Below are 138,385 nucleotides of genomic sequence, written 5' to 3'. Positions count from 1 at the left end.
GGAGAGAGCCCAGGCTCCCAGGAGCTTCCACTCTCAGACCTTGCCTCCCGGGCTCTCCTGAGTCAAACCCCTGTGTAGCCTTTGGCACAGCCAGAAGCAGCAAGCTAGGGTCACAACACAGGGGCTGTGTGATACTGGCTGCCTCTGTGCTAAGAAGACCACTATGTGTTTATTTTGGTGCAGACCCAATATTCTTCCTTAGACTTAATACTACCCTTCATTTTTTTTTTTTTTTTTTTTTTTTTTTGAGACGGAGTCTCGCTCTGTCGCCCGGCTGGAGTGCAGTGGCCGGATCTCAGCTCACTGCAAGCTCCGCCTCCCGGGTTTACGCCATTCTCTCGCCTCAGCCTCCCGAGTAGCTGGGACTACAGGCGCCCGCCATCTCGCCCGGCTAATTTTTTGTATATTTTAGTAGAGACGGGGTTTCACCGTGTTAGCCAGGATGTCTCGATCTCCTGACCTCGTGATCCGCCCGTCTCGGCCTCCCAAAGTGCTGGATTACAGGCTTGAGCCACCGCGCCCGGCCTACCCTTCATGTTAAAATAAAACCAAACATGGCCGGGCGCGATGGCTCAAGCCTGTAATCCCAGCACTTTGGGAGGCCGAGACGGGCGGATCACGAGGTCAGGAGATCGAAACCATCCTGGCTAACACGGTGAAACCTCGTCTCTACTAAAAATACAAAAACTAGCCGGGCGAGGTGGCGGGCGCCTGTAGTCCCAGCTACTCGGGAGGCTGAGGCAGGAGAATGGCGTAAATCCGGGAGGCGGAGCTTGCAGTGAGCTGAGATCCGGCCACTGCACTCCAGCCCGGGCGACAGCGAGACTCCGCCTCAAAAAAAAACAAAAAACAAAAAACAAAAACCAGTGGCCTCGTTCTTATTCATACATAAGAATTTGTGCTTCTGGCTGGGGCAAGAATGATAAGAGGAGGTCACAGTATTTAAAAATTAGTTTCTCAAGATGTTCCCCCTTTGGAAAGCTACTCTTAGAGAGAAATAGGAAGCCGGGCGTGGTAGCACACCCCTGTAGTCCCAGCTACTTGGGAGCTAAGGCAGGAGGATTGTTTGAGCCCAAGAGTTTGAGACTGCAGTGAACTACGATGGCACCACTGCACTCCAGCCCTGGTGACAGAGTGAGACCCTGTCTCAAAAAGAAAAAGAAGGAAGGGCCGGGCGCAGTGGCTCACGCCTGTAAGCCCAGCACTTTGGGAGGCCGAGGCGGGCGGATCACAAGGTCAGGAGAGCCAGACCACAGTGAAACCCCGTGTCTACTAAAAATACAAAAAATTAGCGGGCGCGGTGGCGGGCGCCTGTAGTCCCAGCTGCTCAGGAGGCTGAGGCAGGAGAATGGCATGAACCCAGGAGGCGGAGCTTCCAGTGAGCCGAGATTGCACCACTGCACTCCAGCCTGGAGCATAGAGCAAGACTCCGTCTCAAAAAAAAAAAAAAAAGGAAAAAGAAGGAAGGAAAGAAAGAAAAGTGCGAGAGAGCCCAGGGCGATGAGAAAAAATCACTCTCAGGCTGAGTCCATTAGAGCAGAGCTGGCTGTGCCAACAAAGCCTATCAGACACTCACCAGCTCCAGGCCACAGCCTCACTGCCTCCCTCAAAAACATGCCAACTGCCTAGAAGGAAAGGGCCAAGGTGTACCCCTAATGTTAACACAAACCTATAAAATAATGGCAAATGTCACAGTGACATTTAAGAATTTTGTAAGGAAACCAGGACAGAAAAGATCTTGAAACAAACCACACAGGAAGCTTGTCACAAGCCTCAAGTTTTTTATTTTCAGAACAGAGTCTGGTTTTATTTTTAAAAAGAGAAGGAAAAAAGTGATAAATGCTAGTGAGGTGCCACTTCCCTCCTTCTTCCAGGCTCTAACCGCCAGCTAGCTCTCTTTCACAAAACCCACGGATGCAGAATCAGGGCATGTTAAAATGAAACAGTCTTTAGAGAGGGTCTAGTCTTTTGAAAATAAGTAAGGATTTGGGGACTCACAGAGAAGGCCCTGACTTGCTGAAATGTTAGGGGTAGGCGGTTCTTGAAATTCTGAGCCCAGGATCCTTTTCCGTGAACTATGCACGTGCTGGCATTGACCTCGGAAGGCAGTGCACTGCCTTGGCTGTCAGGCCCATGGGGAAATCTCACGTTTGCCCCTTCACTAGGGATGCCCTAGAAAGCAAGGCAAAGGAAGCTTTAGGGGTCATCGTGAATGGGGCAGGGAAAGTGAGTGCAAGGACTCAAGAAAAACACAGCAGAGGAAGGGACTGACCCTCTGAGCACACGGTGCTTGACCCACGTGTGAAAAGAGGGTGACTGGGGCTGAGCTGGGGGCCTGGTGTCTGCCAGAATTGGCCCAGTTGCCATCAGCCTCTTGACATCCAAGGAAGTGGCAGCTCATTGGAACTTATCACAGCCTCCCACCAAAAACCTAACAGTACAGAGATTTTACAGTCAGGGAGGCCCAGCAGGAGATGGCCATCCAAACAACAGAAAGGGGACAAGTCAGGGGGCCAGCCAGCAGCTGGCCATGGCTCAGACACAATGTCCTTTCACAGTCACTGAGATTAGGTAGCAGAGAAACAGAGCAAAGCTGGAGAGAGGACATGGGAACAGGGAGCAGCTGATGGTACCCACCCAGGGCCTAGGCCCCAGAACCTTGAGTACAATCAAAGGGAGAGGAGAGGAGTCAGTGGGAGCAGGGGAAGAAGGCAGAAAAAAACCAATTAAGTGTGAAATTCAGCCAGCTATTGGGCCACATAGGGTGAGGGACTGGAAGCACAGATAGTGTATGGAGTGTAAACATTTTCCCCCGCTGTTCCCTGCTCTGAGAGCACGAGGAGGCTCAAGAGAACTCTGGTCCAGCCTTCTGCCCCTCTTATGTCTGTCTACATGGGTGTCTTCTGCCCTAAGCCCCGAAGCAGTTGGAAGAGGGGGCTTCCAGCGGGAGGCGGGGCTTGGCCTGGGTGCTGAGTTAACGGCCAGTGACTTGGCACTTCTGGCCCTCCCTGTGTACTCTGCAGCTGTGCTAGGCCCTGCCCCACAGCTAGCCCAGGCACCCAAGCCCTCCCTCTGGCCCTCTCTGCTGGGGCTTCACACACCCAGTGCAGAGCAGGGAATGTTCTGCCGGTGCAGCCTGGCTGGCTTCTCTCCTGGCCACCTTTACAGGGAGCATCAGGACCAGGGCTTTCAAGAGCCACAAACTCAAAGAATGTGAGAGTTGAAATTACCTTCAACCTTAGAGATCACTCATCTAACTTCTACTTTTTTAAGGTGAGAAAACAGGCCCAGAAAATTAAAATGATATGTCACTCAAAGCCAATGAGTGACAGAATCACAACTAGAATCCACATCCTCTGGTAACTTGTCTAGAGTTTATTACACTACATAAAACATCTCAAACATAAGAAGGAGAAGGGGAAACAAAAATTCTTCAAGTTTCACCCCCACCACATCCTGTTGAGGGTGGAGAGAAGTGAGTATTTCCTGGCCTTGTTAGCTGCTGTCCTCCTGCACCCTTAAAATATGTAAAAATACTTATCCTGCCTCAAAGATGGCAGCAGTGACATTCCACACCAAGACTGTAAGTGCACAGTCCCAGGATGTCTCTTGTCATCACCCTCAATGGGAGGCATTCTAAGAGGGAAAGTTCTGCAGCCTGCCTTGGCCCTAGTGAGACTCTTAACCAGACCACAGGCGGGAGGTCACCACCTCCCTTTCTGATCTACACTTCCTAGAGGAAGGACAGGTGGGGAATGGGGCTTCCTACTCCCTTGGGCCCATGGGAGGCCCAACTTCACAGCCATCCAGGAACCCCACCAAAGCTATTACTCTAAGCCCAGATCCGACCCAGTTGGCACCAAACCACAGGAAGGATAAGAGTTCTAGGTGCAGAGGGAGGAACAGAGAGAGGCCAAGCCAATGGCTGATACTCCGCAGACCCTGTAATAACACTGGCACCAAACCCCAGCTGGAGCCAGTGGCCATGGCAAATGCAACTTCTGAGTATTTTGTCTTCATTTTTTGCAAGCAGCATCAGTGCATGATGCAACACAAGTTGAAAGCACGGAGGTAGAAATGCTCGCTCACCCAAGAAAGGGTGCAGTTTGGTCCTTAGAGAATGGATCCCCTCCTCTCCCTGAGCTGAGAAGAGAGGAGCAGGATTGAGGAAGATCCTGGGTGAGCCTCTCCCTTCAAGGGGAGTACCTGGGCAGCTCCCAGGGGCCCAGCTCTTCCTGGGAATTCATGGTCACAAATCCAGGCAGAAAACAGGAGGGTGGTGGTAAGTATGGTGTAGGGGGCAGGGCCTCCCCAGATCTCCTACCTGTTGCAAAGGGCCACAGGGTGGACACAAGAAAACAACACTACACACACAGAGACATACACTTTGTATCTATCACCTGGAAGAAATCCAATAGACACATCAGTGGAAAAGTAGGTTCTGGGTCAATTTCAAGGCATGTGACAATGGCCACTAACCACAGCCTAAAAGAGGCTGGCACTTCTAAGCAAGAGAGAAGGTCCAAGGCCCAGCACCCCTCTCCTCCTAATGGATGGGAATTAGAGTGGAGGTGGGCAAAGCAAGAAGCAGAGGTACCAGCCCCTTTGAGGTCAGGATTGGGGTAGGACAGGAGGAGAGGGTAACTGCACCTACCTCCCTCACCATTAACTGCTGGTTTCCCTCCCAGCTGTCCTTACCCCAGGGGTACAGAAGGACACCCTGGCCCTTAGCCCTGAAAAGGATTACCTCTTCCAAATACAGCCTGATCAAATCTGGGCGACAGAAGGTAGAAGACAAGGGGGTTGGGGACTCTCAACCCAAAATCAAGGACCCATGCCCTTCACCCTCAATTATGGGAGGCCACAGCCAGGGTGTTGACATAGCCATGGGCACCCCCCTCGTTCTCCGAGATGCAGTGGCCCAGCTGGGAGCCTCCCTGAGGTGGTGGCGGAGGCGGTGGAGGGGCGGAGGGCGGAGCACCGTAGCCCCCTCTGGCCCGACTCGGGGAGGCCCGACTGCCCCGGTCCCAGCAGCCCTCCAGGGCCTCCAAGCCGCGGCAACCGAGGAAGAAGAGGTTCTTGAGCATGAAGATGGAGAGGGGCTGCTGGTAGCTGACCACCAGGAGGCAGCGCAGCGCCAGCAAGGGCACGTCTACCAGGCAGCCGCCCAGCAAGCGCAGAAGGCGGCTGCAGCTGCCAGGCCCGGAGGCCTGGCCCCAGGATGCCGCCGCCGCGGCCGCGGCGTTGAGCTCGTAGAGCCAGAGCACCGGCGAGGCGAGGGTGAGGAAGTAGACGGCGATGAGCAGGTAGCGCAGGTGCGCGGGCAGTGGCACGCGGCCCTCCAGCATCAGCTCCACCAGCGTGAAGCTGTCGAGCAGGTCTAGACACGTGCCCAGGAAGCATCCGGCCGCGCGGTGCCGCTGGGGCTGTAGCAGCAGGGGTCCTGCCGATCCCGGGGGTGCGCCCGCCTCGCTGATGGCCCGCACCAAGCTGTAGAGCAGGGGCACAGACAGCGCCATGGTGAGACGGAAGCCCGTGGTGCCGAAGGGCGCGCGCAGCTCGATGAGGTCTAGGATGGACGTGCCCAGGATCAGCACCACCTTGGGAGTGAAGGCGATGGAGTAGATAAGCCAGGCCAGGTAGGCGAAGGCGAACTCGCCCGCTGCCGCGGCCGCCCCCAGGCCGCCTCCTGCGCCGCCGGCGCCCCCGCGGGCTCCGCGCGCCTTGGCCCCAGCGGTAGTAGCCGAGGGGGCAGGCAGGTGCAGGGGCGGGGCAGCGTGGTGATGGTGCAGGTGGTGGTTGTGCGCCCCGCTGGCCGCTCCGCCCCGATGGCCCCGGCTGTTCTTGGCGAAGAAGATGGCCCAGCCCACCACCACCACCAGGTCAGTGGCGATCCAGGAGCACCAGTACAGGTCGGTGACGGCAATGAGGTACAGGTCCAACAGGCCGCCCTGAGCCAGCAGCAGCACCACGGACAGCGCCTGGTAGCCCCAGCGGCACCTGGGACTGGGGGCGCAGCCGCGGCGCCTACCCCTGCGGCCGGAGCGGTCTGGGCAGCCGCAGCAGCAGCAACACGGGCAGCAAGAGGCGCCGCTGCCGGTCCCAGTGCCGCCCGCGCCCCCCGCCGAGCGGCTCCCGGGGCCCCCGACGGCCCCGGCCGCGGCGCCCCCGCCAAAGTCCGCGGCTGTCATGCTGCAGGAGGAGGTGGGCGTGGAGGTGGAGGAGGAGGTGGCGGCTGAGGAGGAGAAGGCGGCGGGCGCTGGGCCGGCCGCGGCGCCCACCTGAGCCGGCGGCCCCAGGAGCGCGGCGTTGGGCACCAGCGGCTTGCTGACGCTGAGGCTCTCGTCGTCGTCCTCGCGCTCGGCGCCCGTGCTGCTGCTCGGGGAGCCGCCGCCCCCGCCGCGTCTGCCGCCGCCTCCCCCGCGGCTGGTGCTGGTGCTGGTGCTGCTGTCGCCCGAGCCTCTCCGGCCGCGGAAGGAGCCCCCGCGGAGGAAGAGGGGCTGCAGCCGGGCGGCGGCCGGGGGCGGCGGGAAGGAGCCGGACGCGGAGGAGACCGAGCGAGGGTGGCCGAGCGCCGGGCGCATTGTCCTCCGAGGGGCTCTGGGGCCGCCCAGCTGTTCCCTCCCCGCCAACCCCGGGCGGGCGAGGCGGCGGAGGCGGCCGAGGGGAGCCGGGGCCCGCCGCCTCCCCAGCAGCAGGGACTCGCACCTGGGCCGGGCGGCGGCGAGATCCGGACTGGAGCCACTGGACTGGGCGAGCCGGGCCGGGCCGGGCGGCCGGGAGCGGGGGCAGGCGGGGAGCCTAGCGGACCGCGGTGACGGCGGGCGAGGCGGGGGCGGGGCGGGGCGGGGAGCTAGTCCCGCCGGGAGGGAGGGAGGCTGGCGGCGGGGAAACCAGGACTGGATTCGAGGGGGAGAGGAGGCGGCGAGACCAGAGGAGGAGAAAGCGCGGCACGCTGGATCAGCGGGAAGAGAAGGGGCGGGGGTGCCGTGCGTCACGGTCGGGTGGGGAGCCCTGTGGCCTAGAGGAAGCAGGAGGCGCGAGCAGCCGCCAGGGCGAGGCGACCCCGTGTGGGGGGGACTCCCAGGGAGCGCGGACTCCTAAGGAAGTCGCTGGGAGTCCCACCGGCTGCACCGCAGGGCGTTAGTGCCTAGATGGCTTCGGTGCCCCCAAGCGATGGGCTCAAGCTATAGGGCGGGCTTTGCACCTAGCCTTCTCAGTTCTGAGGCAGGCGGAGGGCAGCTTCGCCTCCACCCTCCGTCCAGCGCCCTTCCCACGGGGCCATCCGCCTCTCCCTAAGGCAATAAAAACCCGTGGAGTCAGGCCATGTTGGCAATAAGGGCCAGGGCAGCAGCCCCAGACCTATAGTCTTAAATTTCCATGTACCCAGCCCCGGGGTCACGAGCCATCTCAGGGACGATGGAGAAGTTCCCTGAAAACACTTGCCTGGGAGGAGAGACTAGGGAACGGGATTGGGCAAATGGCATCCGCCCAGCGGGCTTCTCAACGGCTTTTAAAGCAGAATGGGACGTAATAGGAAGATGTGTCTAGCGGAGAAGAAAATAAAGGGGGCATTTAGAGATGTGGGCACCTGGATGAAAACAAAGGCCCCAAAGGGATAATGGTGAGGGTTATAGCCCATCACAATAACAGAGACACCAAGGAAGGAATGCAGTCAGTGGCCCTGCGTAGACAGGCTCAAGAGACAGCACACCAGCTCACCCCAGGACTCATCCAAGGCTGGGGCTGGATGTCGATGCAGCACCTCTGGAAGGCAGAAGGTAGACTGCTGCCTTTAGGGGTTTAAGGAAGAAGGAAATGGCTAGAGCAGTTGGGGCTCAAAAAAAATCTGAGGTTCACCCATCATGGAGACATCCTATTCCTAGCCCCATGAAAACAAGGCAGAAAGCCTGCCTGCCCTGTTCACTTCCACACCCTTTGGGGCCTGTGGGCTCCCTGATTTCATGACCTTTGAAGCTGCTGCTGCGGGCTCATCTCCCCTAGGTAACAGCTTGCAGCATGATAATACCATGCCCTGTGAGGTAGCTACATGCAGTGAAGCCGCAGGTGTTAGGCCTCGCCCCTAAATCCGCCTCTTGAATAACGTCAGTTTCAGCCAAACCTGCGTTTTCCAGTTCCCTGGAGGTCAGTCTGCACAGCCAATCCTTGGTAAATACACAATTTAGAACCTGCACTATCTCCACCTCCCCCGCACACACCACCTTTGGAAAGCTGGCATGGTGGTGAGGGCAGGAATTCTGGGGCTGCCATCCCAGCTGTGCCACTTAACACCTTTGTGGTCTTAGGCTGAATATTTCACCTCAGAATGTTGATCTGTAAAAAGGACCCCACTCCAGCCGGGCAAGGTGGCTCACACCTGTAATCCCAGCACTATGGGAGGCCAGGGCAGGCGGACCACCTGAGGTCGGGAGTTTGAGACCAGCCTGACCAACATGGAGACCTAAACATCTCTACTTAAAAATACAAAATTAGCCGGGCATGGTGACACACGCCTGTAACCCCAGCTACTCAGGAGGCTGAGGCAGGAGAATCACTTGAACCCAGGAGGCAGAGGTTGCAGTGAGCCGAGATTGCGCCACTGCACTCCTACCTGGGCAACAAGAATAAAACTCCATCTCAAAAAAACACGGACCCCACTCCTACCTTAAGGGGTTGTTGTGAGTATAAAGAGAGATCATATGTGTAATCTTTCTTCGATGACAGAGCCACTCCCTGGCTCAGAGTCCATGCTCAGTTAAAGGTCTCTGTGTTATCATCATTCCATTCGCCATGCTTTAGCCTCCCGGGGAACATCGACTCACAGCAGGGGCCACCAATGGCTGTTTTCTGCCTGGACTCTGAGTTCTGCTCCCCGACAGCACTGCACTTTGGTAAGTGCCCAGGAGCAAAGCCGCCATGGTTAGGGGCACTGGTTCTTGGAGCCGGTCTTCTCAGGCTGACAGTGTGAGACATCCAGGGTGCCAGTTGGGGCCAGGGTCCACCCATGTGGGGCAGGGTGGAAAGTGAACAGTCTAGCGGGTGCAGTCACCACTCAGGGTGAGCAACACAGCAGGCCTGGCAGCTATCAGGGCTAAGCCAGTCCAGGTCAAAGAGTATCTCACTGGGGGGCTGCCAACTGCTAATGGGGATGATTATAGCAGTCTCCCAATCCCTCCAGGGGAACACCAGCCGGCAGCTCACACAGAAGCTGGCCCAGGCCTCCTGCACAATTAAGTAAAGTAGTGGAAGAAGGAAGCAGCTGGTGGGGCGCAGTGGCTCATGCCTGTAATCCCAGCAATTTGGGAGGCAGAGGCAGGTGGATCACCTGAGGTCAGGAGTTTGAGACCAGCCTGGCCAACACGGTGAAACTCTGCCTCTACTAATAATACAAAAATTAGCCAGGCATGGTGGCACGCACCTGTAATCCCAGCTACTCAGGAAGGCTAAGGCAGGAGAATCACTTGAACCCGGGAGGCGGAGGTTGCAGTGAGCCGAGATCGCACCATTTCACTCCAGCCTGAGCAACGGAGTGAAAAAAAAAAAAGAAAAAAGAAAATAAAAGGAAGCAGCTGATGAAAGAAGAGCTGGACTTCTGAGAGCCAGGGAAGAGCACCCTCCCACTCCCCAGCCCACACCCTACCCTGTCTCAAAAACAAAACAAAACAGAAAGTAAAAAATAAACCGGCCAGGCATTGTGGCTCACGCCTGTAATCCCAGTACTTTGGGAGGCTGAGGCAGGCGGATCACCTGAGGTCAGGAGTTCGAGACCAGACTGACCAATATGATGAAACCCCGTCTCTACTAAAAATACAAAAATTAGCCGGTAGCCTGCGCCTGTAATCCCAGCTGCTTGGGAGGCTAAGACAGGAGAATCTCTTGAACCTGGGAGGCGGAGGTTGTGGTGAGCCAAGATCGCACCATTGTGCTCCAGCCTGGGCAACTCTTCCCTTTGAAAAGGAGCGAAACTCCTTCTCAATAACTAAAAAAATAAATAAACCAAGTTCTTTCCTAGCAGGGAGATAGATATATAACCAATTAAGCACAATGAAGTATTATGAATATTATAACCAAATTCGGAGTCCAGAAGAGATACAAAATAGGAGTGGGGCAGCAAAGCCTTCAGAGAAGACAGGACAAGAGAGCTGTTCTGAAGGCTGAGCAGGGGTTGGGTAGCAGATAGCAGGTAGAGCTGGATCAGAAGAGCATTCCAGGAACAAGATGGACAAAGGGCCTAAGGCATAAAGTAGCAGGCGCTATATAGTTACAAATATTGGCTCTGCTTGAATATGAAGTACGGGAGAGCATGCAATGAAAGGCACAGCTGAGGAAAACAGGTAGGGCTGAGTTACAGTGGGCCTGACTCCAAGCTGAACCTGGGCTGCGTTCTAAGGCAGGAAGGGACTCTTGAAAGCAGAAGTATACCAAGCACAGATTTGCATGTTAGAAAAGTTGCTTTGTAGTGCAGACGGTGGATTAGAGGGAATAAAAAGTGGAGGTACAGAGACTATGTTCTGGTTCTGGCAATACTGTGAACTAAATCATAAAAACTCCACAGCTTACCAAAAAAACAACACTCAATGAAATATAACATTCTTTAAATGCACAGTTAATCTCAAAGAGTAAGGAAAACTCTTGGAACCATAAATGAAGAGGAAATCAGACTGGAAAGTGAAGTAAATGAGGCTGTGAGTGCCTTCAGATATGTAGTCAGCCTCACTTAGCCACATTGTTTAATATGGTGGGGACTGGCCACATGTGGCTCTCTAAATTTAAATTTAGGCCAGGCGCAGTGGCTCATGCCTGTAATCCTAGCACTTTGGGAGACTGAGGCAGGTGGATCACCTGAAGTCAGAAGTTCGAGACCAGCCTGGCCAACGTGGCGAAACCCTGTCTCTACTAAAAATACAAAAATTAGCAGGGCTTGATGGCATGGGCCTGTAGTCCCAGCAACTCAGGTGGCTGAGATGGGAGAATGGTTTGAACCCAGGAGGCAGAGGTTGCCGTGAGCTAAGATGGTGCCACTGCACTTTAGCCTGTGTGATAGAGTGAGACTCCATCCCCTCAAAACAAATGTTTCAAAAAAAAAAGTGTCTTGCATATTTCTTCTCCTTTCTTCTCTTAATTTATTCAAAAAGCAATTGCATAAAACTGTAATTGTATTGGGCCTTTAACATATAGAAATGTAATAGATTTGACAATAACAGCACAAAAAAGGTAGTTGAGAGCAAAGCTATATTAAGGCAAGGAAATGACATAAGATGGTAACTCAAATCCACAGAAGTAAATGAAGACAACCAGAAATGGTAAAATACAGATATAGATAAATATTTTTTAATATATATATAGGCCAGGCATGGTGGCTCATACCTGTAATCCCAGAATTTTGGGAGGCCAAGGCATGCGGATTGCTTGAGCTCAGGAGTTTGAAACCAGCCTAGGCAATATGATGAAACCTCATCTCTACAAAAAATATTTTAAAAATTAGCCAGGCATCATAAATAAATAAATAGCCGGGAGTGGGGGTGCATGCCTGTAGTTCCAGCTACTCTACTTGGGCGGGTGAGGCAGGAGAATTGCTTGAACCCAGGAAGTGGATGTTGCAGTGAGCCGAGATTGCGCCACTGCACTCCAGCCTGGGCAACAGAGTGAGACCCCATCCTGGAAAAAAAAAAAAAAATTATCCAGGCATGGTGGCACATGCCTGTAGTTCCAGCTACTTAGGAGGCTGAGGCAGGAGGATCACTTGAGCCCAGGAGATTGAGGCTACAGTGAGCCCCAATTGCGCCACTGCACTCCAGCCTGAGCAACAAAGCAAGACCCTTTCTTAAAAAAAAGTTATATATGTATAATGTATAATAATAATGGCACCAAAAAGGCAAAGAAGGAATAGAGCTATCTAGAAATGAAGTTTCGCCGGGCACGGTGGCTCAAGCCTGTAATCCCAGCACTTTGGGAGGCCGAGACGGGCGGATCACGAGGTCAGGAGATCGAGACCATCCTGGCTAACCCAGTGAAACCCCGTCTCTACTAAAAAATGCAAAAAACTAGCCGGGCGAGGTGGCAGGCGCCTGTAGTCCCAGCTACTCGGGAGGCTGAGGCAGGAGAATGGCGTAAACCTGGGAGGCGGAGCTTGCAGTGAGCTGAGATCCGGCCACTGCACTCCAGCCTGGGTGACAGAGTGAGACTCCGTCTCAAAAAAAAAAAAAAAAAAAAAATAGAAATGAAGTTTCTTTATCTCACTGGAATTAAGTTGGTATAAATCTGAAGTTAATTTTGATAAGTTAATATGTATAAGCCCTAGAGCCACACTAAGAAAATAACTCAAAAAGTAGTTTAGAAATCATTAAAGGAATTAAAATGTTACACTACGAAAACTCACTCAATACACAAAAGAAAAGAAATATTAAAAAAAAAAAAATTACCTAGCCAGGCGTGGTGGCTCCTGCCTGTAATCCCAGCACTTTGGGAGGCAGAAGCAGGTGGATCACCTGAGGTCAGGAGTTCAAGACCAGCCTGATCAACATGGTGTTTCACTAATACTCCGTCTGGTGGGGAAAGCAAACAAACAAACAAACACTTCAGTCCTACCTGAGGTGCTCAGAAGTAAACAAACAAAAAACCTGGCCGGGCACGTTCGAGATCAGCCTGGGCAATATAGCAAGACCTCATTTCTAAAAATATATATTATTTTTTTGAGACAGAATCTCGCTGTATCCCCCAGGCTGGAGTGCAGTGGTGCGATCTCGGCTCACCGCAACCTCTGCCTCCCGGGTTCAAGCGATTCTCATGCCTCAGCCTCCCAAGTAGCTGGGATTACAGGCGCCCGCCACTGCACCCAGCACATTTTTTGTATTTTTAGTAGAGATGGGGTTTCTCTATGTTGGTCAGACTGGTCTTGAACTCCCTACCTCAGGTGATCTGCACACCTAGGCCTCCCAAAGTGCTGGGATTACAGGCGTGAGCCACCACGCCCAGCCATAAAAATAATTTTGTTTTTAAGTAGCCAGACATAGTGGCATGTGCCTGTAGCCACTAAGGAGACTAAAATGGGAGGGTCATTTGAGGCCAGGAGTTTGAGGTTACAGTGAGCTATGATCATACCACTGTACTCCAGCCTGAGTGACAGAGCAAGACCCTGTCTCAAAAAAAGAAAAAAGAAAAGAAAAGAAAAGAAACCTTCAGATTTCAAGTATATAGTAGTCCTCTCTTTATCCATGAGGGACTCATTCCAAGACCTCCAGTGGATGCTTGAAACTGAAGATATATATATACTATGTTTATTTTTCTATACATACCTATGATAAAGTTTAATTTATAAATTAGGTATAGTAAGAGATTAAGAATAGTAACATAGCCAGGCGCGGTGGCTCACGCCTGTAATCCCAGCACTTTGGGAGGCCAAAGAGGGGGATCACGAGGTCAGGAGATCGAGACCACCCTGGCTAACACGGTGAAACCCCGTCTCTACTAAAAATACAAAAACAAAAATTAGCTGGGCATGGTGGTGGGCGCCTGTAGTCCCAGCTACTCGGGAGGCTAAGGCAGGAGAATGGTGTGAACCCGGCAGGCGGAGGTTGCAGTGAGCCAAGATCGTGCTACCACACTCCAGCATGGGCGACAGAGCAAGACTCTGCCTCAAAAAAAAAAAAAGAAAAAGAATAGTAACATAATAGAACAATTATAACAATATATTATAATAAAAGTGTATGTGAATGTGGTGCCTCTCTGTCTCAAAATATCTTAATATTTTCAGAGTGTTTTACCATGGAACTGAAACCATGAAAAGTGAAACTGGGCCGGGCGCAGTGGCTCAAGCCTGTAATCCCAGCACTTTGGGAGGCCGAGACGGGCGGATCACGAGGTCAGGAGTTCAAGATCATCCTGGCTAACACGGTGAAACCCCGTCTCTACTAAAAAATACAAAAAGCTAGCCGGGCGAGGTGGCTGGCGCCTGTAGTCCCAGCTACTCGGGAGGCTGAGGCAGGAGAATGGCGTAAACCCGGGAGGCGGAGCTTGCAGTGAGCTGAGATCCAGCCACTGCACTCCAGCCTGGGTGACAGAGCGAGACTCCGTCTCAAAAAAAAAAAAAAAAAAGAAAAGTGAAACTGTATATAAGAGAGACTACTGTATAGTCACTGAAAATAATTTAATGGATGAGCTCAACAGCAAATTAGACACAACTGAAGTGAGTAAATTTAATAATATATATATATATATATGAAGACATTCTCTAGAATGTAGTACAGAGAGCTAGAGACTGAAAATATCTAAGAGACAAGAGACATGAGAGATAGATTGGAATATCCCAAATATGTCTAACAGAAGCTCCAGAAGGAGAATATAAAAGAATAAGGGAAAGACAATGAAGAAATTTGAACTGAGAATTTTCCAAAATTGGCGAAAGAACTTCTCCAACCCACAGATTTAGGAATTGCAATGAATCCTAAACAGGATGAATAAAAATAAACATGCTCCGAGATGCTTTCAAGTAAAATTGTAGAACTCTAGAAAGAAAAAGATCTTAAGAGAAATCAAACAGTAAAAAACAAATTACAACAAACAACAGTTAGATTAATGGCAGACTTCTCATCAGAAATAACAGAAGTCAGAATGCAGTGGACGGTAGAAATAAAGCTAAATAATCAGTAATCACAATAGATGTTATATTAAATAACAGATGATCAGATTGGATTTTTTTTTTAATGTCCAGTTATAGGCTTTTACAAGAAATATCCCATGACCTGGCATGGTGGTCCACGCCTGTAATCCCAGCACTTTGGGAGGCTGAGGCAGGAGGAACCCTCAAGCCCAGACTGGGCAACAAAGTGAGATGCCATTTCTACCAAAAAAAAAAAATATATATATATATATATTTTGGGCTGGGGGAGTTTTTTTGTTTTGTTTGTTTTGTTTTGTTTTAAATGGAGTTTCGCTCTTGTTGCCCAGGCTGGAGTGCAATGGTAAGATCTCAGCTCACCACATCCTCCTCCAGGGTTCAAGCGATTCTCCCGCCTTAGCCTCCTGAGTAGCTAGGATTACAGGCATGCGCCACCACACCCAGGTAATTTTGTATTTTTAGTAGAGATGGGGTTTCTCCATGTTGGTCAGGCTGGTCTCGAACTCCTGACCTCAAGTGATCCTCCCACCTCGGCCTCCCAAAGTGCTGGGATTACAGGCACGAGCCACCATGCCCAGCCTTCAAAAAATCGTTTTTAATTAGTCAAGTGTGGTGATACATGCCTATAGTCCCAGCTAGTCAGGGGGCTGAAGTGGGAGGATCCCTTGAGCCCAGAAGTTGGAGGTTGCAGAGAGCTATGGTCACGCCATTGCACACCAGCCTGGATGACAGAGCAAGACCCTGTCTCAAAAATAAATAAATAAAAAAGAGAAACGTCCCTAAAATATAAAGACAAAGTAAAAAAAGGCTGAAGAAAAAATACACAAATATAATTTAATGCATGTATATAATTAAACTAGGCAAATATCAACTTTAAAAAGTGGGTTTGCCAATATTAATACCAGAAAAAATAAACGATATGACAAAGAATATTCTTAGGGATAAAGAAGTTCATTATATAATGATAAAAGACAGTACACCATAGTAGTGAAGGGCACACACTCTACAGCCAGACTACCTGGATTCAAACCCTGACTCCACCATTTATTTTTATTTTATTTTTATTTATTTATTTTTTTGGAGACGGAGTCTCACTTTATCACCCAGGCTAGAATGCAGTGGCACAATCTCAGCTCACTGCAACCTCTGCCTCCCAGGTTCAAGCAATTCTCCTGTCTCAGTCTCCCAAGTAGCTGGGATTACAGGCACCTGCCACCACACCCGGCTACCTTTTTTTTTGTATTTTTAGTAGAGACAGGGTTTCACCATGTTGGCCAGGCTGGTCTTGAACTCCTGACCTCAGGTGAGCTGCCCGCCTCGGCCTCCCAAAGTGCTGGGATTACACCACGCCCGGCTGACTCCACCATTTAGAAGCTGAGTGACCTTAGGTAAATTACTTAATCTCTCTTTCCTTGATTTTCCCACTAGAAAATGAGGAAAATAATAGTACCCACTTCATAGAGTTGTTATAAGGAGTAAATGAGTTAATATATAGAAAGTGTTCAGCACAAAGTGCTATATAAATATTTGCTGCTGTAAAAGGACCAAGTTCCAGAAAGACTATAATTCTGAACGTGTATGTATTCAATAACATAGCCCTAAAACATATAAATAAAAATGGATAATATTTATAAGACATTGGCAAATAACCTAATGATAGTGGGAAGTACAAACACAGCTCTCAGAAATTGATCACTTAAACAGATAAAACATTGGTACAGATGTATCCAAGTTGAACCACATCATTAACAAGCTTGATCTAAATGGCTGAATTTAGAGCTCTGTACCTACAAAATTAGATACTACACATTGTTTACAATTTTACATGCAACATTTACAAAGCCTGACCATGTACAGACCAATCCTTTAACCTCACAACAATTAGATTAGAATAAAATAACAAAACAATGACCAACCACCCCCCACATATTTGGAAGTTTAAACACATACTTCCAAATGAATCATTCAAAAATTAGAAAATATTTAGAACTAAATGAACAAGAACATATCGCCTGTCAAAATGGATGGGATATAGCCAAAGCAGAAGAGGAACATTTATAGCCTTAAATGTTTGTGTTACAAAAGGAGAAAACTGAACATTTAATAAGGTAAACATCCAACTTAAATTGGCTGAGCACAGTGGCTTATAATCCCAGCACTTTGGGAGGCTAAGGCAGGAGGGTCACTTGAGGCTAGTAGTTTGAGATCAGCTGGGTAACAGCAACACCCTATCTCTATAAAAAATTAAAATATTAGCCAGGCATGATGGTACATGCCTGTAGCCCCAGCTACTTGGGAGGCTGAGGTGAATCACCTCTTGAACCCAGCAGTTTGAGGCTACAGTGAGCCATGATCACACCATGTCCAGCCTAGGCAACCGAGTGACAGCCTGTCTCAAAATAAATAAAAAAAAGTTGGAGAAAGAAAAGCAAGTGTAATGAAAACACAAAGAAGGAAATATGGTTGGACATGGTGGCTCACGCTTGTAATCCTAACACTTTGTTTTTTGTTTGTTTATTTTGTTTTGTTTTGTTTTGAGACGGAGTCCCACTCTGTCGCCCAGGCTGGAGTGCAGTGGTGCAACCTTGGCTCACTGCAACCTCTGCCTCCTGGGCAATTCTCCTGCCTCAGCCTCCTGAGTAGCTGGGATTACAGGTGCCTGGCATCACGCCCGGCTAATATTTGTATTTTTAGTAGAGACGGGGTTTCACCGTGTTCGCCAGGATGGTCTTGAACTCCTGACCTTGTGATCCGCCCGCCTCGGCCTCCCAAAGTGCTGGGATTACAGGTGTGAGCCACCACGCCCGGCAGTCCTGCACTTTGGGAGGCCAAGGCATCAACTTTCCAATTTGGTAACAGGTAGAGGCTGAAAGAGTTTTGAGGCATATGCTAGAAATGTGGACATTAAGGGTGATCCTGTTGAGGACTCAGAAAGAAAAGAGGAGAGCTGTAGAGAAACTTCAGTCTTCTTAGAGAGTACCAAAGTAATCCTGAACAGAATGTTAGTAGGAATATATAGTAAGGCCATTCTTTTGTTTTGTTTTGTTTTGTTTTGTTTGAGACAGAGTCTTACTCTGTCGCCCAGGCTGAAATGTAGTGGCATGATCTTGCTGCAACCTCCACTTCCTGAGTTCAAGTGATTCTCCTGCCTCAGCCTCCCGAGTAGTTGGGACTACAGGTGCATGCCACCACACCCGGCTAATTTTTGTATTTTAGTAAAGACAGGGTTTCACCATGTTAGCCAGGATGGTCTCCATCTCCTGACCTTGTGATCCGCCCGCCTCGGCCTCCCAAAGTGCTGGGATTACAGGCTTGAGCCACCGCACCCGGCAGTCCTAGCACTTTGGGAGGCCAAGGCATCAACTTTCCAATTTGGTAACAGGTAGAGGCTGAAAGAGTTTTGAGGCATATGCTAGAAATGTGGACATTAAGGGTGATCCTGATGAGGACTCAGAAAGAAAAGAGGAGAGCTGTAGAGAAACCTCAGTCTTCTTAGAGAGTACCAAAGTAATCCTGAACAGAATATTAGTAGGAATATATAGTAAGGCCATTCTTTTGTTTTGTTTTGTTTTGTTTTGTTTTGTTTGAGACAGAGTCTCACTCTGTCGCCCAGGCTGAAGTGTAGTGGCATGATCTTGCTGCAACCTCCACTTCCTGAGTTCAAGTGAGTCTCCTGCCTCAGCCTCCCGAGTAGTTGGGACTACAGGTGCATGCCACCACACCTGGCTAATTTTTGTATTTTAGTAAAGACGGGGTTTCACCATGTTGACCAGGCTGGTCTAGAACTCCTGACCTCAAGTGATCTACCCGCCTTGACCTCCCAAAGTGCTGGGATTACGGGCAGTAAGGCCATTCTGAGGGGGTCACATATGGAAATGAAGAACATTTACTGGAGGCAGGACAAAAGGCCATCCTTGTTAGGAAGAACTTGGCTAAATTGTGTTCATGTTCTATCATTTTGTGGAGGTAAAAATTGCAAGCAATGAAACCTGCATTGAATGTTTGGTTTAGGAAATCTCTAAACAAAGTATTGAAGGAGTTACCTAGCTCCTTCTGACTGCTTCCAGTAAAATTCAAGAGAGACATAAATGACTTAAAGACAGAACTGTTAAGCAAAAAGTAATAAGAACTTGAAATTCTGAAAAATGATCGGCCCATCCATATAGAAAAGAATGAGAACCCAGTTTGGAGAGAACACTAAGGGTGTTGCTGTGTTGCCAAGCTCCTGTAGTAAGATTAGTATGGATCAGCCATTGCAACAGAAGCTAGGAGCTATTCTTCAAGATAATGGAAGAAGGGACCCTGAAGGCAATTCAGAGATCATGAGAGCTGGCACTCCCATCACTGGCCCAGAGTGCAAGGACCCACAGTGAGAGCAGATTCAAAGGCTGGCCACCTCTCTGGTCCAGGCCAACCAAGAAGCAGGAATTAGGCCCTCACCAGAACCAAATCTGCTGATGCCTTGATCTAGGACTGTCCAGTCTCCAAAAGTATGAGAAATGAATTTCTGTTGTCATAGGACACCCAGTCTATGGTCTTCTAACAGCCTGAATGGACTAAGACATAGACCAATTGCACTTATGAACATAGGCAAAGAACTCCTGAACAAATTACCAGCAGTAGCAGCCAGCAACATGTAACATAACCAATTTGGTCTTTTCCCAGGGATGAAAGAAAGAGTTAAAGATGAAAACAGGGTGGGCGTAGTGACTCACGCCTGTAATCCCAACATTCTGGAGGCCAAGGTGGGAGGAGCGCTTGAAGCCCAGGAGTTTGAGAGTCGCCTAGGCAACATGGCAAGACCTCACCTCTACAAAAAATAAAAAATAAAATAAGCTGGGGTGTGGTGGCACATACCTGTAGTCCCAGCTACTTGGGAGGCTGAGGCGGGAGAATTGCTTAAGCCTGGGAGGTCGAGGCTGCCGTGAGCCAGGACTGTGGAACTGCACTGCAACCTGGGTGACAGAGAGATACCCTGTCTCCAAAAAAAAAAAAAAAAAAGATGAAAACAAAATATATTAATATAGTTTACCATATTAACAGATTAAAGGAGAAAAACACTTAAGATCAACTCAACAAATACAAAGAAACAAACATTTAATATCTATTCATGAATTTCAACAAAAATTGAGCAAAACAGAATTTTTTGCTCTATTGGTCTTGCTCTGTTGTCCAGACCAGAGTGCAGTGGCACCGTCACAGCTCACTCAGCCTTGAATCCTGGGCTCAAGCAATCCTCCTGCCTCAGCCTTCCAGCTAGCTGTGACTACAAGCATGTGCCACCATGCCCAGCTATTTTTTTGTTTGTTTGTAGAGAGAGGGTCTCCCTGTGTTGCCCGGGCTGGTCTCGAACTCTTGGACTCAAGCGATCCTCCTGCTTCTGCCTCCCAGAGTGCTGGGATTATAGGCATGAGCCACCAAGCCTGGCCAGAATTTCTTTATTCCTAGTAAATAGTAATATGGCAACAGAGACAGACTAGACGCTGTCCAATCCCATTTCCTCTTCCTAGACAGAGGAAGACCACATTTCCCATCCTCTTTGTAGTCACATTAGAACCACATGGCTAGCCAATAAACACGCACACATGGTATCCACCACAGCCTGGTTCGGCCATAAATCGCTTCACGGTCATCCATTCACTCTCTCTCCCACAGACCTTGGATGCCGTGTGTGGAAGGTGACAGCATCACCAGTTGGAGGGTGCCTGGATCCCTGAGTCACCATTTGAAGGGAAAAGGTCAAGAGTAGCCACCTGACCCACATCAGGCTATGAAATGAGCAAGAAAGAAAGATTTTGTGAAGCCACATTTTCATACATGTGTAGGTCTATTTCTGGGTACTCTACTTTGTCCCATTGGTTTGTATCTCTCCCTCTGCCAGTAGAACAGTGTCTTAATGACTGTAACTTTATAAAATTGCTTGATATCTGATAGGCAAGCCCAAGGTCAAGACAGGATGAACCCCTCTAGAACAAGGGCAGTTTCTCATTTCTTTTTTTTTTTTTTCTGAGATGGAGTCTCACTCTGTCATCCAGGCTGGAGTGCAGTGGTGCTATCTTGGCTCACTGCAACCTCTGCCTCCCAGGTTCAAGCAATTCTCCTGCCTCAGCCTCCCGAGTAGCTGGAATTACAGACACATGCCACCTGCCTGGCTAACTTTTGTATTTTTTTTCTTTCTTTTTTTTTTTTTTTTTTTTTAGTAGAGAGAGGGTTTCACTATGTTGGCCAGGCTGGCCTTAAACTCCTAACTTCAAGTGATTCGCCTACCTCGGCCTCCCAAAGTGCTGGAATTACATGCATGAGCCACCGAGCCTGGCCCTCATTTCTTAACACTGCATTTGGTAGGACAGCAACAGTCATTTATATGTGAATAAATGAAGCTGAAAGAGGAAGTTAGAAAGACCAAAGGAAGAAGCAGACAAGAAGGGAAAAAGGAACACCCCTCCCCTCTCCAAAGAGACAGCTCCAGGAATGCCAAGTCTGCTCGCCTAGGGATGCAGAGCCAGAAAGCCCAAGTCAGAGTGGGAGGAGGTAGGGAAGGAATTTCAAGCTAGACTCCTATTCTCTCTCTCCACCCCCTCTCTCATCCCAAAAAGAGAGAAAATGACACAAGGCTTTCGAACCAAGAGCTGGAGGAACCTGGAGGCAAAAGCTGAGGCTGTCAGCTGCCCAGCAGTTGACACCCTAAGACCATCTTCCCACTTCCAACACCCACAGAAGCTGCTTCCCAAGGGCCCCGGTGTCCCCGCATGGCCCACCTCAGCAGTATGATGCAGCACTGGGGAAGTGACAGAATGTGAAAAAAACTATTATAGCTGAGATATTTTAAAATTCCGCCCTCCAGGCAGCATCTGGTTGCTACAGCAACCCCAGCTCTGCAGGGTGTCCCGATTACCAGCAGGCTCCCTGCACCTGCCTCAGGCTGAGAGCAGGCGGCTGCCGCCAAGGGGAACACCAAGGAAATGCCCATGTTCTGATTCCAAGGTAATGGCTCAGACCCAAGGGGATTTTATCTGTTCAATGTGAAACCTGATGAAGTTTTGTCCCATGTTAATAATTTCATTAAAAATATGGCCTTACCTCCTATTCCATGCACTCACCGTCTTTTTTTTTCATTCATTTGGCTCCATCAAAACGCAAAAAAGAAAACATTTTCATTCATTTGGGATCGAGCAAGTGAAGGCAGCTGGATGAGTTTTGGTTCCAGGGTTTAGACAAAGCCCCTAAGGGACAAAATTGGAATCGGAGCTGAGTAGCTGGTCCTGCTCTCTAGATTTGCGTAAGTCATGTGGCAGGACACTTGCTCTTTTGCACCCGCCTGAAATAGCTTATGATATCCTTAGGAAACCCAAACAAGCAATAAATAGGGGGCTGGGCACTGTGGCTCATGCTTGTTATCCCAACACTTTGGGAGGCTGAGGCAGGGGTATCACTTGAGCCCAGGAGTTCCAGACCAGCCTGGGTAACATAGCAAGTTCCTGTCTCAATGAAAAATTACAGGCTGGGCACAGTGGCTCACGCCTGAAATCCCAGCACTTTGGGAGGCCAAGGCAGGTGGATCACCTGAAGTGAGGAGTTCAAGACCAGCCTGGCCAACATGGTGAAACTCCGTCTCTATTAAAAATACAAAAAAATTAGCTGGGTGTGGTGGCACATGCCTGTAATCCCAGCTACTCGGGAGGCCGAGGTAGGAGAATCGCTTGAACTCGGGAGACGGAGGTTGCAGTGAGCCAAGATTGTGCCACTGCACTCGAGACAGAGAGAGACACCGTCTCAAAAAAAAAAAAAAAAATTACATTAGCTGGGTGTGGTGGTGCACACCGTAGTCCCAGTTATTTGGGAGGATGAGGTGGGAGGACTGCTGAAGCCCAAGGAAGTCAAGGTTGCAGTGAGCTGTGAGCACACCCCTGCACTCCAGCCAGAGGGTGTGGTGTGTGGTGGTACACACCTGTAATCCCAGCACTTCAGGAGGCTGAGGCGGGAGGATCGCTTGAGCCCAGGAGTTCGAGACCAGCTGGGTCAACAAAGCGGGACCCCATCTCAAAATATAATAACTAAATAAGTGAAATTAAATTAGAAGGAATGAGTGGCTTCTGACCTTGTGCCCTCATTTCTGAAAATGGCATAGATAAGAATTCTCTCTCCATGAGGGGCTTTGTGAGGTTCTAACAAAGTAGGAACGGGTGACACCTGTTTCAAAAAGGTTTGGAAAATGCTAACCACCATGCAAATGTGAGCCAGCGAGACTGTGTCCTGGCCAGCAGCTCAGATGGCCAACACAAAGGTGCTTCGGAGGCCAGGGCTGGTCTTCAGAGCCTCAGAGACTTGAGTCATGTCCTGGAGCAACTGCTCCAGGTGCAGCCCAGATGACCTCTCAGGTCAGATAGGTCAACAGGTCAACCTCACCACGCAGATTTACAGAACCCAGCTCAGTGCCTTGGTGCCGTTGGCGCTACGAGGCACCTGCCCAACACGCGCCCCGTGAGCCTTTCACACACAACAAGAATTTTGTTTGAGCAACAATGTGCCAGTCCCTGCCTGCTTGTCACTGGGGGTGTCTGTGTGACCCCCTCATCATCACCTGCAGAACTGGAGGTCAGAAGGGGGCACTCCTGGGGATGAAGCTCCATGAGCTCTGCTCTGGGCCCTTCCCTCCCTCCCTGCTCTCAGTGGGGCTGAGGGGCTTGCACGTGTAAAGGGACCACCTTGCCACTGGACAAAGCACATGTGCTGAGGGTGGTGGGGTGGGCACTGAATCCTCCAGGAAACCTGGCGCTGCTCCCAGCCCTGACATGTCACCTCTGACCTTCCTATCACTTAGAACAATAACCTCCTGTTGGGTCAAGCCGCCAATCAAACTTCTGTTAGAGGCCAGGTGCAGTGGCTCATGCTTGCAATCCCAGCACTTTGGAAAGTCAAGGTGGAAGGATCACTTTTTTTTTTTTTTTTTTTTGAGACGGAGTCTTGCTCTGTCGCCCAGGCTGGAGTGCAGTGGCCGGATCTCAGCTCAGTGCAAACTGCGCCTCCCAGGTTTACGCCATTCTCCTGCCTCAGCCTCCCGAGTAGCTGGGACTACAGGCGCCCGCCACTTCGCCCGGCTAGTTTTTTGTATTTTTTTAGTGGAGACGGGGTTTCACCATGTTCGCCAGGATGGTCTCAATCTCCTGACCTCATGATCCGCCCGTCTCGGCCTCCCAAAGTGCTGGGATTACAGGCTTGAGCCACCGCGCCCGGCCGGAAGGATCACTTGATGCCAGTTTGAGACCAGTCTGAGCAACATGGCAAGACCCCATCTCTTTAAAAAAAAAAAAAAAAAATTAATTAGCTGGGTGCAGTGGGCAGTGGGGCACACCTCTACTCCCAGCTACTCAGAAGGCTGAGGTGGGAGAATCACTTGAGCCTGGGAGGTAGAGGCTGCAGTGAGCTGTGATTGTGCCACTGCCCTTCAGCCTGGGTGACAGAGCAAGACCCCAGACTCTAAAAGAAAAAGACCAAAGAGATTTCTGTTAGGAACAGAACATAATCTGAAATGATACAGAACTGTATAACAGCTCACTTATTTCTCAGCTAGTCCTATGAAACAAACATTGCCAACGCCAATTTCACGGGTGACAAAATGGAAGCTTGGAGAAGTGAAGGAAGTTGCCCAAGGCCATATAGCTAGTGGATGGCCAGGCTGGGACTCCATCACCAGGCCTGCAGCCCTTTCACTTCTGCCACACTCCCTAGGGAGTGAAAGCAGAGGGAGGCGTGTTTGTGTCCAAGGGCCCTGGAAGACTCACCATAGGAGGTTCTCAGGGGCCGTCTACTATCATCTTTTGAAGACTGCCAAGTGCCAGGCATGCAGGTATGGAGACACAATTATGGTGCAATACAGACAGAGTTCATGGAGTAGTAGAAGACACAGTATCAGTAAGTATATGTGGGTCATGAGGTGGTAGGTACCATGAAAACATTAAGTAGGGTAAGGATGATGGTGCTATGTTTACAGAAAGTCAAGGAAATTGGAATGGCACATCCATCAGACCCATAAGAAGTGGGTCTGGGAAAAAAGGAAGAGATGCTTGGCCAGGTGCAGTGGTTCACGCCTGTAATCCTAGTAGTTTGGGAGGCTGAGGCAGGCGGATCACGAGGTCAGGAGTTCGAGACCAGCCTGGCCAACATAAAGAAACTCCGTCTCTGCCAAAAATCAGAAAATTAGCTGGGTGTGATGGCACGCACCTGTAGTCCCAGCTACTTGGGAGGCTGAGGCAGGAGAATCACTTGAATCCAGGAGGCAGAGGTTGCGGTGAGCTGAGATCGCACCACTGCACTCTAGTCTAGGGGACAGATCGAGACTTCCTCTCAAAAAAAAAAAAAAAAAAAGGGAAGGGATGGCACGAGCCACGTGGACACTGTGGCCTGGCAGAGGGGCTGCGAGAGGCCCCAGGCAGGAGGGAACGTGGCGTAGGGTGGCGGGTGTGAATGATTATGAGGAAAGCAGCAGGTGAGGTCCCGGGGGGAGCGGTGGGACGGGATGAAGAGGATTTGTACCAAGGTAAGAAATCACTGCTTTTGCTCTGAGTCAGATGTCACCGGAGGGCTTTCATCACAGAATGGGCCATGTGATCTGCCAATGAGTGAGCAGAGCAGGTAGGAGAGAAAAGGGCAGAGGCAGGGAGGCCAGAAGTGTGGCTGCAACAGCTCAGGTGAGGCCAGGGGCCTAGCTGGGGTGGGGCGTGGTGGGTAGCAGAGCTCACTTGGGAAATTAAGAGGAGCTCAGCAGGACGCCAGGCCCTCGGCCTAGACAAGGAGAGCAAGGAGGTGCCGCAGCCACCTAAGGTGGGGAAGACAGTTAAGCAGGAGGTGTGGACTGCGCCCAATGTCTGGTCGTGGACACAGCGACACTTCCACTGAGGGAATGAGCACAGCTCCTCAGTGCTCAGCCACTCAGCCTCCAAGACACCAGTTCTCCTGTTTCACAGCCACTCTCTCAACCTCCTTTGCTCCCTGACCTCTAAACACCTCTGAGGCATCCAAGCAGAGGTGTCAAGAAATCAGTTAAGGGCCAGGCGCGGTAGCTCATGCCTATAATCCCAGCACTTTGGGAGGTCGAGGCAGGCAAATCACCTGAGGCCAGGAGTTTGAGACCAGCCTGGCTAACGGTGAAACCCCATTTCTACTAAAAATACAAAAAATAAGCTGGGCGTGGTGGCGCACGCCTGTAATGCCAGCTACTCAGGAGGCTGAGGCAGGAGAATCGCTTGAGCCCAGGAGGTGGAGGTTGCAGTGAGCCGAGATCGTGGCATTGCACTCCAGCCTGGGCAACAAGAGCAAAACTCCATCTCAAAAAAAAGAAAGGAAGAAATCAGTTAAGGCCGGGAGCAGTGGCTCATGCCTGTAATCCCAACACTTTGAGAGGCCAAGGAGGGCGGATCACTTGAGGTCAGGAGTTCGAAACCAGACTGGCCAACATGGCGAAACCCTGTCTCTACTAAAAATACAAAAATTAGCTAGCCAGGCATGATGGAGCATGCCTGTAATCCCAGCTACTCAGGAGGCTGAGGCACAAACATTGCTTGAACCCAGGAGGTGGAGACTGCAGTGAGCTGAGATTGTGCCACTGCACTCCAGCCTGTGTAACAGAGTGAGACTCCACCCACCCCCCCCAAAAAACAGTCAGGCGGAGAGAGCCAAGAGGGCTTTAAGAATGAGGCAAGGAGGCCAGGCGTGGAGGCTCACTCCTGTAATGCCAGCACTTTGGGACACCAAGGTGGGCAGATCATTTGAGGCCAAGACTTTTAGACAAGCCTGGTCAACATGGTGAAACCCTGTCTCTACCAAAAATAAAAAATAAAATAAAAAAATTAGCCAGGCGTGGTGGCGTGTGCCTGTAGTACCAGCTACTCAGGAGGCTGAGGTGGGAGAATTGCCTGAACCCGGGAGGTTCAAGGGAGCCATGATTGTGCCACTGCACTCCAACGTGGATGACAGAACAAGACTCCATCTCTAAAGAATAAAAAAAGAACAAGAGAGGGAGGTATCAGCTGTGTCAAACGCAAACGGCTACTGGAATAAAACAAGGACGAGAACTGAGTGGGGGATTTGCAGATGCTGAGGCCATGGGTGACACAAATGAAGAAATGAAGTTGGTTACTCCTAGAGGAAGGGATGCAGGAAGTGGCATGTTTTCTAGAATCACTGCAGGAAGAGCTGCTTCCTTTAGAACCATCAGTAACAAGATCCCTCCTTTTCCACTCCAGGGAAGTTGCTAAGTACAGCTAAGTACATGCCAAACTCATTCCTCAAGCTTCACAGCCCAGAATGGGTATGGGCTTGGGGGCGGGAGGTAGGAAAGGAGATGTGGGCACCTCGTGGAGCTGAAATGCCACCCATCTCCCAGCCCTTGGGCTGTCCACACCAATCACTCCTTCTCCTTTTCCCACAGGACTTTTAGTGCACTCCAGACAGAGCTTCACAAGAGACAGCATCATGAATATTTATTATGATTAATTTTTTAAAAAGCCCCAAATCTCTGGACAATAAACTACAATACCGTAAAAAGTAGCATCTGGTGTCAGACACTCTGCCGACAGGCTGCACGCCTTCAGTGCTGGCAAAGGCTCTGCACAGACGTCCACAGTATTCCACACTGCCTCCCCCTTTTCAGAAGTTCCTACTGAAATGAGGAGGACACTGAGGCACACAGGTGAAGAGAATGGCCTGGGGTTAGACTGCCAGGAGAGGCACAAGGGTACTGTGCCCAGAAAATTCTGACAGTTCCATACAAAATGCTACCCAGGAGGGAAAAAGAGCCACGGTCTTCTTCTAAGTGACCAGCAATGCCACACTCATGGGGCAGCAGGAATGGTGGCAAGGGAACCAAGCCCTGACCTGAGCCCAGGGATCAGGCCAGAGCCCAGCCAATGGGACTCGCCCATAGGTCCAGGCTCACACCCTCGCCTCCACCGCACTGCCCTCACTCTGAAGCCCAGCCCTCCTTGCGGAAGACCAGCTGCACAGCCTCATTCACGTCATTCACCACGTGGGAGGCCTCCATGAGCCCTGGACTGAAGCCTAAGTCTCGGTGCCCGTGGAATGGAGGCTGCCCTCCTCCAAGGACAGGCTCCATGGACTGCGGGTTCCTGGGATTGTAGACGCCTGTGCACACCAGGATGGAGATGCAGCTCTGGCTTGCTGAGGGCTGCTGCTGCTGTGGGCCCCCGGCCCCTAGTTCTGGCGCCCCGTCACGCGTCGCCTTCTGCAGGTACTGGTGGAACAGGTTGGCGCCGTATATGTCAGACATAGGGTTGTCACTGGCAGGGGCAGCCACACCGGAAGAGGAAAAAGGAGAAAACCCTAACTCAATGTTGCAAAGCAAAGGGAGCAGAGAAGAGTTTCGGGGCAGAAGAGTGAATGAGATATAGGGAAACGGGGGTGAGACTAGAGAGGGAGGGAGGGAAGGGGACATCATAAAAGGGATGAAGGAGGAGGAGCAGAGCCTACCCCACAGCATAGAGCTTCCGGATGGGGGCGACCCAGCCCCGCCTCTCCGCCTGTCGTCTGATCAGGTCCTGGGCGTACTGGTAAGTGAGGATGCTGGGTTTGCCCATCAGGCCCTCGTATCTCAGCTCCTTGCCCGTCACTTTCTGGTAAATGGTTTCCAGGCACAGCAGAAAGGTGCCATGTCCAAACCTGCCAGAAACGAGCATGCAGCAGTTCAGTCTTCCTGATCTCCAGGCTCTTCTAGAGAATAGGGCTGCCACTGTCTAAGCAGCAACCACACAGACCAGCCTCTTCCCCAGGGTAAGAGCTGACATGTAGCAGACACTGTGCTGGCACTGGAGGCAGTATTTCACATTTCCTTCTCAGAAAAATTCCATGAGATGACACTATTTGTAAAATGAGGAAACCAAGGCACAGCAAGATTAAGTAATTTGTTCAAGATGGCAGAGCTAGGATTACAACTCAGTCTGACTTCAGAGCTTAAATCCTGCTGTAGAGCTGGGGCAGACTACGGTTGCCCTTCTCCCTTCTTTGCTGGTGTCCATTTTCAGCTGACCATATGACCACTAGGTGTGAAAAAGACTTTCCCTTGCCTCCCTTCCAGTGAGGTGTGGCCATGTGACTAAGCTACAGTCAAGGAAAGCAGAATGCTGGGCTAAACTTTTAGTAAGCATCCTTATAACTGGGGACAGGGGGCCAGGCACAGTGGCTCACGCCTGTAATCCCAGCACTTTGGGAGGCCAAGGCAGGTGGATCACCTGAGGTCAGGAGTTCAAGACCAGTCTGGCCAACATGGTGAAACCCCGTCTCTGCTAAAAATGCAAAAATTAGCTGGGTATGGTGGCACATGCCTGTAGTCCCAGCTACTTGGGGGACTGAGGCAGGAGAATCACTTGAACCCAGGAGGTGGAGGCTGCAGTGGGCCAAGACTGCACCACTGCACTCCACCTGGGCGAAAGAGCAAGACTCTGTCTAAAAAAACAAAAAACAAAAAAACAAAAAAACTGGGGACAGGGTATTCTTCTCTGCCATCTCTGCCCTCCCCAACTCTTTCCTGACACCTGGAATGCTGATATGATGGCTGGCGCTTGGGTGCAGTCTTGGCTCACTGCAACCTCTACCTCCCAGGTTCAAGCGATTCTCCTGCCTCAGCCTCCCAAATAGCTGGGATTATAGGTGCGCACCACCGTGCCCCACTAATTTTTATATTTTTATTAAAGACGGGGTTTTGCCATGTTGGCCAGGCTGATCTTGAACTCCTGATCTCAGGTGATCCACCCACCTCGGCCTCCCGAAGTGTTGGTATTACAAGCGTGAGCCACCACATTTTTCAGTGTCATTTATGTAAAGAATTCTATTTTTAATTTAAAAAGTTCATCTAAAATCTGGTTTATAAATTGAAACCTGCCCCTTGCTTTTCAGTTCACAGCGACATAACCAACCAAGCCCACTGATCTAGTGTCAGCATCCCTCCTCTAGGAATAATACTTCAGAGACAATGCCAAGCCTTGAGCCACAGACATACACTTTAAAAGTGACAAGAGCATCCCATACCCCCGTCTCTCTAGGACTACTGAGATGAGCCCTGAGGCAGTACTGGGCCGTGCCCACCCTCTGCTGACGAGCACTGTTGACTGGGGGTCAACAGCAGGCTGACTCAAGAGTCTGGCCATGCAGATAACAGCAACCAAACAGTGCACAGCAGATGTCAGCTGGCCTTCATGTAAGTACCTTGAGGGCCAAAAAAGGGCTGCCTCTATCTGTGCTAGCCCCAGAATAAGACAGAACAGATGATACCAACACAGCTGAGCAGGGAGTGTAGGCACCTGCATGCCCCTGAGAAAGCCACTTATCCGCTGGGTCTCAGTTCTCTGGTCTATGCAACCAATGGAACAATCCTTAGCTGGCATGATGGTGCACGTCTGTAATCCCAGCACTTTTGGAGGCTGAGGCAGGGGGATCACTTGAGGCCAAGAGTTCAAGGCTGCAGTGAGTTATGACTGCACCACTGCACTCCAGCCTGGATAAGAGAGTGAGATCCTATCTCCACACACACACACACACATACACACACACACACACAAGGCAAATGCTTGCTTCCTCCTGCCCTATGTCTTAAGGGTAAAAGGAAACAAGAAAGTGAAAGACCCAATGCTACAGGGTAGAGCCAAGGAAGGAAGGGCAACTGAATGTGCACTGATACAGCACAAGAAGTATCCACGGTTCGGGTCCACAGACACAAAGAGCATGTTCTGCTAAGATTATAGGGGCAGGGGTCATGTGTGAAACATCCTCTCAATACATCCGCAGACTCCGTAATCTGTAGTTTAGGTTTAGAAACGAATACATGGAGTGATCCTTGAAAGCCCTTCCAAAGGCCAGGTGACTGCAGCAACAACAGGGCCTACCTAAGTAAGGTCCGAGCACCCCGGTGTCAGGATGACGGGTGGGAACTGCCTGCAGGACTGCCCAGGCAGCAGCCAGGAGTGGACCACCAGACCAAGGTTGGGAGCTTTGTGTCCTCACCTGGGCATCTTGGCTTCAGCCATCCACAGGAGATCCATGTTGCTGGCCAGGATGGGGAGGTGGGGGTAGGGGGGTGTCGCCAGGCCAGTCCCAGGGCTCCCATTGCTGAGGAGGACATCCATGATCAGCTGCAGGCTGGTCTCCCAGCGGACCGGCTCCCCTAGGAGGAGCACCCCTTTAAAGAACAGAGGCGCAGGTGAGGGCTGCAGGGCAGGTGGCAGGCCCTCAGGATGCCAGCTAGGGCTACCCGCCCACAAGCCCTCCACCCATAGTGCACCCAGCTGGGCAGGGCACAGCTCCCCAACAAGCCTAGCAGAGCCCCTTACCCATCCACCCTGGGTGCACAAGGCCCAGGGCCCAGGAAGGAGATTCCTGAGGGCTCCCATTCTGACTTCAGTCCACTGGTGCTTCACAGAAGAGGTTACAAAACAAAAGCAGCATGTCTCAGGCCTACTTCTCCTTGCTGGCTGGGGCTCTGCCACCACGCTCTCCCTCACACGACTTAGCAAGGGCCCCTGTTCCCTCAGTCACTTCTCTCTGAGCCCCAGGGACCAGAAGAACCTAACAGCCAGGAGAGGAGGTGTGGAGTGATACAGACTTGAACCCCAACCTGGACTCCACCAATCTTCCTGTATGACTGTGGGCAAGTAACTTCTCTTGTCCAAGCCCCAGTTTCCTCAACTGCAACTACGTAACAGCAACACTACTTATAATGCTGTTGTGAGGATAAAAATGAACTATATCATCAGTAAACAGCCCAGGACTAGACACACAGGAAGCACTAGGCAAAGGACTCTGCTGACACTAAGGTACAGGGCCGGTGAACTGCACCAGACCAGTGATTCTCAATGGGGCAGCACCACCCCTTATGAGGTGCTTTAGAAATCAGGGGCAATTTTAATTGTCACAATGACTAAAACCTAGCAAGTGAAGGTTGTGGGAGGGGGCCAGGGATGCTACATACTTAGGACAATCCTGCGCAATCAAAAACTATCCCACAGTAAAATTAAAATTACTTTTTAAAAAAACCATCCCATGGCTGCGTGTGGTGGCTTGTGTCTGTAATTCCAGGACTTTGGGAGGCCAGGGTGGTAGGACTGCTTGAGCCCAGGAGTTTGTGACTAGCCTAGGCAACATAGTGAGATCCCGTCTCTACAAAACAACAAAAAGAAAAAGAAAAATCTTTCCCATGTCTTAATAACATTTGAATGTCCCACCTGATATCCTGATATCCACATAGGTGAACAACCTTTTCAGAATTACTTGAACAATTCTATTTTACATACAGTCACGAAGTATTTTTGTACAGTTTCAATAAACATCGATTTTTCCAAAAATACAACTATCCTGTAAGTCAAGAGAAGACTGTACGTTGCCTTTTGAAAACTCTACCAGGAGTTGTTCTGTTTTGGAAAATGACTTGACCAATGGCAATGCTGCCCCTGCTTTCTGAGTCACCTGTAAACACGCCTATCACACCTAGGAACACACTTACATCAGCCTGCATTTGTAGCTGTTAACATTCATGGTGATTCTGTTTAGTGCAACCATTTTACTTCTTGGATAATTACTACATAATGAAATACATTATCTTCTTACTAAAAATGTTTCCTTTTATATCTCCCTATTACAGTTAGAGCTTTATACTGAACTAATGTTTAATATGTGTGTATAGAAGTTATATTACCTATGAATTTCACTTCAGGATAATAAAGGGGATATTCCAACGTTCTTGCTATAAAAAGGGGAGAACTAGGTTTAAAAGTTGAGAAACACTAGAGTAGATCACCTCTAGGTGCCTTTCCACTGCTAAAATTCTCTAAGCTTACGGTTTTCCTGCAATAGTGAGTGGCACGGGGAAGGAAAGACTAACAACAGTCTCAGAGGTGGTGAGTGGCAGATCCAGACCAGAGCCTGGGTGTCCTGACTCCAAGGCCCCCTTGCTGCTGAACCAGGCTGCAGGCAGTCACACTGAGACAGCCTGAGGGCCAGAGAGGAGAGGGAGAAAAGACCTCACAACTCATCAAAGACGACCTCTCTTACCTTCAATGGGGGGGAAGTCATTCCTCGGGAGGGGCTGCAGAGAGACAAAGGAGAGGCTATAAACACAAGTCACCGTCCACTCCTGGAGAACCACACCTCCACCTCTGGGATGCTGGGAGGGGAGGGGAGACACACTCCACAGACCCCATACTCGTGGCCAAGCCCAAGCCAAGGGAAAGCTGGAGAGGACTGAGGAAGATGGGAGAAAGGCGAAAAGACAATGGCCAGGTGGGGCCACAGAACAGGCAGGACACCACGTGTGAAGTCACCAGGAAGGGTGGTCAGGTGTCTTTCTCTGGTGGGAGAGGACACAAGACACAGCCAAGTAAGAGTCTAGAATCAGGCAGCTAAGGATGCAGGTGAGCCCGTGGAGATGAAGGCGGCATCAGGGCCTGATGGGCCATTTCTCCTCATGTCAGTTCTTGAGCAGGCAGCTTCACTCAACCAGCCTCGAGGGTCCATTCCATCCCCAGCCATGGTAGTCTTGGCTCTGCCACCAACCAACTATGTGACCCAGGACGGGTCACTCCCCTGTGTGGGGCTGTCTCTGAGCTATTCTGAGATCTGTTCCAACTCTGACATTCTGGTTCTCCACAGAATGGTTCTTGCACAGGTCAGGGAGAAAGCCCTCACAGGAGAGGAAGTGCTCTGTTCCATCAGAAAGCTTTGGAGGAGGAAGGACTTAAGCTATATCTGCAAATAAAAGTAAGTTATCTGTTTATAACTGCATGTAGTCAAACTGTGAGAATGGTCTGACTCAAGACCTGGGCTATGTGATACGTAGACAGTGCGATGAGGAGAAAGTGAGCCAACAGGCACCTCAAGAGATGGCAGTCATGCTGCAGAGGATCACCAGGGATCAGATGAGACGGCAGACAAAGTCAGTGCTCAAAAACGAGCCCAGCACACAGGGCACCTGGGCAGATGTGCAGACTGGCCAGTGCTTCCTCTGCAAGCAAGCCGCCTCTCCCAAGGGCAGCTCAGTGCCGGGCTTCAGGATTGCTAACTTCACAATGGCCAGCAGCTCTCCTGGGCAGCACTGGGAAGGCCGGCCAGTAAGTCTGGAACTCCCTGTTGGAAGGGATGCTGTGATTCTGAAAGGGGTTCCCAGGTAATTACAAACAATACAGAGAGGACAGGGAGTAAAGCCATTCACTTCTCTGGGCTATTTTTTTCCTTTTTTTTTTGAGACAGGGTCTCACTCAGTCGCCAAGGCTGGAGTGCAGTGATCACAGCTCACTGCAGCCTCCAGCGCCTGGGCTCAAGCAACCCTCCTTCCTCAGACTCCTGTGTAGCTGGGACTACAGGCATACGCCACCATATCTGGCTTTTTTTTTTTTTTTTTTGAGACGCAGTCTCACTCTGTCGCCCAGGCTGGAGTACTGGTGTGATCTCGGCTCACTGCGACCTCCGCCTCTTGGGTTCAAGCGATTCTCCTGCCTCAGCCTCCCAAGTAGCTGGGATTATAGGCGTCCATCACTGTTCCTGGCTAATTTTTGCATTTTTAGTAGAGACGGGGTTTCGTCATGTTGGCCAGGCTGGTCTGGAACTCCCGACCTCAGGTGATCCACCCACCTTGGCCTCCCAAAGTGCTGGAATTACAGGCGTGACCCACCATACCTGGCCAATATTTTTTTAAATTTTTTTGTAGAGACGGGGTCTCACTATGTTGCCCAAGCTGGTCTTGAACTCCGGGGCTCAAACAGTCCTCCCAAAGCGTTGGGATTACAGGTGTAAGCCACTGCAGCCAGCCTCTGGGCCATTCTCATAAATTCAGGGAACAAAACCCTTAGCCAGATGTGCCTCCAAAGAGGCAACGGACATGCAGAAGCATGGACAAATCACAGCTCTGCAGAAGGGCTTGCAAGGTCAGCGACACAGCCAATTCAGGGCACTGAAGGAGTGAAGGATGACACAGCCCAACCCGTGCTCCTTATTACCGTGGTCTTCAGCCGCCGCTCCAGGTCCACCATGTCAAGCAGAGGGAAGGCCATCCGCAACTCATCCATGGTAACAACATTTCGGAAGCCCAGCCTGGAGCAAGCTCAGGAAGTAATGCTGGACAGTTCTTGGGGAAGAAGCCTTTCTGAATGCATCAAATCACAAGTGAAGGGAACACAACCTACTCCTGTTCAAGCCAGGGAGGAGGGCACCAAGCAGAGCTCAGCAAGGATGGCACAAATTCTGCAGGTGCTGGCAGACAGGCTATAACTGCACAGCCAGAGTAGAGAGGGCAGCTCCTGGCTAACCCACCAGCAGTCACCAGGCATATGCCAGCTACCACGTCCTACGCTGGGCACAGCCCACGGAGCACAGGCACGTAAGAATCTCTGTCCCCAGCTGGGTGCAGTGGGTCATGCCTGAAAACCCAGCACTTTGGGAGGCTGAGGCAGCAGGATGGCTTCAGGCCAGGAGTTCCAGGCCAGCCTGGGCAACATAGTGAGACCTTGTCTCTACAAATAAAGTCAGTTAGGCATGGTGGTACACACCTGTAGTCTACTCAGGAGGCTACTCAGGAGGCTGGGGCAGGAGGATCACTTGAGCCCAGGAGGTCAAGGCTATAGTGAGCTATGATTGCACTGCTGCACTCCAACCTGGGCAACAGAGTGAGACCCTGTCTAAAAAAAAAAAAAAGGTGCTATCCCCAAGGAGCCTAGCACATTCAGAGCCCATGAAAACCAGTGTTCTAAGAACAGTGCTGCCAGTCACTGCTGAGTTCAGAAGAGACTCCTCAGTGGGCTAGGGAGTCCAGAGGAGTCATGGAGAAGTAGGGCTGGAGCTAAAATCTTAAAGGATGAACCCAAATCAGCAAGGAAGAGGAGGCCTTGGGGAGGGACAAGCCAGCTTCATCCTGTCTTCCTGCTTCCATCTTCCTGTCCTCAATTCCAACTTGCAATCTTAACTGGACATGGTTTCAGATTACTTTCAAAATGAATTTCCCCAAAATCCTGATTCTATCAGATTGCCCCATCAGCAATAAAGCCTGCTCTGCCCTCCATTGCCCTGAGAAGTTGGTCAGACTCTTCAAGTTTACTTCCAAGGTTCCCGACACCCTGGCACCACCCACCCTTCCTGTTCTTTCATTCCTCTCCCTATCCCATTCCCAACCTCCTACTTCCCCTGCCTAAGAAAGCTTAGCCATCTCCCGGGGCTCCACTGTACCCCTGCAAGAAGCCACAGGCAACTCCTGCCCTAGGGATACTCCAACCCCTCCCCTCAACGCCTGTGGCGCAGGTCCTGTGAGCTTCTAGGACTTCAATCACACACCATCGTAAACGCTCCTTTATTGCGCACGGGGTTATTCTTGCCTCAAGCACAAGCCCTTGACTGCTCCGTAAGCTCCACGTCCTCATCCCGGCCCTCATCCCATTCAGAGTGTGCGGCACACCACTGGTACACAGGGTGTGCTCAGCACAGCTCAGTTGCTCGAAACAGGGGCCAGGTATTACTCCGCAGACTCCCAGAGACAAGTTCCCCATAGCTGCTTCACTACCACTGGCTAATAAACTGACTGGGCACCCCAAGGAAGAGGCTAGAGCAGGGGTTCCCAAACCTAGTTACAGAACCACTAAGAGAGGTGTTTTTTTTTTTTTTTTTTAAATACAGATTCCTGAGTTTTACCCTAGACCTAGTGAATTAAGGCTCCAGCAAAGACACCCTGGAATCTGTATTTTAAGCCCCCCGGAGGATTCTGATGCAGGGGTATGAGGACTGGCTTCTGGAAACCACCAGACATGAGGACTGACCACAATCGGGAGCTTTCCTCCCTCCCCTGAGCCCACAACATCGCCTGTGTACCCCAGCACCCAGCACTCCTCACTACATTCCCCACTCAGCTAACGGAGGAAATGCCCCAGCCCTGCCCCTTCCCTTCAGCCAGAGTTAAGACCAAAAGGATACCCCTGGGCATTTTCCACCACAGGCCCCTGCCCAGACACCAGCATCCGCTTCTCGTGGTACTCTGAGAAGAGCTTCATGGGGCTGTGAGAGAGGATAACTTGGTCTGCATCCACCTGTAGGGACAGCCAAGACAGGGGAGGGCAGAGGAAGACAGAACTGTTGAGGGAAATAATGAGACAGGTGGCAGGTCCTTTAGCCTGCTCAGAAAAAGAAAGGTGAGCAAAGCCCTTTCTAGCACCCAGCAGCACTTCTAAAAGGCACCCAAACAGATGTGAGAAGAACCTGTCTCATTTGGTTCTTGCCACACAAAACGAGAACAGAAATGCCACAGATGTGGGTTCTGACTACTCGCCACCACCATCCCGTCAGGTTCAGTTTGGATTTCCCAAGCCCCTGTTTGGAAGCCACAGGGTTCATGTGTGCTCCCTGTCACTGTCACAGAAATTGGTCTTTTACTTTCTATTTTCAGTTCTGCTAAGACTTAGCTGCTTAACATTTTTACTAACCCTAACAATGCAGCCTTTAGTTGGAAGATTTTTGGAATTCTCTCTGGAAATCACAGCAAGGAATCAATTTTATTCCGTCACACTTTACATGCAACTTTGAACAGCATCATCTAATAAACCAGCCATTTTATTTACTCTCTTGGCTCCAAAGGACTCTTTCCAAAAGCTGAATTCATCCTCAACAAACAAGAATGCATCAAAGTTGGGATATGGTGCAGGGCTGCAGGTGGCTGAAGAGGACAGGACTCCTTCAGGTGTACACATCATACTCAGGAAAGCCAAGGTGTGACTTCAGAGCTGCACCTGCTATTCCTGCTATGCAGAGTTCCAGACACGTGTGTGACCTTTGCTTTCCAGGGACTCACACCCCCAACACCCAGAAGAAAAGAAACAGATACAAGGACATAAACTACAACTACCAAATACACAGGCAGGATTTCTGTGTTCAGCTGTGGCCATGACCTAGGACCAGGTGATTCCATATCCCAACCCAAGGGAAAGGGACTTGGAGTTGGGGCAGGGGCTCCATTAAGAACCAAGTCCGTGGGCTTCCATGCCTCTGTCTGCCTTCTCACCTCGCACTCCAGCAGGGCTGACAGCTCCTGGGCTTTGCTGTGTTGTAAGCTGTTCCCAGCATTTGTAACAAAAACCACCGGCACCCGCAGCTGCCCCTGGGAGTTCATCAGCCTTCGGAAGGCTTCCAGAGCAGCAGGAATCACTCTGTGGCCCCGCACAAGCACTCCATCGATGTCCAACAGGAACCCAAAGGTGGGCGGGCTCTGCAGAGATGGTAAAATAATTACCAGTACGTGAGTCAAGAGGTAGGAAGGGAACAAAGAAACAACCCTTACAAAGAGAGGCTCAACACCATCCTCGGGTCACTCATGTCCCTTGAAAACCTGTCAGAAAGAACAAAAAAATGGCCGGGCACGGTGGCTCAAGCCTGTAATCCCAGCGCTTTGGGAGGCCGAGACGGGCGGATCACGAGGTCAGGAGATCGAGACCATCCTGGCTAACCTGGTGAAACCCCGTCTCTACTAAAAAATACAAAAAAACTAGCCAAGCGAGGTGGCGGGTGCCTGTAGTCCCAGCTACTGAGGAGGCTGAGGCAGGAGAATGGCGTGAACCCGGGAGGCGGAGCTTGCAGTGAGCTGAGATCCGGCCGCTGCACTCCAGCCTGGGCGACAGAGCAAGACTCCGTCTCAAAAAAAAAAAGAACAAGGCCAGGCGCGGTGGCTCAAGCCTGTAATCCCAGCACTTTGGGAGGCCGAGACGGGCGGATCACGAGGTCAGGAGATCGAGACCATCCTGGCTAACACGGTGAAACCCCGTCTCTACTAAAAAATACAAAAAACTAGCCGGGCGAGGTGGCGGGCGCCTGTAGTCCCAGCTACTCCGGAGGCTGAGGCAGGAGAATGGCGTAAACCCGGGAGGCAGAGCTTGCAGTGAGCTGAGATCCGGCCACTGCACTCCAGCCCGGGCGAGAGCAAGACTCCGTCTCAAAAAAAAAAAAAAAAAAAAAAAAAAAAGAACAAAAAAATGAAGACAGGATTCTTATAGGGTAATTTTTAAATTAGAAAATAGAGAAATCCAAAGAAAATATAATCCCAACACTTATTTTTAATCATTTGTTTTTACAGACAGAGTCTTCCTGTCGCCCAGACTGGAGTACAGTGGTGTGATCATGGCTCACTGCAGCCTTGACCCACTGGGCTCAAGGGATCCTCCCGCCTCAGCTTCCCAAAGTGCTAGGATTATTAGGTGTGAGCCACCGAGTCCGGCCTAACCCCAACACTTTAAAACAACCAATTAATAGTTTCCCTTTTTTCTCTATTCTTATATTTGTCTTGTAGCTACAACTGTATTATATGCAATTTTGCATCATCTCGTTCTTTTTTGCTTGACATATGATAAATATTTTTATGGATTACAATAGCCTTTATAACCATCTTTTAAGATTTTATTACAGCAAAAAGTTAAAAAAAAAAACCTCAATCACTACAGACAATATAAAAATGTTTCAGAAGTTTCTTGTCTCCAACTTACTTAGTCCTCTTCCTGTCTTGCCTAATTTCCAGAAGGCTTTTATAAATCCATAGTATACATAACTTTCTAATCTTAACACACACATAGAATCATGTTGACTTTGTTTTCCATCTTACTTTTTTAGTTAGTATCTCTTGGCTATCTTTTATTTTTATTTTTATTTTTTTTGAGACAGAGTCTTGCTCTGTCGCCGAGGCTGGAGAGCAGCAACGCGATCTCAGCTCACCGCAACCTCTGCCTCCCACGTTCAAGTGATTCTTCTGCCTCAGTCTCCCAAATAGCTGGGATTACAGGTGTACCCCACCATGCTCAGCTAATATTTGTATTTTTAGTGGAGACAAGGTTACGCCATGTTGACCAGGCTGGTCTCGAACTCCTGACCTTAGGTGATCCACCCACCTTGGCCTCTCAAAGTGTCGGGATTACAGGCGTGAGCCACTGCACCCCGCCCTATCATTCCATATTAATTATGCATAGCTCTATTTCCTAAACATCATTTCTGGCTACATACTATTCTGAGTGAATGATTCACTAATATTGTCTCTATATTTTGGACAGTTTTCCACAATTTTGCTATGAAAAATAATGCTACAAGGAACCTCTTCAGGAATACTGATTTTTTTTCCTTGAGCTAGATTCTTAAAAATAGGAGTAATAAATCAGAGAGAGCAAATGTAATTACGCAAACACCTGCTGACAAACTGCTGTTCAAAAACATGTCCACTGGCAACGTACTTTACCCTTATAGTATTGATTTGCACAACTATCTGTTTGTTAATTATCAAACTTTTTGATAATTTAAAGGTAAAAAATTATCTCTTCTTGACCTGCATTTCCTGGATTTATAAAGTTGAATGCTGTTTTTAAAAATCATTCCATTTCTCGTTTTATAAACTGCCTGTTAACATACAAGATGTTCTTCAATCGTCAAAACAAATCTAACCTAACTTGTTTGCTATTCTTCTTTTGTTGGTGCCACCTAGGTCAAGTCATTCTTATTGACACACCTACTCTATGCACAGAGCTCCCTTTAAAAAGAGCAACCAGAAACAGAAATGGTGCTCCAGGCCAGGTGTGGTGGCTGACACCTGTAATCCCAGCACTTTGGGAGGCTCAAGAGGGTAGATCACTTGAGATCAGGAGTTCAAGACCAGTCTGGCCAAAATGGTGAAACCCCGCCTCTACTAAAAATACAAAAATTAGCCAGGTGTGGTGGTGGGCGCCTGTCATCCTAGCTACTCGGGAGGCCGAGGCAGGAGAATCACTTGAACCTGGGAGGCGGAGGTTGCAGTGAGCCAAGATCGCGCCACTGCACTCTAGCCTGCGCAACAAAGCTAGACTTCATAAAAAAAAAAAAAAAAGAAGAAGAAGAAGAAAGAAAGAAAGGAAAAGAAATGGCGCTCCAGTTCCTAGTTTCTTAGCTAGGGTGACAGAGCAAGCAACCAGCCTAGAAAGCAAACTCTAAAACAGCAGCATTTTTGCAAGTGCAAATCAATTCTAGGCAAGTTCTAAATAAATAAACAGAATCAAACAAAGGCAGTTTCTTCAAAGAGAATTTTGTGCCAGGCAATGAAAGTGTTAAATATATCCTGTAACAAAACTCCTTGCACCCCCAGACTAGATGAGTGGTTCCTGCCTGCCTACATGGTTCAATGAGAAGACAATTAGACAAACAGCCCCAGGACAGTCTACAGGGAGCCTTGCACTAAGAGATGAGCCCACACCAGGGGCACCTGACCCACAGGGGTGGGGAAGATCGGCCATCACAGGTCTCCCAAGCTAATTTAAGGAGTTTGAAAATGGAAAGTAGTATCATCAGACCTGAACTATAGAAAAAAAACAATTGGCTGCAGAGAAAAGACCACATTGGATGGACTGAAAGGAGTTAAAGAAGACCAGGTGGGACCAAACGCAATCCAAGACAGAGAAGATGGAGGTTTCACCTGGGAGAGCGGGGTAAGAATGGAGATCAGGGGGCATTATCAGAGACAGAACAGTCATGACTTGGTAACCATCCAGATACAGGGGTGGAGGGAAGAGGGAGCCATGGGGACTCCCATGCTTTTTTAATTTGGTCTGGGAACCTGGGAGGATGGATGCTGGTATGAGTCACTGAACCCAAGGGCACAGTAGGAGCAGGCAGTGAGAGGTCATTGGAGGATACAAGGTTAAGTCCCACTTTGGACCAGGAGACAAGCAAGTGGAGACATCAGCACTGGACAGGTCCTGGAGATGAAAAATTTGGAAGGTCTCTCCTTTCAGAGAACCAGGAAGAACAATACCACTTAAGAAGGGACCACACAAGACCTGCCACCAAAAGACAGTGCAAGGAGGAAAACCAAGAGCATGTGGGGTCAAGGAAGCTGAGGGATGCCTCTGGGTCCAGTAAAATAGGGACTGGAGTGGCTGTAATGATCCCATCTCCCTTCCACTGAACAGGCAAGACCCCCGGGAGAGGCAGTCTTCCAGCTCCTCCATGCTAGCTTGTATCCAGCCCTCCAAGCTTGGACAATGACAGCTACAGAGCCAAGTAGGAGGGGGGCAGGGACCCTGGAAAAACAGGAGGAAGCACCTCGAGCCAACAAGATATCACACCTGAACACCAAAAAACAGCTGCCAAGAGAAAACTGACCAAGCCCCACAAGCCACACAGGAAATGCCTGGACAAATGGTGCCTCTAACCCTTGACGTCACAGGATTATGCTGTTGCACCCAGACCTGTCACTGTCCCAAGCACTCAGCCAGACATGTAACAAAGGCATTTTTATGTATTCTTTTTGGCAGCCCTTTGGGGAAGTGTCAGCATCTCCAAATGGCCTTGCCTAGCAAAATGTGCCTGGTTTATACAAGGTGTTCAATATACAGACACTAAATTACCTGACTGGACAAATAAGACACCAACCTCAGAGAGAACTCAGCAAGGGTCACCTAGTTCACAAGTGCTAGATTCATGATTCAGCCTCAAATTCAGCTGGCAACTTGGTAGCACCTCAGAGAAAACAGGGGACTCCAGGACTGCTTCCCCCACCTCCTGCCAGCCCCCCGCTGTGAGCTCCATTTCTTCTCTCTCGTCAATATACTCATGTACCCTCAAAGATCCCTGGAGTCCCTCCCTATTCCCCAAGAAATCTCACTAGAATGGGGGTCCTAACCTAGGCCTACAGATAGATTTCATAAAGCCCCTTTAAATGTTACATGCATTCTTCCTGGGAAAAGTAACCACAGCACTTTCCAGATTTCATTTTCCTACTCTTCTCAAGGAGAATCACTGCCTGGGCTTAAAGGGAGGAGTGGATGTGATTTGCCCTTTACTCCCATACCTGGCACAGTGCTTAGACTCACAGGTGCTCGACAAAGGCTGACTGGATGCTGAATGACCCAAAGGATAAACGGTTAGGGAGAAATAAGCACTTCCTGACCACCCTATCCCTTTGTGAAGGAAAACAGTGGCTCTTAGAAAGTAAGTCCCTGGAGGTAAGGACTGGGCGATTCCAACACTTTTTTGAGGCGTGATCTTGGCTCGCCGCAACCTCCGCCACCCGGGCTCAGGCGATCTTCCCACCTCAGCCTCCCAAGTAGCTGGGACTATAGGTGCACACCACCACACCCGCCTAATTTTTGTACTTGGCAGAGATGCAGTTTCGCCATGTTGGTCTGGTCTCAAACTCCTGGACTCAAGTGATCTGCTGCCTTGGCCTCCCAAAGTGCTGGGATTACAGGCATGAGCCACCGTGCCCAGCCAACACTTTTTTTTAAGAAACAGCCTTGCTCCATCACCCAGGCTGTAGTGCAGTGACACAATCGAGGCTCACTGCAGCCTCAACCTCCTGGGCTCAAGGGATCCTCCCACCTCGGCCTTCCAAAATGTTGGCACTACAGGCTTGAGCCATCATGCCCAGCCCTAACATCTCTTTTTTGTACCGTTATGAACAGAGCATACTGTTCGAAAATTTAAACTTAAAACTCATTTGCTCAAAATCTGGAGACAATCAGATAAATTTTAATAAGGCCTACATTTTATCTCAATTTTTTTGGTTTAAGAAAAAAAAAGGTGCCAGGCGCAGTGGCTCACGCCTGTAATCCCAGCACTTTGGGAGGCTGAGGCAGGCAGATCACCTGAGGTTGGGAGTTTGAGATGAACCTGACCAACATGGAGAAACCCTGTCTCTTCTTAAAAATACAAAATTAGCTGGGCGTGGTGGCACATGCCTGTAATCCCAGCTAGCTACTCAGAAGGCTGAGGCAGGAGAACTGCTTCAACTCAGGAGGTGGAGGTTGCAGTGAGCCAAGATCACACCATTGCACTCCAGCCTGGGCAACAAGAGGTAAACTCCATCTCAAAAAATAAATAAATAAAAATAAAAAATAAATTAAAAAAAACTTTAAAGGCCTAGATTTTAAGTGATATTAAGGAATTACTAATGTTGTTAGGTATCATATTGGCATTGTGGTTATGTTCAGAATGTCCTTATTTTCTTTTTTTTTTGGTTGAGACAAAACAGGGTCTCACTCTGTCACCAAGGCTGGGTGCACCAGTGTCATCTCAACTTACTGCAACCTCAACGTCCTGAGCTCAAAGGATCCTTTTGCTTCAGCCTCCCAAGTAGCTGGGACTACAAGCATGTGCCACCACATGCCTGGCTAATTTTTTTTTTTTTTTTTGTAGAGGCAGGGCCTCCCTATATTGCCTGAGCTGGTCTGGAACTCCTGGGCTGAAGTAATCCTTCCAACTCCCAAAGTGCTGGGATTACAGGTGTGATCCATGGCACCCAGCCAGAATGTCCTTATTTTCTTAGAGGTACACACAGAAGAATTTAGGGTTGAAATGACAAGAAATCAGAGATTTACTTTAAAATCTTAGAGCCACAAAAAAAGGAGGAGGGAGATAAGCAAAGCAGGTGTGGAAAAACGTTAATCATTGCTCAATCTGGGAGATGGGCATAAGGGTTCATATTATTCCAATTTTTGAATTTCTGAAAACTTACATAGTTAAAAAAAAAAAAAAAGCTTATTTGTACAATGGCTGCAAAATTTACCATACACAGTTTTAATGGTCATTGCGTAAAGTCATAAGATTTGCCTTTTTTTTTTTTTGAGGGGTCTCACTCTGTCACCCAGGCTGGAGTGCAGTGGTGCAATCTCGACTCAGTACAACCTCCGCCTCCTGCGTTCAAGCGATTCTCCTGCCTCAGCCTCCCAAGTAGCTGGGACTACCAGCACACACCAACACACCCGGCTTATTTCTTGTATTTTTAGTAAAGACGGGGTTTCACCATATTGGCCAGGCAGGTCTCAAAACTCCTGACCTCATGATCCGCTCATCTTGGCCTCCCAAAGTGCTGGGATTACAGGCATGACCCACCACGCCCGGCCCAAGATTTGCCTTCTTAAAAATAAGAATCCATAGGCCCTGTAATTAGAACAGCAAAGTTTTCAGGAAAATTGAGCAATATCCATAAGGCTCCCTCATCCATCACTACAAACCTCTCCCCAACCTTCAGGATGTACACAGAGAACCAGGCACCCAGTACCATAAAAAGTGAAGTTGTACATCAGTTATAACAAATGTACCACACTAATGCAAGATGGTAATGCAGTCACGCACCATAACGATGTTTCAGTCAATGACACAGTGCATATACAATGGTCCCTTAAGATTATAAGGGGGCCGGGCGCGGTGGCTCAAGCCTGTAATCCCAGCACTTTGGGAGGCCAAGACGGGCGGATCACAAGGTCAGGAGATCGAGACCATCCTGGCTAATACGGTGAAACCCCGTCTCTACTAAAGAATACAAAAAACTAGCCGGGCGACGAGGTGGGCGCCTGTAGTCCCAGCTACTTGGGAGGCGGAGGCAGGAGAAAGGCGTGAACCTGGGAGGCGGAGCTTGCAGTGAGCTGAGATCCGGCCCCCGCACTCCAGCCTGGGCGACAGAGCCAGACTCCGTCTCAAAAAAAAAAAAAAAAAAAGATTATAAGGGAACAGGAACTCATAGCTGAAGAAGAGGCAAGAGAAAAGGTAGCTGCAGAAAGAAAAGAACATTCAAGAAAATTTACAGTGAAGGGTTCAGCAGAAGCTTTTACAGACCTCAAGTTCCTTAAAAAGTCTGAAACATGAACTCCAACACCAAAAGGTTTTCATTACTAGAGAAGAATGTTTATGGTACATTATCCGTACAAGCAAACCTATGACAAAAAAAAGAAACCAAGCAAACCACAATGGACATATTTCTGGTAAGAGTGACACCTCAAGAGCCTCAGAGAGGTCCTTCAGAAGATATACGGAAGACAGCACTGTTAGCACAGATGACAGTCCCATGCATATGACTGCCCTAAAGACCTTCCAGTGGGACATGGTGTGAAGGCGGAAGACAGTGATATGGATTACCTGACCTGACCTTGTGTAGGCCTCGGCTAGTAGTATGTGTTTGTGTCTTCACTTTTAACAAAAGTTTAAGGCCGGGCGCGGTGGCTCAAGCCTGTAATCCCAGCACTTTGGGAGGCCCAGACGGGCGGATCACGAGGTCAGGAGATCAAGATCATCCTGGCTAATATGGTGAAACCCCGTCTCTACTAAAAAATACAAAAAACTAGCCGGGCGACGAGGCGGGCTCCTGTAGTCCCAGCTACTCGGGAGGCTGAGACAGGAGAATGGTGTGAACCCGGGAGGTGGAGCTTGCAGTGAGCTGAGATCCGGCCACTGCACTCCAGCCTGGGCGGCAGAGCAAGACTCCGTCTCAAAAAAAAAAAAAAGTTTAAAAAAATTTTTTTAAAGGCAGGGCACGGTGGCTCACGCCTGTAATCCCAGCACTCAGCACTCTGGGAGGCCAAGGCAGGCGGATCACGAGGTCAGGAGTTCGAGACCAGCCTGGCCAATATGGTGAAGCCCCGTCTCTACTAAAAATACAAAAATTAGCTGGGCGTGATGGCGGGCGTCTGTAATCCCAGCTACTTGGGAGGCTGAGGAAGGTGAATTGCTTGAACCTGTGAGGCGGAGGTTGCAGTGAGGCGAGATGGCACCACTGCACTCCAGCCTGGGTGACAGAGCTAGACACTGTCACAAAAAAAGAAAAAAGAAAGAAAGAAAAATGCTATGGAACAATTATATAAATGAAGATATTTAGTACAGCTGTACAATGTATTGTGTTTTAAGCTAAGTGCTATTACAAAAAAGTAAAAAGTTTTAAAAATTAAAAACTTGGTAAAGCAAAAAAAGTTACACTAAGTTAAGGTTAATTTTCTTTCTTTTTTTTTTTTGATAGAGTCTTGCTCTGTTGCCCAGGCTGGAGTGCAGTGGCCCAATCTCCACTCACTGCAACTTCCCTCCCAGGTTCAAGGGATTCTCCTGCCTCAGCCTCCTGAGTAGCTGGGATTACAAGTAATAGATCCATTACATAGATGGGGAAACGGAAGCTTGGAAAGCTAAGTAACTTGCCTTAAGTGAAGCTGCTAACAGACTGCACAGGATTCAGTTCTAAAGGTCATGCTCAAACTCTACGCTATGCTGCATTCTTCTTTTTCTACTCTACCAGTCACTTGGAAACATCTCGGGACTCTGCAGAGATGCTAGAGCCAATACAATAGTTATAAATAAGGACAATATCTCCTTATATTTATATCCTGACAGTTTGTAAGTCCTTTTATCAACATATTCTCATTTCATACTTCCACCTTGGTCACGTCTAGCTCTGTGACACTGGCCAAGTCACTCAGCTGCTTTGAACCTTAGCTGCTCCATATGTAAAAAATCATAAAGATAACACAGCTGTTAAGAGCTTAGACTCTGGCACCAGACTACCTGAGTTCCAGATTCTGTCACTTACCAGCTGTGTGCCCTTGGGTAAGCTGCTTAACCTCTCTGTGCCTCTGCCCCATCTATAAAATGGGAAGACTAATAATCGTACTTTCCTCGGAGTTGTTATAAAGATTATACAAATAATTGTGAAGAACCTGGCACAAAGCAAGCACTATGCGTTTTTTTAATGTAAGTAGTTTGGCCGGGCGCAGTGGCTCACGCCTGCAATCTCACCACTCTGGGAAGCCAAGATGGGCGGATCATCTGAGGTCAAAAGTTCGAGACCAGCCTGGCCAACATGGTGAAACCCTGTCTCTATAAAAATACAAAAATTAGCCAGGTGTGGTGGCGCGCACCTGTAATCCCAGCAACCCAGCAGGCTGAGGTATGAGAATCGCTTGAACCCGGGAGGTGGAGGTTGCAGTGAGCAGATACTGCGCCACTGCACTCTAGCCTGGTGACAGAGTGAGACGCTGTCTAAAAAAAAAAAAAAAAGCAAGGATTACTGTGAAATCAGTATGTTAATGTAAAATACTACTTGTGGGTTTAAAAGACAAAGTTGTTCCTTTTACAGGAAAAGGCAAAACGGCCCAAGGGAGCGTGGGAGCCGTGGATTTCACCAATCTGGTTTAATGTCCCGGCACAGCAGTCTCCCGCTTTGGCTTCCTCACCACACAAGGTCACACCTCCTCCGAAGCGTCGCGGGGGGGGGCTCACACATCACTATCGTGCCGGACACACAGCAGGCGCCGGCTCCAGCCCTCCTGCTCCCGCCCACGGAGCCTCCAGCGCTCAGCCGAGGTCACCGCGAGCTGAACTGAACCCAAGTCCCGCATCAAACCGACACGCACTTGGGGGCGGCGCACCCGCAGGCGCGGCTCCCGGCGCCGGGTCCCGTCTCCTCCACATGCAGATGAAAATCACGGCCCAAACGTCCTCATGGTGGAAATCAGAAAACACGCAGGGAAAACAGGGACGCGGACACCTCCGGGAAGCGCAGGGGCTGACGAGCAGCCTGGCCGAGGCCGTCCTGACGAGCGCTCTCCCGCGGGAGTAGCGTTTCCGAGGCCGCGGGCGAGTCAGGGGGAGGGAGGGCACATCGGGCCCCCGGCAAGAGCTAGACGCACTCGGGCGCGACGACTGTCGAGGCAGTTCCCAGGAGGCGGGGATGCCAGCCCGGCCGTCCCTCCTTCCCCGCGGCTCCCCGCCCCGCCTCCGGCCCTGAGTGGCGAGTGGCTCGGCCGGAACCCGGACGTCCTCACCTGAGCTGGGCCCACAGCATAGCCCCTGCGGAAGGGGCGGCCCGGGAGCCCCGCAGCCGCGCACGCCGCCCGCCAGCAAAGCCTGCGCGCCGCGCCCAAAGAAGCCACACAGCCCCACGCAGCCATCCGGCCGTCGCCGCGCGCACGTGCACAACGTGCCGCCCGCCCGCGAGTCCGCCCGCCGCGCAGCCAATCAGCGGTCGGCGCGCGCGGCATCACGGGAGTTGTAGTCCTGTAAGCGCGCGGAGACGGTCGGGCGCCTACGGAACTCGACCCTCGGGCCACAGGGGCTACGTTGTAAGGAAGAAGTGCGAGGTCCCGCCGCCTCCTAGACCGAGATCGCGGTGAGCGGGCCGCGGCGCACGGTGAGCACGACCTGGGCGGGGGCGCCTGCACTCTCGCCCCGCGCCTGCGGATCCCGGGAACACGCGCGGCAGGCCCCAGACCGGCCTCCCTCAGCTTCGCGGACTGTCTGGGCCGGGGGTCTCAACCTTGACTTCAGGGACCGGTCGCTGGGGCAGACCCTTAGTGGTGTTCAGGCCCTCTGGGCTGGTGTCAGTCAAGGGACTGTCGTCGCGCGCCAATTGTTAAGTCTTTCAGTGTTTGTGCAAACCCGCTGACGCCCTCCTCGAGCATAGGGAGACTGCGCACCTGAGCCCGCCCCCACGCGCGCACTGCGGGGAGGTACTGGCAGGAATGTAATACACGGTACAAAATAACTACTCTAGAGAGGGCCGGATGACTAAGTCAGCAAACACTTAAGGAACACAACTGTGTCCGCTGCGGGGCTCCCGCAGTAGACACAAGGGTGAATGAGCAAAGAACGGACTTCGGTCACAGAGTGGAGAGGAAGCTGACTCCGTCCATGGAGGCCCCTAGCAGAACTGGATCTGGTAGTCCCGGGTCATGAGGGGAGATTCTGCTGGAGAAAGAGAAGTCTCCATTCCCACCCTTTGAAATGTGTAGGATGCCCTCAGATTCTTTGGCCCGTTCATAGGTATAGCTATGCTAAAAACGCGGGAGCCTACAATGTATTTAGGACTAGCAGAGAGGAAGGGAGTTGAGGGTATGGACAGAGACTGTACTGCCCCACAAGTTAGCAGGCCAGGGTGCGGTGGCTCACCCCTGTAATCCCAGCACTTTGGAAGGTCAAGGTGGGAGGAACGCTTGAATCCAGGAGTTCCAGATCACCCCTGGGCAACACAGGGAGACCCCTTCTCTATTTTAAAAATAATAAAATAGGGCCGGGCACGGTGGCTCACACCTGTAATCCCAGCACTTTGGGAGGCTGAGGCGGGTGGATCATGATGTCAGGAGTTCAAGACCAGCCTGGCCAACATAGTGAAACCCTGTCTCTACTAAAAATACAAAAAATTGGCCGGGCATGGTGGCTCACGCATGTAATCCCAGCACTTTGGGAGGCCGAGGCAGGCGGCTCACCTGAGGTCAGGAGTTCGAGACCAGCCTGATCAACGTGGAGAAACCCTGTCTCTACTAAAACTACAAAATTAACCGGGCATGGTGGCACATGCCTGTAATCCCAGATATTTGGGAGGCTGAGGCAGGAGAATCGCTGGAGCCCAGGAGGGGAAGATTGCAGTGAGCCAAGATCGTGCTACTGCATGCCAGCATGTCAGCCTGGGTGACAGAGCGGGACTCCGTCTCAAAAAACAAAAAAAAAAAAACAAAAAAATAATACAGCCGGGCGCAGTGGCTCAGGCCTGTAATCCCAGCACTTTGGGAGGCCCAGGCGGGCGGATCACGAGGTCAGGAGATCGAGACCATCCTGGCTAACACGGTGAAACCCCGACTCTACTAAAAATACAAAAAATTTAGCTGGGCCTGGCGGCGGGCGCCTGTAGTCCCAGCTACTCGGGAGGCTGAGGCAGGAGAATGGCGTGAACCCGGGAGGCGGAGCTTGCAGTGAGCGGAGATCACGCCACTGCACTCCATCCTGGGCGACAGAGCAAGACTCCGTCCCAAAAAAAAAAAAAAGCAAAAAACTAGCCGGGCGAGGTGGCCGTGACCTGTAGTCCCAGCTACTCAGGAGGCTGAGGCAGGAGAATGGCGTAAACCCGGGAGGCAGAGCTTGCAGTGAGCTGAGATCTGGCCACTGCACTCCAGCCTGTGCAACAGCGAGACTCCGTTTCAAAAAAAAAAAAAAAAACCACACACAAAACTAGCCAGGCGCGGTGGCAGGCACCTTAAATCCCAGCTACTCAGGAGGTTGAAGCAGGAGAATCGCTTGAACCCGGGCAGCAGAAGTTGCAGTGAGCCGAGATCGCGCCAGTGCACACCAGCCTGGGTGACGGAGTGAGACTCCATCTCGAAAAAATAATAATAATAATAAAATACAAAGAAGAAGTTAGCAGTGTCCTTTAGTCCTCAGCTTTGAAGGGCAAGATCTTAATTCAGTTCAACTACAGTAGATCAGAATTTGGAAGACTAACTCAAGTCAGTCAAACTCACAATAGCCCAACCCTTAAATCCTGCCAGGGGACATAGCTCTCTAGGATTGCAATGTTCCTAATCCCTTCCTTCTATTAAACTACCTAGAAACTGATTTAGTCATTAGAAATTTCTTGGTATGATAGCTTTTAAATATGCCCACAGTTTTTTTTGACAATCGGCTCCTTAAAAGCTTAGCCAAGCCCGGCGGCTCACACCTGCAATCCCAGCACTTTGGGAGGCCAAGGCAGGCGGATCACCTGAGGTCAGGAGTTCAAGACCAGCCTGGCCAACATGGTGAAACCCTGTCTTTACTAAAAATACAAAAATTAGTTGGTCGTGTGCCTGTAATCCCAGCTACTCGGGAGGCTGGGCTGGAGGATTGCTTGAACCTGGGAGGTGAAGGTTGTAGTGAGCCGAGATCGCACCACTGTACTCCAGCCTGGGCAACAGAGTAAGACTCGATCTCAAAAAAGAAAAAAGAAAAAAAGGCCAGGCACAGTGGCTTGTGCCTGTAATCCCGGCACTTTGGGAGGCCAAGGTGGGTGGATCACCTGAGGTCAGGAGTTTGAGACCAGCCTGGCCATCATGGTGAAACCCTGTCTCTACTAAAAATACAAAAAATAGCCAGGCATGGTGTGCCTGTAATTCCAGCTACTCAGGAGGCTGAGGCAGGAGAATCACTTGAACACGGGAGGCAGAGGTTGCAGTGAGCTGAGATTGAGGCACTGCACTGTAGCCTGAGCGACAGAGTGGACTCTGTCTCCCAAAAAAAAAAAAAAAAAAACGGCCGGGCGCGGTGGCTCAAGCCTGTAATCCCAGCACTTTGGGAGGCCAAGACGGGCGGATCACGAGGTCAGGAGATCGAGACCATCCTGGCTAACACGGTGAAACCCCGTCGCTACTAAAAATACAAAAAAAAAAAAAAAACTAGCCGGGCGAGGTGGCAGACGCCTGTAGTCCCAGCTACTCCGGAGGCTGAGGCAGGAGAATGGCGTAAAACCCGGGAGGCGGAGCTTGCAGTGAGCTGAGATCCGGCCACTGCACTCCAGCCCGGGCAAAAGAGCAAGACTCCGTCTCAAAAAAAAAACAAAACACGAGTTGGGTGGGTGTGGTGGTTCATGCCTGTAATCCCAACAATTGCGAGGCCAATGCAGGTGGATCACTTGAGCCCAGGAATTCCAGACCAGCCTGGGCAACATGGCAAAACCCTGTCTCCACAAAAAATATATAGAAAAAAAAAATTAGCCAGTCATGGTGACACACACCTGTAGTCCCAGCTACTCTAGGAGGCTAAGGTGGGAGGATCTCTTGAACTCAGGAGGCAGAGGTTGCAGTGAGCCAAGATTGTGCTACCATACTCCAGCCTGAGCAACAGAGTGAGACTCTGTCTCCAAAAAAAAAAAAAAAAAAAAGCTGGAGTTTAATTCTAATTCCCCTCCCATTGAGTGTGGTCTGGACTTCACTGACTTTTTAATAAATAACATGGGACAGAAGTGAGTGTAGTTGATTTCCAAGGCTAGATCATAAAAGATACTGTGACCTCCACCTTGTGCTCATTTGGATTACTCATTCTAGGAAAGCTAGACGCATGGTAGAGATGTCGTGGTAAGGCCATTCGAGCAGCCCTATAGAAAGGCCCACATGGTGAGGATCGGAGGCATCCTACTAGTAGTCAGGAGAGATAAGCTTGGAGGTGGAACCTCTATTCCTGGCAGACCCCTTGACCAAAACCTCATGAACCACCCTGAGGCAAAACCACCCAGCTAAGTCACTCCTGAATTCCTAACCCTCAGAAACCAGGAGATAATGAAGGTTTGTTGTTTTAAGTCATTACACTTTGGGGTAATTCATTATACAGCAAAAGACAACTAATATCTTGGTGATCAGGACTGTGTCATACTTAGCGTTATTAATCTTTGGGAGTTCTCAGCCTAATTCAACAGTGTTCCCCACATGGGCCTGCCTTGCTTTCATCCTTCCTTCATTGTGGACTGAATGCCATAAGACTATCGCAGCCCATGCAAAACAGGAACCAGAAATGGGCTGGGTTTTGCTGTTGTTTTAGTTGGTTTGATTGGTTTGTCTGTTTCAGTGAAAGATGACAGAAGGTGTACTTCGGGAGATTCCAACATGATTATTGAATCAAAGACTGTGTGTGTATGTGGTAAGTCTATTAGATTCTCTGGGTTCATAAGCCAGAAAAAGGTTAAGAACCATCCTCTAAGGAGAAATCTCACAGCTAAGGCTTGCCATATTAAAGAGTTTGCACTTCCAGAAACAAGGGCACTCATGTCTACCCTGTACTGTTCTAGGTGTCTTCCCATCCTGCCAGATGCACGGAGCACATATTCTGCAACTCCTAGCTCTATCCTTTGGGCAGTGCTGAATAAACACTAACAAACTCGGGCTCTGTGGCTTACATTGTAAGCAGACCTCCTGCCCTGCTGTTACTTAACACATCTTTATTTTGTTTCCCAGTCATGTTACGACACACTCACATTAAGATGTTCTTTCGGGCCGGGCGCGGTGGCTCAAGCCTGTAATCCCAGCACTTTGGGAGGCCGAGAAGGGCGGATCACGAGGTCAGGAGATCGAGACCATCCTGGCTAACACGGTGAAACCCCGTCTCTACTAAAAAATACGGAAAACTAGCCGAGCGAGGTGGCGGCGCCTGTAGTCCCAGCTACTCGGAGGCTGAGGCAGGAGAATGGCGTAAACCCGGGAGGCGGAGCTTGCAGTGAGCTGAGATCCGGCCACTGCACTCCAGCCTGGGCGACAGAGCGAAACTCCGTCTCAAAAAAAAAAAAAAAGATGTTCTTTCATATTCAAGTTCAGAATATTTGCTCCATTCACTTGATTGAATTTGGAGACTTCCCAAGTCTTTACATCAGCATGTCTTCTGAGTTTATCCAGATTATGTTTTGTACCCTCTGTACAAATGGACCGTGGATGTTAATTAGAAGGGCCTCGCCAGTTTTCAATCACATGTTACTCGTGGGGTTTGTTAAATCAGCTTTTGTCTCCGAGGGAGCTTCGGTGCTTGGATTATACTATATTTGGAATTTGTAGCCTTCTATGCACTGACTTGCCCGGCCTTCCTACCTGGCTTCAGAAGTCCGGGATTCTCTAACTTGAGCATCCATCAGAATCACCTGGAGGTCTCCTAGAAACACAGATTGATGGCGCGCCCCTTGGAGTTTGGATGTGCATATCTGATCAGCTCCCTAGGATGCTCATGCTGCTGACCCACTTTAGGAAGTTCTGCTTTAGGAGTTAGTATGTCTCTGAGCAGACGCTGGACCAGTATGTTCTGGAGACCATGCGCTTCCCATCCCAGAATAGATGCTACTCCCTGTTCTCCATCCCCAGCCCCCAGCCACACCTATATGACCACAGTTCTGTTCAACTGGTGCCCCAGCACTCATATCTGTGGGCCCTGCTCATCTCAAATGATCCATATTTTTCTCTCAGGCCTGCCTTGCTTTCAGTCATCCTCAGTTGTGGCCCGAACACCATAAAACAGCAGCCATTCCTGGCAGGAATACGAGGTGAGCCAGTTCTTTCCAGGGAAGATGACAGAACAGAAGATACACTGTGGGAAGTTTCAACCTCATGCATGTACAAGCTCGATGCCCTGGACTCTAAGCTGCTTGAGGGCAGTGTCTCTCTGATTCACCTCTGTCTCCCTCACAGTTCCCATTATGCATGGTGCCTTGCACATGATGGGTGCTCAGTTAACATTAATAGGCAGGTGAGGCCAGGCGTGGTGGCTCACACTTGTAATCCTAGCACTTTGGGAGGTGGAGGTGGGCAGATCACCTGAGGTCAGCAGTTCAAGACCAGCCTGGCCAACATGGTGAAACCACGTCTCTACTAAAAATACAAAAATTAGGTGGGCATGTTGGCACGCATCTGTAATCCCAGCTACTCGGGAGGCTGAGGCTGGGGAATCGCTTGAACCCGGGAGGTGGAGGTTGCAGTGAGCCGAGACCGCACCACTGCACTCCAGCCTGGGTGACAGAGTGAGACTCCATCTCAAAAAAAACAAAAAAAACCAACAGGTGAATGACTGTTCATACTCCTACTTTCTCCACAAACTTGCAAACATGTGTCTGCATCTAGACATCTGTAAACCTGCTATCACCCACACACATTTTCTATTAGTTAGGATTAGGTTTGGCTGCAAGTCACAGAAACCTCCAAAGAGCAGTGGCTTAAATAAGACAGAAATGTGTTTCTCTCACATAAACGAAGTAGTTGGGAGAGAACAACACAGTCTTGGTATTGTGGTTCCACAAACTTGTTAGGTACACAGGCTCCTATTTTGCTCCTTCACGGCCTTCACTGCACAGTTGCTACTTCATGGTCTAAGATAGCTGCTCAGGCTCCAGCCCTTATGTTCACATGCCAGCCACCAGGAAAGAGACAAAAAGGGGTATGCCATTTCCCTACAGGTGCAGTTCCAAGGGGTCTCTTACACCACTTCTGCTTACACCTCATTAACCACATGGCCATGCTTAGCAGCAAAGAAGGCTGGAAAATATAGCCTTATAGCTGGCTAAAAGTCATGGTTGCTTTTCCATATGAGAAGGAATAAAGGATAAAAGGAGGGAAATTGGCATATCCTACCTCACACCAGTAGGAGGCAGATGGAAAAAAAGAGAAGTTGGTCCCAGCACAGGAATGGCAGGGAAGCTGTGGCTGGAAGAACGGGTGGAGGATGGGTAACAGGCCACAGAGAGATGAGCAGGTCCCCCTAGCTGGGGGTCAGGAAGGGCTTGCAGAAGGGTTTACTGCTCACTGTCTCTCTCTCTCTTTCTGTCTCTCTATCTCTCTCTTTCTGTCTCTCTATCTCCATCTCTGACACACACACACACACGCACACACACACTCAGTCTTGCTAAGAGAGAATTCTGAGAAGGTGGAGTTCTCTGTAGGGAAGGAATATGTATTTCCTACTCATCATGTTTCCCTGAAAATGGGACTTCTATTAATAATACTCCTGGCCTCTGTCTACCTGGGGAAGAGGAAGCGTGACTTACCTGAGAGAAGCTGGGAAGGAAGAACCAAGCATATGTGGCTTGGTCCCCTCTCCTCTTTAGAAGCCAGCCGGTCCATCAGAAGTGTGTGTTCTGCCTGTCCCTGCAATGTGGAGGGCTGGGCTTTATACCTGTGCCAAGGACAGGTAGATACCTGTAGTCAAGGGTAGCATCAGCAAGCCCTTATAAGCAACCCAAATAAGTGGTGTTCTCCAACAAGTTTTTAGCAGTAATAAAGCTGATATTTTTATTTTCATCTGTCCCCTGTCTATTTTTCAGTGATTCAGATTGAAGCAGAAAAGCCTGGGTTCCTTTTTTGTGTGTGTGACAGGGTATCTGTCGCTCAGGATGGAGTGCAGTGGCGCGATCAAAGTTCACTGCAGCCTTGACCTCAACCAATCCTCCCACCTCAGCCTCCGAGTAGCTGGGGTCACAGGCATGCGTCACCATGCCCAGCTAATTTTTTTTTCTAGACACGGTCTCACTATGTCACTCAGGCTGGTCTAGAACTCCTGGCCAGTAATGCTCCTGCCTCCACCTCCCAAAGTGCTAGGATTACAGGTGTGAGCCACCATACCTTGACTTTTTTTTTTGAGATGGAGTCTGACTCTGTCGCCCAGGCTGCAGTGCAGTGGCACGATCTCGGCTCACTGCAACCTCCACCTTGCCACTGGAGCCCTCCAGCTTGCCACTGGAGCCCTCGGGCCTGTCTCTGCCTGTCGCTTCACCTTGTCATTCTCATAGTGCCTCTTGCTCTTGCCCTCCTTACCACGTGCAGAGTTTACGTTCAGGATAGGACCAAGTGTCAGGTATTGATGCCACAGAGGGAATGAGCTCAACGTTTGGCATTCTCTGTTCTCCCTGTGCTTCCTGCCTTCAGAAGGGACCTGGGGAGTTGGGGAGGAATGGTCCCGAGGTCGCGTGGGCACCTGAACTCACACTACAACAGAGGTGGCCAGGTATTCTGCTCATCTGTGGGGGATGGGAAGGTGCAGTAGGGGTCTCTAGTCTGGGGCTGGTGGGGAAAGAGGCTGTAGGAGTTTTAGGAATAAATCACTTTTGGAGGCTAAGGCGGGAGGAATCTGTAAGGCCAAGAGTTGAGACCAGCCTGGAGAACACAGGGAGACCCCAATTCCCAAAACAATTGGCCTGGCACAGTTGCATGTGCCTGTAGTCACAGCTACTCAGGAAACTAATGTGGGAGGACTGCACCACTGCACTCCAGCCTAGGCGACAGAGACCTTGTCTCTTAAAAAACAAAAAAAAAGGCCAGGTGCAGTGACTCACACCTGTAATCCCAGCACTTTGGGAGGCCAAGGTGGGCAGATCACAAGGTCAGGAGATCAAGACCATCCTGGCTAACACAGTGAAACCCCGTCTCTGCTAAAAATACAAAAAATTAGCTGGGCATGGTGGCGGGCTCCTGTAGTCCCAGCTACGCGGGAGGCTGAGGCAGGAGAATGGCGTGAACCCAGGAGGCGGAGCTTGCAGTGAGCCGAGATCGCGCCACTGCACTCCAGCCTGGGTGACAGAGCGAGACTCTGTCTCAAAAAATAAAAAGAAAAAGAAAAAGGAAGAAAGAAAGTAACTCAGGGAGCTTCCCGGCCAAACGGACAGCTCTTCTCCGCCCAGTGCTCTTGATAGGGTGCTCCCATCCCAGCCCTGCCCAGCTTCTGCCTTTGCCATGTCCTCCTGTTCCTGTGTCCGTACTGTCCTCTCCCCACCCATCGTCACTTGCTCCAGGAAACTCTGGCCCAAAGTGCCTAAAATGCTGGCAAGGGACAGAGCCCTTGGCACGGTCCCTGTGGAGGGTCAGGCTGGGTCATGGCTCCAAGTGCAGGCAGAGGAGAGAGCCCTAGAGATTCAGGCTCTGAGCTGCCCCCGGGCCAGGTGCGCCAGCCTGACTCCTTCTGCCCAGTCCAGTGTATCCACGTTGAAGACAGGCTGGTTTCTTGTGGGAAAGGGGCAATAAAAAGGAAAGGAGAGGAGGGAATGGGAGAAAGGAGAAGCTAGAGAGAAAGAGAGAGAAAAGGAAGGGCAAGAGAAGCTTGATCAAGGAAATTTTAAAACCCAACAGAGATGAAGAGGAGGGAGGAAGGAAACACCAGTAGACAGAGTTCTTTTTTCCTTTTCTTTTTTCTTTCTTTTTTTTTTTTTTTAGAGGCAGGGTCTCCCTCCATTGCCCAGGCTAGAGTGCAGTGACTCAGTCTCAACTCACTGCAGCCTCAACCTCCTGGGCTCAAGCAATCCTCCTACCTCAGCCTCTGTATTTTTTGGCAGATATGGGGTTTCGACATGTTGCCCAAGCTGGTCTCAAACTCCTAAGCTCGAGCGATCCACCTGCCTTGGCCTCCCAAAGTGCTGGGATTATAGGCATATGAACCACTGCCTGATTCTTTTCTTTTTTTTTTTTTTTTTTGAGACCGAGTCTCGCTCTGTTGCCCAGGCTGGAGTGCAGTGGCCGGATCTCGGCTCACTGCAAGCTCCGCCTCCCGGGTTTACGCCATTCTCCTGCCTCAGCCTCCCGAGTAGCTGGGACTACAGGCGCCCACCACCTCGCCCGGCTAGTTTTTTGTATTTTTTAGTAGAGACGGGGTTTCACCGTGTTAGCCAGGATGGTCTCGATCTCCTGACCTCGTGATCCGCCCTTCTCGGCCTCCCAAAGTGCTGGGATTACAGGCTTGAGCCACCGCGCCCGGCCTGCCTGATTCTTTAGTTCTGATCACAGTCAGAACCAAAGAACTGACAGAGTTCTTTTTTTGTTTGTTTTGTGTTTTTTTTGTTTTGTTTTGTTCTGGGTTTTTTTTTTTTTCTTTTTTTGAGATGGAGTCTCACTCTGTTGCCCAGGCTGGAGTGCAATGGCACGATCTTGCCTCAGTGCAAGCTCCGCCTCCCGGTTCAAGCGATTCTCGCTGCTCAGCCTCCGGAATAGCTGGCATTACAGTCTCCCACCATCATGCCTGGCTAATTTTTGTAGAGATGGGGTTTCACCAAGTTGTCCAGGCTGGTCTTGAACTCCTGACCTCAAGTGATCTGCCTGCCTTGGCCTCCCAAAGTGCCAGGATTACAGCCCTGAGTCACTGTGCCCTGCCTGGATCTCAAGTCTTGATAAGATTTAGGATTGATTCTTTCAGCAGGACTATTTAACAGGTGGTGTCCTTTCCAATTTGCATCCTAACCGTATTAGGGTTCTCCAGAGATACAGAACCTGTAGCATGCAGACAGATAGATAGATAGATAGATAGATAGATAGATAGATTAGATAGATAGACAGACAGACAGATAGATTAGATAGATAGACAGACAGACAGACAGATAGATAGATAGATAGATAGATAGATAGATAGAGACAAACAGATAAACGAGAAGGGATTTATTAGGTGAATTGGCTCACATGATTATGGAGGCCTGAGAAGTCCTACGACAGGCCGCCTGGAGACCTGGGGCTACTGGGAGCATGGCTCAGTTCAAGTCTGAAAGCCTCTGAACCAGGGAAGCTGAAGGTGTGACTCAGTCTGAGTCTGAAGGCCTGAGAACCTGGGGGGCTGCTGGTGCAAGTCCCAGCTCTAAAGGTCAAGACCCTTAGACTTCTGATGTCCCAGCTCCAGGAGAGAGACAGCAAATTTGCCCTTTCTCTGCCTTTTTGTCCTATCAAGGCTCCCAGCTGATTGGATGGTACCCTCCCATATTGACAGGGTGCCTTCCCCACTCAGCCCACCAACTCATACGCCAGTCTTCTCTGGAAGCAGCCTCACAAGACACTGCTTTACCAGCTATCTAGGTGTCCTTTGATCCAGTTAAGTTGACACCGAAAATTAACCATCACACCAATGAAGTACAGCCAGTCAAAGGCTGGGACGCGTTCATGGCTGGAGCCACAGGGGCAGCAGTCAGTGGGGTCACTTGGAGTCAGGGCATGGGGAGACAGCATTGGGCAGTAGCTCCATCTGCTCAACCCACCCGTAAGCCTGGGCTCTGGAGGGCAACTGACTCCCCAGGAGCCTTCCCTCTGCCTGTCCCTGGAATCCCCTCCCCTCCTATGGGAGTCTGGGGGCCTTCAGGAGCTGAGCCCCTTGCCTGCATGCCAGTCTCCCTAGGAAGGACTTTGCAGGATGAGCCCAGGTTCAGCTCAGAGACTCTCTGGTGCCAGCTGCCCCTTCTCAGCGTCAGTGGCAGGAGAGTGTGAGGGCTGAGCTAAGTGCATCAATGCCCCGTTTGCCTCTGGGATTTGGGAGAGGCCATGGCAGGAGCTGTATTTGGAGGGTCCAGGCACTGCCCTGACTGGGAAGTGCAGTGTAGCCTAGGGATGGGCCAGGGAGCTCACAATGCCAAGAGGGCAGATAGCTGGGAGTCTATCTGCCCTCCTGGGGAACAGCCACCAGCTACCAAGCAGGGAGGCTAGCAGCCCAGCCAAGGGACTTACGTGGACTTTGCATGCTTCCTACATGCTTAGAACTCTATTGGGCCAGGCGTGGTGGCTCCAGCCTGTAATCCCAGCAGTTTTGGAAGGCCAAAGCAGGCGGATCAGCTGAGGTCAGGAGTTCAAGTACTAAAATACAAAAATTTGCTGGGCACGTTGGCTCACGCCTGTAATCCCAGCACTTTGGGAGGTGGCTGGATCACCTAAGGTCAGGAATTCGAGACCAGCCTGGCCTACTAAAAATACAAAAATTAGCCAGGCGTGGTGGTGTGCATTTGTAATCCCAGCTACTCAAGAGGCTGAGGCAAGAGAATTGCCTGAACCTGGGAGGTGGAGATTGCAGTGAGCCGAGATGGTGCCATTGCACGCCAGCCTGGATGACAAGAGCAAAGACTTCATCTCAAAAAAATAAAAAATAAAAATAAAAATGCAAAAACTAGGCGGGGCGTGGTGGCTCATTCCTGATATCCCAGTACTTTGGGAGGCCAAGGTGGGCAGATCATGAGGTCAGGAGTTTGAGACCAGCCTAGTCAACATGGTGAAACCCCGTCTCTACTAAAAATACAAAAATTAGCCAGGTGTGGTGGTGCACCCCTGTAATCCCAGCTACTCGGGAGGCTGAGGCAGGAGAATTGCTTGAACCCGGGAGGTGGAGGTTGCAGTGAGCCGAGATCGTGCCATTGCACTCCAGCTGTGGGCAACAGAGCAAGACTCCATCTCGAAAAAAAAAATAATACAAAATTAGCCAGGCATGGTGGTGTGCACCTGTGGTCCAGATGAAGCAGGAGAATCACCTGAAACCAGGAGGTGGCAGCTACAGTGAGTTGAGATTGTGCCACTGGCCCCCAGTATGGGCAGCAGAGTGAAACCCTGTCTCAAAAAAAAAGAGTTCAGAACAGTGTGGATACCGTGCTGCCTTTTGCATTGGAGTGGGAAAAACAATATATATTTGCTTTTGTTTATTTTGCATAAAGAAACACAAGAAACTCCTGGTGGGAGAATGGGTGGGATGGGAAAGAGGACGGTGGAAAACAGAGGTGGACACAAGCCTTTCGAATGTGTTCCTTTTCATACTTTTTGAATTTTTGCAATGTGATTGTATATAGATTCACATTTTAATTTTAAATGCAATTAAAATGTAAAATTCATTGAGGCGCTACTCTCTCATCCTGTACTATGGGTTCTACCCTTTTTTTGTTTTTGTTTTGTTGTTTTGAAGAGACAGTCTCGCTGTGTTCCCCAGGTTGGTCTAGAACTCCTGGGCTCCAGAGCCCCTCCTGGGCCTCCCAGAATGCTGGTCTACAGGCGCCGCCACACCCGGCCTCTACTCTAAAAGCATAGAGGCCAGGAAGACCCAAGGTCACCAGAGGCCCATGCTGCCTGGCAGCGGGTTGAGGCCGGGAGGGGACCCTGCGAACAGGCGAGGCCATGTGTGATCTGTGGGAAGCAACTAAACCAGCGTATTCGCGGCGGGGGAGCTCTCTGCCGTCCCGCGGGCCCACCCCGCTCCGCCAAGGGAAGCCATAGCTTGGCGCTGCCCACAGTGACGCGAGGGACCCCGAGGGCACCCGGGCCGGGGTGGACACGGGGGTGGGACCGGGCGCGACCGGCAGGGGGCAGCAGCGCCGCGCCGCCCGCGCAGTTCCACAGGTGCGCCGAGCCTGGGGCCATCGCCTCCCGCCGACCGCCGGCCCCAGCGAATCGCCGCCTGCGTTCTGCCGTTTCCCCGCCACCGCAGCCACCCGGAGCTCGGGGGGCTGCAGCCATCCGCAAGCTGCGAGGCGGCGGGCAGGGACGCGCCGCTAGGGACCGCCGGACAAAGGGAGCTCGCGAGCGGGGCCTGGGCGCCTACATCTTTGCTCCCGGGCAGGGAAGGGACAGGAAACTGAGGCTGTTTCCGGGGCTGACCCCCGGCCAGAGAGAGCAGGGCTCGGGAGGGTCGGCGCGGCCCGGAGGCGGCGCCCCCTGGAGGCCGGTGCGCTCTGGCTCTGCAGCCGGGGAGATTAGGGATGGAGGCCGACCGACCCCACTCAGCCAGAAGTGACGGGCGCCGAGAGCTCACTGGGATGCAGGTGCTGACCCCCGAAATCCACTCCAGACCAGCGAAGAAAACAGCTCTGTGTCCCAGGACGAGCACATACCTGCTGCCACCCACTGTGCGACCTGGAAGAATTACTGACCCTCTCTGGGCCTTAAATCAGTCATCAGAAACACAAACGCGTAGATAAGAAGGTCTTTAGGCCTCTCCCAGCTCTGCTACTCTGTGAATCTAAGAAACTCTAGTCCCTCCACCAGTCCCCACCCCGGGCTGGCTTAGCCTCAGGGTGGCCTGGCTGAGCTGGGGCCCTCATCCAAGGTGCATGGTTCCTCAGCAAAGGCGTTTTGGAAGGCTGGGTCCCACCCCTCCCCCACCCCAGAAGGTGGCGGAGGAAGAGGCTATTGGCTAAAAAGCCTGGACAAATTCAAAACCAGCAGGTCGGCCCTGTTTTTTTCGGAGCACAGCCAAACCCAAATCACACCTCTGCACCCACCTTGCTCCAGAGATCTCGGCAGCATTTACAGCCCCCAAATGTTATTTTTACACCCTTTCCACGAAGGGAAGGACCGAGGAGGGTAAGCTATTTTTAGGATGACTGCTATTTAAAGTAACATACTGGGCTGGCAAGGTGGCTCAGGCCTGTAATCCCAGAGCCTTGGGAGGTCCAGGCAGGAGAATCACTTGATGCCGGGAGTTCAATACCAGCCTGGGCAACAAAAGGAGACCCCATCTCTATTAAATAAACAGCCGGCGTGGTGGTGCGCGCCTGTCGTCCCAACAACTTGAGAGGCTGAGGCGGGAGGTCAAGATCATAGTGAGCTATGATCACACCACTGCACTCCAGGCTGGGCAGTGAGACCCTGTCTTAAAACAATAAATTAGGTAACCTAGATTATGTATGTGAAAATAATATTTCCAACCCTAGCATGCTGACTTCATCTGAGCTTACAGATGCATTTTCATACCGTCCTCCCGAAGGGATCAATTCCTGTGAGAGACAAGGATGGCACCAGTCATTGAAATCCTGACCATGGGAAAGAGCCATTTGGGATTCGGGAATGGGTGGCTGAGACAGTTTACAGAATCGCATTCTGGTGAGCTTTAAGAATGGAACAGGCACCGGATGCGGTGGCTCACGCCTGTAATCCCAGCACTTTGGGAGGCTGAGGCAGCCAGATCACTTGAGGTCAGGAGGTCGAGATCAGCCTGGCCAACATGGTGAAGCCCCGACTCTACTAAAAATACAAAAATTAGCCAGGTGTGGTGGCGCACGCCTGTAATCCCAGCTACTCGGGAGGCTGAGCCAGGAGAATCACTTGAACTGGGATGGTGGAGGTTGCAGTGAGCTGAGATTGCACCACTGCACTCCAGCCTGGGTGACAGAGCGAGACTCGGTCTCAAAAAAAAAAAGAAAAAGAAACAGGGACATCTTCCTGAGGAAGGCTTGGGCTGCTCTCCCTGAAGGTGAGGCTGGTTGCAGTCTTTCAGGGCCCCTCACAGGCTGAGGCTCCTGTAAGTTTTCTCTTTTCAGCTAGTCTTTTCTTTTCTTTCTTTCTTTTTTTTTTTTTTGAGACGGAGGCTCGCTCTCTTGCCCAGGCTGGAGTGCAGTGGCCAGATCTCAGCTCACTGCAAGCTCCGCCGCCCGGGTTCACAACATTCTCCTGCCTCAGCCTGCCGAGTAGCTGGGACTACAGGCGCCTGCCACCTCGCCCGGCTAGTTTTTTGTATTTTTAGTAGAGACAGGGTTTCACTGTGTTAGCCAGGATGGTCTCGATCACCTGACCTCGTGATCCGCCCTTCTCGGCCTCCCAAGGTGCTGGGATTACAGGCTTGAGCCACCGCGCCCGGCCTCAGCTAGTCTTTTCAAACGAACACACCTCCACCTCGCTTTCCTCCTTCCTAATGAAGAGCTGATCTAGAGCAGGCGCAGATCCAGATTTTGGGGCAGTACTGAGGTTTATACATATTTGAAGGGTCTTCTTAAGGAAAAAAGAATAAAATTTGACTAACACACATTTCCTCTGAAATGGCAGCTTCAGTAGTGCTGCTAAGGTAGCCTAGCCCTCCATTCCAGAGGTCACTTCCAGTCTAACAATTCCATCGTTTTCTCTTCTTCTGTCAACTCTTTCCCTCTTCCTGCCCATTCTTTTGTTTTGTTTTGTTTTGGATTTTTGTTTGTTTGTTTTTGAGACGGAGTCTCGCCCAGGCTGGAGTGCAGTGGCATGATCATGGCTCACTGCAACCTCCCCCTCCTGTGTTCAAGCGATTCTCCTGCCTCAGCCTCTCGAGTAGCTGGGATTGCAGTTGCCCACCACCATGCCCGGCTAATTTTTTTGTATTTTTAGTAGGGATGGGGTTTCACCATGTTGGCCAGGCTGGTTTTGAACTCCTGACCTCAAGTGATCCACTCACCTCAGTCTCCCAAAGTGATAGGATTACAGGGATAAGCTACCATGCCTGGCCATGTATTTCCATTTTAATATGCATAAATTGTATTTATGTGTCTATACACACGCACATACATACTCCAGTAACAATGGGCACATCTGGTGCCTAGATCAGGGCTACAAAATATTATTCTCTACTGAAAGGAACAGAACTCCCTGGAGAAATGACTGAGCTCAGGCATGATACAGGGAAAGTACAAAATGAACCTACAACATTTTATTGCGTAAGAAAATAAGGAAGTCTGGCCAGACGCAGTGGCTCACACCCATAATCACAGCACTTTGGGAGGCTGAGGTGGGCAAATTGCTTGAGCCCAGGAGTTTGAGACCAGCCTGGACAATATGGCAAGACCCCATCTCTACAAAAAATACAAAAATTAGCTAGACGTGATGGTATGTGCTTGTCGTCCCAACTTCTAGGGAGGGTGAGGTAGGAGGATCGCTTGAGCCTATGGGGTCAAGGCTGCAATAAGCTGTAATGGCGCCACTGTACTCCAACCTGGGGGATGGAGCAAGACCCTGTCACAAAAAAAAAAAAAAAAGGAAGAAAAAAGGAAAAAGTAAGAAAATTCTCAAAAAATTATAGAACTTTATCAGCAGCCAGCTTAACAGGACTCCCATGGCCAGATCTGGAATAGTGTAGGTATCACAATAAATAGTGCTAGTAATGGATTATAGCCCATTGAACACAGCTTGAATCCCTGAGTCATACTGGTAGAAGGAAAAAAGGGCCCGGGCGCAGTGGTTCATGCCTGTAATCCCAGCACTTTGGGAGGCCCAGGCATGTGGATCGCCTGAGGTCAGCAGTTCGAGACCAGCCTGGCCAACATGGTGAAACCCTGTCTCTACTAAAAATACAAAAATTAGCCAGGCATGGTGGCAGGTGCCTGAAGTCTCAGCTACTTGGGAGGCTGAGGCAGGAGAATTGCTTGAACCCAGGAGGTGGAGGTTGCAGTGAGCTGAGACTGTACCATTGCACTCCAGCTTGAGCAACAAGAGTGAACTCTGTCTCAAAAAAAAAAAAAAAAAAAGGAAAAAAGGAAGGTAGGAGGGAAGGAATTGTTCTTCCTTGCAGCAAAATGGCAACTAACAAATATGGAAGAAATGGTAGCGTTAGAAAATCACCATTTTGGCCAGGCACAGTGGATTACACCTGTAATCCCAGTGCTTGGGAGGCTGAGGTGAGAGGATTGCTTGAACCCAGGAGTTTGAGCCATATTGGGCAATATAGTGAGACTGTTTGTACCAAAAAGTTGTTTTAATTAGCTGGCTACAGTGACGCACACCTGTAGTCCCAGCTACTTGAGAGGCTGAGGCTGGAGGATTACCTGAACCCAAAAAGTCAAAGCTGCAGTGAGTCGTGATCATACCACTGCACTCCAACCTGGGTGACAGAGGGAGACCCAGAAAAAGAAAAAAGAAAAGAAGGAAGGAAGGAAGGAAGGAAGGAAGGAGGGAGGGAAGAAGGAAGAAAGGGAGGGAGGGAGGGAGGGAAGGAAGAAAGGGGGAGGGAGGGAGGGAGGAAAAAAATCACCATTTGATGGTTGTATTTTCTGAAATATTTTCCAACAACTTCTGTTATCCTATATATTCTTTTTTATAATGTGACTTTGACAATCTTCTATCAAAAGTTGGGATCTCTGTCTCCTCCTCTTAAAACCAGGAGGTGTTTTTTGTTACTGTTGGGAAATGATGCCATGTGACTTCCAGAATCTTCCATTTATTCCCTGGAATCCTTACCCCAGAAGTTGAGGCCAATGGGAAGAAGCCCAAACTAGCCATAGGAAAGCAGCAGCTGAGCCCTGGGGCTGTGTAGAGAGGTGACCCCGGCGGCCCGTCAGCTCCAGCTCTGCCTCCACTGTAACAAGGACCTCACGAGAGACCCCGAGCAGAACTGCCCAGCTGGGCTCTGCCCAAACCCCTGACCCACAGACACTGGGAGAGCTCATAAATATTTTTGTTTGTTTGTTTGTTTGTTTGTTTGTTTTTGGTTTGGTTTTGAAACGGAGTTTCGCTCTTGTTGCCCAGGCTGGAGTGCAGTGGTGCCATGTCGGCTCATCGCAACCTCTGCCTCCTGGGTTCAAGCCATTCTCCTGCCTCAGCCTCCCAAGTAGCTGGGATTACAGGCATATGCCACCATGCCTGACTAATTTTGTGTTTTTAGTAGAGATGGGGTTTCCCCATTTTGGTCAGGCTGGTCTTGAACTTCTGACCTCAGGTGATCCACCCGCCTCGGCCTCCCAAAGTGCTGGGATTACAGGTATGAACCACCACGCCTGGCCCCATAAATTTTTATTTTTGTTTCAAGCCACTACGTTTTGGGATAATTTGCTACACAGCAATAAATGGAACAGCAACCATGATAGTAATAGCAGATTTAGACAAAAGTCCTCAGTGGATGCAAGCAGTAATGGGCAAAGTTTTAAGGAGGAGTGAAGACTTTTACATAAAGTGTCTCCTCTCCAAATATTTGTTAATTACTGAGGGAAAAATGGTAACTTCACAGTGGCAAATTCTGGCAGAAATCAATTTAAGTGATCAAAGTCAGCATCATATTGAAACAAATGAACATTGTACGCATCAGTATGCTGGCAAATGTGTAACAGCTGGCTGGTGGGGACATGGATTGGTAACATTTGCTGATTTTTGTGGCACAAAACCTCCCACAAGCCTGGTGGCATGGCTCATGCCTGTAATCCTAGCACTTTGGGAAGCCAAGGCGGGAGGATGGCTTGAGGCCAGGAGTTTGAGACAGGCTAGACAGTATAGCCTGATCCCATCTCTACAAAAAGTAAAAAGATAAAGAAAACTTAGCCGAGGTGGCGGTGCACCCCTGTTGTCCCAAGTACTTTGGATGCTGGGCAGGAGGATTGCTTGAGCCCAGGAGGTAGCGGCTACAGTGAGCAGGGATCCTGCCACTGCACCCTAGCCTAGGCAACAAAGTGAGACCCCTGTCTCAAAAAAATATATATATATATATCCCATTAAGACCAATTTCAGACTCCTAAAGATTTAACAACAAGCTGGAAGTGTAACACTTGGCCCCATTCATGTGCCCCTGGTGTGTACACTGAGAAGGACAAAGCCTTGTTGCTAAGGTGCTCCTCTCAAAAGTGTATCCCCTGAGCCTCTTCCTAGGGAAACATTAGAGGAACCTGAAATGAGGGATAGTCTGTGAAATAACTGGCCTGTACTCTTCAAAAATGAGGTTCCAAAACACAAAGGAAGACTAAGAAACTGTTTCAGACTGAAAGAGACGAGAGATTTGACAACTAAATGTAACTTGTGATCCTGGATTGGGTTCTGGACCAAAACCAAACCAAACCAAAACAAAACAAAGCTCAGCGGGGCCAGAGCCAGATACTAGCATCTTTTCAATGTTAATGATTTTCTGATTGGGATGGATGTGCTGTGGCTCCATAGGAGAATATCATTGTCTTTAGGAAAGGCACACTGGAGAATCTAGGGATAAAAGGCATAATATCTGCTACTTAGTGGTTAGAAAAAAATAGGATATATATAGAGAGAGCAATTAGATAGAGACAGAGAAAGAATGATATATCGAATCAAATGTTGTAAATGTTAATAACTGGGGGAACCTGGGCAAAGAGAATGTTAGAGGTTTGTGTTGTTGTTATTTTTGTTTGTTTGTTTGTTTTTTGAGACAGGGTCTCCCTTTATTGGCCAGACTGGAGTGGAGTGGTGCAATCTCAGTTCACTACAACCTCCGCTTCCTGCGCTCAAGTGATCCTCCCACCTCAGCCTTCTGAGTAGCTAGGACCACAGGCACACCCCACCATGCCCAGCTAATTTTTGTATTTTTAGTAGAGATGAAGTCTGGCCATGTTGCCCAAGCTGGTCTCGAACTCCTGGGCTCAAGCAATCCACTCGCCTCGGCCTCCCAAAGTGCTGGGATTACAGACGTGACCCCCTGTGCCTGGCCTGGTAAGAATTTTTTGTACTATTCTTGCAACTTGTTTGAAATTACTTCAAAATGATCAGATAAATGCTCCGTGGACATTTAATTCAATAGGACTAGGCCTATGCAATGAGGAATAAAGTCAAGAAGAAAGAACTGGGGCCAGGGGTGGTGGTTCACGCCTGTAATCCCAGCACTTTGGGAGGCCGAGGCGGGCGGATCATGAGGTCAAGACCAGCCTGGTCAACATGGTGAAACCCCATCTCTACTAAAAATACAAAAATTAGCCAGGTGTGATGGCAGGCACCTGTAAACCCAGCTACTCGAGAGGCTGAGGCAGGAGAATCGCTTGAACCCGGGAGGCAGAGGTTGCAGTGAGCCACGGTCACGCCACTGCACTCCAGCCTAGGTGACAGAGCGAGACTCTGTCTCAAAAAAAAAACAAAACAGAAGGAAGAACTGGACACAAAGGCAAGACTATTGCTGGTTCATTTTGCCAAATCATTTGCCAAATCAGCAAGTCCAGGCCAGAGACTGTCTGCGTCTGCCTGTGCTGGACGTCCCCTGCAGCCATGGCAACTTGCTACAGAAGTCCATTCTGCTAAAGTCCATCTTTACTAACTATTAAATATAAGTTAGTGGGGTTGGGACCTAAAAGAGATCTTCAGGGATTGGATAAGGCATTGAATCACCTGCAGAGTTAGACAGGACTCTAGAGGTTGTCTTCTTCCACCCAGGCACAGCTTGTGGTTGCTGACTCCTGGTCACAAGGCTTTTACCAGTTCCCAGAATCAACTGGTGATAAACTAGGAATGGAGAGAGGGCTCGCTGCTGCCTGAGAGCTCTGTACAGGTCATGGAAGATGGATGAGAAGACATTCGCATCCGCCTGGGGCTTTTAAGGAATTCTTTGATTCCCTGCCATCCTTGAGTTGGGTGAGGACAGGGCTCGTTTCTTGCATCCTTCTTCCGAGGCCAGGTGAGGAGCTGGACTCTGATCACACCAGGTCTTTTATTTGGGGCAGCTCTGCTCTACTCTCCCCTGCCTTGGCTGCTGGCTGAACAGACACAGTGACAGCCACTCATTCAATGCATTGTTTATTGAGTCCTAACTAGCTTTGGGCCCAGGCTCTGGGTTAGCAGCACGCGTGAAACAATCAGAAACAATCATGAGTGCCTGCCCACATGGGGCTTACAGTCTGGCAGGGTGAGACTGTAGACACAGAAATAAATATCCGATTATAAATTGTGATTTGAGGCATGACAGAAAAGAGCAAGGCTCCCTGAGAGAAACAGGACGGGCATAGGAAAACCTCTCTGAGACAGTGACATGAACCTGCAACTTGAAGGGTAAAGAGGAGTGGGCAAGACAAAAAGGGAAAGAAGGAATGTTCCAGGCAGAGAGAAGGAGAAAAGACCCAAGCACAGTATAGAGCCGAGGACATTTGAGGAAGAAAGGGCCGCTAGGGTCAGGACCCTCAAGGTGACTGGGAGAGGAAGGTGCTGGAATGGATCCAGATTAAATCGGATGCTGTATGCCCTGTGGAGACGTGGGGTGTTCCTCTAAATGCACTGGGTTGTAAGCAAAAGAGTGACCTGATTTAATTTGATATTTTCAGTCATTCTAGGCCAGGCGGGTGGCTCACGCCTGTAATCCCAGCACTTTGGGAGACCGAGGCAGGCGAATCACGCGGTCAGGCGTTCAAGACCAGCCTGGCCAACATAGTGAAACCCCATCTCCATTAAAAATACAAAAATTAGCCAGACATGGTGGCGCATGCCTGTAATCCCAGCTACTTGGGAGGCTGAGGCAGGAGAATGGCGTGAACCCGGGAGGCGGAGCTCACAGTGAGCCAAGATGGTACCACTGCACTCCAGCCTGGGCGACACGGCGAGACTCTGTCTCAAACAAAACAAAACAAACAAACAAAATGCCACTCTACTCTGTGAAAAATGAGCTGGAGGAGGCAAAGGGAAGAAAGGGGAGATCAGTGAGGAGGTGTTGTCATAGCTCAGGCAGGAGGATGGTGGCTTGGACTGGGCAGCAGCGTGCAGGTAGAGTGCCACTGTTGGAGTCCGGATGCGGGATGCGTTCTGATATAGGGAGTGGGGGACAGCGCAGCATCAAGATTTGCCCTGAAAATTTCTGCTTTGAGCAACTGGGTGGAATAGATGGAGGTGTCTTTCACCAGCTATGGGAAAGGCCAGGGAAAGGTTTAAAGGGCTGAGTGTGGTGGCTTATGTCAGTAATCCCAGCACTTCGGGAGACTGCGGCAGGAGGATCACCAGGAGTTGGAGACCAACCTGGGCAATGTAGCAAGACACACTTTAGAAAAATTAAGATAGAGAAAAAGAAAGGTTTAAAGGGAAGAGACTGAGGGTCCAGAATTGTACCTCGTCAGTTTCTGAGATTCCTGTGAGCTCTCCAAGTGCATAAATCAATGTGGGAATCATTAACAAATAAATAGTATGAAAAAGCAAAGGAATGGATGAGACTACCCAGGAAAAGAGTACAGAGAGAGAAGAGAAATAAAGAGGAGAGAGTTAAAGAGACCAGAAGAGGCCAGGCATGGTGGCTTGGCCTGTAATTCCAGCACTTTGGGAGGCAGAGGTGGGCAGATCACGAAGTCAAGAGATCGAGATCATCCTGACCAACATGGTGAAAACCTGTCTCTACTAAAAATGCAAAAATCAGCTGGGTGTGGTGGCACATGCCTATAATCCCAGCTACTTGGGAGGCTGAGGCAGGAGAATTGCCTGAACCTGGGAGGGGGAGGTTGCACTGAGCCGAGATCACGCCACTGCACTCCAGCCTGGGCAACAAGAGCAAAACTCCATCTCAAAAAAATTTAAAAAATAAAGAAATAAAGAGATCAGAATAGAATAAAGCCCAGGACTGAGTCCTGAGGAAACAGCACAGAGATCAGAGAGAGGAGGAGACTCTGAAATAGGGAAACTAGAAGAAATGGCCAGAGAGAGGAGAAAACCAAGAAGGTCAATGTTACTGTGATTGAGAGAGAATATTTCCAGAGGATGAATTTGGTCAGCCAGCCAAGTGCTTCTGACAGGGTCGCTCCATATAGAGGCCGTTGATTTGATGGGGACATGGAGCTGATTCAAGAACGAGTGAGAGGCAGTGACAGCGGGTGTGAGAAGACAGCTTGTGGAGGGCTGGCTAGCTTCTTCTCACTTTGTGGCCACATCCGCTATGAACTTATCCCATCTCTTCTTCCAGATTTCCATGAAAGTATTTTTCTCCATCTCCAACAGGCTGCTGTACCTGCAGGAAGAGGAGAGGCCCAGGTCAGCCTCAGGGCAGGGGCTGGAGACCGGGGCAGGGAGCCTGAAGGGACATTAGAGCCTTGCAGAGCACTCTCCCCAGGCCAGCAGCAAGGACTAAACAGCCATGATGAGAAGGAACCCACAGGAACCGTCAAGGCATCTGCCTCAAGCCTCCAGAGAGGCAAACACAAGCTGCGGGCTGGAAGGAGGAGGGCCTGGGAGGACACAGGACACTCACCTGATGGAGTTCATGGCCAGCTGTTTGAGGGTCCTCAGGTCAGCCTTCATCCCCCCAATGCCCATGAAGGCTTCATAGAAATCGTACGACAAGCCTTTGGCACCAAACATGGCTGGGTCATCAGAGCTGATTACCATGGGGTGCCCAATGGCCATCAGAGCGGCTACAGGGTGGTTCCTCAAGTCAGACACCAGTTTCAGCACCTGCCCAATAGGAGGCAAGGGAGAAAGATGAGCTCTGATCCCTGAAAAGAGTAGTCACAAGTGAGGTGAGACCTTGAGCCCCATCAGCTCCCTTTGTCTTCCCATCACTATCTCCCCAGTATGGGGATGACTTCTGGGCAGAGTCACAAGGAACAAAGCCAGTCCTCATGCTCCTCCTCTGGTCCTGCTCAGAGAAGCGCTAACTGAACACAGACACAGAGGACCCCAAGAAACCATGGGGAGCAGCATCCCATGGCCCATCCCACTTCACTGGCCTCCCCACCCCGTGTCCTTTTGCTTTGTCTGCAGTTCTGCCCAAAATCCCACCCCACTGGGAACCCTCCCTGCTGTCTCATTCTTATTGGTGGCTTAGGCAAAAGGCCCCTCCTGAATAACTTTACCAACAGGGGTGGGAGAGTGGAGGGATGTAGGTAACAAGAGAGTTAAGGAGAAATAAGTTATACGGGGAAGAGTTTGAGACAGCAGAGGTAGTGGTTAGGGGAGATCATACGGGATTAGCCGCATGGGTCACACATACCTGGTTAGAGATGGGACAGACTTCTATGGGGATGTCCTTTTTCCAGGAGTAAGCCCTGGCTGCAGGGTGTTTACTCAAAGCAAATCCATGGCCGATTCTGGTAGTGTTCAGCATCAGAGCATCCAGAATGTTCTTGTCTATGGAAGTGCCCTGCCAATCTGAAGACAGGTGAATGGTCTTCCATGGGGGATGGATGGGTCTGACCCCCCCGCCCCCACCGACCATCCTCAAATAAACAGCCCCCCAAGCACAAAAATGAAGAAAAATTAACATTAACACAAATACACACACAGTTTTAACAATGCTAAAGAGAGGTATGATATGGCTTTATTAAATTAATCATCTAATTTAATAATTTATCATTCTAATGAGAAAGTTGAAACTTCATAGCTTTTATAAATTGACCAAAGAAGTTCACATAGTAAATAGCAAACTCGAGGGTTTTTTTTTTTGTTTTTTGTTTTGAGACAGAGTCTCACTCTGTCGCCCAGGCTGGAGTGCAGTGGCGCGATCTCGGCTTACTGCAAGCTCTGCCTCCCGGGTTCACGCCATTCTCCTGCCTCGGCCTCCCGAGTATCTGGGACTACAGGTACCCGCCACCACGCCCGGCTAATTTTTTGTATTTTTAGTAGAGACGGGGTTTCTGTTAACCAGGATGGTCTCGATCTCCTGACCTCGTATCCGCCCACGTCAGCCTCCCAAAGTGCTGGGATTACAGGCAAGAGCCACCGCACCCGGCCACAAAACTGAGTTTTAAACCTTGGTCTCTCTGACCCCACAGTCTGCTTTCCTTCTTCCTGTTCTGTGGGACTCTTTTTTTTTTTTTTTTTTTCGAGATGGAGTCTTGCTCTGTTGCCCAGGCTGGAGTGCAATGGTGCGATCTAGGCTCACTGCAACCTCCTCTGAGGTTCAAGCAGATTCTCCTGCCTCAGCCTCCTGAGTAGCTGGGATTACAGGTGCCCACCACCACACCTGGCTATTTTTTGTATTTTTAGTAAAGACAGGGTTTCACCATGTTGGCCAGGCTGGTCTCAAACTCCTGACCTCAGGTAATCCACGCCCCTGGTCCGCCCAAAGTGCTGTGATTACAGGTGTGAGCCACCGAACCCGGCTCTGGGACTCTTACGCTTATAATCTTTACAACAATGAGTTACAGGTTCTCTTATTTACAACATCAGTATAATTACCTGTATGTGCTCACTTTAATTTATATATGTGGGCTGGGCGCGGTGGCTCACACCTGTAATCCCAGCACTTTGGGAGGCCGAGATGGGCGAATCACGAGGTCAGGAGATGGAGACCATCCTGGCTAACATGGTGAAACCCCGTCTCTAATAAAAATACAAAAATTAGGCCGGGCGCGGTGGCTCAAGCCTGTAATCCCAGCACTTTGGGAGGCCGAGACGGGCGGATCACGAGGTCAGGAGATCGAGACCATCCTAGCTAATACGGTGAAACCCTGTCTCTACTTAAAAATACAAAAAACTAGCCGGGCGACGAGGCGGGCGCCTGTAGTCCCAGCTACTCGGGAGGCTGAGGCAGGAGAATGGCATAAACCCGGGAGGCGGAGCTTGCAGTGAGCTGAGATCCGGCCACTGCACTCCAGCCTGGGTGGCAGAGCAAGACTCCGTCTCAAAAAAAAAAAATACAAAAATACAAAAATTAGCCAGGCGCTGTGGCGGGCACCTGTAGTCCCAGCTACACGGGAGGCTAAGGCAGGAGAATGGCGTGAACCCAGGAGGCGGAGCTTGCAGTGAGTGGAGATCGCACCACTGCACTCCAGCCTGGGCGACAAAGCGAGACTCTGTCTCAAAAAAAAAAAAAAAAAAAAAAAAAAAGCCGGGCGCGGTGGCTCAAGCCTGTAATCCCAGCACTTTGGAGGCCGAGATGGGCGGATCACGAGGTCAGGAGATCGAGACCATCCTGGCTAACACGGTGAAACCCCGTCTCTACTAAAAATAATACAAAAAACTAGCCGGGCGAGGTGGCGGGCGCCTGTAGTCCCAGCTACTCAGGAGGCTGAGGCAGGAGAATGGCGTGAACCCGGAGGCGGAGCTTGCAGTGAGCTGAGATCCGGCCACTGCGCTCCAGCCTGGGCAACAGAGCGAGACTCCGTCTCAAAAAAAAAAAAAAAAAAAAAAAAAGTATATATGTAATAGTACTGTCAAGATGTTATCACTTGCTAGGTGACTGCAGACATTCTTGTGGCCTCCCTTTTCCCTGACATCCCCATCACACCTTTCTTGTAAGTAGGGCCCTCGGTAGAGGATGAAAGGTCAGATGTGCCTTTCTCAGTCTCTCTTACAGCTAAAATAGCCCTAACGCTGGCCTGGGAGGGGAGCTTTGGAGGATTCCTCTCTGATAAAAGGAGATCCACTGGGAGGCTATCTCCTATTTTGCTTCGCTGGATGTGGTCACCCCAAAAGTGATTTACCATCTGACAACCAAGTGGGGCACAGTCACCACACAATGGGTGTAGCAGAGATTGCTTCTTATATGAGATAACAAATGTCCTTATTGTAAAATCTGTGGGATGCATGTACTCTACTCTTGCAGCCATAAGCATTCTAATGGATCCACATATAAAATATGAACATCCGGCTGGGTGTGGTGGCTCACACCTGTAATCCCAGCACTTTGGGAGGCTGAGGCAGGAGGATCGCTTGAGCCCAGGAGTTTAAGGCCAGCCCTGGGCAACATAGAGACACCCTGTCTCTACAAAAAAATACAAAAATTAGCCAGGCATGGTGGCATATACCTGCAGTCCTAGCTACTTGGGAGGCTGAGGTGGAAGGATAACCTGAACCCAGGAGGTGGAGGCTGTAGTGAGCTGTGATCATGCCACTGCACTCTAGCTTGGGTGACAGAGTGAGAGCCTGTGTCAAAAAATATATATATATGAAAACTCCACTTTTCTGATAGAAATAAAACTCAAGAATTTTCATTCCTACCTAGCACATGTATTTTGGTGGATTGTCACTGGTTTTTAAAGATTTCTTCTTCTTCTTTTTTTTTTTTTTTTGAGACGGAGTCTCCCTCTGTCGCCCAGGCTGGAGTGCAGTGGCCGGATCTCAGCTCACTGCAAGCTCCGCCTCCCAGGTTTACGCCATTCTCCTGCCTCAGCCTCCGGAGTAGCTGGGACTACAAGCGCCCGCCACCTCGCCCAGCTAGTTTTTTATATTTTTTAGTAGAGACGGGGTTTCACCAGGTTAGCCAGGATGGTCTCGATCTCCTGACCTTGTGATCCGCCCGTCTCGGCCTCCCAAGGTGCTGGGATTACAGGCTTGAGCCACCGCGCCCGGCCGTCTCTTCTTCTTTTTAAAAATAAGGACACTACTTTTAGGTATTAGATACCCAAGTCCTGGCAAAATCATCTCCAAGGAACATACATCTTGGAACTTGTTAGTTCCTGTGCTGCAATGTTTTGTACTGCCAGAATTATTTCACACACATAAGTACGATTTTCCGCAACCAGACCACACGCTCTTCAAGGTTAACAACACCCTCACCCAACCCCCTCTCCCTCAAACAATTCTTCTGCTCTCCTAGAGCAGACTTTGATCTAAATTGGATCTAAATTGACTCGCAATGTCAGGAAAAAGAGATTAATGCACAAGGTCCCTTCCTCTGAGAGATGGTGTGATAAAGCAGAGCTTAAGCCTGGGCAGGCCGGGCGCGGTGGCTCAAGCCTGTAATCCCAGCACTTTGGGAGGCTGAGACGGGCGGATCACGAGGTCAGGAGATCGAGACCATCCTGGCGAACACGGTGAAACCCCGTCTCTACTAAAAAATACAAAAACTAGCTGGGCGAGGTGGCAGGCGCCTGTAGTCCCAGCTACTCGGGAGGCTGAGACAGGAGAATGGTGTGAACCTGGGAGGCGGAGCTTGCAGTGAGCTGAGATCCAGCCACTGCACTCCACCCCGGGCAACAGAGCGAGACTCCGTCTCAAAAAAAAAAAAAAAAAAAAAAAAGCCTGGGCGGGAAATGAAGCTGCCCACCACTGTCTCCAGCCCTCCTTGGTCTTCTGAGGGTGACAGGTGGGATGCTGCAGAGGGCTGCCCTCCTGGTCCCGGCCTCCATGGGAACAGCCTCCTCCCAAATCTTCCTTTGGATCTGAAATTGCAGCCATGATCTTGCTTAGTTAGGGTTTCCACATTTTAAGGACTGGAATACGGGAGGGCTGAGATGACTGAGCGAGCCCAAGGATGGAGTTCTGGGGAAGAAAGACGTGGCTGGGCTAATGGCATTTCAGGAGGAACAGCAGCCAGGGCCTGCATGCGGCAGGGCAGGGTTTCCTCTCCTACGATAATGAGGGACAGAACATCCTAAAGACAAGGAGCAGACCTGGTTCTCCTCCCTCTTCCGCCAATTTCCAGCTGCGTGGCTTTAGGCAGATCAGTTAACCTCTCTCAAGCACAATTCACTTGGATGGAGAGCGTCAGAAAAGCTTCCAATTCATACACATTATATACATGCGTCAAAATATCACATGAGGCCGGGTAATCCCAGCACTTTAGGAGGCCGAGACGGGCAGATTGTTTGAGGTCAGGAGTTCAAGACCAGCCTGGTCAACATGGTGAAACCCCATCTCTACTAAAAATACAAAAATTAGCCAGGTGTGGTGGCAGGTGCCTGTACTCCAAGCTACTCAGGAGGCTGAGGCACAAGAATCACTCGAACCCGGCAGCCTGAGGTTGCAGTAAGCCAAGATTATACCACTGCACTCTAGCCTGGGCGATACAGCGAGACTCAGTCTCAAAAGAATTTTTTTCCATGGCTCACGCCTGTAATCCCAGCACTTTGGGAGGCCGAGGTGGGTGGATCACTTGAGGTCAGGAGTTCAAGACCAGCCTGACCAACATGTTGAAACCCCATCTCTACCCATCTCTACTAACAATAAAAAAGTTAGCCAGGCATGGTGGTGCCTAAAACAAATTTTTATAGCCAAAGTAGGATGATGTGAGTTTGCAGGATTATGCCCGCACCATGAAAAATTAAAAAAAAAAAAAGAAGAAGGATTCAAATTTAGACTCCACTGCATACCAGCTCTTTAACCCTGGACCACTAACACTGTGTTTGGAGCCTTGGGCTCTTCATCTATCATATGGCGATTAAAACACGAGCAGAACTGGGGAAACAATTAGAAATAAATTAGAAAAAGCCAGGCGTGGTGGCTCACACTTGTAAACTCCAGCACTTTGGGAGGCTGAGGCGTGCAGATCACTAGGTTAGGAGATCAAGGCCATCCTGGCTAACACGGTGAAACCCCGTCTCTATTAAAAATACAAAAAATCAGCCAGGCGTGGTGGCGGGCGCCTGTAGTCCCAGCTACCTCGGAGGCTGAGGCAGGAGAATCTTTTATTTTTTATTTTTATTTTTTTTTTGAGACGGAGTCTTGCTCTGTTGCCCAGGCTGCAGTGCAGTGGCGTGATCTTGGCTCACTGCCAGCTCTGCCTCCCGGGTTCAGGCCATTCTCCTGCCTCAGCCTCCTGAGTAGCTGGGACTACAGGTGCCTGGACCATGCCTGGCTAATTTTTTTGTATTGTTAGTAGAGATGGGGTTTCACTGTGTTAGCCAGGATGGTCTCGATCTGCTGACCTCGTGATCCGCCCGCCTCAGCCTCCCAAAGTGCTAGGATTACAGGCGTGAGCCACCATGCCCAGCCAGAGAATCCCTTGAACCTGAGAGGCGGAGGTTGCAGTGAGCTGAGATGGCGCCACTGCACTCCAGCCTGGACGACAGAGCGAGACTCCATCAAAAACAGGATGGAAGGAAGGGAGGGAGAGAGTGAAAGAAAGAAAGAAAAAGAAAGACAAGGAAGGAAGGAAGGAAGGAAGGAGAAAGAAAGAGAGAAGAAAAAAGAGAAAGAAAGAAAGAAAGAGAAAGAAAAAGAAAGAAAGAATACATGTAAAGTGGCTGATTCTATTATCCTGTTATTCCTTCTCCATGGGGCTGTTGTCAGTATTAAATGAGATCGAGCACAGAAAAGGGCTCTGGAAACGCCTGTAGGCTCTAACCCTGAGGCATGGGCACTGCTGTCTGGTCTCCCGGCAGCAGGCTGGAGTCCTGCCCAGGCGCACTCCCACTGACCACCTCCACTGCCCCTGCACTCGCATCCCGCAGGCTCACCTGTCTCTCCGGCGTGGAAGAAGTAAGGCAGCTTAACGCCATCCCTGGCGGGGATCATCAGAGCTTCCTTGTAGTCATGCAAGGAGTGGCCAGTGTCCTCATGCCCCACCTGCAGGACAGAGAGGGACAGGGAGGTGTCTGCAGGGTGCCTGCCTCACTTGCTGATGACGCACCCTGCAGCTTGTGCACACCCTTCCTTGAACCCTGCCGCCACTGCCGAGACCTTTGTCTCACGGCCTTTTAAGTATGACCAGGAGCAGGCTGGGCGCGGTGGCTCACGCCTGTAATCCCAGCACTTTGGGAGGCCAAGGCAGGCGGATCACGAGGTCAGGAGATGGAGACCATCCTGGCTAACACGGTGAAACTCCATCTCTACTAAAAATACAAAAAATTAGCTGGGCGTGGTGGCGGGCGCCTGTAGTTCCAGCTACTCGGGAGGCTGAGGCAGGAGAATGGTGTGAACCTGGGAGGCGGAGCTTGCAGTGAGCCGAGATTGAGCCACTTCTCACCAGCCTGGGCGACAGAGCCAGACTCTGTCTCAGAATAATAATAAAAAAAAAAGACCAGGAGCAGAGTTGAGAAAGAAAAGAGAGCTCATTTGTTCCCTGAAATAGTTCCCCTCATTTTCAGAGGCTGTGACTTATATCCCCCAAGCCCCTTCCACCCTGGCTCTTCACAGCACCTCCCAGGTCCAGGTGCTTCAGCCCTGAGTTCCTGAGGTGGGCGGGGAAGAAGGAGAGAAAGAGTCAGAGAGAGACCTAAAAAGACCCAGAGAGTCTAAGACACAGGAAGAGAGAATGAAAGCCCTGTCCCAGGAGTCAGGAGGACTCCAGCCGCCACTGCCACCCATCTCTTGTAGGCCCCTGGGTGTGTCAGTTTCCCTGAGACTCAGTGTCTTGCCTTTAACAGGAAGAGCAACCACTTCAAAACCGTGCTTTTCAAAGTAAGCTACACACAGCCCTGGGGCTCTGTAGTTGAGTGCTTTCGGATTAAAAGGGCACCTCTTGGCTGGGCACAGTGGCTCACACCTATAATCCCAGCACTTTGGGAGGCTGAGGCCTGGCCAACATAGCGAAACCTTGTCTCTACTAAAAATCCAAAAATAAGCCAAGCATGGTGGTGGGCACCTGTAATTCCAGCCACTCAGGAGGCTGAGGCAGGAGAATCGAGAATCGCTTGAACCCAGGACGTGAGGTTGCAGTGAGCCGAGATCGTGCCACTGCACTCCATCCTGGGTGACAGAGCGAGACTGTCACTAAGTAAATACATACATACAAAATACATACATACATACATACATAAAAGGGCACCTCTTTACAAGGCCAGTTTTGTTTTGTTTTGTTGAGACAGCGTCTCACTGTGCCCAGACTGGAGTGCTGTAGTACAATCTCAGCTCACTGCAACTTCTGCCTCCCAGGCTCAAGTGATTCTCTCACTTCTGCCTCCCAAATAACTGGGACCACAAGCATGTGCCACCATGCCCAGCTAATTTTTGTATTTTTAGTAGACGGGGTTTTGCGTGTTAACCAGGTTGGTCTCAAACTCCTGGGCTCCTGTGATCCACCCGCCTCGGGTTCCCAAAGTGCTAGGATTACAGGCATAAGCCACCGTGCCACCGTGCCCAGCCTCACAAGGCCAGTTTTAGTTTGTGAGAGTGGGTTGTGTGGGGGCGTGGGTAATGGCATATTTTAAAATGAAACAAATATGAGGCTGGGTGCAGTGGCTCAAGAAACTTGGAAGGGATTGCAGTCGGATCCCTCTGAACCACTGCCTATTCCCTGCGCAATCCCTACCTTCCCCGGGGACCTGTCTATTAGAGGTGTTGGCATGACTGCTGCCAAAACTCAAGGCAAGCAGCTGTCCCCTAAGTCCCTTAGTCAGTGCTGCACAAGGAGGGAAAAGGTGACCTGGGAGGAACTTCTGCCCCTTTTGTTTTGGGGCCAGGTCCTTTGAGCAGTCCCCAAAGATCTTCCCCTGGAGCTGCACTCTTTTGGGACCTGGTTGGCTGAAATCAAGAGCTGAAGCTGAGCCTCTGGCAAAATGAGCAGGCTGTGTCAGAGGAGTCAGGGGCATCGTTTAGCCAGGTAGTCACAGTTCATCTAGATTCCATTTTATTTTATTTTATTTTATTTTATTTTAACTATTGAGGCATAGTTATGCTCTGTCGCCCAGCCTGGAGTACAGTGGTGTGATCATAACTCACTGTAGCCTCGATCTCCTAGGCTCAAGCGATCCTCCTGCCTCAGCCTCCTGAATAACCAGGAGGATCGCTTGTAATCCCAGCACTTTGGGAGGCCAAGGTGAGTGGATCACCTGAGGTCAGGAGTTTGAGACCAGCCGGGCCAGTGTGGTGAAACGCTATCTCTACTAAAAATACAAAAAATTAGCCGGGCATGGTGGCAGGCGCCTGTAGTCCCAGCTACTCGGGAGGCTTAGGCAGGAGAATCGCTTGAACCCAGGAGGTGGAGGTTGCAGTGAACTGAGATCACACCAATGCACTACAGCCTGGGCAACAAGAGCAAGAAAAAAAAAAATTTATATATATATATTTGTAGAGATAGGGTCTCACCAATTTGCTCAGGCTGGTCTAGAACTCCTGGGTTCAGGCAACCCTCCCACCTTGGCCTCGCAAGGTGCAAGGGTTACAGGCGTGAGCCACTGCCCTGGCCTAATCCAGATTCTTTTTTTTTTTTTTTTTTTTTTTTAGATGGAGTCTTGCTCTGTCACCCAGGCTGGAGTCCAGTGGTGCGATCTTGGCTCACTGCAGCTTCTGCCTGCTGAGTTCAAGCGATTCTGTCTCAGCCTCCCAAGTAGCTGGGATTACAGGTACGGGCCACCACGCCTGGCTAATTTTTGTATTTTTAGTAGAGGTGGGGTTTCTCCATGTTGGCCAGGCTGGTCTTGAACTCCAAACCTCTGGTGATCCACCTGTCTCGCCCTCCCAAACTGCTGGGATTACAGGCATGAGCCATGGCCCCCGGCCTAGATTCTTAATGAGATTGCTGAGCTGTCGCCTAAGAAATGTCCTGGTTGTGCTTTGATTTGGTGGGGGATGTGGGACAATGACAACGCCTATGAATGCACAGCTTCAAAAACCGGTGTGGCCAGGCATGATGGCTCACGCCTGGAATCCCAGCACGTTGGGAGGCTGAGGTGGGTGGATCATGAGGTCAGCCTGGCCAACATGGTGAAACCCTGTCTATACTAAAAATATAAAAATGAGCCGGGCGTGGTGGTGGGCACCTGTAATCCCAGCTACTCAGGAGGCTGAGGCAGGAGAATTGCTTGAACCCAGGAGGTGGAGGTTGCAGTGAGCCAAGATTGTACCACTGCACTCCAGCCTGGGTGACAGAGTGAGACTCGTCTCAAAAACAAAAAACAAAAAACAAGTGGGGAAGAAAATGGGATAGAGGAGAGGGAAGGACAAATATCACTACCGTGAGGATTTGCAAAGGGCTGGCTCCATCCTGGACTGTTTTTCCAGACATTAACCCCCAACCCCCACCCCAAATGCTGCAGGGGTTGGTGAGGGTTTTAAGAGCCACATCTAGGTGAGCAGTGTGGGACAGAAAAAAGGGCACAAGCAGGGCCATGGGGAACGAGCCCATAACTGTGGTCCAAATGCCCTGAATGCCGTCCTTATTCTGGAACTTTCCTTGTTAGCCAACTGGCTGTCTGCTCTCCCTTCTCCAGTGATGGCTGTCCCCTTCAGGCCTCTGAGAGGGTCAGCACTGAGCAGCCCTGCTGGGTCAGCAGCCTGAGCCTGTCCCTGGGATTTCAAGGGTACCACAAGCACACTGCACTCCCTTCACAGGGAATTGCTGCTCTGCCCACACAGGCATCCTTGCATGCCCCCGTAACAGGCAGCCCTTCTGTTCACAGCATGGGTTACCAGATCAAACCCTGCCACCACCGTGGGGAACTTGGTTCGGAGCCCCATGGCCGTTCGGATGGATTCTGCGATGACAGCCACGTCTTTGGATCTGTGAGAGACAGAGAAGCCAGGAGACAGTGCCCAAAACCAACAGAGCACAAACTCCCTCCATGCAGGGCTGGGCCGGCCCCAAGTGTGCAGGAGCCGTTTCCCAAACCTGAGGCACCCCTGCCCTCCTGACCCCACGCGGACCAAGCCATTATGACCCCTGAGAGATATTTAGCCCAAATCCATTCTTATTCAGAGACCCTTGCTGGCTCTGGGGGCACCTGTAGTCTCTGAAGAGTAGGTGGAGTCAGAGGACCCACAGGAACAGTTTCATTTGTCTGCATTTAGAGGAGGCCAAGTGGCCTCGTTCCCACCTCTCCCCGCATCTCTGTCGGAGACTTAGACATGGACGCAGTTCAGGGGCAGCTGTCTGTCCACTGGACACCTGCAAAGGGCCACAGGTCACCCAAGTCCCTGATGGGTCGGCTGGACCCAGTAACCATCTGGCCTCTTGCTGATTAAGTCAGCAAGACCCTGGGCACTGCAGAACCCTACAGGGGCAAGGCAGGCAGCATGACAACAAAAGCCCCAAAACACAAGGTCTGGTGCAAGCCCACAACGGGCTCAAGGTCTTTGCCCTGCCACTAGCTGGCTCTCCTGCTCCAATCCTCCGCTCTGTGGGGACAAAGCCTTCCTGGCCCGCCCCTCCATGGCCTCTCCCTGGAGCCTAGGTGAACCTGGGGACATTGATACACTCAGCTCAGCCCTCACACCCTCCTGCCACTGGCCCTGGGAAGGGACACCTGGCACTAGGGAGCCTCTGAGCTGAACGTGGGCCCATCCTGCAAGCTCCCTCCTAGGGGGACCAGCGCAAAGCCAGAGCTCAGCTCCTCCAGGCCCCATGGAAGCAGAGGGGGGCACTCAGGAACACTGGGCACGGGAGGAGGCTCCTGGGGAGTCAGTGCCCTCCAGAGCCCAGGCTCACGGTGGGCTAGGCAGATGGAGCCGCTGCCGGATCCCTCCGGTGCCCACCCCATGCCTGACTCCGAGTGATCCCACTGGCTGCTGCCCTTGCGGCTGCGACCATGGACAGGTCCCAGCCTTAGACTGGCTGCTCTTGAAATTGAGGGGAGGGGTCTTATCTGCTAAAGTCAGAAGGACAATTAAGCTACAAAGCTTTCTGTGGCCAGGCGCGGTGGCTCAAGCCTGTAATCCCAGCACTTTGGGAGGCCGAGACGGGCGGATCACGAGGTCAGGAGATCGAGACCACCCTGGCTAACACGGTGAAACCCCGTCTCTACTAAAAAAAATACAAAAAACTAGCCGGGCGAAGTGGCGGCGCCTGTAGTCCCAGCTACTCGGAAGGCTGAGGCAGGAGAATGGCGTGAACCCAGGAGGCGGAGCTTGCAGTGAGCTGAGATCTGGCCACTGCACTCCAGCCTGGGTGACAGAGCGAGACTCCGTCTCAAAAAAAAAAAAAAAAAAAAAAAAAGCTTTCTGTGCTTCCCTGGGAAAAAGAGTGGGTCTTTCACTCACGTGCCAGGCCACGCACACGGCACTACTGGAGGTCCCCACATGCAGACCTGAGCCAGTGCCCTCAGGGCATCTCCCTGATCAAGGATTCACACGCAACCACACACAGAACCCAGAGGCGAATTGAAACCAAAAAATGGGCCGATTACCCAAACATTCACGCGAAACCGTTATGCTCATAACTGAGTCACCAGGCCAATGTGGGGTCACAGCCGAGAATCATCTGGGAAATTCACACATTCTTCATTGCAGTTTGGGGGTAAAGACCCGAACTAGAAGTGGCTTCAGGGAGCAATTCAGTGCTGGATCACTGCACTTCTCTACTACTGTGCTCACACACACAGGCACAGCGCAGCTCCTTGGCACCGGCGCTGGGTCTCTCCTGGCCTCCCAGTCCCACTTCTCACCCCTCCCCTCCCAGTCCAGCAGCTCTGCCTGCATCCCAGTCTCCCAACCCGAGCTCTTCAGCAATATTCTCTCTCACCTGTCATCCGAATAAATGATTTTGATTCCAATAAACTCAGGGTGAGTTTCCACAAACTTCTGAGCTACTTCCTGGTAAGTCTTCACTGACCACTCTTCGTCGTGGTGCTCTCCACTGAGCTCATACACCTGGGAAGAAAGCACAACCAGAAGCCGTCAGGTGAGCAGAGAGAGACACCCTTCCCAGCCACCTCCTTCACAGCCACCCCTGCCCAGCCACCCCTGCCCAGCCACCTCCTTCCCAACCAACTCCTTCCCAGACATCAGCAAGCTCTGGGGAAAGTAGATGGGGTCAGGGGACCCACAAAACAGTTTTATTTGTGTTTGGTTGAGACCAAGTGGCCTTGTTCCCAAAAGTCCAGCCAGGCTGGACTTGTGCTTTCCTTGTTCAGGTCCTCTACAGCCTCGGACATTGTCTCTGCTGCTGCATGGGGAATTCCTAGCTGGCTCTGGGATAACCCTGATGCCCGCCTGTCTCCTTCATTGCTGGGTCACTGCACTTAAAATGGCGCCTAGCACTCACGAGGGTAGGTGGCCATTAAGCATTTGCATAATGGTTGAAGAACAGGTCACACACAGAGGGAGAGGATGAAAGCCAGAAAGAGTGATCTGAGAATGATGTCATTCCCCACTACCTGCTCACCTCCGCACTGCTTCCATAACTCCAGGTGCAGCAGCTGCAAGGCAGCCAGTGCCACCAGGGACAGCAAGGGGACACAGTGAGAACAGAGTGGGGACAGCTGGGAGTCGGCAGGTGACAAGGAAGCTAAGGGAAGGGAGGTGTGTAATGGGGAAAGGACATCAACAATATCCCTCGAGGCCTGGTGTGGTGGCTCACACCTGTAATCCTAGCACTTTGGGAGGCCGAGGCAGGCGGATCACTTGAGGTCAGGAGTTCGAGACCAGCCTGGCCAACATGGTGAAACCCCGTCTCTACTAAAAATATAAGATTAGCTGGGCATGGTGACATGTGCCTGTTAATCCCAGCTACTGGGGAGGCTGAAGCAGGAGAATCACTTGAACCCGGGAGGCAGAGGTTGCAGTGAGCCAAGATCACGCCACTATACTCCAGCCTGGGCGACAAAGCAAGATTCTGTCTCAAAAAAAAAGGCCCTCTCTCTTCCTTGGCACTGCCTATAGAGGTGGCAGCCATCTCCTCCTCAGCATCATGGCCGCCCACAGACCCCTTGTGAAGCCTGATTGTCAAAAAGAGAACCAAAAAGTTCATCTGGCACCAGTCTGACTGATATGTCAAAACTAAGCGTAACTGGTGGAAACCCAGAGGTACTGACAACGGGGTCCATAGAAGGTTCAAGGGCCAGATCTTGATGACCAACATTGGTTATGGGAGCAACAAAAAAACAAAGCACATGCTGCCCGGTGGCTTCCGGAAGTTGCTGGTCCACAACATCAAGGAGCTGGAAGTGCTGCTGATGTGCAACAAATCTCCCTGTGCCGACATTGCTCACAACGTTTCCTCCAAGAACCGCAAAGCCATCATGGGAAGAGCTACCCAGCTGGCCATCAGAGTCACCAACCCCAGCACCAGGCTACGCAGCGAAGAAAATGAGTAGACAGCTCATGTGCATGTTTTGTGTTTAAATAAAACTGTAAAAACTGAAGAAAAAAAAAGAGGCCGGGCGCAGTGGCTCACGCCTATAATCCCAGGACTTTGGGAGGCCGAGGCGGGTGGATCACGATGTCAGGAGTTCGAGACCAACCTGGCCAATATGGTGAAACCCCGTCTCTACTAAAAATACAAAAATTAGCCAGGTGTGGTGGTGCATGCCTGTAGTCCCAGCTACTCGGAGGCTGAGGCAGGAGAATCGCTTGAACCCAGGAGGCAGAGGTTGCAGTGAGTCGAGATCGCGCCATTGCATTCCAGCCTGGGCGACACAGCAAGACTCTGCCTCAAAAAAAAAAAAAAAAAAAAAAAAGATGTGGGAATTTCTGCAGAGACTGTGGGGTGAAGGAGATAGAGAGCAATAATATGGAGGTGTTGATTACTTCCATGGCCATCAATGAAGCCGTTATGATGTAAAAGGAATAGGGCTGGGCATTGGAAGGGATGAAAAATGCTAATAGACAAGATAGCTACCCTCAAGAGGGACAACATAGTCAGAGAGATAGATTTGACCCACTAAAAAGAACTCACGCCTGTAATCCCAGCACTTGGGAGGCCGAGGCAGGAGGATCACTTGAGTCCAGGAGGTCAAGACCAGCCTGGGTAATGAGTGAGTTCCTGTCTGTAAAAAGGAATGAAAAAAATAATAGAATACGTGCTAAAGAGAAGCACATGGACTCCCAGAAGAAGAAGAAGTTTGTTGTGACTGGATGGGTCAAAGAAGGTTGCTAGTCCTGACCAACGGAACGGTGGCTCCACACAGAGCCAAGAGCTGCCTGGGGGGTGGGGGTTCAAGGAGCCGAGGTTGAGACCAACAGTGGGGACCAGGAGCTGTCACCTCACTAAGGAAGAAACACCCTTCCTCCTCCTGGGAGTTGGCTCTTGCCTCTGTGGCATCTCAGGAACTGGGTCCTTGGGAGTCCACCTCCTCTGCTCATTCCCACCATCCCCTTGCCTCACTCCTGTCTCCCAGCCTAGGGGCCTCCCACACCCCTCCAGGCTGCGGCCATTATGTGTCCTTTGTCTCTGGGCAGTCCCTCAGATCCCCGATTTCCCCCAGGCCCACAGAGCAGCACTGCTGCTCTCTGATCTCCAGGGTGCTGCCCTGCTGCCTGGGCAGGGGCAGTGGAAGAGCGGGCAGCGAGGCTCTCTGCTGGTCTTTGCTCTTCTGTTTCCTCTGCTGCCCCCAGGAAGCATGGCACGTCACACAGCCCCCCATGCCCTGCACCTGGCCAGGCCACACATTCTGCTCAGGCAGTTTCCCTGACTGCCTGACCTGGCACAGACGCTAAAGTTCAGGGCTACTGAACTTTAAGGTGCTAGAGCGTGCCAGAGGGGAGAACCTTAGGTACTGTTCATTCAGGATCTGGTATTGTCCATTATTATTATTATTATTATTATTTACTGAAGGGGGTCAGAATACATCACCCCAAATAGGCCACTTTAGCAGAAGAAATATTTTTAGCTGAAGGCAATTAAGAAGCAGTAAATTAAGAAAGAGCTCTTTGCCTACCTCATCTGCCTAAGTTTCCCTTTGTGAAGGTGTCGCCCTCCCCTCTCCTGTACCAGAAGAATCACCCTTACCACTGGAAACAGAAAGTTGTTACCAAGATGGGTCTGCACAAACCAGCCTTATAAAATTGACCTTATCTCCCATTAGTTTTCTCCATATGTTTACCTGCCCACAAGGTACTGTCCCTAGAAGCCCAAACCCCTTTTCCTTCATCTTGTCACTTCTTCACAATTTACTACCAGTTGTTAACATGGAATATAAGCCCACAGTCTAACTTCTTTGGTGCTTCACATCTTTTCAAGGAAGGTCTCCATCTATCTGTGCACATAGCAAATTTTTAGGCTGGGTGCAGTGGCTCACGCCTATAATCCCAGCACTTTGGGAGGCAGAGGCGGATCACCTCAGGCAAATCACCTGAGGACAGGAGTTGGAGACTATCCTGGCCAACATGGTGAAACCCCATCTCTACTAAAAATACAAAAAAAAAAAAATTTTTTTTAAACTTTTTTTTTGCAACAGTCTTGCTGTGTTGTCAAGGCTGGAGTGCAGTGGCACCAATCTTGGTTTACTGTCCGTTTCACTCTTATTCTGTCATGGATATACAGTAGAATTTTCCTGAAGCTGCATCATGTGTGGTATCATTCTGATTGGTAATGCCGATAATGGATTATGTGCTTGTATTTAGAAAATTTTTTTTTTTTTTGAGATGGAGTCTCGCTCTGTCGCCCAGGCTGGAGTGCAGTGGAGCCATCTTGGCTCACTGCGACCTCCGCCTCCTGGATTCAAGTAAGTCTCCTGCCTCAGCCTCCTGAGTAGCTGGGATTATAGGCACATGCCACCACGCTTGGCTATTTTTTTGTATTTTTGATAGAGACGGGGTTTCACCATGTTGGTCAGGCTGGTCTTGAACTCCTGACCTCATGATCTGCTCACCTTGGCCTCCCAAAGTGCTGGGATGACAGACGTGAGCCACCGCGCCCAGCTAGAAAATTTCTTTTTTTTTTTTTTTTTTTTCTGAGACGGAGTCTCGCTCTGTCGCCCAGGCTGGAGTGCAGTGGCCAGATCTCAGCTCACTGCAAGCTCCACCTCCCGGGTTCACGCCATTCTCCTGCCTCAGCCTCCCTAGTAGCTGGGACTACAGGCGCCCGCCACCTCGCCCGGCTAGTTTTTTGTATTTTTTAGTAGAGACGGGGTTTCACTGTGTTAGCCAGGATGGTCTCGATCTCCTGACCCCGTGATCCGCCCATCTCGGCCTCCAAAGTGCTGGGATTACAGGCTTGAGCCACCGCGCCCGGCTAGAAAATTTCTTTTTTTTTTTTTTTTTTTCTGAGACGGAGTCTCGCTCTGTCGCCCAGGCTGGAGTGCAGTGGCCAGATCTCAGCTCACTGCAAGCTCCACCTCCCGGGTTCACGCCATTCTCCTGCCTCAGCCTCCTAGTAGCTGGGACTACAGGCGCCCGCCACCTCGCCGGCTAGTTTTTTGTATTTTTTAGTAGAGACGGGGTTTCACTGTGTTAGCCAGGATGGTCTCGATCTCCTGACCCCGTGATCCGCCCATCTCGGCCTCCCAAAGTGCTGGGATTACAGGCTTGAGCCACCGCGCCCGGCGAAAATTTCTTAATTTTGGCCGGGCGCGGTGGCTCACACCTGTCATCCCAGTACGTTGCAGGGCCAAGGCAAGTGGATCACTTGAGGTCAAGAATTCAAGACCAGCCTGGCCAACATGGTGAAATCCCCCTCTACTAAAAATACAAAAACTTGCTGTAATCCCAGCTACTTGGGAGGCTGATGCAGGAGAATCACTTGAACCCAGGAGGCGGAGGTTGCAGGGAGCCAAGATTGTGTGCCATTGTACTCCGGCCTGGGCGACAAAAGCGAAACTCCATCTCAAAAAAAAAATTTTTTTTTCTTAATTTTAACAGCAAATACAGGATAGAGGGGCCGGTCACGGTGGCTCAAGCCTGTAATCCCAGCACTTTGGGAGGCCGAGACGGGCGGATCACGAGGTCAGGAGATCGAGACCATCCTGGCTAACACAGTGAAACCCCATCTCTACTAAAAATACAAAAAAAAACTAGCCGGGCAAGGTGGCGGGCGCCTGTAGTCCCAGCTACTCGGGAGGCTGAGGCAGGAGAATGGCGTAAACCCCGGAGGCGGAGCTTGCAGTGAGCTGAGATCTGGCCACTGCACTCCAGTCCAGGCGACAGAGCGAGACTCCGCCTCAAAAAAAAAAAAAAAAATACAGGATAGATCAATAGATATAATCCATGTAAATAAAAGGTGTTCAAAATTATCAAAAAATTTTTAACATATAAAGAGGTTCTGGGACCAGAAAGTTGGAGAACCATTGTATTAACCCAACCCAGCATTGTTACCTGCAGTTGTCTTGGACTCGTCTGGCTGATTCACAGCAGGGAAGAACAGGGTTCTGTGCTGGCCTTGACCACCCTGTCATTACTGAGCCTCCTGCCCATACCCCGCCTGGACTGGAGGCTCCTCCAGGGTACAGTCCTTACAGTTCCACTCTCCTCACCTCCTCTCCTACGGCACCAGAGCAGGAGCTCCATAAACAAATATGAATTCAAGGACAGTGCTGTTCACAAGGAGTTTTAAAAGTACTAAGGACCAGGCAGCAAGGACAAATAGACAGATATTGGAGGAGTGGTGGGTGGAGACATGCTACCAGAATAGAAGGGAGACAAAAGAAATAAAATTTAAAAAATATTAACGGGCCGGGTGCAGTGGCTCCCGCATGTAATCCCAGCACTTTGAGAGGCTGAGGCGGGCGGATCACGAGGTCAAGAGATCGAGACCATCCTGAATAACACGGGGAAACCCCATCTCTACTAAAAAATACAAAAACTTAGCCAGGCGTGGTGGCAGGCGCCTGTAGTCCCAGCTACTCGGGAGGCTGAGGCAGGAGAATGGTGTGAACCCAGGAGGCAGAGCTTGCAGTGAACCGAGTAGTGCCAGCCTGGGCGACAGTGCAAGACTCCGTCTCAAAAAAAAAAAAAAAATTAACAAATGACAACTCTGCTTAAAAGAGGATCTTTGAGGCCTGGCACAGTGGCTCACATCTGTAATCCCAGCACTTTAGCAGGCCGAGGCAGGTGAATCACCTGAGGTCAGGAGTTCAATACCAGCCTGGCCAACACGGCGAAATCCTGTCTCTACTAAAAATACAAAAATTGGCCGGGCATGGTGGCTCAAGCCTGTAATCCCAGCACTTTGGGAGGCCGCGACGGGCAGATCACCAGGTCAGGAGATCAAGATCATCCTGGCTAACACGGTGAAACCCCGTCTCTACTAAAAATACAAAAAAAATTAGCCGGGTGCGGTGGCGGGCGCCTCTAGTCCCTGCTACTCGCGAGGCTGAGGCAGGAGAATGGCGTGAACCCAGGAGGCGGAGCTTGCAGTGAGCCAAGATCGAGCCACTGCACTCCAGCCTGGGCGACAAAGCGAGACTCCGTCTCAAAAAAAAAAAAAACAAAAACAAAAATTGGGCTGGGTGCAATGGCTCACACCTGTAATCCCAGCACTTTGGGAGGACAAGGCGGGTGGATCACGAGGTCAAGAGATGGAGACCATCCTGGCTAACACGGTGAAACCCTGTCTCTAATAAAAATACAAAAAAATTAGTGGGGCGCGGTGGCGGGCGCCTGTAGTCCCGGCTACTCAGGAGGTTGAGGCAGGAGAATGGCATGAACCCAGGAGGCAGAGCTTGCAGTGAGCCGAGATCACACCACTGCACTCCAGCCTGTGCAACAGAGCAACACTCTGTCTCAAAAATAAACAAACAAACAAACAAACAAACAAAAATTAGCCAGGCGTGGAGGTGGGCACCTGTAATCCCTACTACTCAGGAGGCTGAGGCAGGAGAATCACTTGAACCAAGGAGGCAGAGGTTGCAGTGAGCTGACATCATACCACTGCACTCCAGCCTGGATGACAGAGTGAGACTCTGTCTCAAAAAAAAAAGCAAACAAACAAAGAAGAGAAGATCTCTGGCAGATTAATCAAGTATGCAGAGATACACAAGTGATGCAGAGCAGAGGGCGGTGGTTCGACACCCTCAATCTCAGCGGTCCTGTGCTTATCACTGGAGAAGCCGGGAGCCTTGCCTTCCAAGGTCCCACCCACATTGCTGGTGTCATAGCATGGAACGCCTGGAGAAGAGGATCTAGCTCCCAGGACTACCAACACCAAAGCCCATTCAGAGCACCTTCCTAGTCTCCTGGTGCCCTGTAAACCACCACCGAGGCTGCCCATGAAGGAAGGGCACAGGATGGGATCTGACGTCAACAGCACTCCAACTCAAAGAGGAGGCCCTCTCAGGGTGAGGGAGACCTGCAGCTCCTCAGGGCCTCACAGCTAGTGTGGGCAGACACTCCTAAGGAAGTCAAGCTCCCTAGTGAGGGCTCAGCTGGCTTGGGGGTTCTGGTCAGCCTTCCAGATTCAGGCTCCCAGTGGAGACACAGTCTGTCCCAAATCAGTCATCCCTCAGAAGATTATTGCAAGGATCAAATAAATTAATATTTGTAATACATTCAGAAATGATAACCACTAATAATAATGTTATTATTACAAATCTATCACCAGATCTAGAAAAACAACTCAAAACCTGCAGTTGCCTCAGGAACATTGAATTAATGTCTAAGAATCTAACAATCTGTAAGTACAAGTAACTGGGGTTAGCCATTCATCTAAGACTAAGTGATATAAAAAGTTGCTATACACTGAACTCGCTTTAGATTATCTTAATTATTAACTATAGTTTAATAAAGAACTATACATTTTTAGGGAAGTTATTTAAAATACATGTGATTTACATAAAGCAATATAAAATTTTACTGTCTATGATATCATAGAAATATAAAATTTTCAAACTGGGAGGAACCATAGGGAAATTTGGGAGCAGAGTGCTGTAAGGTCATACAACTGGTTTTTTTTTTTTTTTTTTTTGAGACGGAGTCTCACTCTGTCGCCCAGGCTGGAGTGCAGTAGCACCATATCGGCTCATTGCAAGCTCGGCCTCCTGGGTTCACGCCATTCTCCTGCCTCAGCCTCCTGAGTAGCTGGGACTACAGGCGCCTGCTACCACGCCTGGCTAATTTTTTGTATTTTTAGTAGAGACAGGGTTTCACCATGTTATCCAGGATGGTCTCGATCTCTTGACCTCGTGATCCACTCGCCTCAGCCTCCCAAAATGCTGGGATTACAGGCGTGAGCCACCGCACCCAGCCTCATACAACTGGTTTGTATCAGAATATAAACAAGGACTCAGAATTTCTTTTCTTCTTTTTTTCTGGGGGGGGACAGGGTCTCACTCTGCCGCCCAAGCGGCAGTGCAGTGGCATGATCTTGAACAGCCTTGAACTCCCAGTCTCAGGTTATCATCCCACCTCAGCCTCCTGAGTAGCTGGGACCACCGGTGCATACTACCATACCTGGCTAATTATTTTGTTTTGTCTTGTTTTGTAGAGACAAGGGTTTTGCCATGTTGCCTAGGCTGGTCTTGAACTCCTGAGCTCAAGGGATTCACCTGCCACCATCTCCCAAAGTGCTGAGACTACAGGCATGAGCCACTGCACCTGGCCAGTACTGGCAGTTTCACTCAACTTTCACTACCAGATTATCATTCACTTAAGAAGTGTTGAGCTTCTACTGTATGCCAGGCATATGCAGGGGGCTTTATGCCATAATCTCATTTAACCCTCAAAACTACACTATGAGGTAGGTCTCATTTTACAGATAAGGATTTTGGGCCAGGCGCAGTGGCTCAAGCCTGTAATCCCAGCACTTTGGGAGGCCGAGACGGGCGGATCACGAGGTCAGGAGATTGAGACCATCCTGGCTAACACGGTGAAACCCCGTCTCTCCTAAAAAAAAATACAAAAAACTAGCCGGGCGAGGTGGCGGGCGCCTGTAGTCCTAGCTACTCGGAGGCTGAGGCAGGAGAATGGCATAAACCCAGGAGGCAGAGCTTTCAGTGAGCTGAGAACCGGCCACTGCACTCCAGCCCGGGCGACAGAGCGAGACTCCGTCTCAAAAAAAAAAAAAAAGGGATTTTGAGGCTTTAAAAGTTTGATAAAGCTAAGCACGGTGGCTCATACCTGTAATCCCAGCACTTTGGAAGGCTGAGGCGGGCGGATCACCTGAGGTCATGAGTTCGAGACCAGCCTGACCAACATGGAGAAGCCCCGTCTCTACTAAAAATACAAAATTAGCTGGATGTGGTGGCACATGTCTATATGCCCAGCTACTTGGGAGGCAGAGGCAGAAAAATTGCTTGAATCCTGGAGGTGGGGCTTGTGGTGAGCCGAGATTGCGCCACTGCACTCCAGTCTGGGCAACAAGAGCGAAACTCCGTCTCAAAAAAAAAAAAAAAAAATGAGAAACTCAGCCCCCCTGCATAATAGTGGGGCTGGAGGCCGACCACATTTCAGAATTTTGCTTGCCCTGAGGTGTCTCCTGTCATCAGGAGGCCCCTGCCCCCTCCTGTAGAAAGGTGACAGTCACTAGAGTGACATCTCAGCCTCGGCTGCACATTGGCATCACTCAAGGAGAGGAAAAATGCCTGTGTCCCACCCCAGAGCAACCAAATCAGAATCTGTGGGGTAGAAGCTTGGTGTTTGTAACCTCCCAGGTGGTCGTAGGGCTGGGGTGAAGATCTGGCACTGTTCCAATGTGACAGACAAGTAAATAGCACAATGACAGCAGAGTCCGACGAGTCCTGTCAAAAAGGAGCAGTTAAGAGGGTGCGTGTTCTCGTAAAGCGACACCAGCAACATGACACAGGGGTCACTTCATTCAGCAAGGAGCCAAATGGAATTTTGAATGAAGGGTCTGCTAAGAATCCAGGCAAAAGCATGGGGGGCTGGGGAGCACGAGAACGGGGAGCACTAGAAATGCTTATTATATGAATGACAACGTCTTAGAAAACATCTGGGAATGACTGTCACAGGTTCTCTGCCACCGATGTGTCTCCCATAAGCTCTCCCCTCCACAAGTGCCAGCAGGGCCATCCCCTGCCGATTACCCTCTGGGGTCTTGGAAGAGCCCCATGCAAAAGACTCCGGGGACCCAGTCTGGGCCTCAGACTCTGCCGTGGGGGAAGGGGCCGGAGCCCAGGAGATAAGACTAGCCTAGCGACTGTTGCTACCGGCGAGCAGCCTTTGTTACTGAGTATTAGGAACACAATGGGAGGCTCAGCGACCAGGACAGTCCGTCCACAGCAGCCCCCGCCGGAATTAGCCCACCACCAGGCAGGCGGAGGCGAGGCGGCTCAGCAAAAGGATTCCAGTGAAGACTGTTTTTAGTTGTTAATGTGTTGATGGCCCCCCACTCTGGCTAATGGGGGGCATTAAGACCTAGACTCTCCGTGGCAAAAGCCTTTGTTCCAGGGCCAGACCCGAACAAATGGTCACATCCCTTCCCCCTCCCCCTCCACCAGAATCCCAAATCCTAGCAGCCCTGCACCTTCTCCAAAGGCTGGCTGGGGGACGGACAGAGGCGGGCAGAGTGAGGACAGAGGACTGGAGCTGGACAGGCCCCCCAAGTCTCTCCGCCTCGGGCTCTGGAAGGAGAAAATGGCCACCTGCAGAACAAGGGGGAAGATGCAACAGGAAGCCAGTGCTCTGGCCCTTCTCTTCCTCCCTCCGATCCAACCGCTCAGCAACTTCTCCCATATGCCTCCCCACCAGGCTCCAGATGAAAGTCTCTGCTTCAGCGTCTCCTCCCTCCCCTCCTCTATCCTCTTCCCCTCCACCCACGGAAGATCCCAGGGTTCAGCAAGGGTCGGGGTTCCCTATGCACTCCTACACCAAGACAGTTGTCAGGATTTGCCCAACAGGAAGTTCTCCCCTACCAGGGCCCAGTTCCATTCCAGGAATCCACCTCCCCTCCGGAAAAAGGAAAATTGAAGCCAGATGCCCTCTGAGATCTCCATTTGAGGCGGGCGTGGCTATTAAGACACTCAGAGAGCCCAGCGTGGTGAGGAAAGCGACGAATTTAGGAGCCCTGGTCTGGGTCCAGTCACCCCTTAACTACCTGTGTGACCTTCATCAAGCTCTTTGACCTTTCCAAGCTTTAGTTTCGACATCAATAAGATGAATTAATAGCTGGGCATGGCTCACGTCTTTAACCCGAGCACTTTGGGAGGCCAACATGGGTGTATTTCCTGAGCTCAGGAGTTTGAGACCAGCCTGGGCAATATAGTAAAACCCCATATCGCCAGGCGCGGTGGCTCACGCCTGTAATCCCAGCACTTTGGGAGGGTGAGGCAGGCAGATCACCTGAGGTCGGGAGTTCGAGACTAGCCTGACCAACATGGAGAAACCCCATCTCTACTAAAAATACAAGATTAGCCAGGCATGGTGGTGCATGCCTGTAATCCCAGCTACTCGGAAGGCTGAAGCAGCAGAATTGCTTGAACCCAGGAGGCAGAGGTTGCGGTGAGCCGAGACCACGCCATTGCACTCCAGCCTGGACAACAAGAGTGAAACTCTGTCTCAAAAAAAAAAAAAAGTCGCCGGGCGCGGTGGCTCAGCCTGTAATCCCAGCACTTTGGGAGGCCGAGGCGGGCAGATCACGAGGTCAGGAGATCGAGACCATACTGGCTAACATGGTGAAACCCCGTCTCTACTAAAAATACAAAAAATTAGCCAGGCGTGGTGGCGGGCGCCTGTAGTCCCAGCTACTTGGAGGCTGAGGCAGGAGAATGGCGTGAACCTGGGAGGCAGAGCTTGCAGTGAGCCAAGACCGTGCCACTGCACTCCAGCCTGGGTGACGAAGCGAGACTCCATCTCAAAAAAAAAAAAAAAAAAAAAAGTCAAGGTGAAGCAGGTCCTTCCTCAAAGTGTGGTCTGGGTCAGGCCACCTGCATTAGAATCCATAGGAAGCGGGCTGGGAGAGGGGTGCTAGTTATTTTTACAGCTTTCTGACCCTACCAGACAGCACAGAATTCGAACCTGGGAGCTCAGCACCCAATACCTGATTTTAAACGGCACCTCCAAATTCTTCATATGCACCCTAATGTTTGAGAACCCCCATCCACATGCTTGATGACCACTACTGGGGCCTACTGGGATACCAGGCTATGTAATATCTGGGTTGGTCTGAAGTCACAATTTAGCTGGGAAATCAAGGCTTATACATTATGGCATAAATAACACAAAGCAATGCATTCAGGCTACCGAAAAGAAACATTACAGGGAACAAATGAAGGAGGGAAGTGGAAAGCCATGGTCCCAGAAAGCACGAAGGAAGGGGCTGCTGACCTGCCAACTGGGCGGGGCTGAAACTGCTCAGGAAAGAAGGGTGAGCCTCGGTGGACTGGAGTCCAACCCTGGAGAGAGGCTTCCAAATAGAAATTAGCCAGGCGCAGTGGCTCACGCCTGTAATCCCAGCACTTTGGGAGGCCAAGGTGGGTGGATCCCTTGAGGTCGGGAGTTCGAAACCAGCCTGGCCAACATGGTGAAATCCCATCTCTACTAAAAATACAAAAATTAGCTGGGTGTGGTGTTGTACACCTGTAATCCCAGCTACTCGGGAGGCTGAGGCAGGAGAATCACTTGAACCTGGGAGGCGGAGGTTACAGTGAGCCAGGATCACACCACTTCACTCCAGCCTGGGCAACAGAGAGTCCCTCTCAAAAACAAACAAACAAACAAACAAACAAACACAAGAATCACCTGCTCTGGGAAGTACAGTTTCTTCCAGCCTACCTAGGCCAGGAGCAAAGTTAGCTCATCAATTTTTGCCAGCACCTCCCTTTTCAGAAATTCTTTTCTCAATAATTAAGATGAGACCCTCTCTTTTCTTTTAAAAGGATGATTTGTGTACTGTGTCTTATCTGTCTGCTCTGTCCACAAAACTGATGAAAGCTCCACTGAGAGGCAAAGGTAATGTTCCCCTCCGACTTCTAAAGAACTCAGAAATGGAAATATAACTGCACTCAGAGTTAAAATAGAAAACAGGTAACAGATCCTAGTGAAGACATGCAGACAACACAAGAGATCAGACTCTCCAGGATCGAGCCTTGCTGTCAAACTCACCAAGGGTATTAACATACCTAAGGAAAAGGCCAGGAATGGTGGCTCACGCCTGTAATTTTTGGGAGGCCGAGGTGGGTGGATCGCCTGAGGTCAGGTGTGCAGGACCAGCCTGGCCAACATGGTAAAACCCCATCTCTACTAACAATACAAAAATTAGCTGCGCATGGTGGCGCATGCCTGTAATCCCAGCTTCTCCAGAGGCTGAGGCAGGAGAATCCCTTGAACCCAGGAGCCAGAGGTTGCAGTGAGCCAAGATGGTGCCATTGCACTCCAGCCTGGGTGACAAGAGCAAAACTCTACCGAAAAAAAAAAAAACAAAAAAAAAACATACCTAAGGAAAAAGGTGGGTCAGTCCAGGATGCCAAGCAAAGGGAGAGTTGAGACACACAAACTGGAATAACTGGAATAACAAGTGGATCAGCTAAGGTCAGGAGCTCAAGGCCAACCTGGCCAACATGGTGAAACCCCGTCTATTAAAAATACAAAAAATTAGCCAGGCATAAAGGCTGGGCGCAGTGGCTCACGCTTGTAATCCCAGCACTTTGGGAGGCCGAGGTGGACGGATCACAAGGTCAGGAGATTGATAACATCCTGACTAACACAGTAAAACCCCGTCTCGACTAAAAATACAAAAAAAATTAGCCGGGCGTGGTAGCGGCGCCTGTAGTCCCAGCTACACAGGAGGCTGAGGCAGGTGAATGGCATGAACCCGGGAGGAGGAGCTTGCAGTGAGCCGAGACCACACCACTGTAACAGCTTGGGCAACAGAGTGAGACTCTGTCCCAAAAAAAAAAAATTATCCAGGCATGGTGGTGCACACCTGTAGTCCCAGCTACACAGGAGGCTGAGGCATGAGAATTGCTTGAACCTGGGAAGTGGAGGTTGTAGTGAGCCAAGATCATGCCACTGCACTCCAGTCTGGGAAACAGAGAGAAACTCTGTCAAAAAAAAAAAAAAAAGGAAGAAAGAAAAGAAAAGAGGAGAATTTCCTGATGAAGCATAAGTGTCTATAAGTGTCTGGTCCGAATGATAACAGCATTCTGACTTTCTTGTTTACACATCTATCCTTTATGAATTTGTTCAGTGTGTATTGATCCTGCGGAGCCCCATCACTTCTGGGTCCTCAAACGATAAACTTTGGAGCCTATAAATGACTACAGAATATGCCAACAAAACTAAAATACTGCCACAGAGTGGGCCTTTCCACAAGCTTAACAGTCAGTCCCGGCTGGGCGCGGTGGCTCAAGCCTGTAATCCCAGCACTTTGGGAGGCCGAGACGGGTGGATCACGAGGTCAGGAGTTCGAGACCATCCTGGCTAACACAGTGAAACCCCGTCTCTACTAAAAAAATACAAAAAACTAGCCGGGCGAGGTGTCGGGCGCCTGTAGTCCCAGCTACTCGGGAGGCTGAGGCAGGAGAATGGCGTAAACCCGGGAGGCGGAGCTTGCAGTGAGCTGAGATCCGGCCACTGCGCTCTAACCTGGGTGACAGAGCGAGACTCCGTCTCAAAAAAAAAAAAAAAAAGTCAGTCCCCAAGGCATTCGTGTACCCAATCAATATGTAAATGAATGAGCAGACTATCTTGGATACATGTAGAGAAGACTGCACCAAAGATCACTTTCTCCAAGCCACCGAAAACCTTTAACCAGTTCAAACCCTTATGAGCTCGCCACATAGAATACCCAGGGGTCCTGCCCACTCCCACAAAACCCCATCTCCCTCAGCCCAGCAAAAAACATCCTCAGGAAAGTTCTCTCCAGTAAACTCGCTGAAATAAATCTCTAGCAGTATTTGAGCACCTAGGACTGCTGTCCTCGAAACATCCCTCCCCACCAACATGGAACCTGGGGTCAGTCCATCTCAGAGTACCTAACCTCAGTTATCCTTTGCTTCTGGCCAAAATGCAAGACCCAAAAATCAGATATTTTTTGATGATGCTCCCTTCTTTTGGACTCTTTCTACTCCTTTCCATTTCACTCTCTCCAAACTTCTTTCCTTAAAATCAAAATACTTTTTCTTTTCTTTTTTTTTTTTTTTTTTTGAGACCGCGTCTCGCTCTGTCATCCAGGCTGAAGAGCAATGGCAGGATCTCTGCTCACTGCAAACTCCTCCTCCTGGGTTCAGGTGATTCTCCCGCCTCAGTTTCCCGAGTGACTGGTATTACAGGCGCACACCACCATGCCAGCTAATTTTTTTTTTTTCTTTTGAGACAGAGTCTCACTCTGTTGACCAGGCTGGAGTGCAATGGCGCAATCTCTGCTCACTGCAACCTCCGCCTCCCAGGTTCAAGTGATTCTCCTGCCTCAGCCTCCCAAGGAGCTAGAACTACAGGCATGCGCCACCACGCCCAGCTAATTTTTGTATTTTTAGTTGAGACAGGGTTTCACCATGTTGGCCAGGATGGTCTCGATCTCTTGACCTCGTGATCCACCCACCTCGGCCTCCCAAAGTGCTGGGATTACAGGCGTGAGCCACCTTGCCCAGTCACCAGTTAATTTTTGTATTTTTTTTTTGAGACGGAGTCTCGCTCTGTCGCCCGGGCTGGAGTGCAGTGGCCAGATCTCAGCTCACTGCAAGCTTCGCCTCCCGGGTTTACGCCATTCTCCTGCCTCAGCCTCCCGAGTAGCTGGGACTACAGGCGCCAGCCACCTCGCCCGGCTAGCTTTTCTTTGTATTTTTTAGTAGAGACGGGGTTTCGCCGTGTTAGCCAGGATGGTCTCGAACTCCTGACCTCGTGATCCGCCCGTCTCGGCCTCCCAAAGTGCTGGGATTACAGGCTTGAGCCACCGCGCCCGGCCTAATTTTTGTATTTTTAGTAGAGATGGAATTTCGCCATGTTGGCCAGGCTGGTTTCAAACTCCTGGCCTCAAGTGATCCACCAGCCGTAGCCTCCCAAAGTGCTGGGATTACAGGCATGAGCCAATGTACCTGGCCTCCCCTCTCTTTTTAACCTCTCCACACTCCTTCCTTCTGGGTGCAAAACAAGTCTCTCTATCCTAAAAAGAAACCTGTGGTCCCTGTGGTTCCTTCCAGTTATCTTAATGTTCTTTCTCTCAAATCACAGTCAGAGCCTTTAATCAGCCAAACCTGGCTCCAATTCATCACCTGTATTTCATTTTTCTTTTTCTTTTTCTTTTTTTTTGAGACAGAGTCTCACTCTGTTACCAAGGCTGGAGTGCAGTGGTGCGATCTTGGCTCACTGCAATCTCTGCTTCCCAGGTTCAAGCGATTCTCCTGCCTCAGCCTCCTGAGTTCCTGGGACTACAGGTTCCTGCTACCACACCCGGCTAATTTTTTGTATTTTTAGTAGAGATGGGGTTTCACCATGTTGCCAGGCTGGTCTCGAACTCCTAACCTTGTGATCTGCCCGCCTCGGCCTCCCAAAGTGCTAGATTACAGGTGTGAGCCACCACGCCCAGCCGTGTAGTTCATTTTTCTACTCCCAGAAATGAGGTTTCTCTTCTCAGCATGTTACTGAAACTGCTCAAAGGTGACCCTGTAATTTTCAAATCTCATGGGCGATTATCCATCTGCTATATGTTTCTTGCCCTCACCCTGCCATGTGGCTCCCTTTATTTTTGAAACCCCTTCTTTTGGCCCCTAAGATGGCTCTATCCCAGTTCTCCTCCTTCTCAGCTCGTGTCACGAGGCCCTGGGTATCACGGCAGAGGGGAGAATGGGGAACCATGAGAAACAGCAGGCAAAGGGCAACGCGGGATGTGTTCCTGGTTTTGCTGGAGCCTGCCCAGTCCATTTCAGGTCTCCCTGCTCATGGTGGCCCCTGGAAAGGCACATGACCCCTTGCACCAGAGACCTGGGTGGTCAATTCATGAGCATTCAGTCTTCTACCAGCTAAGATCTGAGTCAGGCCAGAGCAAAGGAGGTGGGAGGAGCGGAGAGGAGAGCTGGGCTCACCGGCAGTAGCCTGGCTCTGATCTCCATGTAGAGCACGTTGTCCTCGTAGAATTCCTGCATGCTCCGGAAGACATAGTCTCTGAACACTGGTGCGTAACGGATGAGACCAGAGATGGTGAAGAAGATGGTTTGAAATTTCGACCAGACAACATTTTGGTTTGTGTAAATCACCTCCGGGTGCTGGGTCACCAAAGTGAAATTCCTCAGCAAGCTGTCCAAGACACAAAGTGGGGAGTGGTGGAGGCATGATCCAAGGCACTGCCCCCAGGCACCCATAGGACTGCTACCCACCTTGCATATCCCAGCTAGCAGCACACCAGGATGCACCCTAGAGTGGAGATAAGGAAGGGGCAAAGGGGAGCATTTCCAGGCTCTCCCATATAAGCGTGGGTCCTGTGGCCAGGCAGCCCACTGCCTGCTTAAACCCTAACCCCAACCCCAGGAGACTCACCAGCTAGGCTCTCCTGGCTCCTGTCCTCCCTCTGTATGCTTGGCCAATCTGATCCCACTGTACTTTCTAGACCAAAAAGCTCTCTCTCTCTCTTTCTCTCTCTCTTTTTTTCCTATACCCACTGACAGGAAAATAGACCAAACTCTTTGGGGGATGTTATGGACTAAATTGTATCCCCAAGCCCCCGAATTAAAATGTTGAAGCCCTAGCCCTCATTTGGAGAAGGGAATTTTAAAGAGATGATTAAGATTAAATGAGGTTATGGCCGGGCTTGGTGGCTCTTGCCTGTAATCCCAGCACTTTGGGAGGCCGAGGTGGATGGATCATTTGAGGTTAAGAGTTCAAGATTAGCCTGGCGAACATGGTGAAACCCCGTCTCTACTAAAAATACAAAAAATTAGCCAGACATGGGCCGGGCACAGTGGCTCACACCTGTAATCCCAGCACTTTGGGAGGCCGAGGCAAGCGGATCACGAGGTCAGGAGGTCGAGACCATCCTGGCTAACACGGTGAAACCCTGTCTCTACTAAAAATACAAAAAATTAGCTGGGCATGGTGGCATGCGCCTATAGTCCCAGCTACTTGGGAGGCTGAAGCAGGAGAATGACCAGAACCCGGGAGGCAGAGCTTACAGTGAGCCGAGATCGCGCCTGGGAGACAGAGTGAGACTCTGTCTCAAAAAGAAAAAAAAAAAAAACATTAAATGAGGTTGTAAGGATGGGGCTCCAACTCTGATAGGATGGGTATCCTTGTAAGAAGAGGAGGCCGGGCGCGGTGGCTCACGCCTGTAATCCCAGCACTTTGGGAGGCCGAGGTGGGTGGATCATTTCAGGTCAGGAGTTCGAGATCAGCCTGGCCAACATAGTAAAAACCCGTCTCTACTAAAATACAAAAATTAGCCAGGCGTGGTGGTTTGTGCTTGTAATCCCAGTTACTAGGGAGGCAAGAGAATCGCTTGAACCCTGGAAGTAGAGGTTGCAGTGAGCTGAGATCGGACCTCTGCACTCCAGCCTGGGCGACACAGTGAGACTCATCTCAAGATAAAAAAAAAAAAAAGAAGAGACAGCAGGAGTGCACGTACAGAGGAAAGGCCATGTGAGGACACAGCCAGAGGCAGCCTTCTGCACGCCAAGGAGAGAGGTCTCAGGAGGAACCCACCCTGCCCTGGCACCTTGATGTTGGACTTCCAGCCTCCAGAACCATGAGAAAATCAATTCCTTTTTTTTTTTGAAACAGGGTCTCACTCTGTTGCCCAGGCTGGAGTGCAGTGTCACAATCACAGCTCACTGCAGCCTCAATCTCCCAGGCTCAAGCAATCCTCTTATGTCAGCCTCATGGGGTAGCTGAGACTATAGGTGTGCACCACCACATCTGGTGGTCTGGTGGATTTTTTACTTTTTGTTGAGATGGTGGTCTCACTATGTTGCCCAGACTGATCTGCCTGCCTGCCTGCCTGCCTGCCTTCCTTCCTTCCTTCCTTCCTTCCTTCCTTCCTTCCTTCTTTTCTTGTCTTGCTCTGTCACCCAGGCTGGAGTGCAGTGACACGATCTTGGCTCGCTGCAACCTCCACCTCCCAGGTTCAAGTGATCCTCCTGCCTCGGCCTCCCAAGTAGCTGGGATTACAGGTGCCTGCCGGCATGCATGGCTAATTTTTTTTTGTATTTTTAGTAGAGACAGGGTTTCACCATGTTGGCCAGGCTGGTTTTGAACTCCTGAACCACCCACCTCGGTCTCCCAAAGTGTTAGGATTACAAGCGTGAGCCACCGGGCCTGGCCACCAGGCTGGTCTTGAACCCCTGGGTACAACTGATCCTCCCACCTCAGCCTCCCAAAGTGCTAGGATTACAGGCACGACCCAGTGTGCCCAGCTTGAGAAAATCAATTCCTGTTGTTTAAGCCCCCCAGCCTGGGGTATTCTGTTATGGCAGCTCAAGCAGGTTAATGAAGGGAGTGGAATGGAAATAACTTGAATCAGCACCCAGGTGTGTATCCCGGATTGGCCATTTACCAGCTGTGTGTCCTTGCATAAGCTAGTTAACCTTGCTGAGCTTCATGTTTCTCATTTCATAAAGAGAAATAACCTCAGGGGAGCACTCTGTAGACATCTGTGTGACCAAACTAATTGTCACTTATAATATTACTATACAAGGCCAGGCACAATGGCTTGTGCCTGTAGTCCTAGCACTTTGGGAGGCCAAGGCGACAGGATAGCTTGAGCCCCAGAGTTCAAGACCAGCCTGTGCAACATGGCAACACCCCATCTCTACAAAAAATACAAAAATTAGCTGGGCGTGATGGTGCATACCTCTAGCATGCTGACACACAGGAGGATTGCTTCAGCCTGGGAGGTTGAGTCTGCAGTGAGCCGAGATTGTGCCACTGCACTCCAGCCTAGATGGTAGAATGAGACCCTGTCTTAAATAGTAATAATAGTAATAATAATACTATACAAGTCTGTTAGGAAGTTGCTCCACCAGGTTTTCAAGATTTATCTTCCAGCTAGATTGTCATCACTTCAGAGCTAGGAACTTTTATTCTCTCTGGTTTTATTGAGCATCAGACAAATCTCATTTGCTACAGCAACAGTGTTGCTGGCCAGGCGCGGTCACTCACGCCTGTAATCCCAGCACTTTGGGAGGCCAAGATGCGCAGATCACCTGAGGTCACGAGTTCAAGACCAGCCTGGCCAACATGGTGAAACCCTGTTTCTACTAAAAATACAAAAATTAGCCAGGCGTGGTGGCACATGTCTGTAATCCTAGATACTCAGAAGGCTGAGGCAGGAAAATTGCTTGAACTCAGCAGAGGCTGCCGTGAGCCAAGATGGCGCCACTGCACTCCAGCCTGGGTGACGGAGCAAGACCATGTCTCAAATAATAATAATAATAATAATAATGGCCGGGCGTGGTGGCTCACGCCTGTAATCCCAGCACTTTGGGAGGCCAAGATGGGCGGATCACGAGGTCCGGAGATCAAGACCATCCTGACTAACACGGTGAAACCCCGTCTCTACTAAAAATACAAAAATTAGCTGGGTGCGGTGGCGGGTGCCTGTAGTCTCAGCTACTCGGGAGGCTGAGGCAGAAGAATGGCGTGAACCTGGGAGGCGGAGCTTGCAGTAAGTGGAGATCGCATCACTGCACTCCAGTCTGGGCGACAGAGCGATACTCCGTCTCAAACAAACAAACAAACAAACAATAATAATAATAACAGGCTGGGCGCGGTGGCTCAAGCCTGTAATCCCAGCACTTTGGGAGGCCGAGACGGGCGGATCACGAGGTCAGGAGATCGAGACCATCTTGGCTAACATGGTGAAACCCCGTCTCTACTAAAAATACAAAAAATTAGCCGGGCGCGGTGGCGGGCGCCTGTAGTCCCAGCTACTCGGAGGCTGAGGTGGGAGAATGGCATGAACCCAGGAGGCGGAGCTTGCAGTGAGCCGAGATCGCGCCACTGCACTCCAGCCTGGGTGACACAGCCAGACTCCGTCTCAAAAAAAAAATAATAATAATAATAATAACAAACAAAAATAGTGTTGCTGATAATGCTTTTTGTAGATTTTAAATGCACCAGAAAACTACTATGGATGGAAAAGGTGTTGAATGCTTTTGTGGGACAGAGTATCCTATAAGGTTAAAAGAAAAAGGTGCTCATGTGTTTTATTTTGTCACTCAGGCTGGAGTGCAGTGGCTCCATCTCAGTTCACTGCAGCCTCAACCTCCTGGGTTCAAGTGATCCTCCTGCCCTAGCCTCCCAAGTAACTGGGACTACAGGCACAGCACCACGCCTGGCTAATTTTTTGTATTTTTGGTAGAGATGGGGTTTCACTATGTTGCCCAGACTGGCAACTCCTGGGCTCAAGTGATCCACTTGCCTTGCCCTCCCAAGGTGCTGGGATTACAGATGTGAGCCACCACGCTCAGCCTTGCCTCATGCTTTTTTAAAGCCAGATTTTTATCTATAGGTTTGTACCAAGGGAGACACCTACCCACTGCCACCCCATGACAGACCTGGGACATGTGTTTGCTGAACTAATACTCACCTGTTGTCAAACTCAGTGACGTTCTGCACCCGCTTCCGATAATCCTCCAGCAGGATCCACTTGGAACATTTTTCTGATGTATGGGGAGTTGGGTGAGCAAATCTAAACTGCATGATCCCCTTCGAGGTGAAACAGATGTGGCAGTGAGGCCTGTAGGTGACATTCCTCACCAGCCAGTCCATAGTCACGATGCCAGTGTCATGGAGGTGCAAGGCAGCCCCTGGAGAGGAAAGAAGAATGGTGAAGACAAAGGGGTGAAGTCCCATCCCAGGACTCCAGGAGTTGGGGACAAAGGGGTGAAGTCCCATGCCAGGGCTCCGGGGCTGTGGGGACAAAGGGGTGAAGTCCCGTCCCCGGACTCCAGGGCTCGGGGACAAAGGGGTGAAGTCCCATCCCAGGACTCTGGGGCTTGGGGACAGTGTGGATCACAAGAAGACGTGCAAGCAGAAGGATTTCTGTCCAGACATGTTTCTCAGAACTCATCTAAGGCTCTAGTTTAAGGATGGGGCTTCCATGTCTCATTAATCAGGAGCCAGGGTGATCTTGTCCAAGAGGGGCAGCAGAGGAGAGTGAGAGGGCATCAGGTTTGGAACCACAGAACTGAGGTTCAACTCGGGGCTCCACTGGCTTCTAGTTCTCCATTGGGAGCCCAAGACTTTCAATGAAGCCACCCAACACTTCATGACGGGATACACTGGGATGAGCCTCAGGGCCGCAGTCCTGTTCACACACTTGTCCTCCATCCTCTCATCCTGCCCCTCAACTCCTCTCCCACTGGTTTTTCATCCCCTGGGCTGAGCCTGTGTCTGTACAGCTTCTGGCCTGCGGGCTTTGCCAGTTGAGTCCCCATGCTTGTCCTCCTGACCAGACACCAGCTGTGTCCCTTGCTCCCCCAGGCACAGTGCATGCTGTCCCTCTGCCCTTCTTGTGCCCATCCAGCCCTTGGCCCTGACACGAGCCCCTAGACAGCTGTCCCAGCTGCATGAGCTATGGTGTGTCACCGTCTTATGCCTCCCAGCAACTGGGGATGCTACTTTACTGACCTCATGATTATTACTATTTTTTAATCTCTATTTATAACATTAAAAGAAAAAAAAAACAGCTGGGCACAGTGGCTCACTCCTGTAACCCCAGCACTTTGGGAGGCTGAGGCAGGCAGATCACGAGGTCAGGAGTTCGAGACCAGCCTGACTAACATGGTGAAACCCCATCTCTACTAAAAATACAAAAATTAGCTGGGCATTGTGGCAGGCGCCTGTAATCCCAGCTACTCAGGAGACTGAGGTGGGAGAATCGCTTGAATCTGGAAGGAGGATGTTGCAGTGAGCCGAGATCGCACCACTGCACTCTAGCCTGGGCGACAGAACAAGACTCCGTCTCAGGAAAAAACAAAAACAAAAACAACAACAAAAAAAGAGGTGTTGAAAAGTCTTTGTAAACTGCAAACTGCTATTATTTTTACATTTTATATTAACATTTTTGGCCTGGCGCAGTGGCTCACACCTGTAATCCCAGCACTTTGGGAGGCTGAGGCGGGTGGATTGCCTGAGCTCAGGAGTTTCAGACCAGCCTGGCCAACATGGTGAAACCCCGTCTCTGCTAAAAGTACAAAAATTACCTAGGTGTGATGGTGCATGCCTGTAATCCCAGCTACTCAGGAGGCTGAGGCAGGAGAATCACTTGAACCCAAGAGGCAGAGGTTGCAGTGAGCCGAGATAGCGCCAGGGCACTCCAGCCTGTGCGACAGAGTGAGACTCTGTCTCAAAAAAAAATTTTTTTTAATAAAAAAAAATAACATTTTCTGGGGGACAGGGTCTCGCTCTGTCGTCCAGACTGGAATGCAGTGGTGCCATCATAGGTCTCTGCAAACTCCACCTGGGTTCAAGCGACACTCTCCACTCAGCCTCCAGAGTAGCTTGGATTACAGGTGCACCACCACTCCTGGCTATTTATATGTGCAGGATGCTGATTATTTCATATTTCATGGAGGTGTGTTTATACTACTCCAGGATGCTATATCATATTGCATCCTATGCGGTAGCTTAGCCCCTGGGAAAACTATGAAGGGAATAGCAAAGTCTCAGGGTTGGATGCTTTTCCAACTTTTCCAGGGAAGACCAGGAATATTCAGGCCAATCATGACTGTCTGCGAGTCCGCCAGGAAGCAGGGGTTCTGGTTTCCAACACCCTTTTCCTAGTCTACCTGAAAGGACAGAGGAGCAGAGCAGCTAAGTGAGGCTTTCTCTGCTCCACCTACAATAGCAACAGCCACAAGCACAGTCGTAGCCCCAAGATGAGTCCCTCTACCTTCCCAGCACCCCAAGCCACCCCTTTCCAAACCTTACCTTTTGGCATCATCCTTAGAATATTAAACACTTGACTTCTCTCAATGAGATGCTTAGCCTGGAAAAAGTGCATGCTGGGTGGGAATATCAGGGTCTCCATGGCCTCCTTCATCTCAGCGATTTTGAGCGTCATGAGCCTCTCATTGGCCTGCTCCTCCTTGGGGTTCAGCACCAGCGGCCCCCCCAGCCGCATCACTTTTTCTTTCAACAACAGATGCGCCTCATCTATGGATAGAGCTGAGCGGAAGAAAGACATTGCCACAGCCAACAGCAAGAAGCGCAGGGCTGGCCACTCAGATGGGCCATCCACCAACATCGAGATGCCTGGACGAGGAAATGGCTCCAATGGAGACTCCACCGGACTGCAAAGGAGGGGAGGGGAGTGAAAACCTACAGATTTAAGGGTCAAACTCTGATCTTCCTTTTCTCGCCCAGCTCTCAGATTACCAGAAGGCAGGATATTGAAGGATTCTTCTTCCAGACCCCAGAGAAAAGACCTACTGGTACAGACAGGTAGGGGTTTTTTTTTTTTTTTTTTGAGATGGAGTCTCACTCTGCTGGAGTGCAGTGGTGTGATCTTGGCTCACCGCAAGCTCCGCCTCCCGGGTTCAAACCATTCTCCTGCCTCAGCCTCCTGAGTAGCTAGGACTATAGGCGCCTGCCACCATGCCCGGCTAATTTTTTGCATTTTTAGTAGAGACGAGGTTTCACCGTATTCACCAGGATAGTCACAATCTCCTGACCTCGTGATCCACCTGCCTCGGCCTCCCAAAGTGCTGGGATTTTACAGGCATTAGCCACTGCGCCTGGCCATTTTTTGTTTTTTGAGATGGAGTTTCACTGTTGTTGCCCAGGCTGGAGTGCAATGGCATGATCTTGGCTCACTGCAACCTCTGCCTCCCAGGTTCAAGTGCTTCTCCTGCCTCAGCCTCCCAAATAGCTGGAATTACAGGCATGCACCACCACGCGCGGCTAATTTTGTATTTTTAGTAGGGACGGGGTTTCTCCATGTTGGTCAGGCTGGTCTCGAACTCCTGACCTCAGGTGATCCGCCAGCCTCAGCCTCCCAAAGTGCTGGGATTACAGGCATGAGACACCGTGCCCGGCAGCTTTTCCCAAATTAAAGGTCACCATGAGGACTTCTGACACTGAAGCTTTAAGGTCAAACAAGCCCTGGCTCATGCATAAAGACACTGCAATCTGATTTTTAGTGGTTCACTTTTATTTCATTTTATTGTAGTTATTTAAAAAAAAAAATTTTTTTAAAGACAGTCTCGCTCTGTTGCCCAGGCTGGACTGCAGTGACATGATCTTGGCTCTCTGCAACCTCCGCCTCCAGGGTTTAAGCGATTCTCGTACCTCAGCCTCCCAAGTGACTGGGACTACAGGCATGTGCCACCACGCCCAGCTAACTTTTGTATTTTTAGTAGAGATCATATTGGCCAGGCTGGTCTTGCACTCCTAGCCTCAACTGATCTGCTCATCTCAGCCTCCCAAAGTGCTAGGACTACAGGCATGAGCCACCGTGCCCGGCCAGTGTTTCACTTTTAAATATAACCAGTGTGCCTGTGGTCCTAGTTATACAGGAGGCTGAAGCGGGAGCATCGCTTGAGCTCAGTACTTTTTTTTTTTTTTTTTTTTTGAGACGGAGTCTCGCTCTGTCGCCCAGGCTGGAGTGCAGTGGCCGGATCTCAGCTCACTGCAAGCTCCGCCTCCTGGGTTTACGCCATTCTCTCGCCTCAGCCTCCCGAGTAGCTGGGACTACAGGCGCCCGCCATCTCGCCCGGCTAATTTTTTTTTTGTATTTTTTTAGTAGAGACGGGGTTTCACCGTGTTAGCCAGGATGGTCTCGATCTCCTGACCTCGTGATCCGCCCGTCTCGGCCTCCCAAAGTGCTGGGATTACAGGCTTGAGCCACTGCGCCCGGCCGAGCTCAGTACTTTGAGGCTGCAGCGAGCTTTGATCTCACCACTGCACTCCAGCCTTGGCAACAGATCAAGACCTTGTCTTTAAAAAAAAATTCTTTTTTATTAAAAAATAAAAATACGGCTGGTTGCGGTGGCTCATGCCTGTAATCCCAGCACTTTGGGAGGCTGAGGCGGGTGGATCACAAGGTCCGGAGTTTGAGACCAGCCTGGCCAATATGGTGAAAACCCGTCTCTACTAAAAATAAAAAAATCAGCTGGGCATAGTGACGCATGCCTGTAGTCCCAGCTGCTTGGGAGGCTGAGGCAGGAGAATCGCTTGAATTGCTTGGGAGGCAGAGGTTAGAGTAAGCTGAGATCGCCCCACTGCACTCCAGCCTGGGTGACAGAGCAAGACTCAATCTCAAAAAAATTAATTAATTAATTAATTAAAAATAAGACCAGGTGCTGGCACAGCAGGTGGATTGCTTCAGCCCAGGGGTTCAAGACCATTCTCAGCAACATGTTGAAACTCCATCTCTACAAAAGACACAAAAATTAGCTGGGCATGGTGGTGCGCACCTGTAGTCCCAGCTACTGTGGAGGCTGATGTGGGAAGTTCACCTGAGCCTGGGAGATCGAGGATGCAATGAGTCAAGATCACGCCACCACAATCCAACCTGGGTAACATAGGTGATATCCTCTGTAATAAATAAATGAATTGGCCGGGCGTGGTGGCTCACTCCTGTAATCCCAGCACTTTGGGAGGCCAAAGCGAGTGGATCACGAGGTCAAGAGATCGAGACCATCCTGGCCAATGTGGTGAAGCCCCGTCTCTACTGAAAATGCAAAAATTAGCTGGGCATGGTGGCGGGTGCTTGTAGTCCCAGCTACTAGGGAGGCTGAGGCAGGAGAATTGCTTAAATCTGGGAGGTGGAGCTTGCAGTGAGCTGAGATCGCGCCACTGTACTCCAGCCTGCCAACAGAGCGAGACTCTGTCTCAAAAAAAAAAAGAAAATTAATTAATTAATTAATTAAATAGCAAAGAAACAATTAACAGAATGAAGAGACAACCTATCTTTTTCTTCTCTTTTCTTTTCCTTTTTTGTGAGGGGACAGAGTTTCACACTTGTCACCCAGGCTGGAGTACAGTGGTGTGATCTCGGCTCACTGTAACTTTCTCCTCCCAGGTTCAAGCGATTCTCCTGCCTCAGCCTCCTGAGTAGCCTCAGACTCCTAAAGTACTGTCATTACTGACGTGAGCCACCGTGCCCAGCCTTTTCTCGGCTCACTGCAACCTCTGTCTCCCGGGTCCAAGCAATTCTTCTGCCTGAGCCTCCCAAGTAGTTGGGACTACAGGCATGTGCCACCAGGCCCAGCTAATTTTTTTGTATTTTTGGTAGAGACGGAGTTTCACCATGTTGGCCAGGCTGGTCTTGAACTCCTGACCTCAGGTGATCCACCTGCCTCGGCCTCCCAAAGTGCTGGGATTACAGGCGTGAGCCACCGTGCCCAGCCAATCTCTTGAATAGGAGAAAATATTTAAAAATTAGTTACCTGATGGGGAGCTAATATTCAGACTATATAAGGAAATCAAACAACTCAACAGTAAAAGAACAAATTATCTCACTTAAAAAATGGCCAAAGACATACAAAACGGCCAATAGGTCTATGAATAAATGCCCCCACTTTTTTCTCTGCTTTGCTTTCTTTTTTTTTTTTTCCTGGAGACAGGGTCTTACTCTGTTGCCCAGGCTGGAGTGCAGTAGCGTGAGTCCACCTGGTTGGCGTTCACAGCTCACAGCAGCTGCAACCCCCTGGTTTCAAGGAATTATCCCACCCTGGCCTCCTAAGTGTGGTACCACTACACCCAGCTAATTGTTTTTTTCCTTTTCTGTAGAGACAGGCTCTCACTATGCTGCTGTAGCTGGTCTCAAACTCCTGGGCTCAAGCAATCCTCCTGCCTCTACCTCCTGACATTCTGGGATTACAGGTCTGAGCCACCAGGCCCAACCAACATTTTTTCGCATCATTGGGGAAATGCAAATCAAAACTACAATGAGATCATCTCAACCCATCTCAAAAAATGACTATTACTTAAAAGACAAAAAATAACAGATGCTGGTGAGGATGTAGAGAAAAGGAGCTCCTATACACCACTAGTGGTAGCGTAAACTAGTACAGCCACTATGGAAGACAGTATGGATATTTCTCGAAAAACTAAAAATAGAACTACCATATGATCAGCTGGGCATGGTGGCTCACACCTGCAATCCCAGCACTTTGGAAGGCTGAGGTGGGTGGATCACCCAAGGTCGGGAGTTCGAGACCAGCCTGACCAACAAGGTGAAATCCCGTCTCTACTAAAAATACAAAAAAATTAGCCATGCACGGTGGCCGGCACCTGTAGTCCCAGCTACACGGGAGGCTGAGGCAGGAGAATTGCTTTTTTTTTTTTTTTTTTTTGGGACGGAGTCTCGCTCTGTCGCCCAGGCTGGAGTGCAGTGGCCGGATCTCAGCTCACTGCAAGCTCCACCTCCCGAGTTTATGCCATTTTCCTGCCTCAGCCTCCCGAGTAGCTGGGACTACAGGCGCCCGCCATCTCGCCCGGCTAGTTTTTTGTATTTTTTAGTAGAGACAGGGTTTCACAGTGTTAGCCAGGATGGTCTCGATCTCCTGACCTCGTGATCCGCCCGTCTCGGCCTCCCAAAGTGCTGGGATTACAGGCTTGAGCCACCGCGCCTGGCAGGAGAATTGCTTTAACCTGGGAGGCATTGGTTGCAGTGAGCTGAAATCGTGCCACTGCACTCCAGCCTGGGCTGGACAGAGTGAGACTCTGTCTCAAAAAAAAAAAAAAAAAAGAACTCCCATACAATCCAGCAATCCCATTACTGGGTATCTCTCCAAAGGAAAGGAAATCAGTATGTCAAAGGGATACCTGTACTCGGATGTTTACCGCAGCACTATTCACAATAGCAAAGATAGGGAAACAACTCAAGTGTCCACCAAGAGATAATGGATAAAGAAAACGTGGCAAGTCCATCTACCAAAGCACTGGGGAGTGTCGTGGAGGCCTACGAGCCGGTCCAAAAAGGACTCCTAAAGCCGAAAGGAGTCGCAGAGCTCAGAATGACCAAGTGGAAGAAGAAAAAGAAGGACAAAGACAAAGCGAAACTCCTGGAAGCAATGGGAATGAGCACAAAGAACGAGGAGGAGAAGCGGCACGGCCTGGACAAGTGGACCCTGGCCCGGGCGGCCTTTGAGAAAATGCAGGAGAAGCGGCAACAGAAAGGATCCTCAAGAAAGCATCCAGGCCAGGCGCAGTTGCTCACGCCTGTAATCCCAGCACTTCAGGACGCCAAGGTGGGCAGATCACCTGGGGTCAGGAGTTCAAGAACAGTCTGGCCAACACAGTGAAACCCCATCTCTACTAAAAATGCAAAAATTTAGGAGCATTACATTCCTGAGTCAGCTGGATGAAGTAGCCGCCTGCCCCCAGTAGAGAGCAGCATTGAGGGCTGGCAAAAGGCCAAGCTGGGGCTGTGTGTGTTTCCTTTGGTATATTCTAGAAACATGGCTTCACACACACCCTCGCATCTTCTGCTACAAACTGCTTTTCGAAGCTGAGTACCCTCATTCTGGAACTTGATTAAAGTAAAATTGTCCTTGTACTCAGTTTAGGTTTCTTGGCAACATATAGAAGATACACCCTTTTAGTTCGGATGGAAAGTTTCTAAGTTTATTTGGAGGTAAAGCCCATTTCTGTGTCCGTACCATGTAAAAATGTTTTTATCCCTGAGTTGCATCTAATGCTCTGAGGCCAGCCAGCTGTCTTCTCCCAGATGAGATGGACTCCAGAGGATAAGGAGCTAATGCCAGGATGGCCTGCAGTATGCAGAGCCCCACAGGACCCAGTGTGGGTGCCCCTCCAAGCTTCCTCTAGCTTGGGGCCTATGCTGTTCCTGCAGGCCCCAAGGAAGCCACTTGCAACTCTGTGGCCTTCAGACTTCCTCCTCAGCCACCCGGCCACTGAGACAGCACAGCCTGGGTGGCAGAACAGCCACCTAAGGCAAGAATGGAACAGACACACCTTGTTCCTTTCTGAGCCCATTCCCCAAAACCCTCCTTCCAGGTACTTCTAAGGGGTATTCCCATGGCAGACATTGCTAATGGATCACAGCATTCTTTGAAATGGAGTCCAGATACAGCCTGTCTCTCAATCCTCAGCTGGGGGCTCCTAGCAGCCTCTTGTATTTATGCAGAGTTGACACATCACACAGGGCCTGTTTGGCATTCGCACCCTAAGGACGCCTCAGGAGTGACAGGACCAGGGCAGAGCCCCTGGACAAACAGACATGGGTGCGGTCAAATGGAAGGGCCCAGGCATCCGTCTTGGAGGGCTGGAATTTTGTAGGGCCTGTGTGTCCTGGTTGAGGATCAAACCGCATATGCTATTGGGAGAAATGATCTCTGTTGACATACATATTGAAAGAATAACGAAGGCAGAAGAGAGAAACCAAGTGTGGAATTTGGGATTCTCCTGTGAAAATTACACAATAAAGCAAAAGCCAGTTTTTTAAAAAAAGAAAGAAAATGTGGCATATATACACAATGGAATACTACTCAGCCGTTAAAAATGAAATCACGTCATTTGCACCAACATGCACGGAACTAGAAGACATAATGTTAAATGAAATAAGCCAGACACAGAAGGACAAACACCATATGTTCCCACTCATATGTGAGAGCTAAGAAAGTTGATCCCACAGACATAGAGAATAGAAAGATAGACACCGGAGACTATGAAGGGTTGAGGTAGATGCAGGGGATGAAGAGAAGTTGGTTATGGGTACAAATAGACAGGAACTTCAAGAGACCGAGGCAGAAGGATCACTTGAGCCTAGAAGTTGAAGACTGGCCTGGGCAACAAAGCAAGACCCCATCTCTAAAAAAACTTTAAAAATCATTGGCCAGGCGCAGTGGCTCACACCTGTAATCCCAGCACTTTGGGAGGCTGAGGCAGGCAGATCACAAGGTCAGGAGTTCAAGACCAGCCTGACCAACATGGTGAAACCCCGTCTCTACTAAAAATACAAAAATTAGCCAGACATGGTGGCATGAACCTGTATGTGGCTTTTGCAATCTCTGGCAACATGCAGCTTTTTGTATCTGGCTTCTTTTACTTAATGTAATATATTAAAGTTTCATTTATGTTGTGACATTAATGGTATTTTATTCCTTTTAATGGATGAATAATATTCCATTGAGGGTATATACCTCATTTTGCAGATTTCTTCATTCATTGATAAACATTTGGGGTTGTTTTTACTTTTTTGGCTCTAATGAATGATCCTGCTGTGAACATTTGTATGTAAGATTAGTTTGAACATTCTCTTGGGCATATACCTAGAAAATCAATTGCTGAGTCACATGGCAATTCTCTATTTAACTTTTTGAGCAACCTACTTTTATTTTTACATATAATAATACTGGTTATCCTTCTGAAAGTTATTAACTAGTGTGTTTTATAGAACCAGTAAATATTACAGGCACATAATGCATTGGGCTGGAACACAATTTATTAGCTCCCATCGCTTTAATCAATAGTCCCAGCTACTCAGGAGGCTGAGGCAGGAGAATCGCTTGAACTCGGGAGGCGGAGGTTGCAGTGAGCTGAGATCACACCACTGCACTCCAGCCTGGCTGAAAAGGCGAGACTTCATCTCAAAATAAATAAATAAATAATAATAAAAATTATCCATGTGTGGTGGTGCACACCTGTACTCCCAGCTACTCAGCAGGCTGAGGTGGGAGGATCGCTTGAGTCTGGGAGGTCAAGGCTGCAGAAAGCGGTGATGGTGCCATTGTACTCCTGCCTGGGTGAGAGTGAGACCTATCTGCCCCACTCCCAGGAAAAAAAACCCAAAAACCTACAGTTAGATAGAAGAAGTAAGTTCGAATGTTTCGTAGTAGACTAGGGTGACTATACTTAGCGACAATATTATGTATATTTCAAAGTAACTAAGACCGGGTGTGGTGGCTCATGCCTGTAATCCCAGCACTTTGGGAGGCCGAGGCAGGTGGATCACAAGGTCAGTAGTTCAAGACCAGCCTGGCCAATATGGAGAAACCCTGTCTCTACTAAAAACACAGAAACTAGCCAGGCATAGTGGCGTGTGCCTGTAATCCCAGCTACTCGGGAGGCTGAGGCAGGAGACTTGCTTGAACCCAGGAGGCAGAGGTTGCAGTGAGCCAAGATTGCGCCACTGTAGTCCAGCCTGGCAACAGAGTGAGACTACATCTCAAAACAAAACAAAACAAAACAAAACAAAATATATATATATATAGAGAGAGAGAGAGAGAGACTCATATAAAATGGATTAAAGTTAAAATAAATAAATAGCAAATATAACCAGAGAGCACAAGAGCATAAGACATTTGAAGAAAGGCTTCAACCTGAGAAAGAAACCAAAAGAAAACACACAGAGATAAGGAACCGAGAGGAAATAAAGCAACACGGGAACGAAAAGAAAAATCTGAAAAAACTGTAATTAACATCCTTAAACACATAAAACATTGTGTGTGTAAAACAGGAATAGGAGGTAATAAAAAAATAGAGAATTAGAAAGAACTTTCAGAAATTAAAAATAGGAAAGCCGAATGTTTAAAAATTTACTAGCAACATTAAAAATGAAGTTAAAGAAAATATTTTTAAAAGTAAAGCAAAATAGGAGAAAGGAAAATGAGACGATTATTGGTTGAGGAAATCCAACACCCAAATAACAGACATTTCAGAAGGAAAAAAATAGTAACAACAGGTGAAGGAAATAAGCAAATAAAGAATACAAGAAATTGCCCCAGAACCGACAGTGTCTATTGAGTACCTTGCACAGCACAATTATTCAGTGGCCACACCAAGGTACAGCATCTTGGTATTTCAGAGCATTAGCATTAGAAAGGATTATCAAAGGCCGGGCGCAGTGGCTCAAGTCTGTAATCCCAGCCCTTTGGGAGGCCGAGCCGGGCGGATCACAAGGTCAGGAGATCGAGACCATCCTGGCGAACACGGTGAAACCCCGTCTCCACTAAAAATACAAAAAAATTAGCCGGGAGGCCGGGCGCGGTGGCTCAAGCCTGTAATCCCAGCACTTTGGGAGGCCGAGACGGGCGGATCACAAGGTCAGGAGATCAAGACCATCCTGGCTAACACGGTGAAACCCCGTCTCTACTAAAAAATACAAAAACCTAGCCAGGCGAGGTGGCGGGCGCCTGTAGTCCCAGCTACTCGGGAGGCTGAGGCAGGAGAATGGCGTAAACCTGGGAGGCGGAGCTTGCAGTGAGCTGAGATCCAGTCACTGCACTCCAGCCTGGGTGACAGAGCAAGACTCCGTCTCAAAAAAAAAAAAAAAAATTAGCCGGGCGTGGTAGCGGGTGCCTGTAGTCCCAGCTACTCGGGAGGCTGAGGCAGGAGAATGGTGTGAACCCAGGAGGTGGAGCTTGTAGTGAGCCGAGATCGCGCCACTGTAGTCCAGCCTGGGTGACAGAGCAAAGACTCCGTCCCAAAAAAAAAAAAAAAAAAGAAAAATATTAAGTAAATAGAGGTGCTGCAAGGATATGACAAAAATAGAAAGTTTGCTGCTCATTAAATCATTTTAATATCCAAGACTCTTTCCAGCTCAGTTATTCTGTAGTATATCAGATAGCAAAGAAAATTTTAAGAATGAACTAGTATCAGTAATATGCAGTTATGGTAGAAGCTGTAACCCCAAAATCAGAGTGCTGGACTTCAGAAGAATCCCTTTAACTTCATTAAGTCCTTGACTCTCTTTTTTGACCACAGCGTTTGCCTGCTACTAAAATCTTTAGGGCAGGAGCATGGTGACTTCTACGTCACCATCCAACCTATCCCATGCAGCATTCTCCATCAACAGCCCTGCCCCTTGTCCCTGTCTCCCTGGTGACGCATAACAAAGGCCATCAAGCTCCCAAATCTTCAACTCCATCCTCTCCAAGAAGGACCCCAAAAGCATTTGTGTCCCAGCAACTGTGAACTTTTCCCGGCTGCCAGACAGAAGTTTATCTAATGCTGGTCAAGACCCGCCTGGTTGAATACTAGAAAAAACAATCCCTGTTCACAATTTATTGCTATATCTACTTCATCTTCTCTCCTCCACAAATTTTTCCTTTTCCTTTTTTTTTTTTTTTTTGGAGATGGAGTCTTGCTCTGTTGCCCAGGCTGGAGTGCAATGGCAGGATCTCAGCTCACTGCAACCTCTGCCTCGTGGGTTCAAACGATTCTCCTGCTTCAGCCTCCTGAGTAGCTAGGATTACAGGCGCCCGCCACCACACCTGGCTAATTTTTGTATTTTTAGTAGAGACGTGGTTTCACCATGCTGGCCAGCCTTCCTTTTACTTTTAAAAGAGGAGGCATGAAAACTTCACAAAGTAGTTTGCTTCCAGACTAAGAAGAAGGGAGGCTGGGCGTGGTGGCTTATGCCTATAATCCCACCACTTTGGGAGGCTGAGGCGGGCGGATCACTTGAGGTCAGTAGTTCAAGACCAGCCTGGCTAACACGGTGAAACCCCTTCTACTAAAAATACAAGAATTAGCCGGGCGTGGTGGCACACGCCTGTAATCACAGCTATTAGGGAGGCTGAGGCACAAGGATCACTTGAACTCAAGAGGCAGAAATTGCAGTGAACTGAGACTGCGCCCCTGCACTCCAGCCTGGGTGACAGAGTGGAGGCCACATGCACCTGTGGTCCTGAGAAAATGCCCTTGGGCCCATTTTCAAAAGCCTGCTGGGGAGAAAGCCTGTTACTCCTCCACTGAGAGTCTCAGACCCATCTCAGATGGGGACAGGGAGAGGCGTAGGTGAACCAAGCCCAAACCCCAGACTTCCCAGCTACGTCCTGAACCTTATCAGCCCAGAGCTCCAAAAGGACCCCAGTTACCTCGGAACAGCTCCAGAAACTGATGGCTGTTTGCTTAGTGCCCCAGCATCTGTGCAGAGCACCAGAAAAGCTCACCAACTGCTTCACTTCCTGTCTGGGTAGGTTTTACTTCCCTCCAGTGTGCACCAGGGATCCGAGGAGAGGGGCTCTGCAGCGCTGAGGCAGCCGGAGTGGCAAGTGTGTGGTTTACATGTATGCTTGCTGTGTGCATTTGAGTTTGATGTGGGGGGCTTGTGTGCATGCTCATGTGGGTGTTTGGTTGTTTGTGTGTTCATGTGTGTTTCAGTTTATGTGCATGTGTTTTTTTTTTTTTGTAGACAGAGTTTCACTCTTGTTGCCCAAGCTGGAGTGCAATGGCGCAATCTCAGTTTACTGCAACCTCTGCCTCCTGGGTTCAAGCAATTCTCCTGCCTCAGCGTCCTGAGTAGCTGGGATTGCAGGTGTGTGCCACCATGCCCCACTGATTTTTTGTATTTTTAATAGAAATGGGGTTTCACCATGTTGGCCAGGCTGGTCTCGAACTCCTGACCTCAGGTGATCCGCCCACCTCAGCCTCCCAAAGTGCTGGGATTACAGGCGTGAGCCACCATGCCCAGTGGCACGTGGGTTTATTTGTGTTGGAAGGAGGGTATGTGTGTGTTTGTGTGTGCTGTGTCTTTGAAGGTCCACAACATATTAGTTTTGGAAACAAGCACCGCAAGAGGCACTCCAAAATCTGTTCCTGAACTCTGGGAAGTTCTCCTTTTTCAAAATGTGACTGTGGACTGTCGGGCAACCCACTAGACAGAGGATAAAAAGTAGCTATCATAAAATCTATGTTTTGGTGGGGGAATCAGGGATGTGACAGGACAGTAGAGGGGGCAGTAGGTGGGAGACAAGAGCTGGGGCGTGAAGAGGACCAGCAAGAGCAACGCTCCGAGGGACAAGCGGAGCAGACAAGGCTCCTGTGCCCAGGACGGTCGGAATCAGACCTTGCTTTGTACCTGGCCTTAGCACTCTAGCAGTGGGGCATCGACCAAGTTGTTTCAACTCTCTATACTTCAGTTTCCTCATCTGAAAATGTGGATAATATTGTCAGAGGGTCCATTGTGAGAATTTTTTTTTTTTTTTTTTTTTTTTTTTTTTTTTTTTTTTTTTTTTGAGGCGGAGTCTCGCTCTGTCGCCCGGACTGGAGTGCAGTGGCCGGATCTCAGCTCACTGCAAGCTCCGCCTCCCGGGTTTCCGCCATTCTCCTGCCTCAGCCTCCCGAGTAGCTGGGACTACAGGCGCCCGCCACCTCGCCCGGCTAGTTTTTGTATTTTTTAGTAGAGACGGGGTTTCACCGTATTAGCCAGGATGGTCTCGATCTCCTGACCTCGTGATCCGCCGTCTCGGCCTCCCAAAGTGCTGGGATTACAGGCTTGAGCCACCGCGCCCGGCCCCATTGTGAGAATTAAAGGAAGAACACATGCAAAGTATCTGCCACATAGTAAGTTCTTTTTTTTTTTTTTTTTTTTGAGACGGAGTCTCGCTCTGTCGCCCAGGCTGGAGTGCAGTGGCCGGATCTCAGCTCACTGCAAGCTCCGCCTCCCGGGTTTACGCCATTCTCTCGCCTCAGCCTCCCGAGTAGCTGGGACTACAGGCGCCCGCCATCTCGCCCGGCTAATTTTTTGTATATTTTAGTAGAGACGGGGTTTCACCGTGTTAGCCAGGGTGGTCTCGATCTCCTGACCTCGTGATCCGCCCGTCTCGGCCTCCCAAAGTGCTGGGATTACAGGCTTGAGCCACCGCGCCCGGCCGTAAGTTCTTGATAAATATTAGCCGTGACTATTCTTAGAAGTAACCACTGGGATGCGTCATCCAGGCCAACTAGAAATGCAGACGTGGGAGGCTACACCAGGGACTTCCATGACACACGCATGGTCTAAAGGCTCGATTGCACCCCACTCCTCCCCAGTCCCACTCAGATCTACCCCCGACCCCAAATCTACCCTCTAAAGCCTACGGCACTTCAGTTCTGCAGCTCCCATACATCTGGGGCCTTGGTGCTCCTTTTTGTCATTTTCTCCAAAAAGTACCAAGGTCATTCATCTAATAAACAGGAAGAAATCCGAAAGTGAAAACACAGAGGGGTCAAGGATTCCCTCATCAAGAGTTCAAGACTAGGCCGGGCTCAGTGGTGCATGCCTGTAATCCCAGGACTTTGGGAGGCTGAGGCGGGTGGATCACAACATAAGTTCGAGACCAGCCTCTACTAAAATACAAAAATTAGGTGTGGTGGCACGCACCTGTAATCCCAGCTACTCAGGAGGTAGAGGCAGGAGAATTGCTTAAACCTGGGAGGCGGAGGTTGCAGTGAGCTGAGATTGCACCGCTGCACTCCAGCCTGGGTGACAGAGTGAGACTTTGTCTCAAAAAAAAAAAAAAAAAAGAGTTTAACACTAATTTTTTGAAAGTCCGAGGAAGCAGAATGTTCCGCAAGTAATAAGGAGGAAACAAGATTGATTCCAGTGCTGCACAAAGGGCAAACCACCAATTCTGAAAGCAAATCACGTGAACGGTTTTTTTTTTTTTAATACTTTAAGTTCTAGGGTACATGTGCACAACATGCAGGTTTGATACCTAGGTATACATGTGCCATGTTGGTTTGCTGCACCCATCAACTCATCATTTACATTAGGTATTTCTCCTAATGCTTACCCTCCCCCAACCCCCCAGCCCCCAACAGGCCCCCGTGTGTGATGTTCCCCTTGAAGGGTTTTTTTAAATACCAGGTCAAAGCTAAAGATCAAGCTTTTCTTTCCAAACGTTTTGGCTGAAAGTAGGAGCTAATTTTCACATCTGCAAAGGTGGCTGCAGGACTCCAAGTCACAGCTTGGCAAGGGTGTGGCAGCTGGCTGAGGACTGCAGGTCCTTGTCAGGTGGCCCCTGCTGGGCTCTGAGGAGTGGAGACTCAGATCTTGAGGTGGAAGCACAGACAACAGCTGGGCACACTTACCTGGATGTGGGGTTGGGAACGGTGAATCAGAGCCCAGTTACATCCCGGAGGCCGGCAGCAGGCTCTGCAGAGGTGCAGGGGCACCTCATTCACAACCCATGTCTTGGCCCTCTGTGACTAAAACCAGCTCCAAGCAGGACTTTTTATGGCTGGAGTTGCCTCCAAAGGGGCGTCGGCCTCCACTCAGGTGTGACTCAGCGTTGCCTAGCTGAAAAGGTGTGAGGACAGGGAACACACGTGAGGCCATTCGGGAAGAATATTTTGCCAAGTGCAGAGGCCGTAAAAATGTGGAACAGGGCTCTGTTTTTTATGCTGTATTGAAAATGATCATCAGAAGCAGAAACTGGGCTTGTGTTCAGAACCTGAAAATCTGTAGGGCAGAAAAAGAGGACAAAGGCATCTTTTAGGGACTACAAAACTAAACCTCAACAGAAAGATGCCTGAAGAGACAGGTGGATTATGACCTCAGAATTGGAGACAGGAGAGGTTTTCAGAATTAAAGATCATCTATGGCTACACAAACATTTGAGAGGTATTTTCATTTAAACAGCCCTTTCTTCCCACCAATATCATGAATTATATGCTATGCACAACCTATAACAGAGTATAGCAGAGTTGCCAATGGTTTAAAGTGCTGCATATATGATTGTTTTTTTTTTTTTTTTTTGAGACGGAGTCTCGCTCTGTCGCCCAGGCTGGAGTGCAGTGGCTGGATCTCAGCTCACTGCAAGCTCCGCCTCCCGGGTTCATGCCATTCTCCTGCCTCAGCCTCCCAAGTAGCTGGGACTACAGGCGCCCACCACCTCGCCCGGCTAGTTTTTTTGTATTTTTTAGTAGAGACGGGGTTTCACCATGTTAGTCAGGATGGTCTCGATCTCCTGACCTCGTGATCCGCCCGTCTCGGCCTCCCAAAGTGCTGGGATTACAGGCTTGAGCCACCGCGCCCGGCCATGATTGTTATATGAGGTAAATAAGATTCTTTGACCCCCAGAGTTAGGAAAATGGAAATAATAATTGCTAAGGCATATTAAGAATTATATATGTGGCCGGGTGCAGTGGCTCACTCCTGTAATCCCAGCACTTTGGGAGGCCGAGGCAGGTGGATCACCTGAGGTCAGGAGTTTGAGACCAGCCTGACCCACATGGAATAAACCCCGTCTCTACTAAAAATACAAAATAAGCCGGGCATGGGGGCACATGCATGTAATCCCAGCTACTTGGGAGGCTGAGGCAGGAGAACCACTTCAACCCGGGAGGCGGAGGTTGTGGTGAGCCGAGATCGTGCCGTTGCACTTCAGCCTAGGCAACAGAGCGAAACTCTGTCTCAAAATAAATAAATAAATAAATAATTATATATGCATTGTGTGTGTATATATATGCACACACACAAACATTTAATCCTTACAGCAATATATACCTATAAATGAGTGTATATATATATGTGTGTGTGTGCATATATATATATATGCATTTAATCCTTACAGCAATCTTATAAGGTAGGGACTATTGCAGTTCCCCCTTGAGAGAGGAGTACCCTTTAGGTAACTTGCCCAAGGTCACACAGCTAGTAACATGCATAGCATGGCCTTGCAGGCCCAGGTGGGTTCCACCACACTGCTTTCCCTGGCAGCAAGGAAATGGAAGGTCTTTGAAGTAGTGGGGGAGCCACTGGGCACAAGGAAGCAGATCCCTGGAGGAAGGCACAATTAGCAAAGGTGGAGCCCAGGAATAGACGTTACCAGGCGTAAGTGATTTTTCCAGACACTGGGAGCTTGTGTTTTGAATCACCAAAGTATTTTTAGGAAGCAGAAGAGTTAGCTCTTTCATTGAACTGCTATGTAGTTTTGAAGAAAATGTCTTAATATCCATGAAACTCAAAGCTTTAATCTGCAAGAAGGAAGGAATTCCATGTGTCTCCTAGTAAGTTTCTTTTCCAAGTAAGTTTTTTTGTGTGTGTATGTATGAAATAATATATGTGAAAAATTTTTTTGAGACAGAGTCTTACTCTGTTGCCCAGGCTGGCGTGCAGTGGCGCAATCTTGGCTCACTGCAGCCTCTGCCTCCCAGGTTCAAGCAATTCTCTGCCTCAGCCTCCCTAGTATCTGGGATTATAGGCACCTGCCACCACGCCTGGCTAATTTTTTTGTATTTTTAGTAGAGACAGGGTTTCACCATCTTGGCCAGGCTGCTCTTGAACTCCTAACCTCGTGATCCACCTGCCTCAGGCTTCCAAGTGCTGGGATTACAGGCGTGAGCCACTGTGCATGGCTGAAAATATTTTTAAAACTATAAAGAAACCGTACAATCACACAGCATAAATACTTTTCTTTTTTCTTTCTTTCTTTCTTTTTCTTTTTCTTTTTTTTTTTAGAAGGAGTTTCACTCTTATTGCCCAGGCTGGAGTGCAATGGCATGATCTCGGCTCACCACAACCTCCATTTCCTGGGTTCAAGGGATTTCCTGCCTCAGCCTCCTGAGTAGCTGGGATTACAGGCATGCACCATCATGCCTGGCTAATTTTTTTTTTTTTTTTTTTAGTAGAGATGGGGTTTCTCCATATTGGTCAGGCTGGTCTCGAACTCCTGACCTCAGGTGATCTGCCCGCCTCAGCCTCCCAGAGTGCTGGGATTACAGGCATAAGCCACCATAGCCAGCCCAGCATAAGTAATTTTCCTTGCATAAATCTTTCTAGTATTTTTTCTGGCTTCTTAGGGTTCGGTAAACATAATTTGATCTTTTTTGAAGACTTGGGATCATTATTATGAGCATTTATTATAATACTTTCTAATGCTATTGCATTATCACACTATTTACAATGCCAGTGAGGTGTGGAGCTTTGTTTGCCCCTGTCGTAAATGGCTTTCGACTGCTCTGCTTGTACATATTTTTTATATAATTTTTCTGTCCCTTCCTATGCAGTTCACTTGCCATTCTGGGTAGGTCTAAATTCCAGCAATCCTCTTCCTCTAATGTGTTACTTCTTGTGGTCTAGAGACTGAGGAACAAGATACTCAAACAGTACCAGTGAGAGACGCTTAATTGCTCTATGAGTCAGGGCATATTCACAAGTGCATGGATGGATTTTCAGTTAGAGATTGCAGACTGAACACATGAATTAACCTTAGTTTCTCTCCAAAACCTGCACTAAAATGACAGTGGGAAAAAAAAAAATTAAGCATATATTCACAAGGTTGAAGAAAACAAGAAAGGAGAAAATAGCAAAAAAAAAAAAAAAATTGGAAGATGGAAGGTACATAAACAAGTGCTAATAATTTAGAAGACTAAAAAAAAAAAAGAAAAAACAAACAAACAAAAAAACACCACGAATCTGAAACCAGCAATGAGGAAAGAAACCTTGGATACCTGTGAAAGTGAGGCTGAAGGTAAGTCCAAAGCAGGAGAAATGGAGGAATGGTTGGAAAGCCTTTTTAACAAAAACCTAGAGCCACAGACATTCCTCCCACTCCCTCTTTGGCAGAGCAGTGAAGATTTGTTTTCAGGGAAAGGTAAAACAGAGTTTTTGGCCTAGTTAAGGATGGGGGAATCATATTAAAAATGAAGACCTTTTGGCCGGGCGCGGTGGCTCAAGCCTGTAATCCCAGCACTTTGGGAGGCTGAGATGGGCGGATCACGAGGTCAGGAGATCAAGACCATCCTGGCTAACACGGTGAAACCCCGTCTCTATCAAAAATACAAAAATTAGCTGGGCATGGTGGCTCATGCCTGTAGTCCCAGCTACTTGGGAGGCTGAGGCAGAAGAATCGCTTGAACCCGGGAGGTGGAGGTTGCAGTGAGCTGAGATCCAGCCACTGCACTCCAGCCTGGGCGACAGAGCGAGACTCCGTCTCAAAAAAAAAAAAAAGAGTTAAATGACACAGGTAAGGATATCTCCCAGAAAGTAGAGTGAAAGAACAAAGAAAATAAAATGAAGGGGAAAGATTTTTTAAAAGGATGAGCAGTTCAAGAAATCCAATGTACGAAGAAAACTCTGGTGAGTGTGGTGGCTCACGCCTGTAATCCCAGCACTTTGGGAGGCCAAGGTGGGTGGACCACCTGGAGTCACGAGTTTGAGACCAGCCTGGCCAACATGGTAAAACCCTGTCTCTACTAAAAATACAAAAATTAGCCAGACATGGTGGCCCACATCTATACTCCCAGCTACTTGGCAGGCTGAGAAAGAGAATCGTTGGAACCTGGGAGGCAGAAGGTTGCAGTGAGCCAAGATTGTGCCACTGCACTTCAGCGTGGGCAACAGAGTGAGACTCCATCTCAAAAAAAAAAAAAAAAGGGCTGGACGCAGTGGCTCACGCCTGTAATAGCAACATTTTGGGAGGCCAAGGTGGGCAGATCACAAGGTCAGGAACTCGAGACCAACTTGGCCAATATGGTGATACCTTGTCTCTACTAAAAATACAAAAATTAGCCAGGTGTGGTAGTGGTCTCCTGTAGTCCCAGCTACTCGGGAGGCTGCAGCAGGAGAATCGTTTGAACCTGGGAGGCGGACGTGGCAGTGAGCCAAGATCGCCCACTGCACTCCAGCCTGGGCGACAAAGCGAGACTCCTGTCTCAAAAAAATAAAAAGAGAGAGAACTCCATGTTCCAGAAAAGAAGACAGAGTGGAGAAAATCATCAAAGAAATAATTCAGGCCGGGTGCGGTGACTCATGCCTGTAATCCCAACACTTTGGGAGGCCAAGGTGGGTGGATCACCTGAGGTCAGGAGTTTGAGACCAGCCTGACCAACATGGAGAAACCTCATCTTTACTAAAAATACAAAATCAGCCAGGCGTGGTGGTGCACGCCTGTAATACCACCTACTTCAGGAAGCTGAGGCAAAAGAATTGCTTGAACCTGGGAGGCAGAGGTTGCAGGGTGAGCTGAGATCACGTCATTGTACTCCAGCCTGGGCAACTGAGCGAAACTCTGTCTTTAAAAAAAAAAAAAAAAAAAAGGCATTCAAAATAAGATAGTAAACCCAGAAAAAGAAATTTAGGGATCCAGGAAACAGAGGATCCCAGCTACTTGGGTAGCAGAGGCAGGAGGATCTCTTGAGCCCAGGGTGAGAAACCATTTTAGAAAATAAATCAGTAGGCCAGGAGCGGTGGCTCAAGCCTGTAATCCCAGCACTTTGGGAGGCCAAGACGGGCGGATCACGAGGTCAGGAGATCGAGACCATCCTGGCTAACATGGTGAAACCCCGTCTCTACTAAAAAATACAAAAAACGAGCCGGGCGAGGTGGCGGGCGCCTGTAGTCCCAGCTACTTGGGAGGCTGAGGCCGGAGAATGGCGTAAACCCAGGGGGCGGAGCTTGCAGTGAGCTGAGATCCGGCCATTGCACCCCAGCCTGGGCGACAGAGCAAGAAATCAGTAAATATAAATCAGGCTGGGCGCAGTGGCTCACGCCTATAATGCCAGCACTTTGGGAGGCCGAAGTGGGCAGATCACCTGAGGTCAGGAGTTCGAGACCAGCCTGGCAAACATGGTGAAACCCTGTGTCTACTAAAAATACAAAAAAATTAGCCAAGCGTGGTGGTGCACACCTGTAGTCCCAGCTACTCGGGAGGCTGAGGCACGAGAATCGCTTGAACCCAGGATGCAGAGGTTGCAGTGAGCCAAGATGGTGCCATTGCACTCCAGCCTGGGCAACAGTGAGACTCTGTCTCAAAAAAAAAAAAAAAAAAAAAAATTAAAGAAGTAAATATAAATCAAAAGAAAAGGCAGAGGAAATTCCCAGAGTGGTGATAAAGGAAGACCTGAAGTCCAGAACTGTCCACCAGACCTAAGAACAATTGGTCCTTGATCAGCTGGAGATGGTAAAAACCCTCAGGAAGAGAAGCTTTTCAAGATGAAATTGGCATAATACCTGAGCTGTTTGATTGTATTCATTATTCATAAGAATTTCACATAACCAAGGGAGAGCTGGAATAAATGAAGAAGACATAGAAAACAAAGTGAAAGAAAAAATATGACAATGGTTAATTCTACAAAATACAGAGAACGGTGCAGGAAAGCAGAAGTTGTCCTAAACTATCCAACTCAGTGGTGTCTACACAGGAACATGAAGATAACCAATGAATATAGAGCTCACAAAATTATGACAAATAGATTGGGATGATAGAGAGTCAGAAAATGTGTTTGTGCTGGTCGGGGTAGGAAGAGGATCTTCATTTCTATAGTCAGAAGCCAGCAGATAATGCCTAAAATGGAAAAACCATCAAGAATAGCAATATAAACAGTTGCAGATGATATGGAGGGAGATACTGAAAGAGTCACTCAAAGACTTGAAAATCACTGCCTCTAAAAAGCTAAGAATGTTTGGCGTTGGGGTCGATCCTTGGGAACCTGACTCTTTAAACCATGGATGTGAGTGCACAGCCTCAGTTAGAGGCCTTCCTCCTGTGTTTTGGCTGTTGAGCTGCTGATAAGGTGACGTTGGAGCAGAATGGAGAAATGAACGGTGCCATACACAAACCACAGATGCTACACCCGAGCAGAGTCCAACAGACCATCACTAACCCAGGAGGGGAGAACTCCTGACTTCACGACTCTAAGGGGCAAACTGAAAAGTAAGACTGAGGCCTGCAGCAACTCATGACCCTTGAAGCTATTTGCTCCCTGTCCGCCTTCCCCATTAGATTGCAGCGCTCATTCAATATTTGCTCAAAAGTTGCGCACAGTTAGTGAGCGCTTACCACGTGCCGGACACTGGACTAAAGTGCGCGGTCTACACCATCTCATGCGGTCCTCAGGACAACTCTGTGAGGGAGGTGATCTGCCCATTTTACAGATGCAGAAGTCCAGTACCCACTAAGTAAAATATTGGCAGCGGGGAGGCAGTCTTGGGACCATGCTGCCCATGGCTCTGTTCCACTGTCTTCCTTGTTGCTTCTCCCTGCTGAACTCCCAGAAACTGCCCAATAAATATTTGTTTTGATTGTCCTTTTTACTTGGATGCAAACGCTCAAACATATACTCAGTGAGAGAGGAGCTGGTGAGTTTATGTCTCTCTCCTCATATGGTGACAGTGAATAGGCCAACACTGAGATCTCAAACTCAATTTGGCCCATATTGAGTTTTCCACTTTCCCTCCCCACAAAAGCTGTTCTGCTTCCATCTTTCCCCTTCCCAGTGAGTGGCACCTCCATCCACCTAGTTGTTTCTGCCAGAAACCTGATTTCCACTCTAGAAAATGAGGAGTTAGCTGATATCTTCCACATCTCCCACCCCAAACCTCCACCAGGCCCTGCCTGTCGTCCCCCATGTTTACCCTTCAACCTGCCCACTCCTTCCATCTCCACAACTGCAACCAATGCAAGGCTCCATCATCCCTCAGCTGCCCATTTCAGCAGCTTCTACTTTTGTCCCCTTTCCATTAATTTTCCACTCTGCAGATCTAAAAACACAAATTTCAGCATGCCCCTCATGTTCCTTCCTGCTGAAAACCTTTCAAAGTCTACCCACGACACAGTGAGTAAAATGCAAGTTCTTTTTCTTGGCCTGCTGGGCCAGCCTCATCTGGCCTGGGGACCATGTCTCCACCCTCTCCCCCATTCCCGACCTGCTGGCCGGCCTTCCTGTGCCCTCGCAAGTGAGGGGGTCCTTCACTTCCAAGGCATTGCCATGCAAACCCCTTTACGGGGCAGCTCCTTCCCCTCCTTGACCGTGTGTCTTCCTGGAGAGGGCTTCAGGGAAGCCCTATATGAAGTTAGCCCCGGTTTCACTCTCAGGGTATTTCCACTCTTCACAATACTCAGGGTATTTCCACTCTTCACAATACCCTGTTATCTTCTTCCACAACATATATCACAGTTTGTGATTTTGTATTCATAGATTTCTATGACTGTTCGTCTCATATATATTCCCATAGCAGATGGAAAGCTGTTGTTTACCTTAGGGTCTTCATAGTGCCAGGTTCAGAGGAAGGACCCAAATGTCTGCTGTGGGAAGGCACGCATGATTGAAAGTATGGAGGAAAAGAGTGGGTGTTTGGGTATGTGGGTGTTTGTTAGACATTTAGGTCTCCTCAACCTGGTATGAGAGAGAAGAGGCAAATTATACCAGGGTGCCTTGCAAGGAGTGGCCAATCAGTCCAGCCATTCACTGTGTGGCTTCTTGTGTGCCTTTGGCCAAAACTTGTCATAAATAGATGAGCCTACAATGCCAGCAGTGTACACAGTGCTTCCTGGAATCGGGCAGCATTCCACTTGTGCAATCACACCACAATCTTGGAGATCATGATAAGTGCCAACAGCACATGGATAAGCCTGGGCGAGGTTTTCTTGTTTGTTTGCATTTAGCTCTTCACTTTCTTTTTTTTCCTTTTTTCTTTCTTTTTGTTTTTTGGAGACAAAGTTTCGCTCTTGTTCCCCAAGCTGGAGTGTAATGGCATGATCTTGGCTCACTGCAACCTCCACCTCCCAGGTTCAAAGCAATTATCCTGCCTCTGCCTCCCAAGTAACTGGGATTACAGGCATGCACCACCACACCCGGCTAATTTTGTATTTTTAGTAGAGATGAGGTTTCTCCATGTTGGTCAGGCTGGTCTCGAACTCCTCAGGTGATCTGCCCGCCTTGGCCTCCCAAAGTGCTGGGATTACAGGCATAAGCCACTGAGCTCGGCCTTTTTTTTTTTTTTTTTTTAGATGGAGTCTTGCTCCATTGCTCAGGCTGGAGTGCAATGGCACAATCTCGGCTCACTGCAACCTCTGCCTTCCAGGTTCAAGCAATTCTCTGACTCAGCCTCCCAAGTAGCTGGAATTACAGGCTAATTCCACCACATCAGGCTAATTTTTCTATTTTTAGTAGATGGTGTTTCACCATCTTGGCCAGGCTGATCTTGAACTCCTGACCTTGTGATCCACCCACCTTGACCTCCCAAAGTGCTGGGATTACGGGCATGAGCCACCGCGCCTGGCCTAGCTCTTCATGTTCAGTGCAACACTGAACATCCCTAGGGATCAAGTGTGAGCCATTTGCCTCCCACCTTTCTGCTTCTCGTCTCCCACACTCTTTTTTCGGTTTTTTGAGACAGGAGTCTCGGTCTGTCACCCAGGCTGGAGTGCCGTGGTGCCATCTCTACTCACCACAGCGTGCACCTCCCAGGTTCAAGTGATTCTTATGCCTTAGCCTCCTGAGTAGCTGAGATTACAGGCACCCGCCACTAATTTAAAAATTAAATATAAAAATTAGCCTGCTGGCTAATTTTTGTATTTTTAGTAGACAGAAGATTTCACCATATTGGCCAGGCTGGTCTCAAACTTCTGATCTCAACTGATCCGCCCACCTCGGCCTCTAAAAGTGCTGGGATTACAGGCGTGAGCCACCACACCCAGACTCCCACACTTTGCAAGCACTGACATTTATCTTTTCAACTCTCTGTAATTTTCTTTCTTCCATTCCTATTTTTTATTTTCTTTTTTGCGGTGAAAAGGGAGTGCCTTTTTCTTTATCACTGCTGTCATGCCTGGTGAGACTGTCTGTATTTTGGTCCTTTCCTCAGGCTGCCCCAGGAATCATCATCAATTATGCAAACATCTGTGACTTGCCACCTTCAAAGTGGGCTCTGAATCCAAAGACAAAAGATGGCCCTCTGGGCCAGACATGGTGGCTCATACCTGTAATCCTAGCACTTTGGGAGGCTGAAGTGGAAGAATTGCTTGAGCCCAGAAGTTTGAGGCTGCAGTGAGCCATAATCACATCACTGCACTCCAGTCCAGGCAACAGAGCAAGGCCATATCTCTAAAAAATAATAATAATAAAAACTTTTTTTTAAAAAGTAGGGAAAAAAGGCCTCTCGTGTGATTGTGCATGTTTTGGCCAGCCTTTTCTATACGTCAGACATGGGGTCCGTGGCCTTATTGGGGTGAAGGACTTTTATTTCTACCTGTTGACAGGACAGCAGGAGGACTGCCCGCCCTTCCTGGTCTGATGCTTGCTGTGTTGTTCTCAAGAGCCTTCCTCCAGCATCAGGGAGGGGAGGGCTGGCTGTCTCGGAATCTTTTAAAAGCCATGCTGCCTGAGGACCTGCATTACCCAGGATTCCATTTCATTTCTCCAGCCGCAATCCCTGCCAGTGTTTTCTGCACTCTGGACGACAGACCTTAGGAAAGCAAATCAGATCGTACCACTTCCCTTCTGAAAACACCAAAACATGCCCCCTGCACTGGCCTCTCTTTATTGCTCCCCTGCACAGCCTCCAGCTCCTGGTACTGACCTCTTTGCAGTTCTCCAAACCGGCCAGGCTCCCACGTTACGTAGGCCTTTGCACAGGCGCACACACCCGCTGGGCCTGGAAGAGCTTTCCCTTCCCGCTTCACGAAGGTCACGTGGCCTCCCTGGGCAGAGCCCCTGTCTCAGCACGTGGCGCACTGTGTTGAAATGCTCCAGAACTCGAGTGCCTCTATCACTGGGATACACCTCCCAATGGCAGAGGCGGTCTCGCCACCAAACGCTGTGGGTGCCACTCTCTATATAACTGCTCAGTCAATGTTTGCCCAGTGGTTGAATGAATGGATGGGAGAAGCTGCTTAGTTCCCTTCTCTTCCTGGGGCTCCAGTCCTGCCACTGAGGGAGGGAGCGTTAGGAACAGGCACTCGGAACTGTTCTTTGACCGGTCTTTGTGACTGATTTAAGCAGGTCCTTTATCTCTAAAGGGCATTTCCTTATCGCTGTTCTACATCTCTTGGCCTCTTCTTTAAACCAAAAGCTCCATCCAGAGCCTCCAAATGGATGACTATTCATCAGGGCAGCGAGAGGAGTGCTGTTGAGGGGAAAGAGTGGTGTTGGGGATGGCGCTGAGATAGAGGAAGGGCAGAGGAACCCAGCTTCTCAGTTGCCTCTTTTGGGCTCTGCCCTTTCCCTTCTAACTCCCTCCCACTCTGTGCACCACCTGTTACTGTCCCTGTTGTAGAAGATGTGGAAACACGAGCCTCACGGGTTCAATAGCCAACAGACATTCATTTCCTCAGCCATCAAGAGGGAGACCAGGTAAAAACAACAGCCACAGCTGAGCTCCACAGACGACCTGGTGCAAGCCTCAGTCGCCTTATGAGGTGGGCAAGCACTTTCCCCTGATTCAACTGATGAAAAGCGTGACTTCAGAGAAGCTAATACCCTGGATCCAGGTTCCAGCAAGTGGCTGAGCCAGGCCCACTACACTAAACCCGTCCTTCGCTTGCAGCCTCCTAGGGGAGGGGAGAGAAAACAGAAGCGGAAAAAGGCCAACTGAGAGAGCGAAGGTTCGGGAGCAGGACTGCAAGGTGAACTCGGCTTCCTGGCCCCTGGTGGCTATACTTGCAGGTGCATCACACACCCTTCTCAGCCTCTGCTCCCTGCACTGAATATGCTGGAACTCCAACCACACCTCACCTGCCACCTTCCTACCAGACACTTCTATTTGCCCTTCTGCCACTACTGCCTAGGGGCCAGTTTCAGCTGCTCACTTTCCAAAGGATCACTTGAGCAGCACCTCCATCTACACAGACTTCAGAAGGCTCAACAGAACGCAGGCTGGATGCAGCCTGGGCTGTGCCTTAGAATCACCAGGGAGCTTTTACAAGCCACAGGTGTCTAGGCCCTGCCCCAGGCCCCTTAAGTCACATTCCTTGGACTTGGGCTCTGGTATATTTGGGGGTGCAGGGGAGTGGTCTGGTACTTTTTTTTTTTTTTTTTTTGAGGCGGAGTCTCGCTCTGTCGCCCAAGCTGGAGTGCAGTGGCCAGATCTCGGCTCACTGCAAACTCCGCCTCCCGGGTTCACGCCATTCTCCTGCCTCAGCCTCCAGAGTAGCTGGGACTACAGGCGCCCGACACCTCGTCCAGCTAGTTTTTTTGTATTTTTTAGTAGAGACGGGGTTTCACTGTGTTAGCCAGGATGGTTTCGATCTCCTGACCTCGTGATCCGCCCGTCTCAGCCTCCCAAAGTGCTGGGATTACAGGCTTGAGCCACCGCGCCCGGCCATGTCTGGTATTTTTTAAAAGCTTCCCTAGTGATTCTTCTGCACAGAGGACTGAAAGCCACCATATTTCCGGAGACAGGTTCACATGAAAAAGTTAAATAGCAACATTCGGCATCATCTACACACGTTAAGATTCAGATTCCTCAGCCGGGCGCGGTGGCTCACGCCTGTAATCCCAGCACTTTCGGAGGCCGAGGCAGGCGGATCACGAGGTCAGAAGATTGAGACCACCCTGGCTAACACAGTGAAACCCCATCTCTACTAAAAATACAAAAAATTAGCTGGGCGTGGTGGCGGGCACCTGTAGTCCTAGCTACTCGGGAGGCTGAGGCAGGAGAATGGAGTGAACCTGGGAGGCGGAGCTTGCAGTGAGCCGAGATCGCGCCACTGCACTCCAGCCTGGGTGACAGAGCGAGACTGCATCTCAAAAAAAAAAAAAAGAAAGAAAGAAAAGATTCAGATTCCTGCGAGTCACACATGGGCGCTGGCAACTTCCTCCTGAAGGCCACCCCAAGGGAGTCGAGGAGAAAGAGGAAGGAGACTCAGGAGGAAGAGAGGATGGGAAGGATGGAGAGCAGCCCCTCCCACCTCTTCCCGGTGGCTCCACCCCTCCTCCTCAAACAGCATGTTCCCTGCCCACCTCCAAGAAGCCCCTGCTTTCACCACCACCACCACAAGAAATCCCTCCCTCCGTCTAGCGCATCCAACTGGGAACCACACTGCGGAGGACAATGCTTGGCTCCCCTTGGCATGGGTATTGTGCCTGTGCCCCTGGGCCAGCCTTGATGCACAGTGAACCTCTGTCCTGGGAGAACCACACCCTCTTTCCTCCCCTCTCCTTGTGATGATGAAAGCCTGCCTTCAGGACAATGGTGGCTCAAGCCTGTAATCCCAGCACTTTGAGAGGTAGAGGCAAGAGGATCCTTTGAGCCCGGAGTCCAAGACCAGCATGGCCAACATAGCGAGACCCCATCTCTACAAAAAAATTAAAAGTGTGCCTTCGGCTGGGCGCGGTGGCTCAAGCCTGTAATCCCAGCACTTTGGGAGGCCGAGACGGGCGGATCACAAGGTCAGGAGTTCGAGACCATTCTGGCTAACACGGTGAAACCTCGTCTCTACTAAGAATACAAAAAACTAGCCGGGCGAGGTGGCGGGTGCCTGTAGTCCCAGCTACTCGGGAGGCTGAGGCAGGAGAATGGCGTAAACCCGGGAGAAAGAGCTTGCAGTGAGCTGAGATCCGGCCACTGCACTCCAGCCTGGGCGACAGAGCGAGACTCCGTCTCAACAACAACAACAACAACAACAAAAAAAAGTGTGCCTTCACCTCCTCCCGTGTGAAGAGCAGGTAAAGGTAGACTTTATGGCCCCATTTTTATAGAGAGAAACTGAGGCTCACAAGGAAAAACAATCTGTGGACAGGGATACACCAGGAAGTTCCAAGCTGAGGGTAGAGATCTGCAAAAGTTCAAGTGACAGCTGCCATAGAGGAAGTGGGTCTAAATGGGGAACAGGGCCATCTCTGCCTTCAAAACAGCCCCAAAGAGGGCTTGGAATAAGATCGACTATAGGCCAGGCGCAGTGGCTCACGCCTGTAATCCTAGCTCTTTGGAAGGCTGAGGCAGGTGGATCACAGGTGGCCACGCTGGTCTTGGACTCCGGGGCACGAAGGATCCTCTTGCCTCTACCTCTCAAAGTGCTGGGATTACAGGCTTGAGCCACCGTTGGCCTGAAGGCATGCTTTCATCATCACAAGGAGAGGGGAGGAAAGAGGGCGTGGGTCTCCCACAAGGTCAGGAGTTCAAGACCAGCTTGGCCAACATGGTGAAACCCCTTCCCTAAAAAAAAAAAAAAAAATTGACCAAAGACCCCCTGATATTTCCCCAGCTTCTTGGCCAGGCAGGGGACAAGGTCAGGGTCTGTCTCTGCGGGCTGAAGATCAAGGACTGGGGTCTGTGCATGCCTGTGTGTCTGGCCCTTGCCACCCCCATTCAACCAAGAACATCAATTTGCATCTGAAACTGTTCTATAGGTATGCCAGAGCAACCTCCTAGGCAGCATCTCTTCACCCCCAGCGCAAATGGTGAGATTTGGGGTGACTCCATCCCCCAAATGCGGAACCTGGCGAGGTCTGTGTTAAAATGTAAATTTAGGAGTCATAAATATTTTTAAAGTTGTAATACAAGCAACAGATTGTCCGGGGGCCAAAAGGATGACCTTTTACATGCAAATGAAAATAATGGATCTTTAAATGCAGTTATTGTCAGGATGATGAGCTGACTAAGACTGGAGGAAAGGAGGCCTCCTGGGTGGGCTCCAGCAATAAAGGAAAGACAACCAGAGCAGAGATGAAAAAGACCGAAAGAGGATGCAAGAACCCAGAGAGTGGACTGAGAAGTTCTAGGGGCAGGCTGGCATGCAGAAAGAGGACCAGATTCCTGGGGTCAGTAACTAAGGATGACAATGGAGGACCCCAAGGGTCCCTCTGGGACAGAAATAGGACCGGCATGCACTAGCTCAGAAATGGGATGCAGGAGCTCAAGGAAAACACCTTAGCACCAGGCTTCCGCATCACCAGCACTTCTCACGCTCAGTGTTTTAACTCTCATTTCCAGGAATATGCTCCACTGCAGATTCCCTGATGGCAGGACCTACGCGGAACCTATGCTGACCTCCCCCATGCCGGACATTTATGGAAGACTTGCCGATGAAGGGACGGTTGATTCTTTGCTTCTCACTTATTCACCAAACATGTATTGATATCCTGCTGTCAGGTACTGGGGGTATGGTCCCTGTCCTCAGGACATTTACAAACAGAACATGAATAAATGATGGATTAATTAATTACATGATATAATTACATTGAGAACATGGAAGGAAAGGAACAACACAGGAGGGAGACCCAACCCAGGCCCGGGGGTGCAGGATTGTTTCCCACCGGAAATGACACTCAATGAGATGCAGGATGGATAGGAGTTGGTCAGCAGGAGAAGCAGCCTTTCAGGCCCAGGGGAAAGTGTGTGCAAAGGTCCTGAGGTGAAAAGCGTAAGGAACTGCAAGAGGGATGGGGGGGTAGCAAAGAAAAGTGGTATGTTGGGCATGGTAGCCCACACCTATAATCCTAGCACTCGGGAGGCCCAGGCAGGAGGATCGCATGAGGACTGGAGTTGAAGACCAGCCTGGGCACCACAGGGAGACCACATCTCTACAAACAAATTAAAAAATTAGCCAGGTATGGTGGCACACATCTATAGTCTCAGCTACTCAGGAGGCTGAGGTGGGAGGATCCCTTGAGCCCAGGAGTTCAAGGCTATGGGGAGCCATGATCACACACTGCACTACAGGAGTGCCTGAGTGACAGAGTGAGACCCCATCTCAAAAAAAAAAAACAAGGAAAGTGAATAAAAAATATGCGATGCCAAGTGAGAAGTGACAGCTCATATTAACCCCCATCTGGAAGCTAGGCTCCATCTGATGCAGAGAGAACAGAAAGAAATCCATCCCAGTGGGTTGAAATAGCTTTTTTTTTTTTTTTTTTGAGACAGAGTCTCATTCCTTGCCCAGGCTGGAGTGCAATGGCATGATCTCTGCTCACCACAACCTCCGCAACCTCCACCTCCCAGGCTCAAGCGATTCTCCTGCCTCAGCCTCCTGAGTAGCAGGGATTACATGCATGCTCCACCACGCCTGGCTAATTTTGTGTTTTTAGTAGAGACGGGGTTTCTCCATGTTGGTCAGGCTGGTCTCGAACTCCTGACCTCAGACGATCTGCCCCCCACTCGGCCTCCCAAAGTGCTGGAATTTCAGGCATGAGCCACCACACCCGGCCCGAA

The 138,385-nt window shown here is 49.9% G+C and overlaps 3 protein-coding genes and 1 pseudogene across 6 annotated transcripts; 1 reads left to right on the top strand and 3 right to left on the bottom strand.

Annotated features, from left to right (window-relative positions):
- Positions 1–1,766: 1,766 nt before the first annotated feature.
- TMEM121B (transmembrane protein 121B) lies at positions 1,767–8,415 on the bottom strand. Its single transcript, XM_033233039.1, has one exon. The coding sequence runs from the start codon at positions 6,582–6,584 to the stop codon at positions 4,848–4,850; it is 1,737 nt and encodes a 578-aa protein (XP_033088930.1). The 5' UTR covers positions 6,585–8,415; the 3' UTR covers positions 1,767–4,847.
- Positions 8,416–27,070: 18,655 nt separating this feature from the next.
- HDHD5 (haloacid dehalogenase like hydrolase domain containing 5) lies at positions 27,071–48,342 on the bottom strand. Of its 2 annotated transcripts, none has more exons than XM_033233037.1 (8): positions 48,178–48,342; positions 37,653–37,856; positions 36,572–36,684; positions 34,612–34,705; positions 32,672–32,705; positions 30,629–30,803; positions 28,103–28,291; positions 27,071–27,912 (listed from the first exon to the last, which is right to left on the bottom strand). In XM_033233037.1, the coding sequence occupies exons 1-8, from the start codon at positions 48,301–48,303 to the stop codon at positions 27,576–27,578; spliced, it is 1,272 nt and encodes a 423-aa protein (XP_033088928.1). In that variant the 5' UTR covers positions 48,304–48,342; the 3' UTR covers positions 27,071–27,575. The 2 variants fall into 2 exon arrangements, with proteins under 2 accessions (XP_033088928.1, XP_033088929.1); XM_033233038.1 differs by lacking the exon at positions 48,178–48,342 and adding an exon at positions 47,767–48,167.
- A 23,002-nt stretch (positions 48,343–71,344) lies between these two features.
- Positions 71,345–119,838, bottom strand: ADA2 (adenosine deaminase 2). 3 transcript variants are annotated; one of them, XM_033233034.1, is made up of 10 exons: positions 119,625–119,838; positions 108,766–109,127; positions 106,421–106,640; positions 101,928–102,138; positions 84,821–84,948; positions 82,774–82,864; positions 78,882–78,990; positions 72,752–72,909; positions 72,011–72,213; positions 71,345–71,770 (listed from the first exon to the last, which is right to left on the bottom strand). In XM_033233034.1, exons 2-10 carry the CDS (start codon positions 109,079–109,081, stop codon positions 71,677–71,679), a joined length of 1,530 nt encoding a protein of 509 aa, XP_033088925.1. In that variant the 5' UTR covers positions 109,082–109,127; positions 119,625–119,838; the 3' UTR covers positions 71,345–71,676. The 3 variants fall into 3 exon arrangements, with proteins under 3 accessions (XP_033088925.1, XP_033088927.1, XP_033088926.1); XM_033233036.1 differs by having other exon boundaries at positions 108,766–109,002; positions 119,625–119,728; XM_033233035.1 differs by having other exon boundaries at positions 108,766–109,089; positions 119,625–119,714.
- On the top strand, positions 85,988–86,393 carry LOC117096084 (annotated as a pseudogene).
- Positions 119,839–138,385: the final 18,547 nt, after the last annotated feature.

The sequence above is a fragment of the Trachypithecus francoisi genome, unplaced genomic scaffold, assembly GCF_009764315.1.
Source record: "Trachypithecus francoisi isolate TF-2019V2 unplaced genomic scaffold, Tfra_2.0 Lachesis_group14, whole genome shotgun sequence".
Lineage (NCBI taxonomy): Eukaryota > Metazoa > Chordata > Mammalia > Primates > Cercopithecidae > Trachypithecus > Trachypithecus francoisi.
This window is presented reverse-complemented; position numbering and strand designations above follow the sequence as displayed.

Bases quoted from the DNA above. Each gene is read 5' to 3' on its own strand.
- TMEM121B (XM_033233039.1), bottom strand. From the start codon at position 6,584: ATGCGCCCGGCGCTCGGCCACCCTCGCTCGGTCTCCTCCGCGTCCGGC.
- HDHD5 (XM_033233037.1), bottom strand. From the start codon at position 48,303: ATGGCTGCGTGGGGCTGTGTGGCTTCTTTGGGCGCGGCGCGCAGGCTT. The intron at 32,706-34,611 runs GTAATAAGGAGC...GTCTCTCTGCAG, and splicing joins AGCGGCGGCTGAAGACCACG to CCCCTCCCGAGGAATGACTT. The intron at 27,913-28,102 runs GTAGGCTCTGCT...TGCCCCTGCCAG, and splicing joins CGGAAGCTCTATGCTGTGGG to TGACAACCCTATGTCTGACA.
- ADA2 (XM_033233034.1), bottom strand. From the start codon at position 109,081: ATGTTGGTGGATGGCCCATCTGAGTGGCCAGCCCTGCGCTTCTTGCTG. The intron at 102,139-106,420 runs GTGAGTATTAGT...TGTCTTGGACAG, and splicing joins GTCACTGAGTTTGACAACAG to CTTGCTGAGGAATTTCACTT. The intron at 71,771-72,010 runs GTGAGTGTCCTG...CTCTTCCTGCAG, and splicing joins CTGGCCATGAACTCCATCAG to GTACAGCAGCCTGTTGGAGA.